Source organism: Rutidosis leptorrhynchoides, chromosome 7, assembly GCF_046630445.1.
Source record: "Rutidosis leptorrhynchoides isolate AG116_Rl617_1_P2 chromosome 7, CSIRO_AGI_Rlap_v1, whole genome shotgun sequence".
Lineage (NCBI taxonomy): Eukaryota > Viridiplantae > Streptophyta > Magnoliopsida > Asterales > Asteraceae > Rutidosis > Rutidosis leptorrhynchoides.
In genome coordinates, this window is record NC_092339.1 from 326,470,965 (window position 1) to 326,615,143 (window position 144,179).

Genomic DNA, 144,179 nt, shown 5'->3' on the forward strand with positions numbered 1-144,179 from the left:
GCGATTGTCAATATTTATGGCATACTTGCGAGTATGCGAGGGATATTCTATATGCATTATGTTAATGTCGGTTACCAGGTGTTCACCATATGAATGATTTTTATCTCTATGTATGGGATGTATATTTATGAGAAATGGAAATGAAAATCTTGTGGTCTATTAAAATTATGGAAATGATCGTTTATGACAAACTAATGAACTCACTAACCTTTTGGTTGACACTTTAAAGCATGTTTATTCTCAGGTATTAAAGAAATCTTCCGCTGTGCATTTGCTCATTTTAAAGATATTACTTGGAGTCATTCATGGCATATTTCAAAAAACGTTGCATTTAAGTCATTGAGTTCAATAAGGATTATTATTAAATAAATGACAGATTAAGTCATTTATAGTTTGGATATTATGAAATGGTTTGCATGCCTGTCAACTTACGAGGAAATGAAAGTTTGTCTTTTCAAAACGAATGCAATGTTTGTAAAATGTATCATATAGAGGTCAAATACCTCGCAATGTAGTCATATGTTATTGCATTCGTCCTTATGGATTAGGACGGGTCGCTTCAACTTGCATCTTCAAATTAAAAATAATAATGAACATATCTTCTTCCTTCTGTTACTGTTACGAGTGTCTATCTTCTTCATCATGAGCTTCATACATTCATATTCTTCTTTGATGAAACTAACAACCAGTCGAAACTTACAAATTGAAGTAGAAGTTGTCGCCTTCGAATGTAAAGATCTAATTTTTGATAGTTGAGAGCTAATTTTTAGTTCGATATACAAATCGATTCCACGTGGTAACCAAGTGTTTACACAAGTATGTGTATCTTTCCATTCAATGGGCTAATTTCATGTGATTTAGTGGGTGTCTCATATGCATAAGGTAACAAAAGCTTCAATTGAAAAAAATGATATTGTTGTTGTTTTTGTTTCTGGGTTTATAAAGGAGATGTTGCTTTTCTCTTCTGAACCTAAATTGTCTTGAAGTGTGTGGAAGATATTGATTCATTACCCTTCACCATATAAATATATACTTGCATAAACAGATACTCCATATCTCTCTTTGATTTAACTATATATAATAAATATAATAAATTAATTAGGCATTTATTTGGTGGGTGGAAACAAAAGCCCCAATTGTGAAAAATAGGGATTTAATAAAAGGAGAACTGCCCTAATTGCTCGACCAAGACTATTTTTGCTCGCCCGCCCAATTTTTGTTCGCCCGCTAAAAATTTTTGCTCGAATTTTAAGTTCTCAGGGTTCTCACACAAAAAAAGTTCTCATTTGACCCCTATACTATATATATATATATATATATATATATATATATATATATATATATATATATATATATATATATATATATATATATATATATATATATATATATATATATATATGGGAGAGATCCACTGAGAACTCTTGTACTGTGAGAACTCTGAGAACTGGCGGACGAACAAAAACATAGAAATTCGAACAAAAATTATGGTGGGCGAACAAAAAAAATTGGGTCGAACAAAAATTAAGATGCTTTTAATCACATGTTCTACTTTTTGTGTTTGGTTCTACAAAATTGTAGAACGAAAATTCGTTCGAATTGGGGCAATTTTGTTCGCCCGCCTGATTTTTTGTCGGTTCTACACTCTTTTGGTTTGGTTCTACAAAATTGTAGAACGAAAATTGGTTCGAATTACTCCTTTTTTGTTCGAATTACTCCTGTTATGTTGAAAATTAACTTTTTTTTTTTTTTTTTTAGCCCGATTTAGAGTTTAGAGTTTAGGGTTTAGGGTTTAGGGTTGAGGGTTTACGGGGTTTAGGGTTTAGGGTTTTCGGGTTTACTCCGTAAACCCTCAACCCTAAACCCTAAACTCTAAACCGTTCGTGTAAAAAAAACTCATTCTAAACCCTAAATCTAAACCCTAAACCCTAAAATCTAAACCGTAAATCTAAACCCTAAATATAAACCTTAACTTAATTTGATGAAAATTGATGTAGAACAAGTGTAGAACAGCATGTTCTACATGCTGTTCTACATCATGTTCTACATTTATAAAATGTAGAACAAGCAAACAATGCATCTAAAAACCAAAAATAAAAATTGCTCGACTATGCCTATTTTTTGTTCGGCCGCGTTATTTTTTTTTCTCGAATACCTAGTTCTCAGAAGTCTCATTCTAAAAATGGTTCTCATTTGATCCCTCTACATATGAATAAAAATTTGTGTTTTTTTAACATGTATTGTGTAGACTAACTGCTTCAAATTGTGTATGCATTTTGTTCGTGTATTTTGTTAGTTAATTGTACAGATCATAAGGCACGTCCATTGGTGATTATAGTGACCAAGTGGCATTGCAAATTGGTGGTCAAGTGACATTAGAAATTAGTGACCAAGTGACCATATTAACATTGCAATTGGTGACTGTTGTGACTTTTGTTACTGCATCATCAACTAACAATATTGCCATTGATGACTGTTGTAGCAATTGGTGACTGTTGTGACTTTTGTTAATGCATCATCAAATAACAATATTGCAATTGGTGACTATTGTAATTGGTGACTGTTTCACCAATTGCAATTGGTGACTGTTGTGACTTTTGTTAGTGCATCATCAAATAATAACATTACAATTGGTGACTGTTGTAATTGGTGACTGTTGTGACTTTTGTTAGTGCAATTTGTCAAGATGTGACTGTATTTATAGCCTGGATTATGGAAATGGAGCTTCAATCTTCATGGATTTAAAGTTAGCAGCTTGAAATTAGCCTTTATTTTGATGGAATCATGATTGGAACCCTTTTAGGGCTCCAAAACAGCCTAAGAATTATAGGCATCACATTGCAAATTGCACACTGTAATTTAACCAAATGAGTCAACTACCAATTGTACATTGCAAATTGCTCATTAGAAATATAAACATAACCAACTTCAAATAGCCAAAACATTCAGTTTATCATACTTGTTGCATCAACAGTTGACCATCATCAAATTAACCTAATAACAGTTGGCCACAGTTGACCATCATCAAATTAACCTAATAACAGTTGACCATAGTTGACCATCATCAAATTAACCTAATAACAGTTGACCACAAGGGTATTTAAAAGATTCAACTCATATTTGTCATCCGAATCCCAAATATTGAAAAATTTAAAAAAAGATTGCATATTAAAATTTGTTTATAAAAAGTATAGAAATAATGAGAGAATATTGAAAGAAATGCGTGAAAAAAATGGAATGTGAAATGTGAAATGTGATATTTATAAAAAAAATTATATTTTTTTTCTTTTTTTATTCTTAACGGCTATAGAGCCGTTTGAACTTGCCAACCTTGCCACGTGTTTGAGTCCCATTCGGTCATTTTTACCTCACGCCAAAAAACTCCCCCGTGAAGCAGCCATCGAGCCAGACATTTTTGCAGACCAACACGTCGCGTTGTGTCGAGATGTTGGCGTGATGGTGCTGATTTCGGGGCCATCACTTTGCGTTATATATGGTCTAAATGTTAAAAAAGAACTCTAATTATAACTTAGATATAGTCTAGTAAGACAAACTAAGTATTACTACGTAATATATGATTTTAACGAGGGTCGGTCTAGCAGCGCGTTGTTGTGGCTTAAAGTAGTGCATACACTTTTTTTAGAAAGGCTGTTGATTCATTCCATATAAGAATAAAAGAAACAGCAAAGCTCGCAAGAAGCGGGCTATGCACCAATACAATGAGCTACTACCAAATTACAACCAAAACAAAAATCTAGACTACCATCTAACACCACTTTGTTGTTATCCCTGATTGGGCAGCCACTCCTTTTACACCATGAGATTGTCCCTCCAAGTAGCTAGACCAGGAAGTGTCTTGTGACTCTACTAAGAAAACCATAAGTGTGAGATCACTCTATCACTATTAAATATGTCTTCTCCAATAATTGACTAATCATTAATTATAAACCTACACATGTGATGTTGTCAACTAACTTTGTTGTAAACTTGCATTAGAACCCACAATAATTTGTCTACAGTCCCCTTCATATCATCATATACAATACACAATAATACTATAGCAGAAAATCTAGAATGTATATTCAACTTGGAGTAAAAAATCAGCTACCCAATTCTTAAGAAGGGAAAAGGAAACCAAAATGGGTCTAAGAATACTAACATACCATATCACAACAATGATAAGAGCAATTTTGACCCATTTACATATAAATGACCCAAAGTATCACCATCTAAACTAACTAATAAACTCAGTAATCTCACCTACAATGGATAAGAAACCTTACCTTTTATCATAATTTGTGCTTTTTGACTGAAAATATGTTTTTAGAAAATCAAAATCATTGTTAGATATCAGAAGAATTACCATATATAACACAAAATTGGTACGCCAATTCCTTCGTCTTTAAGCTATGACTTTAGTTGAAACCTGCATATATAACAAACAATCGTCATCTCCTACTTAAAAATTAAGATACGACATAAGAATGGCTCATCTTTTCTAATTGATTTTTGACATAACATGACTACTATAAGAACCATTGTGTATGTGTTACATTTAGCTTAACTAAGTATGATATATCTAAATATTGTTGCTACAAAACAAAAGTGCAAAGTGACTTAACTAACATATAAAGGTGTAGTAATATAGTGTTTACCTACAACTAAACTGGATGAGGAAATCATAAACAATTAGAAGTATTAGTAATTAATACATCTCCTATTTCTACTAATCTGTGATATGACCATTTTTATTTTAATTCCATATGTGACATTAACATTATTTCCAGATTACAGTGTTGGTGATTTTAGCATGATCCAACGTCATTTTAGTTTATTGGATTGCTAAGTTGAAAGTGATCAAACCATTGAAACGCTACACGGATTTGGGGAGTGTGGAGTACACGTTCGTAAAGGGTAATATGGTTTGAGGTAATGTAAATGAGCTTAGAAATAATGTTTAGAACATTAGAAATGTGAAACGCGACTTGAAAGGCTAAACGCGCTTGGAAATAAGCTTTAAAAAGTTTTTGATGTGCAGTAGCTTTAAGCCGCCGCGGCGCGGCACTTGGGCCCGCGGCGCGGCTTAAAGGGTGAAATGTTGGCCGAGAGTAATTTTGGGTGTTTATTTCTTTGTTAAGCCGCGGCGCGGGTCTTTGGGCCGCGATGTGGCTTAACACATGGTCGCTGAAAAGGTGTCATTTCTTCCCAAAAGGCACATTTGAACCCCAAACGTTTTGGGGTTGTTCCAGGCATATCTATACGGTTTTTTGATGTATTTGGACCATTTTAGACACAAATACATGAATTCTAACTTCCAAGTCATATATGGGTATGAATCAAAGGTTGTGACTCTTCTTGAAACCTTTTGACCCATTATAAATACATTCTTCATGTATTGAGAAAAGGTTCCTGATTTTTTAACCTTTTTGCACACTTTCAACTCACAACAATTAGAAGATACTTTCTGCAATTGTTGAGTTGATTTCTTTTAGCCAAGATGTCAATTCATCTTTGTCTTATCCCAATTGAAATTTCGTGCAACCTGTGGCTAAGTGGGTCGAAATATTCGATTAGGAAAGTGAATACACGATTCAAAGATTAATTCGGAGTCATTACCGTTTCAGGCACGAAAGCATTATTAACACCCCCGATTATATAACATTCTAAATGAATATTTGTGATTACTATGTCCGGAGATCCGGTGAAAGTAATGACTTCCAATTTGGTGTGAAGTTTGAAGGATTTGATTTGGTATATGGCAGATATTTATGCATTTCATGGGATTAATATTGGATTTGCATAAGGGTTATTGATCATCAAGTTGATGGTTTGAAGATTCAAAGTGGTGGATCATCACATTGGTTTAATCATCATGACAAGTACACGTTTTCTATTCACATCTTTATTGATGCATGATAGAAATAAGTATAAATTATGATACATGGTAACGTTTAACAGTAGATGGAAATTCATGACCAATATTGGTTTCGAAGGATTTTTCATTGGTAATTGCAATGAAATTGCATACGGAAATGATCATGCATTCATATGCATGATGGATTCATTGAATTGATTTGTTGTAAAAATCATTTAATATATCACTGTCCAACAAAATCATGTGACCACATGTTGGGTTAGAATTGCCACCAAATGATTTCTGTTATACTCGTATTTGTCACGAATATTGGCGGTTAATTGAACACACCTTCAGAAATTTTGTGTGGCATATTTATTTCCTAGTTTAAAATCATGAGATTGTTGGTTTGTCAAAACTTTTTGCAATCATTTTGCAAATGGATAATTTTGGTGACATTTGGGTTTGAAAACAGATTATAAAACCCTCTCTTGAAATTATGGTCATGTATAAATTACATGTTGACATTTCAAGGGAAATGGTAAATGTCGGTACTGATGCGTTGGACAAACTAAACGTCTCATGAATTTATTGTTACCCCTTGAGTGACCGTTGAAAATATAAGTAATCATTGGCACAATTAATAAGTCAAACGTTGTGTTGTATTAGTGATGCATGATCATGAGTTCTAATTATATGTTTTGATGAACAATATATAATTATAGTTATGAAGAATGATGAATTATGAATTATGATCATAATAAATGCATGATATATGTAACTGGTTAAATTTTGTAGTTAGTTGGTTACTATGTGTTTGAATCAAAACGGTTACAATAGCGAACTTGGTTGTTAATTGTCTATCAATACCGATGTGGTATTGAACCTCAAATTGTGCTTTTGAGATTGCTAACAATTGTTAGATTATTTACGGGTGGTAAAAATTCGTGGAAAAGTCACAAGACAGCATTGTATGATTGTAAAGTAACTGTTTTTGTTACTAAATAAAATGTCCTTGAAATATTTATTCATTGGTGAGGTATGTCCACAAACCATTTGATGGTCTATCAAAATTGTACAAGTTAGTGAAACAAATGTGTTTTAATATGAAATGAGGATTAGATGTTGCTTAATTGTTTTCGAGTACCGGTATGCCATGGAAATTGGTGGTATTGTGTATGTGATTACATCAAGTGACTAATATAGCATGATAGAAAGATTAAACATGGTCTAGTGGAATTCATTGTGATGGGACTTAAGTATTTCAATACTTGTAAAAGCCAACGACTATGGTTTAGTTCATAATGTGAATCCTTAAATGCATATTAAATGTATTGAGTTTACTATTGATCAAGAGGATAAATCTACAAGTTGTTGGAGTTAACACTTGGTATAGATGAGGTATCTTGGATCAAAATGTTGATGTTGAGATTATTGAAATTATAAACTTATTGTCATTGACTCTTGGTTTTAAGAAGTAGATTGACTAAGGGATGTTTATAATTATGATCTTACCATCTAATTTAATGGTGACAATTATGTACATAAGGATAATGGGGATACATTATCAAGGTGTACAAATTAAAAGTTTACATTGGTGACTTGTGGAAAGTTGGACATGTACAATGACTAATCAATCAATTAATTTGAGTACGTACGGGTTTCTTATGGAATAACAAGAACTTGGTAAATCCTTGGTTAAAAGGATTGTAAAAAGGAAAATTGATTGAAGTTGTAATGAATGAGATTAAAGTTCATGGTGATCCTTTACATGGGATTTGATATGACTAAGGCATGTATATTAACAAGTGAAAGTCTAGAAACTTATGCCTTAGAAAAAACATGTTTCGTGAGGTTTATCACGAATGAAGTGATGTATGTAGATTTTGTTGGGTTACAATAAAAGTTTGACCAAATCACTTGTTTAAAAGCATTTGCCGGAAGCCGGAAAAAGATGGCTAATGTTGTGGGATTGAAGTCCATTTAGATCTTCCATAGTGGGATACCCAATTCCCTTCTAGTACAACGCTAGGAGCTGAATTCAATGAGGAAAGCCTACGATCTGAAGATTGGAACACATTTAATATATGATCCCAAAGTATGTGTTCAGACTCGTGAGATAAAGAAGGTTAAAGTTTGATACTTCTTAATAATTTTCTTGAGAAATTGCATCACGGGAGCAAGATTAAAGGTAAACTACCTATGTGAACATGAGGTTGACCCCCCTCAAGAAAGCTTGGACTTAGCTTTTGAAATGTTCATGAGAGGATTGGGACACATGGCTTTTAACATGTTGGGTTAATTGTAGAAAGTATGAAACTGATATGTATATTATCGACGGGTTTTCAAATGAATTGATGTGTTCAAATTATTAGAGCACCCTGATTTTTGAATTCTTGCACGTGTAATATACTATGTGTAAATTCAATCCATGTGACATTTACACTTATGCATTAGTTTCCTGTTTGTAGTAATCAAGGATCATACTAGAATTGGGGGGGGGGGGGGAAATTGTTGGTGATTTTAGCATGGTCCAACGTCATTTTGGTTGAATGGATTGCTAGGTTGAAAGTGATCAAACCATTGAAACGCTACATGGATTTGGGGAGTGTGGAGTACACGTTCGTAAAGGGTAATATAGTTTGAGGAAATGTAAATGAGCTTGTAAATAATGTTTGGAACATTAGAAATGTGAAACGCGACTTGAAAGGCTAAACAAGCTTGGAAATAAGCTTAAAAACTTTTTGGTGTGCAGTAGCTTTGGGCCTGCGGCGCGGCTCTTGGGCCTGCGGCGCGGCTTAAAGGGTGAAATGCCGGCCGAGAGTTTTGCTTATTTTGGGTGTTTATTTCTTTGTTAAGCCGCGGCACGGGTCTTTAGACCGCGACGTGGCTTAACACATAGTCGCTGAAAAGGTGTCATTTCTTTCCAAAAGGCATATTTGAACCCCAAACGTTTTGGGGTTGTTCCAGGGCATTCCTATATGGTTTTTTCATATATTTGGACCATTTTAGACACAAATACATGAATTCTAACTTCCAAGCTGAAAGGATTTTTTATTCCACCGCATATTGGGTGTTATCATTGAATAATATATATATATATATATATATATATATATATATATATATATATATATATATATATATATATATATATATATATATATATATGTATATATATATGTATGTATATATTTATATATATATATGTATATATGTATATATGTATATATATATATATATGTATATATATATAAGGTACATGTACAAGAGTTTTAGTAGATGTCAAATACAAAAATAGAATATACAAATCCCTAAGTTAACTAGGTCGGTTATCACCAATACCCCCCCCCCCCCCCTTCAGCAAAGTGGTGGGGAACCAACACGTAGCTTGGATCAAAAAGACTCTAATAGCGGACGAGGAAGGCTCTTAGTGAAAATGTCTACAAGTTACAATGTCGTAGGCACAAACTTGGTGTAAAGACTTCCAGAAGAAACAAGCTCTCGGATGAAGCGATAGTCTATATCTATATGCTTCGAGCGTTTGTTGGAGACCGGATTTTGACTTAAAAAGATTGCACTCTTGTTGTCACATAATATAATCGGTTGATCCGGTGGAAGAACACGAAGTTCACGAAGCAGGTGAGTGATCCAGATAATTTCCACAGCTGTGTTAGCAAGTGCCCTGTATTCCGACTCACGACTAGAACGACAGACAGTAGGTTGTTTCTTCGCACTCCAAGAGACAAGATTACCTCCTAAAAAATAGAATATCCATATGTAGAGCGATGAGTTTCAATACAACGAACCCAATCCGCATCAGAGTATCCAAGTAAAGATGGTTTGGATGCATGAGAAAATGTCAGTCCATAGTTAATGGTCCCTTTAACATAACGAAGAATTCTTTTGACTGCCTGAAAGTGTTCGTTTTAGGTGCATGAAGAAATTGACTTACCTGATTCACAGCATAGACAGATCAGGTCAAGTTCTCGTCAGATATTGCAAAGCACCCACAAGAGAACGGTAATGTGTTGGATCAGGGTATAAAGAACCATGTGAAACAAAAGTCTCGGCGGTAGCTAAAGGGGTTCCAACAGGCTTGACGTCTAGAAGCTTGGCACGAGCAAGAACATCATGTGCATATTTGGTCTGACTAAGAAACAAACCAGAATCGGTATATGTAACTTCGAGTCCCAAAAAATAGCTAAGACTACCAAGATCCGTTATAGCAAACTCATTATGGAGACGTGATATAAATGTGCGAATATATTTGGAATTATTTCCCGTGAGAATTAAATCATCAACATAGACCAGCAAGTACAGTAGACATGAGCCATGTTTATAAACAAATAGAGAAGGATCTGCACGACTACATGTAAACCCAAGCTTGAGAAGAAATGCACTTAACCTTTGAAACCATGCACGAGGAGCTTGCTTTAACCCATATAACGCCTTTTGCAACTTACATACATGTGTAGGCTGACAAGAGTCCACAAATCCGGGAGGTTGCTCCATAAATACCGTCTCAGTGAGATGATCATTAAGGAAGGCATTTTTAACATCTAACTGATGGAGAGGCCATTTATGTAAAGTGGCAAGAGACAATACAATACGTACAGTCGCAGACTTTACTACTGGACTAAAAGTAGCTGAAAAATCTAGTCCAGGAATCTGAGTAAATCCTTGAGCAACCAACGAGCTTTAAATTGATCTACTAAGACATCAGAATGATATTTGATGCGAAATACCCATTTAGACCCAACAACATTCGAGTTAGGTGGGCGGGGAACAAGATCCCACGTGTTATTATGATGAAGAGCCTGCATTTCTTCACGAATAGCTGAGTACCAAGCTGGGTCTTTTGATGCTGATTTAAAACCTCTTGGTTCTGCATGCGAGAGTAAAGCCTGATGAAGATTTGAATGTGCTAATTCGGACATATCAACAATATAACGCGGCTTAAATATACCTGCTTTAGAGCGTGTTGTCATAGGATGAGATGCAACAGTGTTACCTGATGTAGACGAGGCAACTGGTGGAACAATAGGAGAAGATGGTTGTGGAGGTGTTGTATCAGATACAATGGAATCAATATCAGGATAAAGTGTATAAGACTGCATAGGGGAAGTAGGAGTAGCAGTAGATGGAACTTCAACATTCTTGACAATTGATTGTGATGGAGCTTGAAAGTCTTCATAATTCGAAAATGCTAAAGAAGCAAGATCAGTAGGCGGAATTGTACCAGAAAAAAGGGAATACAGTCTCATCAAATTGAGCATGGCGGGTAATGTATATACGACCAGTAACATGATCAAGGCACCGGTAACCTTTGTATTGAGTGCTATACCCCAAAAAAATACATGCAATGCTACGTGGAGCTAGTTTGTGAGTTGCATAATCATGAAGATAAGGAAAGACCCGACATCCAAAAGTCCGAAAGTTATTGTAAACAGGAGCACTAAAAATAGTAACTCGTACGGACTCTTTGAATTCAACCCGAGAGATGGCATACGATTAATAATATAAGCAGTAGTAGCAAACGCATCTGGCCATAATGAGGCAGGTGCGTTGGCATGAAATAACATGGCGAGTCCAGTCTCGGTAATATGTCAATGTTTTCATTCCGCACGTCCATTTTGCTCATGAGTATATGGACAAGACATGCAGTGATGAGTACCATTATCAACAAGTAATGTGCGAATCCGGTTATTTAAGAACTCGGTACCTCCATCACTTTGAAAAGTTTTGATCTTGCAAGCAAATTGAGTCTGAACAAGCTTTAAAAAAGCAACAAAGATGTCATAAAATTCAGCTTTGTTTTTAAGAGGATAAAACCAAGTAAAACGTGAATAATCATCCACAAAAATAGCATAATAACGATAGCCATGCGCGGAGGTAACAGGTGCTGGTCCCCATAGATCACAATGTATTGAATCTTAAACATGAGACGATCTTTTTTCATTAATAGTAAAAGCTAAACGCTTACTTTTAGATAGTTGACAAGAAGAGTATAAACGAGGTGTCGGTAATAAAGATGTAACCGACAATTGTCCTAGCTTGTTCAATAATGAAATAACAGAAAAATTAACGTGCCCTAATCTACTATGCCAAAGCTCGTAGGATCCTTGTAATGAACACGTATGTAGATGAGAAACAAATGCCTTTTGCCCTCGCTCAAGAATGTATACCTCATTATGTCTTCTTCCTGTAGCTAGTACTGCTTTTTTTTGGTTTAAAAATTAGGGTTTAGTAATTAGGGTTTAGAAATTATGGTTCAAAAATTAGGATTTAACTATTAGGGTTTAGAAATTATGGTTTAGAAACTAGGGTTTAGGGTATAGAAATTAGGGTTTAGATTGAATTTTTAACACGAACAGTTTAGGGTTTTGGGTTTTGGGTTTTGGGTTTAGGTGTAACAACCCAAACCAAACCACAATCGAACCCGCGGAAAATATGTGACGACCCGGAAATTTCCGACTAAATTTAAACTTTATCTTTATATTATTCTGACACGATAAGCAATGTTTGTTAAGTTAAATCTCAAGGATTTTAAACTATGTTTATACATTCATTTAAACCTCGACCAAATTACAATGATTCACGAACCATTAAATGAACATATATGAATATGTATGTATATGTGTATATATTATAAATTGAAAATGTCAACAAAGTATTTAAACGTATAATGTTTTACATGAACGTATTTGTTTCAATATGATTATCGACGAAATTAAAAAAATATATATTAAATGATTGAATTATCAGAAACATTGAATTATGATTACAAGTCTCTGTTGAGAGGTCCACTATGATTGAGAAAATCTATTCCTTTTAACGATATTTGGAATAATTTGTAAAGCTATTTATAAATAAAAACAAAAAGTGTCATTTACGAAAGTTAGACAAAAGTTAGTGGAGAATTGGTTTCCATAATATTCTATTAATCTATTTTCAAACGTACAAAAACGTTTTCAGTTTAAAAAGAACTTTATTATTAAAATATATATAACTTTTATAAATATCTAGAATCACTTTTGACAATTCATTACTTAACCAGTATAATAAATATAACGATATTTATATTTTATTTCATTAAATATATATAACGATTTAAATTAATATTATATATATTTATACGCGTATTATACATACATAGTTTTTATACTTTTACTATACTTTAACTTTACCTTTACTTTACTTTTACTTTACTTTAACTTTAATAATTCACTTTAATAATTCATACTTTAATAATTCACTTTAATAATTCTTACTTTAATAATTCACTTTAATAATTCATACTTTAATAATTCACTTTAATAATTCATACTTTAATAATTCACTTTAATAATTCATACTTTAATAATTCACTTTAATAATTCAAAAATCTATTATAAATAGAATTCAATAGGTTTCATTATTTCATAGAAACTTGAAAATATATTTCTCTAAACTCTCTCAATCGATTTACATATATATATATATTTGCTCTGTATTATTTCAAGATATTATTAGTATACATAAAATATTACGACGGAGTGCTGTCCGAGTGATTTCAAAATAGTTTTTTGAATGAGTTGAAGCTAAGAAAATTATGGGTTATAGCTATGGAGGTGATGGGTATGGTTCATGGGTATGCTCGTGAGGTCAATCTAGTGTTTATCATCTCCGTTGCGTCTATGTACTTTCCTGCAATATTGAATCTCAATATTGATACGTTCGTGAATCCGAGGCCAACCTTGCACTTGTTAAATGACGTTATATGTATTTTTACTACGAAATACAGTATGGTGAGTTTCATTTGCTCCCTTTTATATATATTTTGGGACTGAGAATACACGCGCTGTTTTTATAAATGTTTTACAAAATAGGCACAAGTACTAAAACTAATTCTACGTGGGTTTAAACCAGAAATATACCCTTAGCTTGGTAACATTAAACTACTTGTCTATGTACGGTAGGCGCGAATCCTAAAGATAGATCTATTGGGCCTGACAAACCCCATCCTGACTATGAGATGCTTTAGTACTTCGAGGTTATTTTAAACACACCTGATCTGGTGTACTTCAGAGGGTAAAACATGAACGTTACGGCTTGTTACCGGGTGCCTACAACTCATAGAATACTTTTATACACTTGCGAGTGTACATATAATTATAAACGAAAATCTTGTGGTCTATTAATATATTGAAATGATTGTTATGATAAACCTATGAACTCACCAACCTTTTGGTTGACACTTTAAAGCATGTTTATTCTCAGGTATTAAAGAAATCTTCCGCTGTGCATTAGCTCATTTTAAGGATATTACTTGAAGTCATTCATGGCATATTTTGAAAGACGTTGCATTCAAGTCATTGAGTTCATCAAGATTATTATTAAGTCAATTATAGTTGGATGTATTATGAAATGGTGTGCATACCGTCAATTTTCGTTGTAAAGAAAGTTTGTCTTTTAAAAACGAATGCAATGTTTGTAAATGTATCATATAGAGGTCAAATACCTCGCGATGTAATCAACTATTGTGAATCATTTATAATGTATATGAACGGGTCCTTTCAGTTGGTATCAGAGCGGTGGTCTTAGTGAACCAGGTCTGCATTAGTGTGTCTAACTGATAGTCGTTAGGATGTATTAATGAGCTTGGACTTCGACCGTGTCTGCATGTCAAAAGTTTTGCTTATCATTTTTGTCAGAAATTGAATGCTTATCATTCTTAGTCTAAACACGTCTTACTGCATTGATTGCATGAATAGTGTATAGACAAAATTCATATCTTAGCGTATCTGCTAATCCATATCTTAGTGTATCTGTTACTGTAAACTTTGCCTGACATATCCCGTAAATTCCTCCGTAATCTATGAAATCTTTTGCGCTATATATATAGATATTCTATGTAATTTGAATACCACCCGATAGCCAAAAAATCATTTCATATCGAAAAATCCTTTATTCAATCGAACGAAATAGAATTCGTCATTAGTTCAAGTCCCTCGAATTCCGATATGGAATCCCACTCAAGCTCCGAAAGCAGTGTGACCGGAATGGATCAACCAATTAGCCATCATCTATTCTGGATGAATTGGAGATGGGTTCGTAGCCTCCTCAATCATTGGAGACAAGAAGAAGGTGATCCCTTCCATCCACCACATTGCTCTCTTGGCGATGAACCTGAAGCACTTACCGGCGAACCGGTCCGAAACACCATTTTCTCTCTCATTTCCAGAGTATCTCGTCACGATTATATACTACATCAAAATCTAAATTTTATTTATCCGCTTGTCCGAACCGACAATCACCCCGGTGTAATAGAAGAAGTCAACGAGCTTCGCTCTCGAGTAGTGGCTTTAGAGAATATGGTGCAAGGGTTACAAACACCAACAGCAGCACCATCAGCATAACCAGTACCACCATCAGCAACACCAACAATACCATCACCACCACCAACAGTAACATCCGCATCCCACACTTCAACATCACAACTTATATCCCATGAGTACCAATGACATACACTCTATAGATACCAAGGAATACCAACAACAACAAATGATGAAGTATTGATTCATAACTTCATTGGAGAAACATTTTGCTACGATTATGTAGTCTCTAAAGTCTTAGAGATTATCTATTCTAGCCCTAACCATAAATTAGATGAGTGAACCCAAATGATAGAAGGAAGAGTATAAACCCTGACAAGAATGATGTGTGGTTTACAAGCTAGACTTGATTTACCAACAGCATCAACAGTACCATAAACATCACCAGTACAGTCAGTGCCATCAGCGTTGTCAGAATCAGCAACACCTATAACATCACAAACTCCGTCAGTTCAAGAATCACCGTGGACATCATTATAAATCAATAACATGTATGTCATATCAATGAGTTATGAAGTATTAACTCATTTTCACTGAAGGATTTATATGTATATCTTATATATATAAATTTTTAGACCATAATAAATCTTTCCGTACTAAGCTATTATGTGTGAATCTTAACTACTCGGTAAATTCATGTTACTAATATGCGATAATGTACGTCCTTCGTCCACAACTTAACCATCATTAACTACAACCTCTGCCTCAATTCAATAAATCCCAATTCATAATAAATCAAATGAATTATTCAAATATAAGTTTGATTTTTCACTTTCATCGTCGATGTACTCGAAACTTTTCAAATAACATTATTCGTACCTTGCGAAATTCACAAAAATTCCACAAACACCAACAAATAACGAAGTATTAATTCATAATTTCAATTTTATTGAATAAATACTCCGTAAAAGTTATGTAATTTCTAAAGTCTTTAGGGATTACTCAATTCTAGTTTCAACCGTAAATTAAATGAGTTTAATTTAATATTAACTCATTAAATCTATGTTACATCTGAAGAAAATATACATATATATATTTTCATAAAGACTGTAATAAAATTCTTTTGTACAAAATATTAATTGTGAATTTTTATAACGGGTAGGTAATACCCGAGAGATATATAAATTCACAATTAATATGTTACATTCTTCGAATCTGATTAAGCAAATTATCAACTATACTTCCTACTTTCACAATAATATACATTCATTCATAAAAATCAAAACAACCATACTTATTCAAATTCAATTACATATTCTGATTTTGAAATTGCAAAATTTAATTCGAGATATAAATAGTATCATCACTCTGAGATTCTTACATCTTTCAAAGCTATACTTTGGCTTCAAAACTGTGTTAGAACATCATATGTACATTAACGATTACAAACTGTGTTCAAACTCTCCGAAGTTTTCGAAGACACTTCAAACAATGAACAATCGAGATGATGATCCAACCACATATTACCCACAGTTATGTACGTAAAAGCTCTCGAAGCCAAAGTCATAGTTCTACGCGTATCCATGTCAGACCCTTTGGCATTTATTAGCAAAAATGACTTTTCAATTCCTTTTCAAAGTAGCCAGTTTTATCACAGCTCCAGCAAGTCAACTTCGACTTTTCAGTCGGACTAGTCTTATTATAACCTCGATAGATACGTTGCCCTTTCGTCATCGTTACTGGAGAACCTTTCATATCTCTCCACCTTAGCAATAAACTTACCAACAAATTCAATTATCTTTGACTTTTCGAAAAATCATTATATTTATTGAAATCACATCATTTACTCATTCGCATCTTGTAACGAGAATTGTCATACGAATCATCGGAAATCAGCAACCAGTATTTTGAAATCTCACAGTATGTCTACGCCAACAGTTATATGTGTACGTAAAACGTCTATCTCCTGGACTTACATACTTTGAATGTGAAGTTCTGAAAAATATTTTGAACTTCAAACTAGTTCTTAAAATGCTGACGAAGCATCAAAAACTGTAAACGATCTTAACAGTAAAAAGTTTGATGACAAAGAATAATAAGGTGGTAAAGCTGAGAAAAAGAGAAGGCTTGGAACTGGAAAACGGATTGAACAGACTATGAAGGAGGCTGTGGACAAATCACAAAGACTAAATCTGCCTTCAAAGAATCCAAATGATTCAGTGCCTGCTAAAGTCATTAACGAATACCTTACTCTTTATTCTAAACCTTTACAGACAAATCTTCATCATCATCCATCAATATTAGAAATTCTAAGATATTATCATAACTTTCATTATAAATATCTGCGATATTTCTGAAGATATTTTCACAACTAATCTTATCTGAAGTCATTTATCTCTTTGCGCTATCAGTGTTACATCATATAAGAAACTATTAGTTTCTATATTCTATAAACTTTCAAGTTTAAAATAGAAATATTTTTGAAGTAGTGTTGGGAACTGAAGCATGAATTAGTATAATATAATGACACTTGATCAACGTGATTATATTACGGTAAGTCATGTTGAGTTCTAAATGGAACGTGATGATTCACAGATCATAACGTCATCATGTGTCATGTTACACGACTCTTGTATTCTCTTCAACCTCTAAAATATCAAGAAAATATTTCTTGATGATTCTGTCTTTTCCAGAATATTCTGGTAATTTGACAAATCAAGATCGTGCCATTACAAATTTCCTTCTTAGAACATTAACTATGTTCATTCTGAAATTCATATCTGCGAATACTGGACCATTACAAACGTTGCTTAATCGCAAGAAGAAGAAACGAAAGGACAAAACTCCGAAATAGAAATTGGATTATAAATCGCAGCAAATAGAAGGGAGCATTAAATGTGGATGTCAATGATTATAGAAGACAGAAGCAGGGGCTTTGAAATATAAGGGCATATATAAAACCCAACAACCACCCAAAAATTATAAACCGTATATATCGATGCATATAGCAATATAAAGACACGAAAGAACTAAAAACACTATAAAACCAAGAGTATAGTAGAACTAAATAGATTCTTCCGGAGGCAGATGAAAAAGAAGAACGACAGATATGAAAGTGAGGAGTATATTGAGAATCAGTACTGGATGAAGCATATTGATAAATATTTTAAAATATGAGTTGAGGGAGAAAGAATAGAAGGTGTGAGTTGTAAGGAAACGAAGGAGGTGGATTTATAGTGAAATACCCGACAGAGAAATCAAGATGGATTATCGCATTAATTCGAAGAGAATCATAATCTCCTTAATCACCGAAGCATCAAATCCAATATAGATTACAAAGGTTTTCTTTAAATTCGGAGATCAATTGTGATGACGTCAAAAGATATGACGAATCACTATAATCTTATTTCCTTCATTTACGATAACTTCCCTCATACGCTTCGAGTAATCGAATTATTTTATCCATACTTCTTAGACATGATAAAACTTTATAATCATCATAATAACATTCTCATTGTTAGTCATGACGACCTCTATCAAATTTCGAGGACGAAATTTCTTTAACGGGTAGGTACTGTGACGACCCGGAAATTTTCGACTAAATTTAAACTTTATCTTTATATTATTCTGACACGATAAGCAATGTTTGTTAAGTTAAATCTCAAGGATTTTAAACTATGTTTATACATTCATTTAAACCTCGACCAAATTCCAATGATTCACGAACCATTAAATGAACATATATGAATATGTATGTATATGTGTATATATTATAAATTGAAAATGTCAACAAAGTATTTAAACGTATAATGTTTTACATGAACGTATTTGTTTCAATATGATTATCGACGAAATTAAAAAAATATATATTAAATGATTGAATTATCAGAAACATTGAATTATGATTACAAGTCTCTGTTGAGAGGTCCACTATGATTGAGAAAATCTATTCCTTTTAACGATATTCGGAATAATTTGTAAAGCTATTTATAAATAAAAACAAAAAGTGTCATTTACGAAAGTTAGACAAAAGTTAGTGGAGAATTGGTTTCCATAATATTCTATTAATCTATTTTCAAACGTACAAAAACGTTTTCAGTTTAAAAAGAACTTTATTATTAAAACATATATAACTTTTATAAATATCTAGAATCACTTTTGACAATTCATTACTTAACCAGTATAATAAATATAACGATATTTATATTTTATTTCATTAAATATATATAACGATTTAAATTAATATTATATATATTTATACGCGTATCATACATAGTTTTTATACTTTTACTATACTTTAACTTTACCTTTACTTTACTTTTACTTTACTTTAACTTTAATAATTCACTTTAATAATTCATACTTTAATAATTCACTTTAATAATTCATACTTTAATAATTCACTTTAATAATTCATACTTTAATAATTCACTTTAATAATTCATACTTTAATAATTCACTTTAATAATTCATACTTTAATAATTCACTTTAATAATTCATACTTTAATAATTCACTTTAATAATTCAAAAATCTATTATAAATAGAATTCAATAGGTTTCATTATTTCATAGAAATTTGAAAATATATTTCTCTAAACTCTCTCAATCGATTTACATATATATATATTTGCTCTGTATTATTTCAAGATATTATTAGTATACATAAAATATTACGACGGAGTGCTGTCCGAGTGATTTCAAAATAGTTTTTTGAATGAGTCGAAGCTAAGGAAATTATGGGTTATAGCTATGGAGGTGATGGGTATGGTTCATGGGTATGCTCGTGAGGTCAATCTAGTGTTTATCATCTCCATTGCGTCTATGTACTTTCCTGCAATATTGAATCTCAATATTGATACGTTCGTGAATCCGAGGCCAACCTTGCACTTGTTAAATGACGTTATATGTATTTTTACTACGAAATACAGTATGGTGAGTTTCATTTGCTCCCTTTTATATATATTTTTGGGACTGAGAATACATGCGCTGTTTTTATAAATGTTTTACAAAATAGGCACAAGTACTAAAACTAATTCTACGTGGGTTTAAACCAGAAATATACCCTTAGCTTGGTAACATTAAACTACTTGTCTATGTACGGTAGGCGCGAATCCTAAAGATAGATCTATTGGGCCTGACAAACCCCATCCTGACTATGGGATGCTTTAGTACTTCGAGGTTATTTTAAACACACCTGATCTGGTGTACTTCAGAGGGTAAAACATGAACGTTAAGGCTTGTTACCGGGTGCCTACAACTTATAGAATACTTTTATACACTTGCGAGTGTACATATAATTATAAACGAAAATCTTGTGGTCTATTAATATATTGAAATGATTGTTATGATAAACCTATGAACTCACCAACCTTTTGGTTGACACTTTAAAGCATGTTTATTCTCAGGTATTAAAGAAATCTTCCGCTGTGCATTAGCTCATTTTAAGGATATTACTTGGAGTCATTCATGGCATATTTTGAAAGACGTTGCATTCAAGTCATTGAGTTCATCAAGATTATTATTAAGTCAATTATAGTTGGATGTATTATGAAATGGTGTGCATACCGTCAGTTTTCGTTGTAAAGAAAGTTTGTCTTTTAAAAACGAATGCAATGTTTGTAAATGTATCATATAGAGGTCAAATACCTCGCGATGTAATCAACTATTGTGAATCGTTTATAATGTATATGAACGGGTCCTTTCAAAATATAAAAAAAAAAAAAATTGTTTGTTCAGCAACTGGCGCGGAGCGCCAGAACCTCGCGCGGCGCGCCAAACTGGTCTGTCCAAAAAGTCTTTAAACGCGAAAAAGATTGGCCACTTCCCAACATAATTAGACAAAACGCTTTTAACAACATATTCAAATATGTAAAACTAACACTATTCAAACATAAAATAAGTTTTACAAAGCGGGGCCCACATCGGCCGTTTTACGAGTTTAATACATAACGTGAGTTTCGACCACCAAAAAGTTTAAGTACCAAATGACACGATGAGTATCGTGTTTGGGATTAAACTACCCAAGTCATGGTCAAACTCCAAAAGCTAACACATCCAAAAAGCGTCCCCTAACAATAAGCGGGATCTTTAATCCAACTGTATGCCCTTACCCTTATCCACGCCGGAACGTAAAAAAAATGATAAACAACGAGAGGGTAAGCTAACGCTTAGTGAGTAGAATAAATATATACATGCATATAAGACTTACCTACTCGCATCCACGATATCATATAACGCATACAAACGCATAACGTCTCAATAAACAAGCTAGTATCGTCAATTCTTACAACTAGCAACATCAATAGCATAATATTCATAATAATAATTAAATGCTAACGTCAACAACTATAAACCATGGTTAACCAAGTTCTTCGCAAAGGAATGACTTCGCGAAACAAGTCATCGATGTTCATAACAACCGTTAGCTCCCAAACACGGCTATGGTATACTAACCCCCGAGATGTTCCAAAAACGGTTATGGCATCACCCCCAAGTGTTCCAAAAATGGCTATGGCATCACTTGATCAATGTGTGAGTAAAACACGGCTATTACTCATAATCATGTACACAAACACGGCAATGTGCACAAAATAATACGGAATACATCGTGGGAGTAAAACACGGCTATTACTCGCTACTATACGCACAAACACGTCTATGTGCATAAATATTAAAAGTGGACAAAAATGGCTATGTCTCACAACTATGGTCACAAAACGGCTATGTGACACCATTAATACGGCACGTGAAATCATCTACATACATATATAGATTTTTCACTCACCTCAAAGTCTTGGCGAGAGATAACCGAGCTTTCAACTTCAATGTAACGCACCTATTACATTATGCACATATCAATTATTCATTCAAGGTGGTCAACCACTAACTTCATTCTAGTGCCATTTTGACCTAAGGTGCAATTTCGACCCATTTGCACCCTTAACCCTAAAATTGGGTTAACTTACACCAAAACCTTAAAATTAGCCAAGATAGGTTTAAAAACACATTTCAATACAAAGTTTATGCATCTTTCACAACCATTAACCAACTTAGGTCCATTATAACCCATTTGACCATTTTAAAGTCAACATACCCATTTTGGGTCATCCACTAACCCACACAACACCCACTTACATAGATATAGGTGTGCTAGTAACTAACTAACAAATTTAAGCTCTCAAACATCAATTAATACTTTGAAAAACCCTAGTTAATCATCTTTAGGTCTACATGACCCAAATTCACCCAAAACACCCAATTTACTAACGAAGTGGGTTTTAAGTTCATCCTTTACCCCAAACCCTAACCCTTAATCAAATTAACAAGGAAATTAAGATTAAAGCATACCACTACACTCAAAATGTAGCTAGGAAGTAGGTGAACAACTTTATTGCTTGCACTTAGACCCGAAATCGGCTTCTTCTTCCTTGATTTGAGTTCTCTCACTCTAGAAAACCCTTTCTCTCACTAAATTAATTTGGAAGAGGTGAAGTAGGTGAAAATGGTGTTATGAGGCTCACCAAACTGAATCTAGAGCCTTAAAGTCGGACCTTTAGTGAATTTACCAATTTGTCCTCAAAATATCTAATTAAAAGAGAAAGGAATCTGTCACAGACCAATGGCGCGGCGCGCCAAAGGCCTGCGCGGCGCGCCACTCCCCCAGATCAGATTCTTTCTCCTTTTAAATATGTGCAACAAAATCCCAACTTCAAGCATCTTATTTACGCTTATGTACACAACAAATATTTGGGTCTTACAACTCTCCCCCACTTGAATCGGAGCGCTTCCTCGCGATCCAAGCCGCATGAAAAGAAGGAAGATAAACTAACATAAATTCTTCGGGCTCTCACGTAAACTCGGAACCTTTACTCTGACGCCATTGAACTTTAAAAGTCCTCACTTCTTTATTTCTCAACCTTTTGACCTTCTCATCGAGTATGGCAATCGGCTCCTCAATATATTCTAACTTGTTGTTTAGCTCAATTTCGTCTAACGGTACCCAAGATGAATCATCCGCAAGACACTTACAGAGATGGGAGACATGGAAAGTATTATGAATCCCCGCAAGCTCTTCGGGTAATTCCAAACGATACGCGACTTCACCAACACGAGCTAAAACCTTAAATGGCCCAATAAACCGAGGAGCTAAGTTTCCCCATTTTCGAAATCGAATAATACCTTTCCATGGCGAAACCTTAAGCATCACCATGTCACCTTCTTGAAATTCGATCGTTCGTCTACGTTTATCAGCATACGACTTTTGTCTATCTTGAGCCTTCTTCAAGTGATCCCGAATAATTTCAATCTTGTTATTCGTCTCCAAAACCAAATCGGTACTCCCAATTTCTCTTTGACCAATTTCACCCCAACAAATCAGAGTTCGGCACCTCCGCCCATAAAGCATCTCGTAAGGTGGCATCCTGATACTAGTATGATAACTATTATTGTACGAGAATTCCACCAAATGTAAGTGCTCGTCCCAACTCCCACCAAAATCAATAATACACGCCCGTAACATATCCTCCAAAGTTTGATTCGTACGTTCGGTTTGACCGTCCATTTGAGGATGATACGCCGTGCTCAATTTCAATTGTGTACCCATATCTTCATGAAACTTTTCCCAAAACCGAGATGTAAAACGGGTATCTCGATCCGAAATAATAGATATAGGAACACCGTGTCGAGAGATGACTTCCTTGATGAACAACTTAGCCAAGGTCTCCGACGATATCGCTTCCCGAATAGGAAGAAACAAAGCACTTTTCGTCAATCAATCAACTATAACCCAAATCGAATCAAATTGGGTTCTCGCCGCTTTAGGTAACTTTGCGATGAAATCCATGGTAATGTGCTCCCATTTCTATTTCTGGATTTCTAACGGTTGTAACTTACCATACGGCTTTTGGTGCTCGGCCTTAACTTGCAAACACGTGACGCATTGCTCGACATACTTCACAACATCGCGTTTCATGCCCGGCCACCAATAGTCTTTTCTTAAATCTAGATACATTTTTGTCGCGCCCGGATGAATGGAATACTTTGACTTATGTGCTTCATCAAGTAGCACTTGTCGATAATCACCCATCTTAGGCACCCACACGCTTCCTTGAAAAGACAACAAACCACGCGAGCCCATAGTAATGAACTCCGATTGCCCCATGATTCGTTCCGCATGCTTGTTGTGAACGTAAGCCTCTATTTGAATCACACCAAGTTTTTCAAGAAATTCGTTAGTAATAATCATATGTAACAATCCCAATCGTAACGCCGGGTGATGACTCTTTCGACTTAACGCATCCGCGACCACATTCGCCTTGCCAGGATGATAAAGTATTTAACAATCATAATCTTTCACCACATCCATCCACCTACGTTGACGATAATTCAAATCTCGTTGATTAAAGAGATGTTTCAAGCTCTTATGATCCGAATAAATCGTACTCTTGACACCATACAAGTAATGGCGCCAAATTTTTAACGCATGTACCACTACCGCCAACTCAAGATCATGAGTCGGGTATCTCGTTTCGTGTTCCTTTAATTATCGAGAGGCGTAAGCAATGACTTTACCTCTTTGCATTAGAACACACCCGAGCCCATTTAACGAAGCATCACAATAAACCGTTATGTCTTCCACTCCTTCCGGCAACACTAACACCGGAGCTTGACACAACTTCTCTTTTAGCAATTGGAAAGCAATTTCTTGTTCGTTCTCCCAATTAAACCTCGCATTCTTCCTCGTCAATTTCGTCAATGAAGAAGCGATCTTAGAAAAGTCTTGGATAAACCGACGATAATAACCGGCCAATCCGAGAAAACTTCGGACTTTCGTAGACGTAGTCGGTTGTCTCCAACTCTTCACCGTCTCTATCTTCCCCGGATCTACTTGAATACCGTCTTTGTTCACAATGTGGCCAAGGAATTGAACCTCCCTTAGCCAAAATTCTCATTTGGAGAACTTCTCATACAACTTCTCCTTTCATAACGTCTTCAATACATCACGCAAATGACGTTCATGTTCGTTCATACTTTTCGAGTAGACTAGTATGTCGTCAATGAACAAAATCACAGACATGTCCAACATAGGTTGGCACACTCGGTTCATAAGATCCATGAATGCCGCTGGTGCATTCGTAAGACCAAAAGGCATAAGTACAAACTCAAAATGCCCATAACGCGTTCGAAAAGCCGTTTTCTCAATATCTTCCTCACGAACCCGCATTTGGTGATAGCCGGACCGTAGGTCGATTTTAGAGAAATACGTTGCACCTTGGAGTTGGTCAAACAAATCGTCAATCCTAGGCAAAGGATAACGATTCTTGATCGTCACTTTGTTCAACTCCCGATAATCGATGCACATCCGCATACTACCATCCTTCTTCTTCACGAATAAAACCGAAGCGCCCCATGGCGAAGCACTCGGTCGAATAAAACCCTTTTCAAGTAGCTCTTGGGTTTGATTTAACAACTCTTGCATTTCCGTTAGTGCTAAACGATAAGGAGTTTTAGCAATGGGGATAGCCCCTGGAACCAACTCAATGCGAAATTCAACTTGTCTTTCCGCCGGAACACCCGGTAACTCGTCCGAAAAAACGTCTTCGCATTCACTAACCACCGAAATTTCACGAAAGGGTGGTGGCTCATCATGAGTATCAACAACATGGGCAAGAAAAGCCATGCCGCCACTATCAAGGAGACGACGTGCCCGTGCAAAAGTGCATATCGGCACAAGTCTTCTACGCTTATCATCGTGAATAATTAACTCTCCCCCACTTGGGGCCTTCACACGAATAAATTTTTCATGGCACGTAATATCAGCTCTATTACGATCGAGCCAATCCATACCAACAACGATATCGAAATCGCCCAAAGTCATCGGGATAAGATCAATCTTAAAGTTTTCAGCACCAAAAACAACATCACAATTCTTACACACTCAACCACTAGCACTGTCTTGCCGTCCGCTATTTCGACTTCTACCGGACGACTTAACTTAGCTAACGGTCTATTAAGTTTAGGCACAAATTTTGGAGACACAAACGACAAATTTGCACCGCTATCAAAAAGAATCCTTGCCGGAGTAGAGTTAACCATAATAGTACCTGAGACAACTTCGTTGGATTGTTTTGCTTCATCAGTGGTCATCAAGTAGTTGCGACCCCTAGCCGTGCCCGCCGCATTTTCTAACTTCTTGACATGATCATTATTCAAATCGGGACATTCCGGCCTCTTGTGCCCCTCCGTTCCACAATTAAAACACGTGACTGACTTGGTCAAACAATAACGGACGTAATGACCCGACTTCCCACAACTATAACAAGTAGGCGTAAAAGTATTTGAACCACCCTTCTTCACACTTCCGACGCTTTCGGACCCCTTCTTGTTCTTGTTTTTCTTGTTTGAGAAGTTAGAATGACTAGAACCTTCAAACTTTCTTTTGGAAAAAGCGAAATCACTCTTTCTTGGAACTTCCGGCTCAAAACCCCTAGCCAATTCGTATAAATCTTCAAAAGACTTAGCCATACCCCGGCTAATCTTACCCTTCAACTCATCACTTAAAGTACGGTAGAAATCTAGCATCAATTTATGATCATCACCTACATACTCCAGACAAAAACGAGTCTTTTCCAAGAAGGTAGACTTGAGAGTAACCAAGTCCATTGAACCTTGTCACAAATTATGCAACTCGTCCCGGATTTTATCAAGATCGGAAGAAGTTCGGTATTCTTGGAAAAATTCCTTCTTAAACTCCTCCCATGTCAAGCACATGCATTGCTCTTCACCATATAATTTGATTTTATCGTCCCACCACAAATTGCCCTCTTCGCGCAACATGCTAGACCCATACCTCGTCTTCTTCTCGGGAGGACACTCCGCGGTACGGAACGCTCCTTCGATATCGGAAATCCAACAAGTGCTTTTCAATGGATCCCTCACCCCATTAAACATTGGAGATTGAGTATCCTTGAAATTTTTGTAGTGGAAGTCCCGCCTTCCACCCCCACCATTACCTTCACCCCCTTCGGCTCGAGGATAAATGTTTCTAGCCTCTAAAGCCTCCTCTATTGCGGCTTTCATTCGATCATTGATCATTTCGGTCACTTGTCCATCAACCGACTCTTGGAAGACCTTTTGGACATCGTCAAGAAAATCCTTCTTTAGCCTTTTAAAGATGGCCTCAACCTTGGCCGTGAGTTCAACGTCCTCACTCGTACTTTCGTCATTGGTGTCGTGTCCATTTCTCATCTTCATTCTATAAAATGAATTAAATTAAGCAACAAAACGAAATGACTTAACACATATGTATATACATATACGCCACACTACCCCATCTTGCTCAACAATCGTCGTACGTTGCTTGTTTGACACGATTTGGACCCATAACAGTGGTAGCTAATCATTGTTACGCGAGCACATCGCATTAACTCACTAGTACCACGTCTATCTCGCTTGACGATTTCAAATACCACACAAAACAATAGCGCATGATTAATTCACATAAACCTATGCACTAACTAAAACCCGATCCGACCCGAAGTCCTACAAGTCCCGCATAATGCGCACACAAAAAGTCTAAGTCTAGGCGCCTATATCAAGTCACCTAAATCCCTTAGACCATGCTCTGATACCACTTGTGTAACGACCCTGGAAATTCCAACTTTTAATTAATAATTGTTATTATTAATACTTGTGTTAAACGAATGTATTTTACTACATTTACTTGTCACCATACTTGACTCTTGAATGCCCGAAACGTCTTTGTGACACACGTACATTATACGAATAATATTTTCAGATATTATTTACATTCATGATTAAGTTTTATTAATCATTTTAATTAACTAAGATTATTAGTTAATTACTTGGGCTTTATTGAATTTAGTTGTTAAATGCTTGAACTTGGGCTTTAATTAATGTTAGTGGACTTAAGAGCCCACCCTACTTCTTTAGCGGACTAGTTAGCCCATTATTTCCATGAAAGTATCATCATTAAGGTTTAACTAGTTAGTTATTACATAAGGAATCTAGTTACAACTCTTTCCCATGAAAATACCCCCTTGTAACCAACTTTTAAGGACAATTACATGAGATTACCTTGTGGACTTTTTCCCTTCCTTTGCCCTTGTATGACCGTCGGCCTATATGGCCTTTAGAGGGAGTTTTGTTTCTTTTTTTGACTACTTCATTCACTAGTATACTCTTTCATTTACACACACATTCAACCACACTTCAAACTCTCTCAACTTTTCTCTCTTATTCTCTCTAAAACTAGTAAGTAACAAACAATACTTCTCTTCTTTTTCTTGTCACAAAACCGTGACCATTAATCATCATCATCATCAATATTTCTTGTTTTGTTACTTGATCTTTTACTTGTTGGTTATTGTTAAGAATCAAACTTCTTAGTTTGTTCTTCATTTATCTTGTTCATAACAAGAACATACAAGAACTAAACTTTCTAGTTTATGTTCTACATTTAATGTTTGAAAGTTTGAAAGTTCATGTGTTGTAAAAACCATACTTGAAATCATGTTTGTAAACTAAAGTTTACTTTCTTAAAGATCAAGCTTTGGCTTGAATCTTTAAAGTATGAAACCCATGAACTTATTAACTTGTTTATTTAAGTTTATTACTTCATATTATACACTTTAATTTCATGTTTATTGGTTTAAATGGTCAAGTATTACAAGTTGGTCTTGATCTCATACTTCTTGAAACTAAAAGTTAACTTTAAGATTTCAAGAACATGGAAGTGTAACTCTTTAGTTATAACTTCATACAGTTGTGTTAGATTTAACTTAATAACTTCAGATCTAGACTTTTGGGTCTTGGATCTTCAAGATCTAACTAAGAACTATGTTCTACATCTTAAGATCTTGATTAGTTAGTTACTTTCAAGTTTATAATTCAATATTACTTTTATAGTTCATGTATGTGTCGGATCTAAGACTTTGATGTAACTTTGGTTCATCAAAACACTTGCAACACTTAAATGAGTTGTGCTACATGTCTTGGACTTACACAAGTGTTATGATGGTGAAACCTTGGTTAAGATGATGCAAACACATCAACGAGTTGTACACTTGAAGCTATATGCATCAAGGATGAGAACCATGATAAGCATCGAGTATCAAGAACCACCAGAACCTACTGTTTTACTGTTTCTGTGTCTGACCCGTACGACCTGGGCTATTGTAAAGATGATTTTCAGATATCTCTGTTCGAGTAGATAACTTTTCATTTAGGACTCGTCTTAATCTGAGTTACTGTTTAGGATTTATGGCCCTCCGATCGTCACTATGTCTTTTAACGTTGTGCTGAAAATTATGACCTACTCTCACTTAGACTGTTGCCCCGGTCAAATGATGACGAGTTTGCTTCTGGTATTTTTACCACAACTAAAGGACTCATATACGGAGCCATGGCCACTGGTCTCACCTTATTTCAGTAGGTATAGAGGCCGTGGTGACTGATCGAACTCAGCCTTTGTTTTAAACTCTTTTCACGAACAAAACTTACTTTATACCTTTTGTTTGATGATGAATGATGATGACCTTTAAGACCTAATTTACATACATTTAAACCTTTTGGGACGATTTAATGACTTAGTACTATTTGACTTAGGTTGAGGACTTTCCGGACCTACACACTTGCTTATTTCCCGAGTCATACTTTACCGCTACTTTATCATTGTGAGTTATAGCATTCCCTTTTTACTTTAACTTATTTTGGGAACTGAGAATACATGCGAATTTTATGTTTTACATACTAGGCACGAGTACTTAAACTTTATATATGTGTGGGTTATATAACGGCAGAAACATTCCCTTTAGCTCGGTAACGTTTAGTCATTGGTTTTTGAACCGGTGAACGCGAATCCTAGATATGGATCCATAGGGTTTGACATCCCCACTCGGGCTAGTAGCGCTAGCATTTAACGGGTGTTTAATACTTCGTAAACATACGCACTTTCCAAGTGTACTTTCAGGGGGTGATATATTATTAAACGTTAAGTTAGTTACCGAGTGCCCACGGTTGAACATATACTTTATCATACTGATTTGGATTACTATTTTGAAACGCTCTTTGTAGCACTGAAATCTCATGGCCTACCTTACATACTGTTATACTTAAACTATAGCTCACCAACCTTTGTGTTGACGTTTTTAAGCATGTTTTTCTCAGGTGCTTAAGGTTTGCTTGCTTCCGCTGTACTAGTCATGCTTTGTAGACACCCGCTGCGTTTATTAGAGTTGTCACCGCATGAAACGTTATTTCGCATTCAAACATGATACTTTTGAACAATGATTTGTAATGACCTAAGGGTCACGTACTACTACTATTTGCTTTCGTTCATTGAAGCATACTTTTGATTGTAAAAACATTTGACATTGGTTATAACGTCACCTTTTATCATGAATGCAACTTGTTTTGAAAACGCATATAGTGTTTGACCTTGTAATGATCCTGTTGTTGATGATTCGTATACGATGGTTTTATACCGGGCATCACATTTGGTATCAGAGCATTGGTTGTAGGGAATTAGGATGCATTAGGGAGTCTAAGACCGACCCGAGTAGGATTCACTAATAGGACTAATCTACAACTTGCTAGTTTACTTGTTTCTGCGGAATCTGCTGCATGCTACTGTGTTATACTACTGCATGCCACTGCTTACTTCTACTGCTGTATGAACTTACTGCATGCTACCGTTTCCTTTTACTGCTACTTAAACTCGCCGTATGCTTTTGTTTACTCTCGCTACTGCATGCTGCTATCTGCTTTTAGCATGTTACTTCGGTATGATACTGTTACTATCACCATGCTACGTGACTGTGGTAAATGATCTAAGTTGCTGTAGTTGTTATGCCTGATTTCACTCTTGCTACATGCCTACTATTCACTATACCGACGTGGAGAACTTATCTTTCCCAGTTCGGATGTTTTCCTGAACTACTTACCCGCTCGTCTAACCCTAAGAACTAGTAGTGTAATCCGCCTGTTACTACTGCTCCACCATTCCAGAGATTGAAACGTTACTTCACGCAATCTAGAAGATTGTTCAGATGACACATATCCGGTACGCTTGCATGACCGTCACTTATCTCTTTCATTCTTCACCACTACTCGACGATCTGATGACACTTTTGGACTTAAGTCCCTAACACTCCTAGACATTGGATAAGTCGGGAGGACATCTCCGTTCATAAGGTCATAGTATCTTCTACTGATGCTCAAACACATCGTATTACTACTTTCTACACTTACAACCCGACGCGAGACCCGGATTGAATATCTAGAAGGAACCTAACAATGTTACCTGGATCCGAACCTTTGAAGAAACTTCGGGACATTTAGGCATTAATGCATGATCTACGGAACCTACACACCCACATCTAGAAACTGTGAGATTATTTGTGTAAATTCTATTTTAAGATGGCATAGATATAGCACCGTTAGATGAAATTGTGTATAATTGGAAGTGATCACGTTACATTTAACATATGGAATGATATTGGAATGAATGTACGATTTAGTACAATATAATGACGCCAGGCCAGCGTGATTATATTGAAGTTAATCATGCAGAAGTTCCAATGTTACTACATGAGGAATATGGGGTGATCCAGGGAAAATTTTGGCAGGGATCACTTGAGCATACGCATTATAGTCTGTTAAAGGTAGGGAAGGGATAACCACGTAGCCCAGATACTGTACAAGAAGGACCTTGATTGCAGAATTGATAACCCAAAAATTTGTTATAGATATCGACACCCTGGGCATTTAAGGAAAAAGTTCCCATATAGAAAAACTTTAAACTTACCTGCGGTAAAGAAATCATTATGGAGACTCGCATGGAATCCTGATTTTAGCTAGGGTAAATTTCGTCACAACGTTTTACTGTTTCGGAGTTGTTTAATACTAAAATGATAGAAACCTTATATCTAAGAACCTTAGCGTTATGAATAATGAGCCATTAACAACCATGAGAGTTAAGTATTCTATAGGACAAGCAAATGGTAAGCTGAGAAAGATAGAGGAATAATTTAAGGTAGTACTTTAAGGTTAACAGGTGGGTCATTTGGAGATGACCTCATATTAACCAAACCTGGAAGTTTTAATGTAGTAGTTGAAAAGTATTAGTTACCTACGCATATGTTATTTGAGAAGATTGATAAAAAAAAAATTTCACAGCAGCATAATAAGATTGGTTGGAATGAACCTTAAGATTAATCTAACACCCATCAATTAGGGAAATTGGATGCAATAGTTGGGATGAACTTTAAGATTAACCTAATACTCATCAAGATAGGAAGCTTTGATGAAATAGTTGGAACGAACTGACTTTCAAGGATGAAAGCGAAGGATATTGATAGTGAGAAAATTTTTAGTATACCGCGCGAGAATGGCAAGCCAAAAGCCACCTGGGTTACTTCAACAACCCGAAATTCCACAATGGAAATGGGAAGAAATTCATCACTAAGCTACTAAAAATGGTAAGGCGGTTAGGACATCATCTGGATTATTATTGACCATCTCGCCAAAACTGCTCACTTCCTGGCCATGAAAGAAACCGATACAATGGACAAACTTGCACAACGATACATAAAAGAAATTGTATCCCATCACTTCAGCGATTCAAATTCTATATTAAGGACTATCTAGGAATCTTATTTGATACTCAATCTTACGCGACTCTAAATCCTAACTTATTACAAGGAATTTCTTATTCGATGATAACCACAACATCATCCTTCTTACCTCGACATTAGTCAATCCAGTTCAAAATTTTCCTAAAATCAATGAGTGGTTAATTCTCATCCTCATACTCTCCCATTCGTATCTCACTTATAACCAACAACTTCACACTTAAGCATTTGTGGTCAAAAGACTTATTCCCTACTAATAGTCGCCAATCACATATAAATTCAATGGTTTTTATTACCTCAAATATCACTTGAAATTTTCAAAAGTCTTTTACTCGATTCTCGTCAATCTTTTTCAACTTGTAACCTTCGAAATATGAAAATTTTTGTTTGCCAAAATTTTACACACATTATTTTTACTGTGCTATCCTCTCAAAGCTTTATAAAAATAAATTTATTTTGTTTGCCATTCATGCAAATTTTTGAAATCGCACCCGTTATATAAAATAAAGTAAATGATTACTTATTTTTGACAAATACATATGAAACTTTACTTTCACTTTTACAAATCAAATCTTTCATTCAACGGATATTATACTTTGAACGGTACGTGTTGTACTTAACCCTAATTTACCAAGAAATTCGTTTCTTCTCTTACATTGTCACCATAAACAATTTCTATAAAACTTTCGTTGCTTATCATCTAAAAATTTTCGTGTTATTCGTATCCAATTCATCATAAAGGCTTTATAACCGTCGAAATTGAGAGATTCATGTGCATGTGATAAAGGCACTGACTACCACGTCATGCAAGGCCTTCGGGCATCCACTGACACTTAAACCATTCAAAACTATTGCATTACCCCATGGATTTATTTCACCACACCTGTTGGAACAATACTCTTTCTTACATAACTCTAAGTCCTGACTCATTCCAAGGGATTCTCATTTAGTGGTATTAATACCATCATTATTCCGACTTTAATACTAGTCATAACCTGTTTGGCACTTTGCAAATTCAAGAAGCAATTAACTTCTCATCCTCATGCTCTACCCTTCGTACCTCACTTTTAGCAACGGTTTCGCACGTAAATATTTTTGGCCCAAAGACTTGTGTCCTGATAATTACCGAAACTACATTTATGTTATTAGTTTTCATTACCTAGTAACTGGTCAACCTATGATTCAAAGCTTTTCCACTCAATCTTTTTCAACTCGCAACCTTTGAAATACGAAAAACTATGATTATCAAAACTTTTACACGTTGTTTATTTGTGCGGTCACAAGATTTACAGACAATGAAAGTACTAAAAAATTTTCTGCCACTTATACGATTTATAAAATCGTATATGTATAAATTTATACTTACTTGTTTGGATACTAAGTTATATCATCAAATTATTTAAAAACCGCTCCTTTACCGAGTTATTCAACTTAAGTCAAATAGTTTTGTGCAAAATGGTACACGTTGTACCTACTTCTAAAGTTACTAGAAACTTCATTCCGTTTACGTTGTCACGACAAACAGTTAAAGGTTTTGTTTTTCAAAACTCCCTTAGTTGATTTTATTAAAGATTTTCATATTAGACCACACCATATATGGATCACACTTTTTCTCGCCCTCTGTTAGAGATGAAACTTACTATTAAGATCTTTGTTAAAAACTCTTGAGCCACTTTGGATGACGGTTTTATAAAATTTGTTAGAAAATCTTTGCACCGATAAAATGTTCTTTTTAAAGCTAGACATGACAAAAACGCGGGCCGATAAATCAGTTTTCCAGAGTACACTCAGTGGTCACCCCATTATAGGAAAAGCACTAGGTGAGCTTCTACTCTCAAAATTACACGGCTAAACGCAACACCCTCGTAAACCTCATCGCTATGAATCAGTATGTTGAGACACAAGAATCATTTTTGAAGATTCTTTTTACTCGGAGTAAATCATTCGTTAGGACCAAGGGTTCACGTATCTTCTCATTCGCACATCCCCTTAAGTACACGGATAAATTCAGAACGAACCACTCGAAGGGCTCACTCTCGTTCAAAGACCACACCTTTCGTGCGACTTTCTTTCGGAAATGTAATATAAGTTACCTTGAGAACCTATGAATCTTGTTATCCCTTGGGAGGGGACTGCTTAAAACATTTACGACACTGATGTGAATATCTATATAATTCTTCCTTCATTGGTTGCAACTGTATGTTGCTCTAGTTAACGTTAACCCTAACTTCAACATGTAACTGAAAGGACGAAGCTACATTACGGAACTATGTTTTAATTTCATCCAAGGATAGGTTCACCTGCAGTATGGTAAGCTAGGTGATGTCCCTCATTGTTCGTTCAGACCGTTCTGAAGACACTATGAATAATTACGGTTTGCAAGTCCTATTGGTCACTTTTAGCTAAAATTTCAATTCACTTATTCAAATGAAACGTTCTTAAATATCGGGTTCCTTATGCCTATGGCTTCCTTTCGAAATCAAGGGGTTTTGTAAAATTCGTGGCTAACACTATCCAGACATCTAAGTGCATGGTTGTGATCACCATGTTTTCCATTCTACCTGTCAGCTTCGTGTTGCGACATACGCGCTCAATGTTTCAGAGGAGCTTAGAATCATTCATGATGCATTTCACGCCTCCAGCTTACCGAAGATGCCTGTAGGGCTAAACACACCATCTTTCCTTCTGTGGATATACATTCAGATGACATACTCAGGCTAATCGGAAACGGAATCGATTTGTTGATCTCTTAGGACAAGAGACTTAATTAATGGCATGTACCCATTCTTACTTTCATACGCCGAAATACCTTTCGAGGTAAATAACTTACTTCTGAGCCCACGAGTCTCACAGAACTTTGATACGCCTTTCTTATTCGAATACGGTACCATTGTTGGTCACTCCTTAAAATTTCGGGACGATATTTTCTTTAACAGGTGGGTAATGTAACGACCCTGGAAATTCCAACTTTTAATTAATAATTGTTATTATTAATACTTGTTTTAAACGAATGTATTTTACTAAATTTACTTGTCACCATACTTGACTCTTGAATGCCCGAAACGTCTTTGTGACACACGTACATTATACGAATAATATTTTCAGATATTATTTACATTCATGATTAAGTTTTATTAATCATTTTAATTAACTAAGGTTATTAGTTAATTACTTGGGCTTTATTGGATTTAGTTGTTAAATGCTTGAACTTGGGCTTTAATTAATGTTAGTGGACTTAAGAGCCCACCCTACTTCTTTAGTGGACTAGTTAGCCCATTACTTCCATGAAAGTATCATCATTAAGGTTTAACTAGTTAGTTATTACATAAGGAATCTAGTTACAACTCTTTCCCATGAAAATACCCCCTTGTAACCAACTTTTAAGGACAATTACATGAGATTACCTTGTGGACTTTTTCCCTTCCTTTGCCCTTGTATGACCGTCGGCCTATATGGCCTTTAGAGGGAGTTTTGTTTCTTTTTTTGACTACTTCATTCACTAGTATACTCTTTCATTTACACACACATTCAACCACACTTCAAACTCTCTCAACTTTTCTCTCTTATTCTCTCTAAAACTAGTAAGTAACAAACAATACTTCTCTTCTTTTTCTTGTCACAAAACCGTGACCATTAATCATCATCATCATCAATATTTCTTGTTTTGTTACTTGATCTTTTACTTGTTGGTTATTGTTAAGAATCAAACTTCTTAGTTTGTTCTTCATTTATCTTGTTCATAACAAGAACATACAAGAACTAAACTTTCTAGTTTATGTTCTACATTTAATGTTTGAAAGTTTGAAAGTTCATGTGTTGTAAAAACCATACTTGAAATCATGTTTGTAAACTAAAGTTTACTTTCTTAAAGATCAAGCTTTGGCTTGAATCTTTAAAGTATGAAACCCATGAACTTATTAACTTGTTTATTTAAGTTTATTACTTCATATTATACACTTTAATTTCATGTTTATTGGTTTAAATGGTCAAGTATTACAAGTTGGTCTTGATCTCATACTTCTTGAAACTAAAAGTTAACTTTAAGATTTCAAGAACATGGAAGTGTAACTCTTTAGTTATAACTTCATACAGTTGTGTTAGATTTAACTTAATAACTTCAGATCTAGACTTTTGGGTCTTGGATCTTCAAGATCTAACTAAGAACTATGTTCTACATCTTAAGATCTTGATTAGTTAGTTACTTTCAAGTTTATAATTCAATATTACTTTTATAGTTCATGTATGTGTCGGATCTAAGACTTTGATGTAACTTTGGTTCATCAAAACACTTGCAACACTTAAATGAGTTGTGCTACATGTCTTGGACTTACACAAGTATTATGATGGTGAAACCTTGGTTAAGATGATGCAAACACATCAATGAGTTGTACACTTGAAGCTATATGCATCAAGGATGAGAACCGTGATAAGCATCGAGTACCAAGAACCACCGGAACCTACTATTTTACTGTTTATGTGTCTGAACCGTATGACCTGGGCTACTGTAAAGATGATTTTCAGATAGCTCTGTTCGAGTAGATAACTTTTCATTTAGGACTCGTCTTAATCCGAGTTACTGTTTAGGATTTATGGCCCTCCGATCGTCACTATGTCTTTTAACGTTGTGCTGAAAATTCTGACCTACTCGCACTTAGACCGTCGCCACGGTCAAAGGAAGACTAGTTTGCTTCTAGGATTTTTACCACAACTAAATGACTCATATACGGAGCCATGGCCACTGTTATCACCTTATTTCAGTAGGTATAGAGGCTGTGGTGACTGATCGAACTCAGCCTTTGTTTTAAACTCTTTTCACGAACAAAACTTACTTTACACCTTTTGTTTGATGATGAATGATGATGACCTTTAAGACCTAATTTACATACATTTAAACCTTTTAGGACGATTTACTGACTTAGTACTATTTGACTTAGGTTGAGGACTTTTCGGACCTACACACTTGCTTATTTCCCGAGTCATACTTTACCGCTACTTTATCATTGTGAGTTATAGCATTCCCTTTTTACTTTAACTTATTTTGGGAACTGAGAATACATGCGAATTTTATGTTTTACATACTAGGCATGAGTACTTAAACTTTATATATGTGTGGGTTATATAACGGCAGAAACATTCCCTTTAGCTCGGTAACGTTTAGTCATTGGTTTTTGAACCGGTGAACGCGAATCTTAGATATGGATCCATAGGGTTTGACATCCCCACTCGGGCTAGTAGCGCTAGCATTTAACGGGTGTTTAATACTTCGTAAACATACGCACTTTCCAAGTATACTTTCAGGGGGTGATATATTATTAAACGTTAAGTTAGTTACCGAGTGACCACGGTTGAAGATATACTTTATCATACTGATTTGGATTACTATTTTGAAACGCTCTTTGTAGCACTGAAATCTCATGGCCTACCTTACATACTGTTATACTTAAACTATAGCTCACCAACCTTTGTTTTGACATTTTTAAGCATGTTTTTCTCAGGTGCTTAAGGTTTGCTTGCTTCCGCTGTACTAGTCATGCTTTGTAGACACCCGCTGCGTTTATTAGAGTTGTCACCGCATGAAACGTTATTTCGCATTCAAACGTGATACTTTTGAACAATGATTTGTAACGACCTAAGGGTCACGTACTACTACTATTTGCTTCCGTTCATTGAAGCATACTTTTGATTGTGAAACATTTGACGTTGGTTATAACGTCACCTTTTATCATGAATGCAACTTGTTTTGAAAACGCATATAGTGTTTGACCTTGTAATGATCCTGTTGTTGATGATTTGTACACGATGGTTTTGTACGGGGCATCACAACTTGTAACAACCCAAACTAAACCACAATCGAACCCGCGGAAAATATCAAAAAAAAAAATTTGTTTGTTCAGCAACTGGCGCGGCGCGCCAAACTGGTCTGTCCAAAAAGTCTTTAAACATGAAAAAGATTGGCCACTTCCCAACATAATTAGACAAAATGCTTTTAACAACATATTCAAATATGTAAAACTAACACTATTCGAACATAAAATAAGTTTTACAAAGCGGGGCCCACATCGGCCGTTTTACGAGTTTAATACATAACGTGAGTTTCGACCACCAAAAAGTTTAAGTACCAAACGACACGATGAGCATGGTGTTTGGGATTAAACTACCCAAGTCATGGTCAAACTCCAAAAGCTAACACATCCAAAAAGCGTCTCCTAATAATAAGCGGGATCTTTAATCCAACCGTATGCCCTTACCCTTATCCACGCTGGAACCTAAAAAAATGGTAAACAACGAGAGGGTAAGCTAACGCTTAGTGAGTAGAATAAATATATACATGCATATAAGACTTACCTACTCGCATCCACGATATCATATAACGCATACAAACGCATAACGTCTCAATAAACAAGCTAGTATCGTCAATTCGTACAACTAGCAACATCAATAGCATAATATTCATAATAATAATTAAATGCTAACGTCAACAACTATAAACCATGGTTAACCAAGTTCTTCGCAAGGGAATGACTTCGTGAAACAAGTCATCGATGTTCATAACAACCGTTAGCTCCCAAACACGGCTATGGTATACTAACCCCCGAGGTGTTCCAAAAACGGCTATGGCATCACCCCCAAGTGTTCCAAAAATGGCTATGGCATCACTTGATCAATGTGTGAGTAAAACACAGCTATTACTCACAATCATGTACACAAACACGGTAATGTGCACAAAATAATACGGAATACATCGTGGGAGTAAAACACGGCTATTGCTCGCCACTATACGCACAAACACGTCTATGTGCATAAATATTAAAAGTGGACAAAAACTGCTATGCCTCACAACTATGGTCACAAAACAGCTATGTGACACCATTAATACGGCACGTAAAATCATATACATACATATATAGATTTTCCACTCACCTCAAAGTCTTGGCGAGAGATAACCGAGCTTTCAACTTCAATGTAACGCACCTATTACATTATGCACATATCAATCATTCATTCAAGGTGGTCAACCACTAACTTCATTCTAGTGCCATTTTGACCTAAGGTGCAATTTCGACCCATTTGCACCCTTAACCCTAAAATTGGGTTAACTTACACCAAAACCTTAAAATTAGCCAAGATAGGTTTAAAAACACATTTCAATACAAAGTTTATGCATCTTTCACAACCATTAACCAACTTAGGTCCATTATAACCCATTTGACCATTTTAAAGTCAACATGTCCATTTTGGGTCATCCACTAACCCACACAACACCCACTTACATAGATATAGGTGTGCTAGTAACTAACTAACAAATTTAAGCTCTCAAACATCAATTAATACTTTGAAAAACCCTAGTTAATCATCTTTAGGTCTACATGACCCAAATTCACCCAAAACACCCAATTTACTAACAAAGTGGGTTTTAAGTTCATCCATTACCCCAAACCCTAACCCTTAATCAAATTAACAAGGAAATTAAGATTAAAGCATACCACTACACTCAAAATGTAGCTAGGAAGTAGGTGAACAACTTTAATGCTTGCACTTAGACCCGAAATCGGCTTCTTCTTCCTTGATTTGAGTTCTCTCACTCTAGAAAACCCTTTCTCTCACTAAATTAATTTGGAAGAGGTGAAGTAAGTGAAAATGGTGTTATGAGGCTCACCAAACTGAATCTAGAGCCTTAAAGTCGGACCTTTAGTGAATTTACCAATTTGCCCTCAAAATATCTAATTAAAAGAGAAAGGAATCTGTCACAGACCAATGGCACGGCGCGCCAAAGGCCTGCGCGGCGCGCCACTCCCCCAGATCAGATTCTTTCTCCTTTTAAATATGTACAACAAACCCCCAACTTCAAGCATCTTATTTACGCTTATGTGCACAACAAATATTTGGGTCTTACATTAGCGACTAAATCCAAAACCCAAAATCCAAAACCCTAAACCCAAAATCCAAAACCCTAAAACCTAAACCCTAAACCCTAAACTCTAAATCGGGCTAACTTTTGAATAAAATCTTCATATAAGATGAAAGAAAAGAACGTTTAAAACATATTGTTGGGAATGACATTACTCATGATGAATGTTATCAATTATTTCTTCGACCGTTTTTCCGCCTAAATAATAACATTCATCACAAAGTGTATTTTTTAAATGTTCAAATTTTCACATAAAATTTATGTCTGAAACAAAATTAAAAAAAAACGAAAAAAATTATTTCTCTCCAAAAAAGTGTTTCCCTCTTGATTATGACCATGTGTGTGTGTATATACATAAACATAAAGATGTTAATTAAAATTCAGAGAATTAAATTTCATATATTATTCTTTACATAATAATTTACTTCTTTCGATTACCCATTCAATATCAAAATATCAGTTTTATTTGATGAAAGAACTTGTTAAATTTCAAAATTGTATCATCATCTGTTTATTTTATTTTTTACCTTTTTTGTTTGATTCATAATCTCCATCATCCGTTAAACACTTTACATAAATGGATTGAAGAATATGAAGCATCAGTACCTGAAGTAACCGATTTAAGATGTAGTGACCAGAAACACATGAACGGATGTCGTCAGCTAGTCTTAATCCATTGTTTTATGTAAACTAGCCTTTTAATTAAAAGTAATGTTATGTGATGATAAGTTTGATAAGAATGATAGCAAGTAAAGTGGAATTAAATGAGTTAAAGATGAGAAAATATTGTAAATTGTTAAGAATATAGTATTAGTTAAGTGATGTAAGGGAGATGACATGGTGATATAAATAGTATTACCTCACTTAGAACACAATAGCCTTTGTCACAATTACACACAAAGTGTGTGATCACTTCTCCTTCTCCCTAACACATGTAATCTTCCTCTCTAATACTTTTGGCACTGAGTTGTATGAATGTATCAGATTCATATACATCATCTTCTTCATTTAACATCATCACTTCTCCCTCTCCCTAACACATATATGTAATCTTCCTCTCTAATACTTTTGGCACTGAGTTGTATGAATGTATCAGATTCATATACATCATCTTCTTCATTTAACATCATCACCATTCTATACATAAACATACACACTGTAGTCGATCTTAAATCCAAATGAACATGAATTCATAGCTAAATTCAGATTTACATGTTGTATCAGAGAGAAAGAATCTAGTCTTCATCGATCAAGAACTGAATCCGTGTATGATGACCCGAAAAATTTCGACTTATTTAAACCAATTCTCTATATGATTTAATATTTTCGACATGATAAGCAATGAATTTTGACAAGTTTTAAAAATTTTGAAAATGATTTTTTATATAACGGTTGACCACCCTGTTTGTCCAACGATTCACGAACATCATAACATGTATTATATACATATTTTAATAAATATAAGAGTTTTCGATATATACGGAATCATGCGAATAATATTTATATACGAAATGATTAAAAATTTACTATTAAACGATGCTATTTCAAATTAAAAATTTTACGTATTAAGTTATTTTATTTTTATGATATAATTTTTGTATTTTTTTTTAAGAAACGAAGTTAAATTAATAATGTACAATTTGTAAAGCACAACGTACAACGTGTAGCTTAAATAGTTGAATTTAAATTAATTCATTTACTATTCACAAGAAAACGACATGATAGAAATTATTAATTATAAGTTACAAAGAATACCCCTGAAGTATTTAATAAATACGACTTTTTAAAATTTTAAATTCGATTTACGTATTATATTAATATGTCGACACGCTAGTGAACAAACAAGTATGGGCTGGAAAAGCATCCCATGCGATCGCATGGGATTAACCCTCTACAGCCATGCGATCGCATGGCCAGAGAAATCAGGTGACATGCTATAAAAGCTCAACTTCTGGTTCCAGTGTAATCATCTATCTATCTCTCGATACACACATATATGTTATATATTATTATTATTATTATTATTATTATTATTATTATTATTATTATTATTATTATTATTATTATTATTATTATTATTATTATTATTATTATAATTATTATTATTATTATTATTATTAAGATTAATATTATTATTAATCTTATTATTATTAGTAGTATTAATATTATACATAAAATACTACGACGAGGTCTTGAGCGTGTCACTTTCAAAATAGGTTTTCAAGTGGGATAGAGCTAAGGAAATTATGGGTAATGTTCGGGGGTATATTTATGAATCAAACCTAGTATTTATCATCTCCGTTACATCTACGTACTTTCCTACAATATTGAATCTCAATATTGATACGTAAGCACTCGTATTTTATCTTTTATATATTAATTGTGTATCCATGTCTAGTGCTCGAGTATATATATTTATACATACGTGTATGCTAAATTTCGTCGTTAAATAGTTTATAATGAATCACGAATTAAATACATATATTACTGGTAAAAGGTATATGATATACATGTTTTTAGAAAGCTGGCGAAAAATCAATAACTTTTCATTTAGGAATCGCGTAATTTCGATGAACGGATTAAAAGATATGATCAACTGAATTACAGTTGACGTTAATTGGAATTGCTTATGAATCTGCAATTAATATTTAAACAACTTTTTTGTAAGATTGATAAATTAGATTTTTGAATATTACCAACCGAGTAAATGAATCATAATATAAGGCACGTCTCGTTTTGTTGAACTATTGTCAAAATTGACTTTTTGAAACGACTTTGGATAACTTTTGTATGTCGATCTTGAGCATTAGGATTGTGATACACTATGACCTGACCTAGCTTGATAGACATTTATTGACCAACATATGTTCTCTAGGTTGAGATCTACGGTTATTTGGTAATCCTAGTTTCGGTCCCATTTTGGTGAACGACTTTATATGCTGCTAAGGTGAGTTTCATTTGCTCCCTTTTTAAATGCTTTTGCAATATATATTTTTTGGGCTGAGAATACATTCACTTTATTTTAAACAATGGACACAAGTACATACTAAATTCTATACTGAGTTTGAACCGAAAATCCCTTAGCTTTGGTAACTAGTAACTGGGGGTTATAAGAACTGGTGGGTGCGAGTAGTAGTATATGGATCCATAGGGCTTGACATCCTCGTCTGTTCCAGGTATAGAAACCCTAGCCTGAACTATAAAACAGACGTATACTATTTGAGTTTAGTACACGTTGGATTGCGTGTATTGTACATGTTGGTTGCATGTATGTTAAAACAGGGGTACTTATTATAACGTTAAAGTTTAGTTACCAGGGTGCTCAATTTCGTAGAATATTTTGATAAACGTTTCTGGATGAAACAACTGAAATCTTGTGATCCACTTTTATATACAGTTTATGCGAAACACTAAAACTATGAACTCACCAACCTTTGTGTTGACACTTGTTAGCATGTTTATTCTCAGGTTCCCTAGAAATCTTCCGCTGTTTGCTTATATCTTAGACAAGCTATGTGCATGGAGTCTTACATGGCATATTTTTCAAGGAAACGTTGCATTCACCAAATCATCACCATGTATCTTATTTTGACTGTATTGTCAACGGAAGTACTATTGTAAAATATTATTTACTGTGATTGTCTATATGTAGAAATCATCAGATGTCGAAAACCTTTGATTTAAATATTCATTTATGGTGTGCCTTTTCAAAAGAAAGCAATGTTTACAAAACGTATCATATAGAGGTCAAATACCTCGCAATGAAATCGATGAATAACGTGTTCATCCATATGGATTTGAAGCGATCGTCACAGTTGGTATCAGAGTGTTGGTCCTAGTGAACCAGGTCTTGCATGAGTGTGTCTAACTGATAGTTGTTAGGATACATTAGTAAGTCTGGACTTCGACTGTGTCTGCATGTCAAAAGTTTTGCTTATCATTTCTTGTCAGAAATTACCTGTCTATCATCTTAAGTCTAAACGCATCTTATTGCATTGATTGCATAGATAGTGTATAGACAAAATTCATATCTTAGCGTATCTGTTACTGTAAACTTTTCCTGACATCTTCCGAAAATTCCTCCGTGATTTATGGAATTTTGGTATTATATATACATATGTAAATTATGTATTGAAGAGTACCAATCTAAATTCTATAATCTATTTCATATCAAAAATCATCTCTCTAATTATACAAGATGGATCCCGTATCTAGTTTAAATTCCTTAAACTGCGACAGCTATTTCGATATGTATATTCACCTGAATTCCGAAGACAGTGTAACCGGAATGGATCAACCAATCAGCCATCACCTATTCTGGATGAATTGGGGATGGGTTCGTAGCCTACTTAATTATTGGAAACAAGAAGAAGGCGATCCCTTCCATCCACCACATTGCCCTCTTGGCGAAGAACCTGAAGCACTTACCGGCGAACCTGTTCGAGACACCATTTTCTCTCTCATTTCCAGAGTATCTCATCACGATAATATACTATCTCAAATTCTGAATCTTATTCATCCGCTCGTCCTAACCGCCAATCATCCCGGTGTAGTAGAAGAAGTCAACGAGCTTCGCGCTCGGGTAGTGGCTTTGGAGAATATGGTGCAAAGGTTACAAGCACCAGCAGCATCACCGGCATCAACAGTACCACCGACAACAACACCAACAGTACCATTACCACCACCAACAACATCTGCACAGCAAGCCTCAACATCACAACATGTACCTCGAACATCAATGTCATACGCACCATAGATACCAAGGAGTACCAACAACAATAATCGATGAAGTATTGATTCATAATTTCATTGGAGAAATATTCTGCGGCGATTATGTAATCTCTAAAGTCTTAGAGATAATCTATTCCAGCCGTAACCGTAAATAAGATGAGTGGACCGAAATGATAAAAGGAAGAGTAGAAACCCTGACCGGAATGGTGCACGATTTACAAGCTAGACTTGTTTTACCAGCAGCATCAACAGTATCGTCAGTATCACCAATACCGGCAAAACCTGTAGCACTACAAGTTCCGCCAATTTCATAATCACCAACATCATCACAAATCAACAACGCGTATATTGTATCAACGAGTTATGAAGTATTAACTCATTTTCCCTGAAGAAATTATATGTATATTATATATATATATATATATATATATATATATATATATATATATATATATATATATATATATATATATATATGTGTGTGTGTGTGTGTGTGTGTGTGTGTGTGTGTGTTTGTGTGTGAAATTTGAAAACAAAATAAATCTTTTCGTACTAAGCTATTATATGTGAATCATAACTGGTAGGTACTACTCGGTTAGTTCATGTTACTAATATGCTATACATCCTTCGTTAATGACTTAACAATCGTTAACTACAATCTCTGTTTCAACTCAATGAATTCCATTTCCTAATAAATCAAGTGTATTATTCAAATACATGATTGATTTTACACTTTCATTTTCGATGTATCTGAAACATTACAGAAAACATCATCTGTGCCTTGTAAGGTTCACAAAAAATTCCACGAGCAACAACATCCTTCACCAAGGAATATCAATAAGAATAAATAATGAAGTATTGATTTCATTGGTGAAATATTCCGCGCAGATTATATGATCTCTAATATTTTAGAGATTTTTCATTTCTAATTCAAGCCAAAAATCAAATGAGCTTAATATGATATTAACTCATTAAATCTGTATTACATCTGAAGAAAATATACATACATATATTTTCATAAAGATTGTAATGAAAATTCTTTTGTACAAAATATTACTTGTGAAATCTTTAACGGGTAGGTAATACTCGGGAAGTATATAAGTTCACAATTAATATGTTACACTGTACATTCTTCAACTTTGATTCAAAAATTATTAACTATACTCACAGCGATATACAATCGTTTTCATACAAATTCAATTATATATCCTAACAGAACGGAATCCAAGTCAAGATTTAACAAGTGACATCATTCTTAGATCTCTACATCTTTCAAAGCTATACTTTGACTTCAAAATTGTGAAAGATCCTTTAGCATTGTTATTACCAAAAATAATCTAGCAATCCTTTTCGAAGAATCGAGTTTTATCACACTTCCAACCAGTCAACTTCGACTTTTCAGATTAGCCTTATTGTAACTTTGACATATACGTTCTTATTACCAGGGAACCTTTCATGTTCCACCACATTAGCAGTAAATTTACCAACAACTTTATTAATCCTTGACCTTTCGAAAAATCCTTATACTCATTGAAACCCTATCATGTACTCATCCACATCTTGTAACAATAATTGTCATACTAACCACCGGGAATTAGCAATCAGTATTTTGAATCTCGCAGCATTTTCTACGATAACAGTTATATATACATATAATGTCTATCTTCTAGACTTACATACTTCGAATGTGAAGTTTCTGAAAAATATCCCAAACTATGAACTAGTTCTCTGAAATTGGAACAATGCTGATGAAGCAGCAAAAACTGTAAACGACCTTAACAGTCAAAAGTTTGATGATAAAGAATAGTATGGTGGTAAAGCTGAGAAAAAAAAGAGAAGGTTTCGAACTGAAAAACGTATTGAGCAAAGTATGAAGGAGGTTGTGGATAAATCACAAAGACTGAACCTGCCTTCAAAGAATCCAAATGATTCAGTGTCTGCTGAAATCATTAGTAAGAACCTTACTTCTTATTCTAAACCTTCACAGACAGATTTTCCGCATCATCCTCTGATATTAGAAATTCTAAGATATCATCATATCTTCCATTATAAATATCCTCCATATTTCTGAAGATATTTTTTTATAACCATTCTTATCTGAAATCATTCATCTCTTCGCGCTATCTGTGTTACATCATAAAAGAAACTATTTTGGTTTCTAAAATCTGAAAAATTCGAAAAATATATGTTTCGAAGTAATGTTGGGAATTGAAGCATGATTTAGTATAATATAATGACACTTGATCAACGTGATTATATTACAGTAAGTCATGCTGAGTTTCTAATGGAACGTGATAAAGGTTCACAGATCACACCTGAAATGTCCCGTTCATATTGATTATAAACGTTCCATATTAATTGATTTCGTCGCGAGGTTTTGACCTCTATATGAGACGTTTTTCAAAGACTGCATTTATTTTTAAAACAACCATAACCTTTATTTTATCAATAAAGGTTTCAAAAGCATTACGTAGATTATCAAATAATGATAATCTAAAATATATTGTTTACACACGACCATTACATAATGGTTTACAATAAGAATATATTACATCAAAAATAAGTTTCTTGAATGCAGTTTTTACATAATATCATACAAGCATGGACTCCAAATCTTGTCCTTATTTTAGTATGCAACAGCGGAAGCTCTTAATAATTACCTGAGAATAAACATGCTTAAAACGTCAACAAAAATGTTGGTGAGTTATAGGTTTAACCTATATATTATCAAATCATAATAATAGACCACAAGATTTCATATTTCAATATACATCCCATACATAGAGATAAAATTCATTCATATGGTGAACACCTGGTAACCGACATTAACAAGATGCATATATAAGAATATCCCCATCATTCCGGGACACCCTTCGGATATGACATAAATTTCGAAGTACTAAAACATCCGGTACTTTGGATGGGGTTTGTTAGGCCCAATAGATCTATCTTTAGGCTTCGCGTCAATTAGGGTGTCTGTTCCCTAATTCTTAGATTACCAGACTTAATAAAAAGGGGAATATTCGATTTCGATAATTCAACCATAGAATGTAGTTTCACGTACTTGTGTCTATTTTGTAAATCATTTATAAAACCTGCATGTATTCTCATCCCAAAAATATTAGATTTTAAAAGTGGGACTATAACTCACTTTCACATATTTTTACTTCGTCGGGAAGTAAGACTTGGCCACTGATCGATTCACGAACCTATAACAAATATGTACATATATATCAAAGTATATTCAAAATATATTTACAACACTTTTAATACATTTTGATGTTTTAAGTTTATTAAGTCAGCTGTCCTCGTTAGTAACCTACAACTAGTTGTCTAACGTTAGATGTACAGAAAAAAAATTGATATATATTATCTTGAATCAATCCATGACCCAGTGTATACACGTCTCAGGCTAGATCACAACTCAAAGTATATATATTTTTGGAATCAACCTCAACCCTGTATAGCTAACTCCCACATTACTGCATATAGAGTGTCTATGGTTGTTCCAAATAATATATACACATGGGTCGATATGATATGTCAAAACATTTGCATACGTGTCTATGGTATCCCAAGATTACATAATATATTAGAATACATGTATAATACAATATAAGTTAGCTAGGATATGATTAATATAGATTTGTTACCAATTTTCACGTTGCTACAACAAGAAAAATTATCCAATCTTATTTTACCCGTAACTTCTTCATTTTAAATCCGTTTTGAGTGAATCAAATTGCTATGGTTTCATATTGAACTCTATTTTATGAATCTAAATAGAAAAAGTATAGGTTTATAGTCGAAAATATAAGTTACAAGTCATTTTTGTAAAGGTAGTCATTTCAGTCGAAAGAACGACGTCTAGATGACCATTTTAGAAAACATACTTCCACTTTGAGTTTAACCATGATTTTTGGATATAGTTTCATGTTCATAAGAAAAATCATTTTCCCAGAAGAACAACTTTTAAATCAAAGTTTATCATAGTTTTTAATTAACTAACCCAAAACAGCCCGCGGTGTTACTACGACGGCGTAAATCTGGTTTTACGGTGTTTTTCGTGTTTCCAGGTTTTAAATCATTAAGTTAGCATATCATATAGATATAGAACATGTGTTTAGTTGATTTTAAAAGTCAAGTTAGAAGGATTAACTTTTGTTTGCGAACAAGTTTAGAATTAACTAAACTATGTTCTAGTGATTACAAGTTTAAACCTTCGAATAAGATAGCTTTATATGTATGAATCGAATGATGTTATAAACATCATTACTACCTCAAGTTTTCTGGATAAAGCTACTGGAAATGAGAAAAATGGATCTAGCTTCAAAGGATCCTTGGATGGCTTGAAAGTTCTTGAAGCAGAATCATGACACGAAAACAGTTCAAGTAAGATTTTCACTCGAAATAAGATTGTTATAGTTATAGAAATTGAATCAAAGTTTGAATATGAGTATTACCTTGTATTAGAAAGATATCTTACTGTAAATAAGAAAGATTTCTTGAGATTGGATGATCACTCTACAAGATTGGAAGTAAGCTAGCAAACTTGAAAGTATTCTTGATTTTATGAAACTAGAACTTGTAGAATTTATGAAGAACACTTAGAACTTGAAGATAGAACTTGAGAGAGATCAATTAGATGAAGAAAATTGAAGAATGAAAGTGTTTGTAGGTGTTTTTGGTCGTTGGTGTATGGATTAGATATAAAGGATATGTAATTTTGTTTTCATGTAAATAAGTCATGAATGATTACTCATATTTTTGTAATTTTATGAGATATTTCATGCTAGTTGCCAAATGATGGTTCCCACATGTGTTAGGTGACTCACATGGGCTGCTAAGAGCTGATCATTGGAGTGTATATACCAATATTACATACATCTAAAAGCTGTGTATTGTACGAGTACGAATACGGGTGCATACGAGTAGAATTGTTGATGAAACTGAACGAGGATGTAATTGTAAGCATTTTTGGTAAGTAGAAGTATTTTGATAAGTGTATTGAAGTCTTTCAAAAGTGTATGAATTTATATTAAAACACTACATGTATATACATTTTAACTGAGTCGTTAAGTCATCGTTAGTCGTTACATGTAAGTGTTGTTTTGAAACCTTTAGGTTAACGATCTTGTTAAATGTTGTTAGCCCAATGTTTATAATATCAAATGAGATTTTAAATTATTATATTATCATGATAATATGATGTATGAATATCTCTTAATATGATATATATACATTAAATGTCGTTACAACGATAATCATTACATATATGTCTCGTTTCAAAATCATTAAGTTAGTAGTCTTGCTTTTACATATGTAGTTCATTGTTAATATACTTAATGATATGTTTACTTATCATAATATCATGTTAACTATATATATATATATCCATATATATGTCATCATATAGTTTTTACAAGTTTTAACGTTCGTGATTCACCGGTCAGCTTGGGTGGTCAATTGTCTATATGGAACCTATTTCAATTAATCAAGTCTTAACAAGTTTGATTGCTTAACATGTTGGAAACACTTAATCATGTAAATAACAATTTCATTTAATATATATAAACATGGAAAAGTTCGGGTCACTACAACACCCTCATCATGAACCATGTTGCATAACTCTTTCATTCTATTTAATCTCTAAATATATCAAGAAAATACTTTTCTTGATGATTCAGTCTTTTCCAGATATTCTGGTAATTTGACAAATCAAGATCATTCCATTACAATTTATTTCTTAGAACATTAACTATGTTCATTCCGAAATGTATAACTACGAATTCTGGACCATTATTCGCTTGACTTAAAGTCCGGAAGAGAGAACGAAAGCACGAAGCTTCGAAATATAATGGAGAATATAAAGCCCGATAAAAACACATAAATTACAAACCATGAATATCAATAAGTATTGCAATGTAAAGACACGGGAGAACTAAAAACACTATAAAGCCAAGAGTATAGTAAAAGTGAATAGATTCCTCCGGCGGTAGATGAAAAAGAAGAACGATAGATATGAAAGTTAGGAGTATATCAAGAATCAGAACTGGATGAAGCATTTACACAATCTATTAAGAAGTATTAAATAAGGAAGAAGATTATAGGAGTGGTGAAAATAAATGAAACGGAAGAGGTCAATTTATAGTGAAATATCATACATAGCAATCGAGGCAGATTACGCATTTAATCAAAGAAAATCTTAATTTCTGCAAATTCTGAAGAATCAAATCTTATTTAGATTACGAAGATTTTCTATTCCGGAAATCAATCGTTACTACGTCAAGAGATAAGACGCATCTCTATTCTTCATTTCACTCTTTTACGATAACTTCCCTCATACGCTTCGAGTAATTGGATTGTTTTATCCATATTATTCAACGGTGATAGAAATTCTATTTATCAACTCATATTCGTCATAAAAATATTTTTATTGTTAACCATGAAGACCTCACTCAAATTTCGGGACGAAATTTCTTTAACGGGGAGGTACTGTGATGACCCAGAAAATTTCGACTTATTTAAACCAATTCTCTATATGATTTAATATTTTCGACATGATAAGCAATGAATTTTGACAAGTTTTAAAACTTTTGAAAATGATTTTTGATATAACGGTTGACCACCCTGCTGTCCAACGATTCACGAACGTCATAACATGTATTATATACATATTTTAATAAATATAAGAGTTTTCGATATATACGGAATCATGCGAATAATATTTATATACGAAATGATTAAAAATTTACTATTAAACGATGCTATTTCAAATTAAAAATTTTACGTATTAAGTCATTTTATTTTTATGATATAATTTTTGTATTTTTTTTTTAAGAAACGAAGTTAAATTAATAATGTACAATTTTCAAAGCACAACGTACAACGTGTAGCTTAAATAGTTGAATTTAAATTAATTCATTTACTATTCACATAAAAACGACATGATAGAAATTATTAATTATAAGTTACATAGAATACCCCTGAAGTATTTAATAAATACGACTTTTTAAAATTTTAAATTCGATTTACGTATTATATTAATATGTCGACACGCTAGTGAACAAACAAGTATGGGCGGGAAAAGCATCCCATGCGATCGCATGGGATTAACCCTCTACAGCCATGCGATCGCATGGCCAGAGAAATCAGGTGACATGCTATAAAAGCTCAACTTCTGGTTCCAGTGTAATCATCTATCTATCTCTCGATACACACATATATATTATTATTATTATTATTATTATTATTATTATTATTATTATTAAGATTAAGATTATTATTAATCTTATTATTATTAGTAGTATTAATATTATACATAAAATACTACGACGAGGACTTGAGCGTGTCACTTTCAAAATGGGTTTTCAAGTGGGATAGAGCTAAGGAAATTATGGGTAATGTTTATGGGAATATTTATGAATCAAACCTAGTATTTATCATCTCTGTTATGTCTACGTACTTTCCTACAATATTGAATCTCAATATTGATACGTAAGCACTCATATTTTATCTTTTATATATTAATTGTGTATCCATGTCTAGTGCTCGAGTATATATATTTATACATACGTGTATGCTAAATTTCGTCGTTAAACAGTTTATAATGAATTACGAATTAAATATATATATTACTGGTAAAAGGTATATGATATACATGTTTTTGGAAAGCTGGCGAAAAATCAATAACTTTTCATTTAGGAATCGCGTAATTTCAATGAACGGATTAAAAGATATGATCAACTGAATTACAATTGACGTTAATTGGAATTGCTTATGAATCTGCATTTAATATTTAAACAACTAGTTTGTAAGATTGATAAATTGGATTTTTGAATATTACCAACAGAGTAAATGAATCATAATATAAGGCACGTCTCGTTTTGTTGAACTATTGTCAAAATTAACTTTTTGAAACGACTTTGGATAACTTTTGTATGTCGATCTCGAGCATTAGGATTGTGATACACTATGACCTGACCTAGCTTGATAGACATTTATTGACCAACATATGTTCTCTAGGTTGAGATCTACGGTTATTTGGTAATCCGAGTTTCGGTCACATTTTGGTGAACGACTTTATATGCTGCTAAGGTGAGTTTCATTTGCTCCATTTTTAAATGCTTTTGCAATATATATTTTTGGGCTGAGAATACATGCACTTTATTTTAAACAATGGACACAAGTACATACTAAATTCTATACTGAGTTTGAACTGAAAATCCCTTAGCTTTGGTAACTAGTAACTGCCGGTTATAAGAACTGGTGGGCGCGAGTAGTAGTATATGGATCCATAGGGCTTGACATCCCCGTCTGTTCCAGGTATAGAAACCCTAGCCTGAACTATAAAACAGACGTATACTATTTGAGTTTAGTACACGTTGGATTGCGTGTATTGTACATGTTGGTTGCATGTATGTTAAAACAGGGGTACTTATTATAACGTTAAAGTTTAGTTACCAGGGTGCTCAATTTCGTAGAATATTTTGATAAACGTTTCTGGATGAAACAACTGAAATCTTGTGATCCACTTTTATATACAGTTTATGCGAAACACTAAAACTATGAACTCGCCAACCTTTGTGTTGACACTTGTTAGCATGTTTATTCTCAGGTTTCCTAGAAGTCTTCAGCTGTTTGCTTATATGTTAGACAAGCTATGTGCACGGAGTCTTACATGGCATATTTTTCAAGGAAACGTTGCATTCACCAAATCATCAACATGTATCTTATTTTGACTGCATTGTCAACGGAAGTACTATTGTAAACTATTATTTACGGTGATTGTCTATATGTAGAAATCATCAGATGTCGAAAACCTTTGATTTAAATATTCATTTATGGTGTGCCTTTTCAAAAGAATGCAATGTTTACAAAACGTATCATATAGAGGTCAAATACCTCGCAATGAAATCGATGAATGACGTTTTCGTCCATATGGATTTGGAGTGATCGTCACACCGTGCTCAAAAACCTAATCAGTCTCATTTTTCTTTTCACTTTTTTTTTCAGCTCTTAGTGCAAAATCAAAATCAAAGTTCTAGTACTTAAATTCGTTAAATTCTAGTGTCGAAGGTGTGTTCCAAACTTGAATCAAACAATTTCATAAATAAATAAAAAAGATGAAAGTCAATGATTTTCTACTCGGAAATATTTTTGTGAAAAATTCAATCTAGTAGTTATTTTGAAAAAATAATAACGGAGATGTGTTAGAAATCATTTACCTCAACTTTGCAAAATTTTAGCTCGCATGTCTGAGTTTTTGTACATCTCCATCGTAGCACCGCCGTGAACCATTGTTCAGTTATTTTTTGGTCACCCGAGTTCTAACAACCTTCAAGAACAGTATATGTAAACCCTGAGTTTGTATTTGTACGGATTTGTTCATAACCGTACGTATATGTATATGTATATATCTCCATCCGTATCAAACCACACGAATAAATCACAACCATATCCGTCCCTCAGATCCGTATCTAATCGCTGTATCCGTACTGTATCTGTATCACATAACTAAGTTTGCATCCGTTGAACGCAACCGTACGTATCCATACCCACATCCGTCCCTCGGATATGTATTCGTATGGATGTATTTCACCAATTTTTTTCAATTACACTGTTATGCTATGCTGCTAAAGGGTTAACGGACTTTTTTAACGGAATTTAGACTCAGGAATGTCGATTGCAAATTTTTGAAAAACAAAGGATTTTAAAGACAAAAAAAAACATGAGAGACGCTATTAGTAATATGAGAAATAATACAGGTATCAACAGAGAAAAAAGTCCAAATATTCTTTATCTTGCATCTAGAATGGACCCAATTTTAAGAAAGTGTGTCACCTCATATCACACCAATCTTGACTCTTGATTTAGAGACATTGAGAAAGAAGATGGTTATGGTCTTCAAGTTAGACACCTTTGAATGTTAATTGTAATGAAGATTGTGAAAATATGTGATAGGTTAATGGGTTGGAACGATGAAGATGAAGAAGGTAGGTTAAGAATGGAAGGATCGGGAGATGTGTTGAAGATTAATAACCTAAAATATCTTATGGCATAAAAGACTAAAATACCCTTTTGGATTATAATAATGTGGTGAATAATAAATTTATATGCTCTAATGATAGTTATTTTTTCGGTCACCCGAGTTCTAACAACCTTCAAGAATAGTATATGTAAACCCCGAGTTCGTATTTGTACGGATTTGTTCATAACCGTACGTATCCGTATACATATATATCTCCATCCGTATCAAACCACACGGATACATCACAACCATATCCGACCCTCAAATCCGTATCTAATCACTGTATACGTACTGTATCCGTATCACATAACTGAGTTCGTATCCGTACTGATTTGAACGCAGCCATACGTATCCATACCCGCATCCGTCCCTCGGATATGTATTCGTACGGATGTATTTCACCAATTTTCTTCAATTGCACTGTTATGCTGCTAAAGGGTTAACGGACTTTTTTAACGGAATTTAGACTGAGGGATGCCGATTGTAAATTTTTGAAAAACAAATGATTTTAAAGACAAAATAAAACATGAGAGACGTTGTTAGCAATGTGAGAAATAATACATGGATCACAGAGAAAAAAGTTCAAATATTCTTTATCTAGCATTTAGAATGGACCCAATTTTAAGAAAGTGTGTCAGCTCATATCACACCAATCTTGACTCTTGATTTAGAGACATTGAGAAAAAAGATGGTTATGGTCTTCAAGTTGAAAACTGCATAACAGACACCTTTGAATGTTAACTGTAATGAAGATTGTGAAAATATGTGACAGGTTAATGGGTTGGAACGATGAAGATGAAAAAGGTAGGTTAAGAATGGAAGGATTGAGAAATGTGTTGAAGATTAATAAACTAAAATATCTTATGGCATAAAAGACTAAAATACCCTTTTGGGTTATAATAATGTGGTGAATAGTAAATTTATATGTTGTAGTGATATATATATATATATATATATATATATATATATATATATATATATATATATATATATATATATATATATATATGTGTTTGGATTATAATTCCATTGTCATGATTGGATTTTAATTTTCAAAATTCTGTCCTCATTACCAAAGTACCAACCATAAGAAAAATGTGTGCTTCAAAATGAAATGTGAGAAGTGAGAACCAAACAATTATATAACCGTAGCAATCATATACAAATTTTTTAACATCTTTTAAACCAATTCTATTTCTAATTCTATGGCCAAACCAAACGTTATTTTTACAATATATAACTTTTTACAAAAGGGTTAGAGCTATAATAGGCTATATACTTTCACTTTTATCCTAGTGTAGATTATATAGCCAAAAATACAAGTGTACGCTATATACTTTTGAAAATTGTACTAATATGAACGGACAAAACTTATTAACCGGATAAAAAACTCAACAATGACGTGGCATCTTTGTGGAGAATGACGTTGGTGATACATCAGAACAAAACAGTTTTTTATATAGCCTACTGAAAATATATTACCTATTTGTAGTCATATAAAATGCAAAAAAAATGTTAAATAATTAAGTTTACCCGTTCAGCGGGTAACCGGTAACCAATAGCCTACACTAAAACATTTTTTGAAAGTACACTGGTATTTTTTGAGGTATATAGCGTACATTGGAACAATAGTGAAGGTATATAACCTATTTAAAACTTTAACCCTTTACAAAATGGAGCCCTAAAGACATCAAAGATGAGCTGAGCTGAATTTGAGTTATATAGTAGGTCATAACCAAGCAATTTTTAAATTCATAATTTATAAACTAGTTAATTACAATTTAAAATCTTAATTTTAATAATATTCAGTTCTATATAATTAATGCATTAGTATTATTCTTCAAATGGACCTCTTTGAAATTTTTGGCCCTGTTAGCTTTGTGTATACTTTGCACATGTACCAAAAACCCGCCTATTAGTCTGAGAAAAGGATTCCACTTCTATATGAAAAAAAATAAAAAAAAATACATATGTATAAAAGTGTAATTACCAAACTGGTCATAAAGAATTGTTACTTTAAATTAAGGCTTATAGGCAACTCATATAAAGTAAAAGAAAACATTAACCTACAGAGCTTAGTATGTGGCACAGATTAAAACTAGAAACGAATTCATTCTGCACAATTCAGTTATGAACATTCCACATATGATAATAATGCCTTCGTTGGTACACAAAACGCAGTTAAAGAGAAAAGGTTCGTACATGCTAATTTGGTCATTTACCCATGTGTGTTAAAATCCTACTGATCAAAGCTTCTTTTTTCCCCGCAACAGTAAGATTGTTGGCTGTTAGGTAACACTTGAGTTCTGTTACAGTCAAATCCTTCAGCTGCAATCCACAAAGACATAAAAATATTGATAAGTTAGTAGAAAGTGATCATGAACTGCACACAAAATGTGAAAAGCATCAGATATGTAAATTGTAAATTAATAATCAAAATGTAATCTGTGGCAGGATTAGGCACGGTTGCAATAATCGTTACTCGGATAATATTCGGTCAGGATTTTTAGAGAGTACTCAACTCGGAGTACTCGAAAGTTAACCAAGTTTGACTTTGACCGAGTTTTGACTGATTTTGACCGATTTTCCTGAAAATCCAATGTTTTGGCAGAGTTTGACCGAATTTGACCAAGTTTGGCTGAGTTGACTGAGTTTGACCTAATTTTACCGAGTATAACCAAGTACTCGCCGAGTAATTCCGAGTAATTCCGAGTTCTGCAACACTGGGAGTAGGTACATTGTTGTATATCTAGATAAAAATTACATCTCCGAAATTGACAATAGTTGAAGAAATCAAATTTTAACGCGCATAATAATTTTAATGTATTTAGCACACCTTTCCATCGTCTGCAAGTTTGGCCCAATCATAATACGCACACTTTTCTTCAGCAGCTGATTTCCTTTTCTTGGTGGCATTATTTGCCTTCCCTCGTGTTGCGTTTTCAGCTTCTTCATCGTAGTTCTCTCCGAAAACGGAAACCTTGAATTCTTCCAATGCTTTAGCAATCCCTGGCCTGTCATTATAGAACTCATCATATAAGCGTATTTGCATGATACGTGTATCGAAGAAAAATATATATATAAAAAAATAGATTGAGTACCTTGACATGCCTTCTTCATCTGGAAGTGTTTCATCCACAATTTCAGGCATCTCATCTTCATCAAGAGCCAGAGCCTGCAACGCTGCATAGTGGCTCTGCAGTGCTGCAAAATAAAAATAATAAATAAATAAATAAAATAAAAAAGTAGTGTGTATTAATAACTCGAATGAAAAGAATAACAGTTTATAGTAGACTGCATTACAAAATAAAAACACGATCTGAACTTTCAATGCCAAGAACAAAATTTATTCTTCTAACTTATCTATCTATCTATACGTTATATAAAGCACGTGCCATTATGCTGACGTGTCAACTCCTTTATTCTTGACACGTGTCATTCTATTGTTCATCTCATCTATTTAATTGATTTTCTCAAATAAGGAAACTATTCATATTCTAAATAAAATACAATTACTTTAATTATTAAATTATATAAATAAAATAATATAAATATAAAAATGGAAGAAACGGGAGCAATAGAACTTCACATGTGGCGTAAACAAAAATATATAAAAAAAAAGATAGTTTAAATTAAATAGATTAATAAAATAATATAAATATAAAAGTTAATATTGTTTAATCATATTTTAAGTACAATACAATTACTTAAATATTAAATCTGACAATATTATTATCGACTATTAGCATGTATACACATAAAAAGTAGTAAACAAGATCCGCACCCTAATACATAAGATTATATTTGAGCATAAATTATACTCCATAACATAAATGTGTGTGTGAAATGTACAGAAAATAAATGAATAAACTTTAAATAAAATTAGGTATATAACTTAATTAAAATAAACAATAAAATATCTATACTAAATCCAAAATATGATATTTAAATATATTTGCAGTATATCAACTTTTTGACATTTGCGATACGTATTTTAACGGACGGGCTCATAAACGTATTACTCTATGTTCAAAAAACTTCGCAACATTGAATGAGAACAACGGATTGTTGTATTGTAATTTTATTCAATACTAATGTTTATGATACTAATACTAATGTTTTTAATACCTCATACTCATGTTATCATACATTATATAAAGTGTGTGCAATACTAACGTTATCGTATACAATGCTTTTAATAGTAATACTTTCGATACAAATGTTATCAGTGATAAATGGTTTTTTTATTACAATTGTATTATACATTTGGTTGGTAAGGATCAATACTAAAGTAATCGTATACTAATTAAACAAGTGCCGTGCAACGCACGGGCTCATAAAACTAGTTTCAAATAAAAGAAAAGAAGAAAGGAATACCAGGATTTGAAAATTGGCAGATTGAAAAGTCTTTTAAGTCTACACGTTTTACCAAAGCAGCAGCTTTTTGGATTTGATCATCGGTGGCCGCAGAAAGCACGCCACTAGGTTCGGCATGAAGCTGCACATATATGGTTTTAGTAAGAAATAAGTAGTTTGACTTTTTTCTTGTAATTTAAATAATAATTAATCATTAATCATTGATGTACTCAACTTCACTAATGATATGTGCAAGTAATGTTGTAACTTCAAATATTGATTTCCGGAATATAACAAACCTTACGTCACTCGTATACCTCAGAAAGAGCAAAGCAATAATATAATGGTCTAAATGGGACAAATATTATGGTCGTTTTACTGTTTAAAAGGATGAAAGCTAAAAACACTACAAATACAAGCATAATTATAACCCGATGAAGGCTAATTCTTACTTCTTCAATAGGTCGTATATCATCAGAATAAGGAAGATATATCATGTGCATTCCTGGTGGTTCAATCTGACCACCCCCTTCAATGATTTCTTCCTGCATTTTCAAACCATGAGAATAAAAGTAGAACGCTGGGTTAAGAACGAGTTGAAAAAATAATTAAACTGAATTCATGATTTGTATATTCAACAAACGCTTCACAAAAACAAAGTAGTACTGAATAAAAAACAGAAGCATAAGAGTATAAATACAGGAATCATTAGGTAGGAACTTACTTGTGCAATCAGACCAACCAATTGAGGGCGAGATGAACTCCCATAAAATGCAACTGCGAAACTGAAATTGAGGAAATATAAGAGATTTTAGAAAAAAAATATACATACACATGCTAGTCCAATCGGACAGACAAAAGGTACATAGCTACACTAGAACATTACACATTTATTCAACTGTATAATAGTTGTTAAAAATAGTAATGTAAACCTATTTTATTTAGAATTTAACAATAATAACTAATAACTAATAATTTCGGATATGAAAGACCATTAGTTCAATTACTAACCGTTTGAGACGTATCATAGATCTGTGAAGAGCAATGAAAACACAAGTGCTTCCCATAACTTCCTGCAAAAGAATATTGCATTGAAGTTGAAAAAAATTATAATCCAAGTGTATTTGTTTGCTTTTCGGCAAAAAAAAAAAATCCAGGTGTATATATTGTTCTTTCACAAAACCACTCTATTTGCACATGACAATAACTTAAATTGTGCCAATGATTCCAAATACATTCTGCTGCACAATAGTTTGTAGTATAGTTTATAGTTTATGTTAGCATTTAGGCAACGAACAAATGTCTACATTATTAAGGATTTAAGGTTAACTTTAATAGAAATATATGGGGAGTCTATATCACATTGAAGTTATCTTTTTTAGGTAAGGATAATACCTCATCACTAGGAAAAACAAATGCAGGTGGCTTTAAGTTGTGATAATCCTTCAAGCAACTTAACGGCTTGAAACCTAAAAGCCGTAAGTTTCCTGTTGAAACTCTTTTGATCTCCGAGAGCTCCTCTATTGAGAACTTTATATCCTCACTGAAAAAAAATATATGGCATTGTCACATGAAGTTATTATATAATTTATATCCAAATAAAAACAGTAATGACAACTTGCTAAAATCTGCCTTCTCTAACACACAGAATCGGTGAACTAAAACGTATAGAATACAGATCAGTAAGAAGTTGCAACTAACTTCTTGTAATTTTGAAAACGCTTTGGAGGCTCTTGCACAAGTGCCCCGGTATCAGCACAAATTAACGACCTTTCAGCCTGCAAAATACATTATTAACCGTTACAACTTATGGATTCATACAAGAGCAAGTAACAAATAAAAATTAACAATTTTTAGATTCATACAAGAGCAAGTAACAAATAAAAATTAACAATTTACCTTTAAAGGAAGATTTGTGACAGAATCGAGCCATGTAACTTTCCCTGAAACAACAGTAAGATGAATCAGCCCAAATTCCTATCTTTATATGTTTTGCATAGACGTCATACAAAAAACAACTTGCTGACCTGGAACAGTTGGACGAATGAGAGCATATGTATTTAGTTCAATTGATAAACCGCCTGCAATCATGAATGTAATCCTGCGAACTCTGCGCTTCTTAAACATGCGTTTTCTTAACTGTTTGTTAAGGTCTTCAAATCTGAAATTGGATAAAAGCAGCCATAAAAAAAAATCAACAATTTCTACATCACTTTCATTTCTCACTAGCAAATGCTGGATTTGGAATTACCTAATTCATATTTGGTTGCATATCAAAATGCATTGAGTAATGTAAACATGACGTTTAATATGTTGTACGCATTAACATAGCCTTAAAAAGAATTATGTTGATATATAGAGATTGAAAAACATCTTGTGAAAATATAGGGCAACTCAATGAAAAAGTTGTATTTCACTTCGTAAGTAGTTTAGATATTTAACAAGAAATCAAACAAATTGCTCGCCATTTCAAAACTTCTTTTATCAAAAATACATTTGTAATATTCGTGAAGTTGAAAAGAGTTACAGAATGTGTGTATTAGTAAAGATCATTTTGCTATCATTATTTCCTCACTTAAAATATCATCGACATTCACTTATTTAACGGAAGATGGATAAATGTTAATATTTATCTCTACGCTCAAGAAGTTACTTTATAATTTCCTACCTCACAAAATAAGTGTTGCAAAAGAAATTATTATACCATTAAGATTTGAAAGTAGTTTGTTTCACTTCTAGTTAGTACACAATCTAATAAAATTATCAATTGCTGATTAAAATTAGAAATATGAAAATACTAAATGTAGTAAATAACATATATACTGCATACCTTTCTCCAGCCAACGGTATGAACTGAGCAAGCTCATCACCTTCAACTCCAATTAAATCCTGGTATATGAAAGACAAAGCAATGATGTGTAAATAACTAAAACGTTTATATAAAAAAAAAAATAAAAAAAAAAATTTAAAATCAAAATTTAAGATTCTAATAGACGTATTCTGAGCAGTAACATACAGCATAAAAAAGTGAGACATTAAATTCTTCATTTGGCCTACTTAAAGGTAGAAGTTCAATTGAGATCCCAAGGTCTTGCGCATCCTGCAACAGTTATGGAGTATTATATAAGTAATTCACCTAAATAAAAACATAAAAAATAAGAGCCCAAAATAATGCTCTTTAACAGTCAGATAGTTTGTGTCACAATTTCAGAACTTATAATATATCAAATTTGTAACTACACTACTATTTATTTATAATCATCTATCACCTTAGCACGCTGCAATGTTGTTCTAGTCATGTCTAGCTTTGTCACTCCCTTAATACTTCCAAAAGGATCGTCTTCATTTGTAAGTAATAATATGCGCTTATCAGCTGTTTTTGCAGATCTGAAAATTTTATCAAGTTGTTATAACCTAGTAGCCTAGTGCAATTTACAGAAAAAGAAAGAAAGAAAAAAAACTAAAAAACGTACCCCTTACGAAGTAAGGCCTGAGCAACCCAAAGTGCATTGTACAATGAATTATCCCTAGATCCAGGAACAATACCATACTCGCTCCCAATAACTTTGCTGAACGATTCTGCATTCATGTACCAAGCACAACAAAAAATAATAGCCTGTTAATGTTCTCTTTCAGTAACATGTAAAGAAACTGTTATATCTTATACATGACAAAACCACGAGCAAACCTTCGATATGATCAAATTCTTTAATAAACCGAGCTGTAAGACTGTCTAAATGCTCTCTTTCAGGAACATTAAATACATAAACACCACTAAGATCTTGAAGATTTTTCTTTTCTCTCTGCATATAAATCAGTTCTTGTGATACCAACTAAATAAAGTTGGCGTACAATGGCAAATAACTTTTCAGTTTATGTGAGTTATTAGTCACTTACAGTATTAAAGAAGCATATTGCAATTTCATCATATGGCCTGTTAATAATCTGAACCTTTATAGCCTGTGCAATGCAATTGACAGCAACGTGAAAATGAGATGTATTCTCTTGATCTTCCTGCAGAACATTGCCGTCAACAAAAGCAGAAATTATGTTATGCATATAAATAGCAACAATATTTAAAATTACTTAGATATAATAACCTAGAAATATACACATATATCATTCTAAAATTGTTGCACCGTACAAACCTACAATTACGAGAATTAAGGGGCACGCATTTATCGGCCTAATTTTGATTATAAAAGTCATTAAACTTCAAGTTGAGGTACGTAAACGTTTATGTGAAGATGAATAAGCTTTTAGTATATAACATACGACTTGTATTACATTCAACAACTTTCATTTGGGAAGGTCATATACAAACTTCTGAATCCTATATTACATGTTTATCTATTATCACCATAACAAATTGTTGGACATATTCAAATAAACAAATAGTCATAAGCTGGCACTACGTAAGAGTACTTCTAAAATTAAACATTCCAATTCATGGAAGAAAAAAAAAACAAGTGAAAAAAAAAAAAACTAGTCTAGTACATTTGCCACAAAAACACGAAAAAAAACTAATATGCGTAGCACTATGTATCTAACCGAAAACAATCCATATTCAACTAGCCTAATTTAAAGTCATGTGGTGTAGATGCATTCTACATATGTTTCACATCGATTTCCTCCTAGTCAGCAACTAGTCAACTACAGCACTAAGAACCCAACACCCCCATTCATAGTTTATAGTTGAGTCAAAAGTTGCAAAAGACTGAACATTTTCGGTGAAACTAAACGACATTATTCGAACTACAACCGCAGCATTGAACATCATCACCTTTCTGAACACAAAATAAATTAAAAGACATGGTAATTATCAATCAATAATATTTACATAAAAAAATGTAACAAAGATAAGTTCGAACCCCGGGACAAGTGACACTGAACATTTTCGGCGAAGCATCCACAAGAAACACCACTAGTTCTTTGCTTGATTGCTTGTCCTGGTAGCCAAAAAATCATCAATTAATACTCAAAACGTAAATATTTATATTTAATATTGACAAATGAATTCAAAAATCAAAACTCATCATTTTAGTGAATACAACCCTAGATACAAGTACAAGTGAAATAATAACATGACTACATGAGTAGAATAAAAACCTGATAGGAATCATTTTCAGGATCGTCTTCATCGTCACGAAAAACATCATCAGGATCCAAATCCATTTGATTTAACCTAACACAAATAGTCAATTACTGGAGAGACCTGATAGCAAAATACAAAGTCAAACTTAATAAATTCAATTAAGCATGTACGTTTGTGAGTAAAGTGACAGATGGAAGTGAAAAAATGAGTGAGAAGTTACCGGCGGTGGAGAAGATAAATCCGGCAGCCGTTGGAGGGAAGGGTTTTGGCCGGGTGATTGAAGGAATTTGAGGGGTTAATGTGGAAATAAAATTTGGGGGGAAATGTGTTCTCCTTCTCGAAGAAGCTTGAACTCTAGAAAACAAAAAGTAATTCTCCCACTCATCTACATTTTTCTCTCATAAATTTATAATTATATTCTTAGATTAATTTTGAAAATTGAGCTTATATTATTTTATTATTCTAAATCTAAATCTAAATATAAATATATAAATATAATAAATAACTGTATAATAGGTAACTGAATGTACATGGATCAAAAAGTGATGTGTTAAGATCACCTCTCATTTTCTAAACACCTCCATTGTTTGATAATTCATTTTACATGTATTAATTGTTCACGGATAAAAAGTATATAGTTTAAAAAAATAGTATAAAATTTGTATTTCCTGTTACTTTCCAAATTTGCCCTTATTTTTTTCTTTCTTTTCTAAACCTATCAACATACACACATCAAGGAATAATAGTAGACAATTAATTTAGAATATCGGAAAATTGATTATTGGACAATAAATTAAAGACGGAGGGAGTAATAATTTGAGCCCCAGGTGTCGATCAAATCACCAGTGTTTGTGCTCGACGACGACGCTGGGACAAGATCAAAAACGACACCGGGCCGGCGTCAGTGAGCGGAAATCTGACGGTGGCTTCTTTGATTTTTTAATTTTTTGATTATTTATCGGTTATTTATTTCACTTTCCTCATTTATTACTTTTTACTTAATATTTTTAAACATATATATATATATATATATATATATATATATATATATATATATATATATATATATATATATATATATATATATATATGTTTATGTATGTATATACAACATTTAACCATTTCTCGTCACTCACATATTTAACTCTCTATTTTTATAAAAAAAAATTCACCTCAAAAGTATAATGTTTACTAACATTGTTACTTTTAATGTCTATGACGATGGGTATTTTACCCACTCTAAGAAGGAATACGTCGGTGGTACGAAACATCCGTTGGATGTAGTTGTATCTAGCGTTAATGTACTTCATTGTTAGATTATTTAAGACGTAACGTTAACTGCGAGGAAGGTTGGTATGCGTTTTCGGATGCAGATTCAGAGAAATTTTGAATGGCTTAACAACGATGATCAATGGGCCAAAATACTCGGAAATGCAATTATATACTCGGAAGATATCGAGTTGTATACTAAGCATATTTGGGACTACATTCCTACTGAGAGTAAAGGTAGTGCGGATGGATATTATACTTATTGAGTTTTAGTATAATTAATAGTATTTTTAGTTTAATGTAAGCCGAGTTTAATTTTATGTATTTAAATCAATTATTTGTAATTGTTGTTCTCCTTTCCTAGCTCCATGCTAGGGTAGAGTTTTTTTAATAAAAATTTTGTTGCTGTTCCAAAAAAAAATCAATTATTTGTAATTGTAGTATTTTTTTATTATTTTAATCAATGTAATGGGTTTATTTACTTGTTTGTATTTTTTATTAAAAATAAATTAAAATATTTAGGATTATAAATGAATAAAGAAGTAAAATAAAAATAAAAAGGACACTCGGAATTTACACTGAACAACACCTCATGTTTCTCTCTCCTCATTCATTTCCAGTGTCTCCAAAGGACATTGAAAATAAACACCGAACGACACTCTGTGCTCTTAGTACCTATTTAACCTCAATGTAGCACAATTTATGTTTACATTAAACATAGAATATAATACACAATATTTTACTAACGGCCGTATAAAACAATGTATAATAGCTGTATAAAACAATGTATAATTAAGTACTTATTATCATGAATTGATAATTAATTGTTACAAATTTGACACACAAATTTGACATTTTAGTTCAATGAAAGTCAAATAGTTGCGACGTCAAATACAGAAAAACAATTTATTTGCAAAAAAAGAATGTACCAATTTGACTCCATGTCAAAGTGTGGGTTAAAAACAGTCTAAAGGGCAAAAAGGGTATCAAATTAAAAACCCATTATCCACCCAACTGACTATACATCACCGTTAAGTTAAAAACAGTCTAAAGGGAAGGCTATTCGAGTTTATGACAATTTGTCAGCAGTATAAAATGAAATAATGGCACAAATCATGAGTCTGAAGTTGTGGCTGTGATTTTTTTTCCACAGTGTTAATTTAAACTATTTCGACTATTATCGTTTTTTTTTTTTTTTTAATCATAATTGAGTTCACTAGAATTTCTTATTTATGTATGCTATAGATCTAACTAGAAAAGTTCGACCGCGGTGCGGTTGTATTTGAATATACGTTGTTTGGTATATAATATATCTAATGGCTCGAGCATTGCGGTAAAACATTTTAACGTTTTTTATGAAATCAATATTGAGAGAAAATGTAGGTAAAAAATTTGGAGGAAAAAGGGGTAGAAAGAGTCGGATATATAATATATATATATATATATATATATATATATATATATATATATATATATATATATATATATATATATATATATACCCCGTATATAATTGATAAATAATGCTTTATTAAAAGAAGCTCCGTTTTGAATGTAGTTAGTTGCGTTTTGTTCGTAAACTTATTTCGAGTTAAACGGTGACGACGCAGAAATTTAACTCGCGGCGGAAAATATATGTATATGTGTATATATATATATATATACACACACACACACATATAATTGCTAAAGAATGTTTTTTTAAAAGAAGCTCCATTTTGTATATAGCTAGTTGTGTTTTGTTCATAAAATTATTTCGAGTTAAACGGTGACGACGGAGAAATTTAACTCGCGGCGGAAAAAAAAATATAGGCCGTTAAAAACTCGGTTGGGTTTTGTTTAATGTTTATTATATTAAATATGAAAGTTACAATTAGGCCTTTAGATGTTGTGGATATGTACACTTTTTACCCTTTGATGTTGGCAAGTTTGATCCCTCATTTTTGAAGCGCTTTACCGTTTTCTTCCTTGTGTGAAACGCCAAAAGCCTCCCACACTAAAAAGTTCCAAAAACGAAAAAAAAAAACATGTGGGTATTAGTAGATATGGTAATGTGGTATATTAGTTGCTAGATAATAGATCTTTTGTGGAGCTGAATGACTATTATTTTGAAGTTTGAACTGAAGATTGATACTAGATGGATACTACATTTTATAATGAATACGGGATATTATTTTGAAGATTTAACTGAAGATTTTTTTGAAATTGATAATGCATTTAATAATAGATATTGTACAGGTGAATGTGAACTTCATGTTTGGATTCGGGTTGTGTGGGTCTAAACACTATTTTGTAAGTAGTATATTCATCTATATAAATATAAATTTTTTATTCATGCTTGAACTGCACTTACTCTCATAAATGTGTATATATGTACGGAGTTTTTACTTGAAATCATGATCCAATGTATTGTTTTTAGCTTCATGTACGTTGATTACTTTTACTGAATTCTTACGCCTTGCTTTTTTTTTTTGTTTTAAAAAACATAAAAAAAATAAATAAATCTAGAAAGGAGTAGAGATCAATTAGACAGAATTTTGGCGCTTCTCGTTAACTTTCATACAGACTCGGGTCTATCGGTTAATGTAGCGAAATCTTCATTATTTGGCATCGGGGTTTTGGAGATAGAGGTTGAAGACTTTACTATTTCTGCAGGATGTGGTAAAGGTAGCTTTCCTTTTACTTATTTAGGACTTCCGTTGGGGGATTCTATGAAACGAGTTGCAAATTGGAAGAGTTTGGAAGAACGCTTTAAAAAGAAGCTTTCAGGGTGGAAAGCTAGTTTACTCTCTATCGGTCGTCTCACTCTCATTAAATCGGTGTTGGGATCGTTAGGCATTTATTTATTTTTTCTATTTTTAAGTGCCCGGAAACGGTTATTAATACCCTCGAGGGGTTTCGAGCGGGATTTTTTTGGGGATCCTCTTCGAATAATAAAAAGATGCATTGGGTAGTTCCACTCGTTTTTGGAAAGATGATTGGAAAGTGGATGGGACATTGTGTTCTAAATTTGATAGGGTATTTCACTTGAAGAATAATCCCGACTGTTTAATTTCTGACCGATTCGTACAAGGTGAATGGGCCTGGGACTGGTCAAGGTTGACTGTTGGGCCTCGTAATATGGCCTTGATCAAGTCTCTTGTTGACCACGTGGGTTTAAGTCCTACTTCAGAAGGTGCAGACAAATGGCCAAATGGGTGTGGGATATTTCAAATGATGAGGATTTTAAGGTATGTGTTACAAGGCAGTTTCATTTCAAATTTCAAATAAGTATATCAGCCGAGGCTGATGAATAGTACCGGGTATTTTAGTCTTTTCCACATGTGGACATTGGGCATTTAGGTCATTTCACAGCGTCGATATTTATACCGCTCATTACCATCGCCTCAGACAACACCTTCTCACTTCTACCATCTTCTACTTCTTTCTCAATACCAGAGTATATTTTACACCCACCTTCAAGATCCAACACCTCCTTCTTAGACCACAGTAATCTTCTATACCTAATTTGTGACGACCCGAAAATTTCCGACCAAATTTAAACTTGATCTTTATATGGTTTCAACTAGGGGTGTTCAAAATATCCGAATCCGAATCCGAATTATCCGAAATCCGAATCCGAAAATATCCGAAAAATCGGATATCCAAAAATTCGGATATCCGAAAATCGGATATCCGATTTTTCGGATTCGGATATCGGATGGAGTTTTCAAAATTTTCGGATATTCGGATATCCGAATATCCGAAATTTCGAAAAGAATCCAAAAAAATCCGAAAATTATTTGAAAATTATCCGAAATATTCGAAAACTATCCGAAATATCCGAAAAAATATCCGAAATATCTGAAAAATATCCAAATTATCCGAAAATATTGGAAGTTCTTAAAAAATATCGGATATTCGGATAATCCGATATCCGAATTCGAAATTTCGGATATCCGAAAATCGGATATCCGAAAATCGGATATCCGAAATTTCGGATTCGGATTTCGGATGGGGTTTTTCACTATCTGAATTTTCGGATATCCAAAAATTCGGATATCCGAATTTCGAATATCCGAAAATGAACACCCCTAGTTTCAACACTATAAGCAAAGTCTGTAATGTTGAGTCTCAAATATTTTGAAATGTTTCAAATATTCAATTGACCTTCGACTGTTTTGACGATTCACGAACAATTACTTGTAAATAGATACGTATATATTTAAATATATATATAAATAATAGTTTGAAATATATTATAATTAACTATGTAAAATAAAACAATACATAATAAATATTATTTAAAACATATCTATATATATAAATAAGGTATATTGAATAGAAATATAGTTCCGAATTTATTTAGTAAACGATAGAAGCACTCGTTTATCATTCGATGGTTATTTAAATAAGTTAAGTTCAAACGTATGTAATTTTAAAATAAATGGCGATACGAAAATGAGTTCTATAAATTTTAGAGTTATTAAAAATGTATTTAGGAACTAATTGTTAAGTTTTAACACTTTTTATATTTTACCTAGAATTGAGAGGGACAATTGATGTAATTTTTATTTAACAAATTAAGGATCAAATTTTATACCATAATGACTAAAATAAATAAAAATAATTAAAGTAAAAATTTAGAATTTTTCCGAGAACTTTTATCCGCCACTGATTTATCAACGGAGTACGAAATTCGGTCCATGAAAAATTGTCGGTAGAATTATTATCTAATGCACACGTTTTAATCCTAAATGATATTATAATAATTTATTACTGTGCTTACTTTGAAATATTGATTAGTTGATTCTTGTTTTAAATCACTATCAACTTTATATATATATATATATATATATATATATATATATATATATATATATATATATATATATATATATATATATATATATATATATATATTCATACTGTGCATAACGAAAGAATCCATCTTGCTTTTCTCTTTTGTTAGTCGAGCACACACCACCTATTTAATTTCATTATCACCCGTGACGTAACTTAGTGCTATGACTATGATGGTTACTGTTGGTTTTTGTTTTAATTCATAAGGCATCTATCTGCATATTAATATATATGCAAACCATACATGAACTTTCATCAACCCCTTTTATCAACTGTGCACTATCTATCTTCTGTTTTCTCTTTTCGATTCAACCAAACCATGATCATTTTTTTGTTGTTGCTTCTCTTTCTTGCTGGAACCACTCAACTACTTCTATTTTCTATTATGTTAAACCGTCACCACCAAACCCACATCACCTGTACAATACGATGAACCCATAACCCATTTAATCACCTTCATCCCTTCCATTTAATCACAACATGTAAGTCTAAGACCACGGAAATGGTACCCACTTTGTTCGGGTGTTTACACAATCTGAATTCGTTATGTTTTCTGTCTCGCTGCACACCATTAGACCACCACCCTCTCCAAACCTCCGGCCACCTTCACAATCACTCTTTTCTCTCTCTCTCTCTCTCTCTATATATATATATATATATATATATATATATATATATATATATATATATATATATATATATATATATATATATATATATATATATATATATATATATATATATATATATATATATATATATTTCTCGTGAACCTTAAAAGCCATTATCAAACCCGAACACCCTTGTTGTTTACGCGGCTATACGACGCCTACAATACTATCATGAACCACCTCGCTTCTTCCTCGTAACCATCTTCACCCTCACATCAACCACCACCTTCACCTTCACTATAACCATAAACCCACTTACAAATTGCTGCAATCACCAACATAGATAAACCATCACCTTCCGATTTGTTTTCAAACTGTTTCAGTTGCGTGTTGTTTTTTTTTTTGTTAATCGTCTACTGAAACGTGGCAATGTACACGCGTTTTGTTTAGTAAACTACACGATTCGCGTAATTTAATGTAATAAGGAAGATAATTACGTGTTTCGTGTAAAGGGGTCACGATCAGTATAATTTTGTTTTTGCTTTCATATTACTGTTTTCTATTACTCGTGACTCCTTGCTTCTTTCTGATTAAACAACGATTAAGATGATAAGGTGAACGTGATAAATGATGGTGATTGGATGACGTAATGATAAAGTGATGATATGATTATGATAATACTCATGATCATACTTAATTATTCACACAAAGTAATCTTTTTTATTGCTGTGAACTGTTTTTTTTATATGATTATATGATAATGGAAGATGAGGTATTGATGACAAGAGGATGAGGATACAACATTGATGAACCAGTGAAGTCGAAGTTTACATGTTTACTTGTTGGGCCGAGTTATATTTTTCTGTTGGGTCATTTCATGTTGCTTGAATTCTTAATGTAACTTTGGGCTGCAACTTTGGGCTCAACCTTTTTCAATGCGTTGATGTTGTTTAACATTCAAGATTATCCAAACCTCACTGGTACACTAACGAATAAGATAATATATACATTAACGATTATACGTATAAATGATAATGGTGGATATCGAATGATGGTGATTAGAATAGGATGATGATGAGAAGGTGATGCGAAAGTGATGACATTCGATGAGGAAGAAGGAAAACGAAAATGATGATGCCCGATGGTTTTGATGATGGTTAAATTAGGAAAAATGAAAACAGAAGAACACTGAATAAAAACGATTTGGTCTGTGATTAAAACAGAAATGTTATAGCGAAGTAATGGTTAGTAGGATTTTAGGGAAATGAGAGGTCGTGGGTTCGAGCCCAGCCTGAGACATTTTCTTTAGGAAAAGATTTTTAAGGTAGTTCATTTCTTATTATTATTATTATTATTATTATTATTATTATTATTATTATTATTATTATTATTATTATTATTATTATTATTATTATTATTCTTATTATTCTTATTATTGAAATGAAATTTTATATAAAAACATTATTAATTTTAATATTATTATTATTAATTTACATTATTATTAAAAACTATCATTATTATTATCATTACTATTTTAGTTATCATTATTATTTTTATTATCATTTTTATTATTATTTTTATAACAAATAAATATTATACTTATAATACATATAACATATAAACTAAGATATAATATATATAAATTTGTTCGATTACAAATATACGTGTTAATATACATTAATGATATAGGTTCGTGAATTCGAGGTCAACCATACACTTGTTAAATGACGTCATATGTATTTTTACTACAAAATACAGTATGGTGAGTTCATTTGCTACCTTTTACTCTTTATATTTTTGGGCTGAGAATACATGCACTGTTTTAAAGACTGTTTTACAATATTTATATGTGTGAGTTCATTTGATTCCCTTTTACTCTTTACATTTTTGGGACTGAGAATACATGCGCTACTTTTACAACTGATTTATTAAATGCCTTTGAAATACATTTTGAATTGCGAATACATGAAATGCTTTTATAAATGTTTGACAAGATAGACACAAGCAAAATATTCCTCAAATGAATTATGTGGACGTGATAATTGCCACCATTGAATTATGTGGACGTGATAATTGCCACAATTGATATGAATATTTTTCCCCTGATTATTATTGCTTGGTAACCTAAGAATTAGGGAACATCACTAATTTTGAGAATTAGTGCACGCCTAATTGACGTGAATCCTAAAGGTAGCTACCGAGTTTAACACCCCCAACCAGAATGTTCACTAGACAGAAGGGCTAGTGGGCGTGGTGTTTAGTACTTTGAAGTTTATATGATTATTATACAAACGAGATGTTCTGTTTTGGGGATATTATTATGCGCATTATATGTTAAGATCGGTTACCAAGCCAAGCTATGAAAGCAATGAAAAGTGAATGTTATGTATCGAGAGAATGATTTTATACACAGGTTATGTGTATGTTATTTTTTGTGCACGAGATATGTGTACAGTTACTAAGATTTATGAAATATGTTTTCGTACACGAGATAGGTGTACTGTATTTAAAAGATATCGCATGTACATTACAGGTGGGTATAGGATTCGGGCCCATTTGTACCATGCAGCATTTAAATCTTGTGGTCTATCAAAATAATAAATTTTATTGTTTTATGATAAACTTATGAACTCACCAACCTTTTGGTTGACACTTTAAAGCATGTTTATTCTCAGGTATGAAAGAAATCTTCCGCTGTGCATTTGCTCATTTTAGAGATATTACTTGGAGTCATTCATGACATATTTCAAAAGACGTTGCATTCGAGTCGTCGAGTTCATCAAGATTATTACTAAGTCAATTATAGATGGATATATTACGAAAGAGTATGCATGCCGTCAACTTTCAATGTAAATGAAAGTTTGTCTTTTAAAAACGAATGTAATGTTTGTAAAATGTATCATATAGAGGTCAAGTACCTCACGATGTAATCAACTGTTGTGAATCGTTTATAATCGATATGGACTTCGTTCGGATGGATTAGGACGGGTCTCTACAGTTGGTATCAGAGCGATGGTCTTAGCGAACCAGGTCTGCATTAGTGTGTCTAACTGATAAGTCGTTAGGATGCATTAGTGAGTCTGGACTTCGACCGTGTCTGCATGTCAAAAGTTTTGCTTATCATTTCTAGTCGGAAATCATCTGCTTATCATTCTTAGGAAATCATTTGCTTATCATTCTTAGTCTAGACACGTATTACTGCCTCTATTGCATAGACAGTGTATAGATAAATTCATATCTTAGCGTATCTGATATTGTTACCTTTGTCTGACAGCTTCCGTAGATTCCTCCGTAACTTATGGGATTTTAGTATTATATATGCATATGTAAATTAGGTATTGCAGGGTAATAATCTACATCCTATAATCTATTTCTTATCGAAAATCTTTCATCTGATTGTACGAGATGAATCCCTCAACCAGTTCGAGTCCCTCAGATTTCGATAGCTATTCCGATAGCTATTCCGACAGCTATTCCGACATGAATGTTCAGCTAAACTTCGGAAGCAGCGTCACCAGAACGAATCAACCAATCGGCCATCCCCAATTCATCTGATGGGTTCGCAGCCTACTTAATCATTGGAGACAAGAAGAAGGTGATCCCTTCTATCCACCACATTCCTTTCTTGACAAAGAACCTGAAACACTTACCGGCGAACCGATTCGAAACACCATTTTCACTCTCATTTCCAGAGTATCTCGCCACGATTATATTCTATCTAAAATTTTAAACCCTATTCATTCACTCGTTCCGACCAACAATCATCCTGGAGTAATGGAAGAAGTCAACAAGCTTCGCGCTAGAGTAATAAATTTGAAAAATATGGTGCAAAACGTACCAGCTTCAGCAACATCACTTGCACCAACAGTACCACCACCAACAACAACATCCGCATCACACGTCTCGACATCATAATCTTTACCTCGAACATCAACATCATACGCACCATAGATACCAAGGAGTACCAACAACAATTAACGATGAAGTATTGATCCATAACTTCATTAATATTCTGCGAAGAATATGTGGTTCCTAATAGTTTTAGAGATTACTTATTCTATCTCAAACCACAAATCATATGAGTTTAATATCAAATTAACTCATGAAATCCATGATTACATCTGAAGAAAATATACATGCAAGTATATTTTCATAAGGATTGTAATTAAAAATTCTTTTGTACAAACTGTTAATGGTGAAAATATTTTAACGGGTAGGTAATACCCTAGGAATATTCAGATTGCACATTAATCAGTTACACGGTACATTCTGCGAATCTGATTCAATAATCATTTACTATCCTACTTACATCCACAGATATACGAATTCGTTCACCACAGAATAACCATTTTCATTCAATTTCATAATTGGATTTTGACTTATCAGAATCCAACAAGTGGCATAATGAAGAAAATATTGGACAATTAAAATGAATTAAAATATTGATTATAACAAATGAAACTAAACAATTCTTCAAGTCTGCTACTTGATTTCATCTTAAACCTCATTTGCATCTTGATGATTACAAACTGCGTTCAAACCTTTCATGATTCATGATAATGCTAAAAACGAACATATATTTCATAGCATTATTCCTCAAGAAAGACAAGCTTTTAGTTGCAATTGTTCTATTTAAAAGTAATATTCGTTTAAATAATAAAAGGTGAAGACAAAAGACAGATTCGACGAATTGAAGACGCAAACGACCAAAAAGCTCAAAAGTACAAAAGACAATCAAAGAGGTTCCAATTATTGATAAGAAACGTCTCGAAATTACAAGAGTACAAGATTCAAAACGCAAAGTACAAAATATAAAATTGTACGCAAGGACGTTCGAAAATCCGGAACCGGGACTAGAGTCAACTCTCAACGCTCGACGCAACGGACTAAAAATTACAAGTTAACTATGTATATAAATATAATATAATATTTAATTAATTATATTAATTATATATATATTATATTTATAAATAAAAACCGTCGGCGGAGAAAGACTCCAAACTGATATGAGCTGTAATTTCAAACTCCGCGACTCGCGGAGTTTGAAGGCAAAAATGCCGCGAGTCGCGGAGCCCCTAAAGTCGAAAATCCCTATAAAAGCAACCGAATTCTGATCGCAAATCATCATCTTTTTCTTCTTCTCCTCATACGTAAAATATATATATATATTTATAATTTATATTTTAATTTTAATTTTAATTTTAATTATAATTCTAATAATAAGGGTATGTTAGCGAATGTTGTAAGGGTGTAAGTCGAAATTCTGTCCGTGTAACGCTACGCTATTTTTAATCATTGTAAGTTATGTTCAACCTTTTTACATTAATGTCTCGTAGCTAAGTTATTATTATGCTTATTTAATCCGAAGTAATCATGATGTTGGGCTAATTACTAAAATTGGGTAATTGGGCTTTGTACCATAATTGGGGTTTGGACAAAAGAACGACACTTGTGGAAATTAGACTATGGGCTATTAATGGGTTTTCATATTAACTAAACAATACCTTGTTAATTTAATATACAAACTTATAATTTGACGTATTTATATATAACCACATACGCTTGACTGGGTACGGTGGGCGGGATATCTATAAATACCAATAATTATTCATTTTACCGGATTCGGAACTGGATTAATAGTTAATAAACTTGTTGAAACAGGGGTGAATTACATTCAAGGGTAATTGGTGTAATTGTTAACAAAGTAGTAAAACCTTGGTTTACACGCAGTCGATAACCTGGTGTATTCATTAAACAAAGTATTAAAACCTTGTTACAATTCGAATCCCCAATTAGTTGGAATATTTGACTTCGGGAATAAGAATAATTTGATGAAGGCTTTCGCTCTTTATATTTATGACTGATGGACTATTATGGACAAATCCGTATGGACATATTAAATAATCCAGGACAAAGGACAATTAACCCATGGGCATAAAACTAAAATCAACACGTCAAACATCATGATTACGGAAGTTTAAATAAGCATAATTCTTTTATTTCATATTTAATTTCCTTTATTTTATATTTAATTGCACTTCTAATTATCGCATTTTTATTTATTGTTATTTTATTTTATCGCACTTTTATTATTCGTAATTTCATTATAGTTATTTACGTTACGCTTTAATTTAAGTCTTGTATTTATTTATATTTTACATTTGGTTTTAACTGCGACTAAAGTTTTAAAATCGACAAACCGGTCATTAAACGGTAAAAACCCCCCTTTATAATAATAATATTACTTATATATATGTAGTGTATTTTTATAAAAGTAAACTAATATAGCGTTGAGCTTTGTTTAAAAAAGATTCCCTGTGGAACGAACCGGACTTACTAAAAACTACACTACTGTACGATTAGGTACACTGCCTATAAGTGTTGTAGCAAGGTTTAAGTATATCCATTCTATAAATAAATAAATATATTGTGTAAAATTGTATCGTATTTAATAGTATTTCCTGCTAAAATTTAATAACTATTTTATATACCCCTCGCGAAACATCAAGTATTTTTGGCGCCGCTGCCGGGGAACTCTCTTAAAAGCCGGAAGCGCAACGCTAATATAAAAAAAAAAAAAATTAGTTAACTTTTATTAAAATTCGTTTTTGTAAAAATACGTTTTAATTATTCGAAAATATAAAAAGAAAAACAAAAATTTATGTATTTTTAGGAGTTTGATAAATATAAGTTTTATTTTATAAAAATATGAGTTTTATTTAATTTATTTTATAAATATATTTTATAAATATAAAAAACCGAAAAATATATATATATATATATATATATAAATCTATTTTTTTTATTGTTATAAAGTATTTTATTTTTATCTTAGTTATTAAAGATAAGTTTTATTTAGATTACATAAATATTTTAATAAGATAATATAAACATAAAATATAAAAACAGAAAACAGAAAAAAAATAAAAAAAAATAAAGAAAAACGCGTCGAATTTGAAACCTGTCAGTTGAAATTTGAAACCCCGCGAGTCGCGGGGTTTGATGTTTTGAATACCGCAAGTCGCGGAGATTTTCTGACAGGCGACAAAACCCTAAATTAGCATTAATTACGGGTGATTAATTATTATTATTATTATTAACCCTAGTTTTTATAATTAGTTTTATTTTTTGTTTTACTTTTTATTTATTTTATATTTTGTTTAATTAGTTTAATTAATTTGTAAAATTAGTAGTTTTAATAAATAATTAATATAAAAATAATATTTTTATAAAAATTGTACTTTTTACAACTTTTTGTATATTTTTATATTTTGTCCCTTTTTAATCGTTGTAGCGTAATATTTGTATTTTTCGCTCATATTTAGTTTTACACTTAGTTTTTTATGCCATAGTTAATTTTACTCCTAGATTTTTAGTCTTTGCCGTAGAATTCCTTAAGTGCTTTTTCTTAGATTAAGATTTAGGTGCTTTAGAATTTTGCGACGCCTTTTTAAGTTTTAGTTTCTTTTTAAGTTATTTCCATTTGGGATTTAGTTTTTCCTGTAAGCTTTAATATTTTTAGACACCTTTTACTATGTATCAATTATCATTCCAATTAGTAATCTCAATTTGCGATTATAATTTTAAGTTAGTTGTAGTAATAAGGTTAGGTTAGTCAAGTATTTTTAAGTTTTTATCAGTTTCTTTTATCTTTCCGTCACCTTTTATTTTTCAACCATTTTTATTTTTCGACCTTTTCCGACGAACTCTTTTTCTTTCTTATTTCTCGCTATTCTAGTTTTAGAACATAGATTTTTATTCTACTTCTATTCTAAATTTCTTAAAATTACGAAAATTTATTTTAAGTGGTTAAATTAATAGACATCAAAATTTTCTGGTTCGTAGTAATAGTTGGATTTGTACGTGGACCGGGTTATTGGAGCCAAACAGTCCTCAATTATATTGAGACCAAACGAATCCTGCCCCTCTGCTGCATCTTTTGGCTATTCGAAACGTGGGCAAAATCAGAAAAGTCTATTGATTGGATAACTTATTATAATTTTTCTTTCCTTTTAAAAACTAATAGGATATTCAGTGAATGCACCGAGCAAGACGTTCACCACCTTTTGTACGTTCACCACCTGTAACTAGATCAAGACATTTAGCAAATATTACTGCCGTTGATTTTTCTTTAGAATCGTCATCCAGTCGACCAAGTACTTCAGTTCAAATTTCCGATAATCCATTTTTTGTACCCGACCTCACAATTAAGAATCCGGAGAATATTCAGGAACGGTTCGTAGATCCTGAACCATTAAACTTTCCTCCGGAACCACCAATAATTCAAACGGAGATTGTTGAGGAACGAACCATTAAATAAGAATCCTCTAGTGATTCTGATTCAACAAATTCAATTATGGAGAATCTGGAACCTTTAAGTATGGAAGACCGAATGAGAGCTAAACGCACTGGCCAAGGTCACGCAATTACTCATCCAGACATTAATGCGCCAGATTATGAAATCAAAGGACAAATTCTACACATGGTGACTAATCAATGCCAATTTAGTGGTGCGCCGAAGGAAGATCCAAATGAACATCTACGTACCTTTAATAGGATCTGCACACTATTTAAAGTCCGAGAAGTGGAGGATGAACAGATATATCTCATGTTATTTCCCTGGACTTTAAAGGGAGAAGCCAAAGATTGGTTGGAATCGTTACCTGAAGGGGCGATTGATACATGGGATGTTTTAGTTGACAAATTTCTTAAACAATTCTTTCCTGCATCTAAAGCCGTAAGACTTCAAGCAGAAATTGTTACGTTCACACAGAAACCAAATGAAACTCTATATGAGGCATGGACAAGATATGGAAAGTTATTAAGAGGATGTTCGCAACATGGTTTAGACACCTGTCAAATAGTACAAATATTCTACCAAGGATGCGACATCACTACAAGAAAAGACATAGATATAGCAGCTGGTGGTTCTATTATGAAGAAAACCGAAACTGATGCTTACAAAATTATTGATAACACTGCTTCCCACTCACATGAGTGGCACCAAGAAAAAGATATCGTTAGATCATCTAAAGCAGCTAGAGCCGATTCTAGCCATGACTTAGATTCCATTTCCGCAAAGATAGATGCTGTGGAACGACGAATGGAAAAGATGACTAAAGATATTCACTCAATACGAATTAGTTGTGAGCAGTGTGGAGGACCACATTTGACAAAAGATTGTCTCAGTATTGAATTAACAATGGAACAAAGAGAGAATATTTCATACATAAACCAAAGGCCTGGAAATAATTATCAGAATAATTATCAACCGCCAAGACCGATTTACAATCAAAACCAAAATTATAACCGAAATATTCCATACAACAACCAACAAGGTCCTAGCAATCAACAAGTATCCAATAATACTTACAATCAGCAACGACCTAATTTTCAAAACAAACCACCACAACAAACCGATGATAAAAATCCGAATTTAGAAGATATGATGACGAAGCTAGTTGAAACTCAAACGCAGTTTTTCACATCTCAGAACCAAACAAATGAACAAAATGCTTAAGCATTTAGAAATCAACAAGCTTCTATTCAAAATCTGGAACAAGAAGTAAGTAACCTAGCAAGATTAATAGGTGAAAGAAAACCGGGAAGTCTACCTAGTGATACAAATGCTAACCCCCGGAATGAAACAGCTAAAGCCATTACCACAAGAAGTGGTACAACACTTAAACCACCGGAAATACCTGTAACTTCTGATGAAACTATTCCTACTCCACAAGAACCACAACCTGATCAAGATAAGGAAAAAGAACCGGTAGTTGAAAAGGTTAATGAAGATAACACAGTTAAGGATAAACCTTATGTTAAACCATATCAACCACCACTTCCTTATCCGAGTAAAATGAAGAAAGAGAAACTTGAAGCCGAGCAATCCAAATTCTTGGATATGTTTAAATAGATAAATGTAAATCTTCCTTTCATTGATGTGATTTCAGGAATGCCTAGATATGCTAAATTCTTGAAAGATCTAATCTCAAATAGAAAGAAAATGGAAGAACTCTCGGCTGTTACTATGAATGCTAATTGTTCAGCAGTGCTGTTGAATAAGATACCAGAAAAACTATCTGATCCAGGAAGTATCACAATTCCATGTTTTCTGGGTAGTCTTAGTTCAATAGAAGCATTGGCAGACTTAGGTGCTAGTATAAATCTAATGCCGTATTCACTATACGCTAAACTAGACCTTGGAGAATTGAAACCAACCAGAATAAGCATACAACTAGCCGATAGATCAATAAAATATCCTAGAGGGATAATGGAGAACATGCTAGTTAAAGTTGGTACTTTAGTATTTCCAGTAGATTTTGTTGTTTTGGACATGGAAGAAGATTCTCAAGTTCCTCTCATATTAGGAAGACCATTCTTAAACACGGCTAAAGCAATGATAGACGTGTTCGGTAAGAAATTGACCCTAAGTATAGAGGATGAGAGTGTTACCTTTTCAGTTGATAGAGCAATGCAACAACCACAATCTGCAGATGATACATGTTATTATATTCAAACTATAGATGCGCATGCAGAATTATTAGAAGAATTTCCAGAATTACAAGGAACAGGAGAATGTTCTTTAGGAGAAGGCAATGAACCAATTGATGAAGCTGAAATGTTAGCTACACTTATAGATAATGGATATGAACCAACAACAGAAGAAATTCAAATGCTAAAAGAAGAAGACATATATCGATATAAATCATCGATAGAAGAACCTCCGAAATTAGAGTTAAAGCCACTTCCAAACCATTTGGAATACGCTTATTTACATGGTGAATCTGAATTACCTGTAATAATATCGTCTTCTCTTACTGAAAATGAGAAATCACAACTCATTTCTGTGTTGAAAGCTCATAAACCAACCATTGCATGGAAGATTCATGATATTAAAGGAATAAGTCCTTCGTATTGCACACATAAAATCCTTATGGAAGAAGGTCATAAAACGTATGTGCAACGCCAACGAAGACTAAATCCTAATATGCAAGATGTAGTTAAGAAAGAGATTATTAAACTGCTAGATGCAGGCCTAATTTATCCAATCTCTGATAGTCCATAGGTAAGCCCAGTTCAATGCGTGCCTAAAAAGGGTGGCATGACTGTCATTACAAATGAGAAAAATGAGCTTATTCCTACTAGGACTGTAACAGGATGGCGTGTGTGTATTGATTATAGAAAATTAAATGACGCCACCAGAAAAGATCACTTTCCCTTACCTTTCATAGATCAAATGTTGGAAAGATTAGCCGGAAATAGTTACTATTGTTTTCTAGATGGATTTTCCGGATATTTTCAAATTCCAATAGCACCCGAGGACCAAGAGAAAACCACATTCACGTGCCCTTATGGTACTTTTGCTTACAAACGCATGCCATTTGGACTTTGTAACACCCCTGCAACCTTTCAAAGGTGTATGATGGCGATTTTTCACGACATGATAGAAGAATGCATGGAAGTATTCATGGATGACTTTTCAGTCTTCGGTGATACATTTAAATCATGTCTAGTTAATCTGGAACGAATGCTTATTAGATGCGAACAATCAAATCTAGTACTTAATTGGGAGAAATGCCATTTCATGGTTAAAGAAGGCATCGTTCTTGGTCATAAAATTTCAAAAGAAGGAATTGAAGTGGATAGAGCTAAAGTAGATGTAATTGCTAAACTTCCACATCCCACCAATGTTAGAGGAATTAGGAGTTTTCTAGGGCATGCCGATTTTTACCGACGTTTCATAAAAGATTTTTCTAAAATTGCCACTCCTATGAATAAACTCCTAGAAAAGGATGCTCCATTCATCTTTTCAGATGAGTGTATCAAATCTTTTAATATTCTTAAAGAGAAACTCACTAATGCACCGATCATGATAACACCAAATTGGAATCTACCATTTGAACTAATGTGCGATGCAAGTGATTTTGCAATGGGAGCCGTTTTAGGACAAAGGATTGAAAAATGATTTCAACCTATATATTATGCTAGTAAGACGTTACAAGGAGCACAAACGAACTATACAACTACTGAAAAAGAACTCCTTGCTATTGTCTTTGCTTTTGACAAATTTCGATCATATCTCGTTCTAGCAAAAACGGTGGTCTATACCGACCATTCTGCTCTTAGATACCTATTTTCAAAACAAGATGCTAAACCAAGATTAATCCGTTGGATCTTACTCTTACAAGAGTTTGATATTAAAATCCGAGATAAAAGAGGAGCAGAAAATCTCGCCGCTGATCATCTTTCTCGTCTTGAAAATCCCGAATTAGAAGTTCTAAATGAATCAGCCATACAAGACAACTTTCCTGATGAATATCTATTGAAGATAGATTATAAAGAAATCCCATGGTTTGCAGACTATGCAAATTATTTAGTATGTGGATTCCTTGAAAAAGGATTATCGTACCAAAGACGAAAGAAATTCTTCAGTGATATAAAACACTATTTCTGGGAAGATCCACATCTGTTTAAAAGTTGTCCCGATGGAATAATACGCCGATGTGTATTTGGAGATGAAGCTAGTAAAATTTTAAACCATTGTCACACAGGACCAACAGGAGGGCATTATGGGCCTCAACTAACAGCAAGAAAAGTTTATGAAGCTGGATTCTATTGGCCTACAATTTACAAAGACGCACACCTTCTTTGCAAATCCTGTGATGCATGTCAAAGGGCCGGAAAAATAAGTCAACGTGATGAAATGCCACAAAATGTCATCCAAGTATGTGAAGTATTTGACATTTGGGGTATTGACTTTATGGGTCCATTTCCAAAATCTCATAATAATCTATATATACTCGTAGCCATTGATTATGTATCTAAATGGGCGGAAGCACAAGCTCTCCTAACTAACGATGCACGAGTTGTAGTCAACTTTTTAAAACGTCTTTTTGCAAGGTTTGGAACACCGAAAGCTTTAATAAGTGATCGGGGTACTCATTTCTGTAATAATCAACTTGAGAAAGTTCTTAAAAGATATGGAGTAACTCATAAAATCTCCACCGCATATCATCCACAAACAAGTGGACAAGTTGAAAATACCAACCGAGCTTTAAAACGTATTCTAGAGAAAACCGTAGGATCAAATCCGAAGGAATGGTCCATTAAATTGGAGGATGCACTCTGGGCTTTTAGAACAGCCTACAAAACTCCAATTGGAACTACACCTTTTAGACTTGTTTATGGAAAAGCATGTCATCTTCCAGTAGAAATTGAACACAAAGCATTTTGGGCTTTGAAAACATGTAATCTTGATTTACATGAAGCTGGACGTCTACGATTAAGTCAACTAAACGAATTAGAAGAACTAAGACATGAAGCATACGAAAATTCGTTAATCTATAAAGAAAGAACGAAGAAATGGCATGATAAAAGAATCAGAAGTTCAAAAGAATTTAAAGAAGGAGACAGAGTCCTTCTTTTCAATTCACGATTCAAGCTATTTCCTGGAAAATTGAAATCAAGATGGTCTGGACCATTCATAGTCAAAAGAGTTTTCCCATACGGAACGATAGAATTGATAAATTCAAATGGGATTGAATTTAAAGTTAATGGTCACAGAGTTAAACATTACATACATGGTCCGATGGAAGTCGACAACGAAGTTAATCACAATTTTGACACCACAGCTAACTAAGTGTGGGGAGAATCAAGTCTTTAAAGGATAATATGTATTTCTGTTAGAGTTAGATTGTCTGTTTTCATATAGTTCTCGAAAATGGAACCCGAATGGTCTTTCCCTAGCAGGCCCTAAAGAACTAGTCTTCTCCCCCCATTCTAAATTTTTATTTTTTAGGTTTTTACAAAATGAAGACTGCCTGTGAACTAAACCATGGTCTAATGCTACACGCTTTGATCACTAAACGTAATAATGACATACTACCGAGTGAACTAGTATCAGTAATCAGAGAAAGAATGGACGGAGTTAGAAAAGAATCCAGATGCGAAGATAATAAGTTACAATTTGGTAAAGGAAAATCAAAATCCGCAGCGAAAAGAAGAGCACGACACCTAGAAAGATGTCACAAATGCGGAAAATGGTCACATGGAGGTAAATGTTCAAATAATCAAACCTATTCAAATACCGAATTTGTTACTTTATGCAGAGACGGACCGTTCATATGTTTAGAAGAAAAGACACTGAATGCTCGAGGTTACGCCTATGTAGCCATGGAAAACCAATTAAACCAACTATCTTATGAATGGGATAGATCATATAACTAAGAAATCTATTTCACAGGTATGTCTGTACAGTTTTTATTTTTATTTTTATTTTTAACCTTTTGATAATAAACGCTAATTTGTTCGCTAAAAAGTATTAAATTAGGTATTGAATAAAATTAGGTTTGGCGACCGAAATTATTGATATCATTCAAAAATTTATTACATCACTGCGAAATTTAACGTTTATTCTTAAGGTATAAATATCTTTAAACAATCAACCCAAAATATTTCAAAAATTCGTCATGAGTTAAATTAGGTCTTGGAACCGAAATTACTTTACCGAAAAGAGGGGCGCATATTTTTGATAATATTTGATTGATTAAAGTGGGATAAAAAGACAAAAAGATTTTTAATTTTATTTTTACCATGTTTTTAAAATTAATATTTAAATCTTAAATTAATATTGTAAAATTTGTAAAACAATATTTTTAAAATTGTAAATATTTGAAAAATTAATATAAGTTTGATGTGAATTTATAATATGAATTTTTAAAATTAAGTTTGGTGTGAATTTTTAATTTTATGCATTTCAAATTTTAAGTTTGGTGTGAATTTTTCATATAAATTTTGAATTTTATATTTAAGTTGTGTGAATTTAAAAACAAAAATTTACTTTATCTCATTAAGTTAAAAATATGATTTTTAAAATTCGTCGTAAGTTGAAGACTAGGTCTTTGAACCGAAATTGCTTTACCCAAGGGAGGGACGAGAACTTTTATTATCATTATTTTTAATCTTATTGATTTAAAGTATGCCAAAAACATTAAAAAACCAAAAATCTTAGCTTTTAAAACAATCGCTACAAAAAGACAAATTTTAAAATTTTGTCGAGGGACGGACTAGGACATCGATCCGAAACGACCTCATCCTAAATAACAAAGGAAACAAAATTTTAAAATTAAGTACTTAATTGTTTTATAAGTTATTGATTATTAAAAAAATATATATATATATATATCAAACTCCGCGACTCGCGGAGTTTGAAGGGTTATTCACCGCGAGTCGCGGGAGGACCGGAAATCAGAAAAAAAATAAAGAGCTGCAAACTGATCAGTCCACACCCCCAACAGCAAAATAACTGCGAACATACTCCACAAAAACCCGAAAAATACACCCCAAATTCACAATTTTTAACCGTTAATCACCAAATTTTTTACTAAAATCATGTTGAGAAGGATGCTATCTAGGAATTACTCAAGAAAAACGGTAAATTTCTACACCTAAACACCATTTAATCCGAAATTAGTGTTCTTGAGCAATTTTTTTCCAATTTGATTTTGATGCTTTTTAGTGTAATTAGGCTTAAATTGTTTATGTATTATGCTTGTATAACCTAGATTGATGCTGTTTAACATGATTAGAAGCCTTAAACTTCAAATTTTGAATAATCTAGGGTTTGTGTTCTTGAGCAAATTTGAGGCTTTTTGATATAAACAGGTTATGGCCGATTTTTGTCATGAATTGTTGCTAAATTAAGTAGTGTAACATGTTTAGGTAGTTAAATGATCCAAACTTTGAGCCTAAACATGATTTTGAGAATTAAAGTGGACTTTTTCAAGTCTAAAATTCATGAACTTGATTTTTGAAAGATAATGCCATTTGAAACTTGTTTAATTGCTAGTAATGATTATTTTGACATGTTATTTGAGTTGAATGATTATGAACTTGGCGAACATTTTCGTATATGCTTATTTGAAAAAGTGTAGATTTGATAAAAATGTGAAAATAAGCTTAAGTTTAATATAAATTGATAATGTCATTGTAATTATTTTGATTGATGATTTTGCTGACACTAATGCATATTTGGATGCACAAAAATTGTGTTTGATGTGTTTTGCAGACTGAAAGGGGTGAATCTTCATCCCAAGCCCGTAATGCTCCTGCTGAGAATGCGGAACAACAGGAGGTGGATAACTACTACAAGCAGGATATACCTCATCCAGTCATGACCTTTTCTGATATGCACTTGGAAGAGTTGCACCCGAACGTGAGATTTGACAGACTTTGGATAGATTATCCAAAATATCAAAGGGGTTTGCATACTCTTCATTCTAAGGTTGTTGAGGTACCGAGGGTCATAGAATGGGGACCCTTAGAAGCTGTAGAATTGGCCGGGCCAATTAGGGAATTACTTGTACAGAGGTATGGTAATTCTTCTTTTAATGACTGGGTACGTTTATTCACCATGCGTAGACCTGTATATAAAGTATGGTGTGAAGAATTGTTATGTAGTATAGAGTTGAATGATCAGGTAGCTAGTTTAACCGATCGTTCTTTTATTAGATTTTTGTTAGGCGGTTCGATGCGCCACATGTCTTTACTAGACATGGCTCAGGCTTTACGTATATATACGCCTGAGGAGTTAGCATCTGCCGATTGTAGAGGGTTGATACTAAACGGTAGAAAGATAGATGAAAATTTTGATACACACGGTGTGTGGAGTCAAATGACAAGCCATCACCGTTTCAAAGGGGGAAATTACTCTTATTTGGATATAGATAGAGCCGAATTAAGAGTAATTCATAGGTTTTTAGCTAATTCGATTACACAAAGGGGTAAGAACAAGGAAAAAGTAAATGAACAGGATTTGTTTTACCATATGTGTATTCGAGACCCACAAAGCGCTGTAAGTATACCGTATTGTGTGGGTTATTATTTATCAGCTATGGTTCGGGGAATGCGACCGCATAGCATAATAGGAGGTGGTATTTTTATTACTTTGATTGGTGAATATCTCGGTGTGGATATAAGTCGGGGGGGATTATTAATAGAAGAACCAGAACCCCGCGATACTATAGGTTTAAATGTATACCATGGTGCGAAAGTTTTGAAGAGGTGAAATAACGCCGCAGTACAATACCATGGTAGACATCCACAGGTGGAGAGAAACCAACAGCAAGATAATGTAGGAGGGGGGAATGAGATGCAAGAAATGCAAAGGTTTATAGCTTCTCAGGAATACGAAAATGCTAGACAGAGAGCATTTGAAGATTGGCAAGTTCATCAGAACCAAATCATAGCTCATTGCCAACATATAGGTAGAAACTATATTCCTACACCGAAACCCATCTTCCCTCCCTGGTCTATAGAGATGCAGCCACCATATCCTACGTATAACCCTGCCGAAGCATTCTATAGCACCTATGGTTATGCCTGGAACCCCTATTGGTACCAGTATCATCCCTAGTATACTTATTTTTTTTTAATTTGTAATGATTGATACGTTTAATACTTTTGTTAATATTGTGATCATTTTTATAATTGTCTAACTTTTATTCTTAGATTTTAATAATTTTTGAATGTGGGGTAATATACCAAACTTCAAAAATATGTATATATGTTTGTAGTTTATCTTATGTACACAACAGGGTAAAACAACGCATTTTCAAAGACTGACATTAAGTTCAGCAAAAGCAACTAATTTTGACGACAAGATGCAAAATATATGTGAAATAACAACAAGACGGAATGAACAAATGATGTGCACCATTTATCATTCAGCAAACAAACGCCAATATATTTGGAAACTTTGGTAAAAATTTAATCATTTTCACACTAATCACCCTAAATAATTTAAATTATTACTGATTTCTTGCAAATGAGGGCATTGCAAGATCTTAAGTGTGGGAAGGGGTTAAATTCTTTCGGATTTTAAAATTTTTTACTTTATACACTTGGTTACCATTAAAAATACTAGTAAAGCAGTAGTTGTATTAGAATCTAGTGCTCTCTGATAATAAAGAACAGCCCTGGTCTTATATACTGACTACCCAATTCTAGTAAAAATTTTCAAAATTTTCAATTAAATGAACTCAAAATCATGTTTATACATATTTATGAACGATAAAACTAGGTTTTAACACCGAAATTATTGTTACCTCGGAAAGGACATAAATTGAGAAACAAACTAAAATGTTAAAATTCATTTAAAATGGAATAGAGGACGATAAAAAGGAAAATAAAAGCCAAGTGTGGGAAAATTTACCAAGTTATCTTAAACATATGTCACATATATCTGTAACAAATAACTGAAAATACTTTTGCTTTGGACTAAACTAAACTGTTTTACCCGATGAAAGAAAAGAAAAGATGGAACTACACGATGAATCAATTCCATCATTAAAAGGAAGTAAAGTCTTCCGAAAAAGACACGCGCTTCTTGATTTAGGTCATGAAGTTGTCGTCCAGACCAGCTGTAGGTTGACGAAAAATCTAGAAAAGTCATCACTAAAATCAGCAGGAAATCCACGGACCTCAGCATTAAACAAGGTCGCCAAGTGGTCAGATTTATCCTAACCATGAGAAGAATTTATCTTGTACAATGGGGGGGCACCATGCAAATTAGCTGGATAAGACTAATGAATCAGATCCCCAGAAAGGATAATCTCCTTAAAGATTAAAAATCAGCTTTTAAGACTGATATTACTCAATCCTAGAGATTGACCTTAAAGATTGAGAATTACACACTCATGGAATTCAATGATATCTAAACTCGAGCTTGAACGAGAAAATATTTTGATCAAAATTACAAACCGATTTGTTTTCTGAAAACCCTATTTTCAATGCGTTCATTACCATTGAACATAAAATCCTAGGAATTCACCTGGAATTCATTAGGTCACCTGAACTAAATCGGGTGTCAACCGTAAGAACGGTGGTTGCATAGCATGGTCAAAAACAGGACCTTGTGCCATACCGAAAAATCATAAGGGTGAGCTTTACTATTGCTCCTACCAAGGATAGTAATTGCGTCCGACACGTTATAGACCATAATTAAAAGCATGTCAGGGGACATTGCCTTAACAGTTGCTTGTTCAACGCTTTCCTTTACAATCGGACGGTAGGTAATATACGGGACAAGTAAACTGGACGTGTTGCTTTCCAAATACAAGGTTAGCAAGTGGGTGACACAAAACCATAAGTTTTGAGCTAAAATTTTCAAATCTGAAACCCACCAAACCCACAAAAATATTTTGCAAACACCGGTAAAGGGTTATTCCGGAAAACTTATCTAGGGTAAAAACTAGATTTAATTTTCAAAAGATCAATTGTTTTTATAAAGATCCAATTTCCTTAATGGATCTAAATTTTTATAGTCATGTGGGACTGTAAACCATATCGTTACTACCATTGTTTATACCGCCGTATAAAAATCACTGATGTACAAAGTGTGAAGAATAAAGAAGTGATTCTAGTATTTCAAGACGATATTGCTTGAGGACAAGCAACGCTCAAGTATGGGAATATTTGATAATGCTAAAAAAGAACATATATTTCATAGCATTATTCCTCAAGAAAGACAAGCTTTTAGTTGCAATTGTTCTATTTAAAAGTAATATTCGTTTAAATAATAAAAGGTGAAGACAAAAGACAGATTCGATGAATTGAAGACGCAAACGACCAAAAAGCTCAAAAGTACAAAAGACAATCAAAGAGGTTCCAATTATTGATAAGAAACGTCTCGAAATTACAAGAGTACAAGATTCAAAACGCAAAGTACAAAATATAAAATTATACGCAAGGACGTTCGAAAATCCGGAACCGGGACTAGAGTCAACTCTCAACGCTCGACGCAACGGACTAAAAATTACAAGTTAACTATGTATATAAATATAATATAATATAATATATAATTAATTATATTAATTATATATATATTATATTTATAAATAAAAACCGTCGGCAGAGAAAGACTCCAAACTGATATGAGCTGTAATTTCAATCTCCGCGACTCGCGGAGTTTGAAGGCAAAAATGCCGCGAGTCGCGAAGCCCCTAAAGTCGAAAATCCCTATAAAAGCAACCGAATTCTGATCGCAAATCATCATCTTTTTCTTCTTCTCCTCATACGTAAAATATATATATATATTTATAATTTATATTTTAATTTTAATTTTAATTATAATTCTAATAATAAGGGTATGTTAGCGAATGTTGTAAGGATGTAAGTCGAAATTCTGTCCGTGTAACGCTACGCTATTTTTAATCATTGTAAGTTATGTTCAACCTTTTTACATTAATGTCTCATAGCTAAGTTATTATTATGCTTATTTAATCCGAAGTAATTATGATGTTGGGCTAATTACTAAAATTGGGTAATTGGGCTTTGTACCATAATTGGGGTTTGGACAAAAGAACGACACTTGTGGAAATTAGACTATGGGCTATTAATGGGTTTTCATATTAACTAAACAATACCTTGTTAATTTAATATACAAACTTATAATTTGACGTATTTATATATAACCACATACGCTTGACTGGGTACGGTGGGCGGGATATCTATAAATACCAATAATTATTCATTTTACCGGATACGGAACTGGATTAATAGTTAATAAACTTGTTGAAACATGGGTGAATTACATTCAAGGGTAATTGGTGTAATTGTTAACAAAGTAGTAAAACCTTGGTTTACACGCAGTCGATAACCTGGTGTATTCATTAAACAAAGTATTAAAACCTTGTTACAATTCGAATCCCCAATTAGTTGGAATATTTGACTTCGAGAATAAGAATAATTTGACGAAGGCTTTCGCTCTTTATATTTATGACTGATGGACTATTATGGACAAATCCGTATGGACATATTAAATAATCCAGGACAAAGGACAATTAACCCATGGGCATAAAACTAAAATCAACACGTCAAACATCATGATTACGGAAGTTTAAATAAGCATAATTCTTTTATTTCATATTTAATTTCCTTTATTTTATATTTAATTGCACTTCTAATTATCGCATTTTTATTTATTGTTATTTTATTTTATCGCACTTTTATTATTCGTAATTTCATTATAGTTATTTACGTTACGCTTTAATTTAAGTCTTGTATTTATTTATATTTTACATTTGGTTTTAACTGCGACTAAAGTTTTAAAATCGACAAACCGGTCATTAAACGGTAAAAACCCCCCTTTATAATAATAATATTACTTATATATATGTAGTGTATTTTTATAAAAGTAAACTAATATAGCGTTGAGCTTTGTTTAAAAAAGATTCCCTGTGGAACGAACCGGACTTACTAAAAACTACACTACTGTACGATTAGGTACACTGCCTATAAGTGTTGTAGCAAGGTTTAAGTATATCCATTCTATAAATAAATAAATATCTTGTGTAAAATTGTATCGTATTTAATAGTATTTCCTGCTAAAATTTAATAACTATTTTATATACCCCTCGCGAAACATCAATTCTTGAAAACATCTCAATCGAGAGGATGAACCAACCGCACTTCATCTACAAAAGAAAAGATTTATGCATATAGTTATGCACCTGAAAAACTCTCGGAAACTGAGTAAACGTTTAACAAGTACCTGTGCTAATTCCTTTAGTGTTATTATTACCCAAAATAACTTTGCAATTCTTTTTCAAATTAGCCAATTTTATCACAGCTCCACCAAGACAACTTCGACTTTTCATTCAAAACAACCTTATTATAACCTTGATATATATGTCTGTTCTTTTACTGTTACCGGGAAACCTTTTATATCCCACCATACTACCATCAGCGTTTAATCATCTAAAAACACAATTCTCCTGAAACCCCTAGGTTTGATAACCAATGATCTAGATCCGTTAAAATTGAAAATGCTGACGAAGCAGCATGTAGTAAATGGTCTTAAAGACCAAAAGCTTGATAATAAAGAATGGAGTGTCAGAAACACTCAATAGAAAAAAAAATTGATACTGGAAAGCGGATTATGTGAAACTATGAAAGAGGCCTTGGACAAATCACCAGGACTAAGCCTGTACTTAACAAATTCAGATGATTCTGTATCTGATGAAATCTTCAGCGAATATCTTGCTTCTTATTTATTCTAAATCCTTGCGAAAGGATTTTCTTCATCAATCTTCGATCTTAGAAATTCCAAAATATCTTCATAAATATCTTCGATATTTCTAAAGATATATTCATAAATATTCTTGTCTGAAATTATCTATCTCTTCGTGCTATCTATGTTACATCATAAAAGAAACTGTTTTAGTTTCTATCCTTCCATAAAAATTTGAGTTTAAATTATGAATGATTTCTGGAGAAGTGTAGGGAATTGAAGCATGACTTAGTATAATATAATGACGCTTGGCCAACGTGATTATATTACAGTAAGTCATGCTAAAATTTTAATGGAACGTGATGATTCACAGACTATATCGTCATCATGTATCATGTTACATAACTCTTTCGTTCTATTTAACCTCCGGACATATCAAGAACATAATTACTTGATAGTTCTATCTTTCCCGAATATTCTAATAATTTGACAAATCAAATCGTGCTAATACATTCCTTTATGCTTAAAATATTATAGTCATTCAAAACTCTATAACTATGAATTATGTACCATTATTCGCTTGACTTGAAGTAGGATGAGAGTGGTGACAATAAGGAAACAAAGAAGGTGAATTTATAGTAAAATATACGACATAGAAATCGAGGCAGATTACCGCATTTAATTAAAGAGGATCCTAAATTTCCTTAATTACCGAAGAATCAAATCTTATATAGATTTCGAAGATTTTCATTCCTTGAATTCCGAAAATCCACCATGACTACATCAAAAGTTAAATCTCTATCTCAATCTTTTGTGACAACTTCACCCGTACGCTTCACATAATCGAATCGTTTTATCCATATTAATCAATAATGATAAAACTCTATTTATCAACTCATAATCGTCATGAAAACATTTTTATTGTTCGCCATGACAACCTCGATCAAATTTTGGGACAAAATTTCTTTAACGGGTAGGTACTGTGACGAACCGGAAATTTCCGACCAAATTTAAACTTGATCTTTATATGGTTTCAACACTATAAGCAAAGTCTGTAATGTTGAGTCTCAAATATTTTGAACTGTTTCAGATATTCAATTGACCTTCGACTGTTTTGACTATTCACGAACAATTACTTGTAAATAGATACGTATATATTTAAATATATATATATATAAATAATAGTTTGAAATATATTATAATTAACTATGTAAAATAAAACAATACAAAATAAATATTATTTAAAACATATCTATATATATAAAAAAGTTATATTGAATAGAAATATAGTTTCGAATTTATTTAGTAAACGATAGAAGCACTCGTTTATCATTCGATGGTTATTTAAATAAGTTAAGTTCAAACGTATGTAATTTTAAAATAAACGGCGATACGAAAATAAGTTCTATAAATTTTAGGCTTATTAAAAATGTATTTAGGAACTAATTGTTAAGTTTTAACACTTTTTATATTTTACCTAGAATTGAGAGGGACAATTGATGTAATTTTTATTTAACAAATTAAGGATCAAATTTTATACCATAATGACTAAAATAAATAAATATAATTAAAGTAAAAATTTGAAATTTTTCTGAGAACTTTTATCCGCCACTGATTTATTCAACGGAGTACGAAATTCGGTCCATGAAAAATTATCGGTAGAATTATTATCTAAGGCACACGTTTTAATCCTAAATGATATTATAATAATTTATTACTGTGCTTACTTTGAAATATTGATTAGTTGATTCTTGTTTTAAATCACTATCAACTTTATATATATATATATATATATATATATATATATATATATATATATATATATATATATATATATATATATATATATTCATACTGTGCACAATGAAAGAATCCATCTTGCTTTTCTCTTTTGTTAGTCGAGCACACACCACCTATTTAATTTCATTATCACCCGTGACGTAAATTAGTCCTATGACTATGATGGTTACTGTTGGTTTTTGTTATAATTCATAAGGCATCTATCTGCATATTAATATATATGCAAACCATACATGAACTTTCATCAACCCCTTTTATCAACTGTGCACTATCTATCTTCTGTTTTCTCTTTTCGATTCAACCAAACCATGATCATTTTTTTGTTGTTGCTTCTCTTTCTTGCTGGAACCACTCAACTACTTCTATTTTCTATTATGTTAAACCGTCACCACCAAACTCACATCACCTGTACAATACGATGAACCCATAACCCATTTAATCACCTTCATCCCTTCCATTTAATCACAACATGTAAGTCTAAGACCACGGAAATGGTACCCACTTTGTTCGGGTGTTTACACAATCTGAATTCATTATGTTTTCTGTCTCGCTGCACACCATTAGACCACCACCCTCTCCAAACCTCCGGCCACCTTCACAATCAATCTTTTCTCTCTCTCTCTCTCTCTCTCTATATATATATATATATATATTTTTCTCGTGAACCTTAAAAGCCATTATCAAACCCGAACACCCTTGTTGTTTACATTGCTATACGACACCTACAATACTATCATGAACCACCTCGCTTCTTCCTCGTAACCATCTTCACCCTCACATCGACCACCACCTTCACCTTCACTATAACCATAAACCCACTTACAAATTGCTGCAATCACCAACATAGATAAACCATCACCTTCCGATTTGTTTTCAAATTGTTTCAGCTGCGTGTTGTTTTTTTTTTGTTAATCGTCTACTGAAACGTGGCAATGTACACGCGTTTTGTTTAGTAAACTACACGATTCGCGTAATTTAATGTAATAAGGAAGATAATTACGTGTTTCGTGTAAAGAGGTCACGATCCGTATAATTTTGTTTTTGCTTTCATATTACTGTTTTCTATTACTCGTGACTCCTTGCTTCTTTCTGATTAAACAATGATTAAGATGATAAGGTGAACGTGATAAATGATGGTGATTGGATGACGTAATGATAAAGTGATGATATGATTATGATAATACTCATGATCATACTTAATTATTCACACAAAGTAATCTTTTTATTGCTGTGAACTGTTTTTTTTATATGATTATATGATAATGGAAGATGAAGTATTGATGACAAGAGGATGAGGATACAACATTGATGAACCAGTGAAGTCGAAGTTTACATGTTTACTTGTTGGGCCGAGTTATATTTTTCTGTTGGGTCATTTCATGTTGCTTGAATTCTTAATGTAACTTTGGGCTCAACCTTTTTCAATGCGTTGATGTTGTTTAACATTCAAGATTATCCAAACCTCACTGGTACACTAACGAATAAGATAATATATACATTAACGATGATACGTATAAATGATAATGGTGGATATCGAATGATGGTGATTAGAATAGGATGATGATGAGAAGGTGATGCGAAAGTGATGACATTCGATGAGGAAGAAGGAAAACGAAAATGATGATGCCCGATGGTTTTGATGATGGTTAAATTAGGAAAAATGAAAATAGAAGAACACTGAATAAAAACGATTTGGTCCGTGATTAAAACAGAATTGTTATAGTGAAGTAATGGTTAGTAGGGTTTTAGGGAAATGAGAGGTCGTGGGTTCGAGCCCAGTCTGAGATATTTTCTTTAGGAAAAGCTTTTTAAGGTAGTTCATTTCTTATTATTATTATTATTATTATTATTATTATTATTATTATTATTATTATTATTATTATTATTATTATTATTATTATTATTATTATTATTATTATTATTATTATTATTATTATTATTATTATTCTTATTATTGAAATGAAATTTTATATAAAAACATTATTAATTTTAATATTATTATTATTAATTTACATTATTATTAAAAACTATCATTATTATTATCATTACTATTTTAGTTATCATTATTATTTTTATTATCATTTTTATTATTATTTTTATAACAAATAAATATTATACTTATAATACATATAACATATAAACTAAGATATAATATATATAAATTTGTTCGATTACAAATATACGTGTTAATATACATTAATGATATAGGTTCGTGAATTCGAGGTCAACCCTACACTTGTTAAATGACGTCATATGTATTTTTACTACAAAATACAGTATGGTGAGTTCATTTGCTCCCTTTTACTCTTTATATTTTTGGGCTGAGAATACATGCACTGTTTTAAAGACTGTTTTACAATATTTATATGCGTGAGTTCATTTGATTCCCTTTTACTCTTTACATTTTTAGGACTGAGAATACACGCGCTACTTTTACAACTGATTTATTAAATGCCTTTGAAATACATTTTGAATTGCGAATACATGAAATGCTTTTATAAATGTTTGACGAGATAGACACAAGTAAAACATTCCTCGAATGAATTATGTGGACGTGATAATTGCCACCATTGAATTACGTGGACGTGATAATTGCCACAATTGATATGAATATTTTTCCCCTGATTATTATTGCTTGGTAACCTAAGAATTAGGGAACATCACTAATTTTGAGAATTAGTGCACGCCTAATTGACGCGAATCCTAAAGGTAGCTACCGGGTTTAACACCCCAACCCAGAATGTTCACTAGACGGAAGGGCTAGTGTAACAACCCAACTCGTATTAAAAACCGGCCCATAAAATTTTTCCTTTTAATACGCTTTAAATAACACTTTAGGTCCCAATTGTGTTTTCATAAACATCTTTAATACAATAGAAGGTTAATAAACCTTAAAACATTTAATACATTGATTAATTGTCCAAACGGACATACACGACCCGACTAGTTTAGTTTCCAACCAAAACCAAGCATGGTGATTTGGGACTACGCTACCCAAATCCTAATCGAATACAAAAGCAAAATCTTCTAAGTAACCTAGCCAAGATCTCTAATCCCCAAGCTTACCCGAGCCGCCAAGCATGCGAACCTATAAAAATATCAACAACGAGAGGGTAAGATAACGCTTAGTGAATGATAATATACTACATACATATATATGTATAAAATGGACACGCCATACAAATATCAAATACTGCATACAGAAGCATCCATGTATAAGGCAACTACCCTAAGCATACCGTACGATCTCTAAGCAACAAGCTAAAGATATCAACAAAGTATAAGTTCACCAACGACGATGTGAACAACGCCAATAAGCTACACCCGGAGGGTTAGCTACAACACAAGATTACATTAATATATATAACAATATAAAAACGAAATAAGGTTAAACCCTTAACCCATTACCGAATACCAAACACCACAATGAAGATTGGCCGAACTACACGAGACTTAGTAATCCGAAACCACACGAGATTACTATCTTCACAACATCGATGTTGGCCGAACTACACGAGCCTTAGTAATCCGAAACCACACGAGATTATTACCTCAATAAGATGATCGAACTACACGAGTCATCGTGAATCCGAACTACACGCGATTCACTTCTCAACATCAAAACCAACGGTCACGGGATTATAAAATCCACCACATCGGGGTCATCCACTTCACAACAATATCAACCCTTCGCCATTGGGGTTATAACATCCAAATCACAACCACGTGTGATAACGTACACACAAGCGTGTACCTCGCCAAAGGTGGTCAACCAAAACGCACAAACGTGCCAATTGGACCTATACACAAGTCCATCAATCCACCTATATGTGAAGTGAGCTCTATGACCGAGAACCACTTCACCCGACCCGCACCCATCCTACACATACATATGCATATAGGATATTAACACTCACCTTGAAGTCTTGAAGAATGATTCCTAGTAATTCGCAACTCGTCAATGGAAAGTACCTATTCCATTATCACAAATTCAACAACACACTTAGATTGGATTTACAAACCAACCCAATTTGACACTTAGTGCAAATTCGACCCAAATGCACTTCCAAGTACAAACCGCGCCCAAACTAACTAATCATCACTAACACGAGTGACAATGGTCCTAATATGCCAATTAAACCCAAACACAAATGTTAAACACGTGTCTCACCCATTTTGACACCAAAACCCTAATTTTGACCCATTAAGTCAAAATCTCACCATTTACAAGTCTTGGCACCAAAACACATTTAACTCGGGTTTATACTTCAACTTAATCCTTTTTAAGTTCATAAACCTCATTAATTCACAATCGGGTCATAATCATCACCAAAACCCTAATTTTGACTCTAGTCAAAATTAGTCAACCAAAAGAACCCTAATTTCTTCCAACACCTCAATAATCACTAAATACTAGTGATTACACCCATTTGCAAGTCTTACAAGCATAAACTTGCACACCAAACCCAAAACCCGCCAATAACAACAATAAATCCGAATATTGGTGTTAATCTCCAATTAACAACTAAATGAGTTCTATCTATGAATCATACAATCAAAAGCCCTAAACTTGAATGAAGAACACAAAAACGAATTTCGGAGTTAGAGCTTACCACTAGTATCACCGTGTAGCTAAAAACGAGGAGAACACACTTGTCAACTACGCCAAAGATCAACTCCCGATCCTTCCTTTCCAAAAATCCTTTTGAAATCAAATGGGTGTTTGAGTTTGAGAGGAAAAATGAAAAGAAAAAGGGAAATTAAAATGAGAAATGAAATGAATGGATGAGGTTAAATCCTCAAATCTGGCTCAAATACGAAAAGACCAAATTGCCCTTGAACTTCATTTAAATTTACAAGAATCTGGTGCCAGTTCGTGCAGTATGCCGCGCCGCGGCCTAATTCGTCGCGCCGCGAAGATTGCCTCGAACTGGTGACTTTGTTAATAAGCTTTCTGATCCAGATTTCAGTTCATCGCCGCGCCGCGGCATCATTTGTCGTGTCGCGACACCATGCCTTTCCTGATTCATTTTTCTCGCGTACCACTTCAACACACGAATAAGTCTCGAACCTTTCATCCATTAGTCGAATGTACACTTTACACCTATAAATCATGTACGGGGAAAAAACGGGGTGTTACAACTCTCCTCCACTTAGACTCGATCACGTCCTCGTGATCCTCGTCACTTAACCAAACGGACCACACTTCACGGTCCTCAAACATAAGTCCCAACCGACTTTCCTAAGCAATTCTTCCCACTGAATTGCCTTTAACAACTAAATCGTCACCCGCGATTTATCAAATCCACAATCCGAGCATTAAAACCATGCTCATTCCCTAACATCGGGAAAAACTCAACCAATCTCGTACCGAGATATCAACCCCTTAGCGTACCCTTACCGAGTACAACGCTAAAAGCAACCAAGTCTCAACCTAAGGTCAACAATCCGAAAAGATGAAGACCGAACCAAACGAATCCTGATGGATAACACCAATCACTAAACATCCCTTGTAGTGCGCAATACGACCAACACGCAACTACCGTAACATCATAATCCAACGGCTAAAACCGATGGCGTCCAAAACGACTATGGAAACGCCAAATCTAAAGGTGTACAAAATCGATTATCGTCACACCCGTAACAACACGTGAGCGAAACACAGCTATCGCATCACTAATCATACAACACGGCCCTCACGACCCCACCATCGGTGTATAAAACAACCGATAGATCAACAACACGAAGGCTGGTCGAAAACACACGCGCCTTAGTGAATCCAAACTACACGCGACTCACTACCTTCACCACAACAACAATCGAGAATGGCCGAACTACACGCGCCATAGTGAATCCGAACTACACGAGAGTCACTATCCCAGAGGAATGACCGAACTACACGAGTCATTTGTGAATCCGAACTACACGAGACTCACTCCTCCATACAATGACCGAAACCACACGAGTCATTTGTGAATCCGAACTACACGCGACTCACTTCCACAATAAGATGACCGAAACCACACGCGTCATCGTGAATCCGAAACCACACGCGATTCACTACCATGATGAAGTCAGCGGACCCGAAGATCATGCTTCACCAATCTCAACACCGGATGAAGTCAGCGGACTCCGAAAGTCATGCTTCACCGATATAACACCTCACTCATGATGAAGTCAGCGGACCCCGAAGGTCATGCTCCACCAATCGCATACTCCCATGATGAAGTCAGCGGACCCTAAAGGTCATGCTTCATCAATCACCAATACCATGATGAAGTCAGCGGACCCTGAAGGTCATGCTTCATCAATCAACGCCCTTTTGGCCTCGAACGACGAGTAGCGTAACATCGCGCTCTGCTACGCCATAGTGAATCCTAACGGATACCACTAACCATTCACACACTTGAGCAAGAACCACCTATATCAAACATAGGCACAAAATAATAATTCTCTAGAAGAGAATCCGACACACACCTCCCTTAACCGAAGGATTTCATCTTGCTCGCCAAACACGTCCATTATCTCTCAACGAGATTTACCACATTACCACCTCGGTGATAATTTAAATCCAAACCATAAGTACAATTTAACCGAAGTTGTACTCTACCACACGTCGACCAAAACTAGGTCCCAACACAAGTTTTGGATCTACCATAAGCGTTATCCGAAATCTCACACTAAAACTTCCTCGTGCGGGAGTGTAACTCCCCCACTTGGAACTACATCCCATATCCACAACTCGTACAATCGTACAATGCTACCAAAGGTAGACTTTACAAACGATTGGGTTCGCACGACCCATCACCACATCTTGCTCCAACCTTGAGCGCACGAAGGATTTCAAACCATCCTTAAACACTTCGAACAAAAAGTGTACCGCAACATACACAACTATAATCTCGCAATCATCTAATTGCTTTAGTTTGTCAAATTTCCCTAGTCACTCATGTACCTAAGGGTTTCACCTCGGTACCCTGAGTACGATGTAACCGCAACATAATCGGAGTCGAACACCACGCTAGTAGGTATAAAAGAGGCACCTAATGTCGCGTCATGTAGGATCCATTACCAACATACATTGAGTTCCAAAATACTCGATCTCAAGGGTTCCAACCACCCGATGAACCTCACGGTTCATCAACTTTAACACGAGAGCGAACACGCTCTAACATCCGAACACCAAAGCCCATTCCCAAGGCTTGGTAGAACATTTCTCAACACTAAGGAATGCTTGGCTGCACCAAGTCTTACGCCCTTCGCCCGAAAAGCAAACATCACCATAGAGTACTTCCATTAGGAACGTCACCCATAACAACAATATGCACAACACAAGGCATTTAATCAACTCAAATTCAAACGGCACTTAATAAATAATCAAAGGACATATTCATTAAAACGAAACGTACCTTAACATCTCCTTGCCGCACCCGTCCCCGCCAACTTGGGACATTCCGACTTATGATGTCCTTTTTCTTGGCAGATGAAACACACCGTGCCTTCACCCTTTGGTACCGAACATTCCCACGACTTGTGACGACTCACGCCACAATTGTAACACCCAGGCGCACTAGAGTCCGACATACTCGTCCGCGTACCACCCGTGCTCACAATCGGACCCTTAGTCCTCGTACTTGGAGCACCATACGAAATAACCCTTCTCTCACTTGAAGGTTCACCAATCTTTGATCGCGTATACGACTCGAAACATCTAGCCACGGCGAATAATTCCTCAAACGATTTCGCGTGACCCCGACTAATCTTATTCTTCAAGTCATCATTCAAGGTTCGATTGAAATCTTGCATCAACAAATTATCATTCCCCAAATACTCCGGGCAAAAACGAGCCTTCGCCATAAAGGTCATCTTGAGAGTATTCAAATCCATAGAACCCTGTTGCAAATTTCGCAACTCATTACGCATTTCCGACAAATCGGCTGAAGTTCGGAACTCCTCGAAGAATTTCTTCTTAAACCCGTCCCACGATAACGTCATAAACGGTTCACCACCGACAAGATCAATCTTACCATCCAACCAATCCTTTGCCCTACCTCACAACAAACTAGTAGCGAGTCTTGTCCTCTTCTTAGGAGGGCATTCAATAGTACGAAAACACCCTTCGACATCCGAGATCCAAGTTGTGCTTATCAAAGGATCCGATTTTCCATCGTATATCGGGGGTTTAGTCCTCATGAAGCTCTTAAGACAATGCTCCATTTCACCACTACTCCGAGATTCGGAATACTTCCTATCTATTTCTTCTCGAAACGCACTCATTTGCTCCGCAACGGCGGCCGCAACTCTAGCGTTAAACTCCAAATCGTTCGTCTCGATCTTGTTTCGCGTCGTCATTCTAAAGAATGCAAAACGATTAGTCCACGAACGTATAAAACAACACGCACAACACCGCCCCATCTTGCTAAACACTCGTCGTACATCACTTGTTAGACACGATTTGCACCCGTAATAAGGTTTGCAAGTCCTTATTACGCACACACGCCGTATCGACTCGTTAGTACCACGACCGCCTCGCTTGGTGATATAAACAACACCAACAAAATTTCTACGCGATATAAGCACACGCAAGAATTACATCACAACACAAGCCAAAATCCTAGTTAGTTCACCTACACGCTAAGGCACTAACCAAGTTCCCATTCCGACCCGTACACCTACAAGTCTCGCAACAAATAAGCACACACAAAAGTCTAAGTCTAGGCACCTATCTCAAGTCACCTAAATCCCTTAGACCATGCTCTGATACCACTTGTAACAACCCAACCCGTATTAAAACCGGCCCATAAATTTTTTTCCTTTTAATACGCTTTAAATAACACTTTAGGTCCCAATTGTGTTTTCATAAACATCTTTAATACAATAGAAGGTTTAATAAACCTTAAAACATTTAATACATTGATTAATTGTCCAAACGGACATACACGACCCGCCTAGTTTAGTTTCCAACCAAAACCGAGCATGGTGATTTGGGACTACGTTACCCAAATCCTAATCGAATATAAAAGCAAAATCTTCTAAGCAACCTATCCAAGATCTCTAATCCCCAAGCTTACCCGAGCTGCCAAGCATGCGAACCTATAAAAATATCAACAACGAGAGGGTAAGCTAACGCTTAGTGAATGATAATATACTACATACATATATATGTATAAAATGGACACGCCACACAAATATCAAATACCGCATACAGAAGCATCCATGTATAAGGCAACTACCCTAAGCATACCGTACGATCTCTAAGCAACAAGCTAAAGATATCAACAAAGTATAAGTTCACCAACGACGATGTGAACAACGCCAATAAGCTACACCCGGAGGGTTAGCTACAACACAAGATTACATTAATATATATAACAATATAAAAACGAAATAAGGTTAAACCCTTAACCCATTACCGAATACCAAACACCACAATGAAGATTGGCCGAACTACACGAGCCTTAGTAATCCGAAACCACACGAGATTACTATCTTCACAACATCGATATTGGCCGAACTACACGAGCCTTAGTAATCCGAAACCACACGAGATTACTACCTCAATAAGATGACCGAACTACACGAGTCATCGTGAATCCGAACTACACGTGATTCACTTCTCAACATCAAAACCCACGGTCACGGGATTATAAAATCCACCACATCGGGGTCATCCACTTAACAACAATATCAACCCTTCGCCATTGGGGTTATAACATCCAAATCACAACCACGTGTGATAACGTACACACAAGCGTGTACCTCGCCAAAGGTGGTCAACCAAAATGCACAAACGTGCCAATTGGACCTATACACAAGTCCATCAATCAACCTATATGTGAAGTGAGCTCTATGACCGAGAACCACTTCACCCGACCCGTACCCATCCTACACATACATATGCATATAGGATATTAACACTCACCTTGAAGTCTTGAAGAATGCTTCCAAGTAATCCGCAACTCGTCAATGGAAAGTACCTATTCCATTATCACAAATTCAACAACACACTTAGATTGGATTTACAATGCAACCCAATTTGACACTTAGTGCAAATTCGACCCAAATGCACTTCCAAGTACAAACCGCGCCCAAACTAACCAATAATCACTAACACGAGTGACAATGGTCCTAATATGCCAATTAAACCCAAACACAAATGTTAAACACGTGTCTCACCCATTTTGACACCAAAACCCTAATTTTGACCCATTAAGTCAAAATCTCACCATTTACAAGTCTTGGCACCAAAACACATTTAACTCGAGTTTATACTTCAACTTAATCCATTTTAAGTTCATAAACCTCATTAATTCACAATCGGGTCATAATCATCACCAAAACCCTAATTTTGACTCTAGTCAAAATTAGTCAACCAAAAGAACCCTAATTTCTTCCAACACCTCAATAATCACTAAATACTAGTGATTACACCCATTTGCAAGTCTTACAAGCATAAACTTGCACACCAAACCCAAAACCCGCCAATAACAACAATAAACCCGAATGTTGGTGTTAATCTCCAATTAACAACTAAATGGGTTCTATCTATGAATCATACAATCAAAAGCCCTAAACTTGAATGAAGAACACAAAAACGAATTTCGGAGTTAGAGCTTACCACTAGTATCACCGTGTAGCTAAGAACGAGGAGAACACACTTGTCAACTACGCCAAAGATCAACTCCCGATCCTTCCTTTCCAAAAATCCTTTTGAAATCAAATGGGTGTTTGAGTTTGAGAGGAAAAATGAAAAGAAAAAGGGAAATTAAAATGAGAAATGAAATGAATGGATGAGGTTAAATCCTCAAATCTGGCTCAAATGCGAAAAGACCAAATTGCCCTTGAACTTCATTTAAATTTACAAGAATCTGGTGCCAGTTCGTGCAGTATGCCGCGCCGCGGGCTAATTCGTCGCGCCGCGATGATTGCCTCGAACTGGTGACTTTGTTAACAAGCTTTCTGATCCAGATTTCAGTTCATCGCCGCGCCGCGACATCATTTGTCGCGCCGCGACACCATGCCTTTCCTGATTCATTTTTCTCGCGTACCACTTCAACACACGAATAAGTCTCGAACCTTTCATCCATTAGTCGAATGTACACTTTACACCTATAAATCATGTACGGGGGAAAAACGGGGTGTTACAGCTAGTGGTCGTGGTGTTTAGTACTTCGAAGTTTATATGATTATTATACAGACGAGATGTTCTGTTTTGGGGATATTATTATGCGCATTATATGTTAAGGTCGGTTACCAAGCCAAGCTATGAAAGCAATGAAAAGTGAATGTTATGTATCGAGAGAATGATTTTATACACAGGTTATGTGTATGTTATTTTTTGTGCACGAGATATGTGTACGGTTACTAAGATTTATGAAATATGTTTTCGTACACGAGAAAGGTGTCTGTATTTAAAAGATATCGCATGTACATTACAGGTGGGTATAGGATTCGGGCCCATTTGTACCATGCAGCATTTAAATCTTGTGGTCTATCAAAATAATAAATTTTATTGTTTTATGATAAACTTATGAACTCATCAACAAGAGTCGTTTAGATATCTAGGCTCGGTCCTCTACAAATCAGGGAGGATAGACGAGGACGTGACTCATCGTATTAAGGTAGGTTGGTTGAAGTGGAGAGCAGCGAAAGGGGTCTTGTGCGACAAGAAGATACCACTCAAATTGAAAGGGAAATTCCTCAAGGTGGCAATCAGACCTGCCATGTTGTACGGATCAGAATGTTGGACAATGACGAAGGCCCAAGAGAGAAGGATGGATGTGGCAGAAATGAGGATGCTTAGGTGGACGTGTGGTAAAACCATGCTAGATATGATCCCAAATGGTGTGTTTAGGGAAAAACTTGGAGTCAGTAGCATCATCGACAAGCTAAGAGAAGAACGACTTCGTTGGTTTGGGCATGTGATGAGACGACCACGTATTGCCCCGATTAGGAGAGTTGAGGCACTCACGGTCGATGGTATAAGGAGAAGGGGTAGACCTACTCGTAGGTGGATGGATAGATTAAGACTCGACATGAGGGAGCTTTCGTTGACCGAGGACATGACTTCTGACAGGGATGCGTGGAGGGCTAGAATAAGAATAGTTGAGTAGGGCTACTTTTATTATTATTATTGTTATTGTTATTGTTATTGTTATTGTTATTACTGTTATTACTGTTATTACTGCTATTACTGCTATTACTGTTATTATTCTTACTATTACAATTATTAGTATTATTATTGTTATTATTATTATTATTTTTTGTATCACTATTATTAATTATTAGCGTATTAGTATTTGTATTACAAATATTTATTACTATTAATATTTATATGAACTATTATTATTACTATTATTTGTATTACTATTACTATCGTTTTTATTAGTTTTATGTACTGTTACTAATATTATTAAATGAGTATGTTTTTGGTATCTTTTGATTTTGGATGTATGCATGCTTGCTTGGTTGTTTGTACGTATGCACGTAGGTTCTTGTATGTTTGTATGTATGTATGCATGCATGCTTGCATGCATGCATGCATGCATGCATGTAGGTTTTGTAATGAAGGTGTGATGCAGTTACACACGTTTTTGTATGTGAGTTTGTTTTTTATGTATGTATATTTGTAGGTAGGTATGTATGTATGCTTGTTTTTTACTTGTCTGCAGGTGTGGTATATTCACTCATGTATGTATGTTTTGCTAATAGGTTTATGTAGGACTTGGTGTTTATGCTATGTATGTATGGTTGTATGTGTGGCTTTATGCATGTATGTATGTACGTAGGTATGTTTCATGCTTGTACGTAGGTATGTCTCATGTATATACGTAGGTATGTCTGGTGTGTATGTAGGTTTAGGTATGTGTGTATGTATGTACGTATGTATGCATGTATGTATGATCAGGTGATTCGCATCGCTCGGTGCATCTTGGGACCATTATGGCTGAGGATGACTTCCCTTGCTCTAGAGCTTGGTTGGTTCCTTTTAGTTGGGTGGTTTCGGGGGTGTCTACCGTAAAGGTGCATGAGTGGTTTTTGGTTTGCTAAGGGTGGTTGGCTCTTTGCTTGCGCAACAACTTCCATCTGACATGCCCTCGAGTTGCTGTCCACAAGGTCTTTTGGCTCTATTTATTGAGGCAACGACAAGCGTCGTTTTAGTGGCGTCTTGACTGCCGCTCAGAGCCTAAATTGATTCTTAGGCATGCTTTAAACCCCATGAAAATCTGATTCTACCATTTTCATGGCGTCCCCCCCCCTTTTTTTTTTTTATCTATATATTTATCTATTTATTTTATTTTATTTTTTTTTATTTATCTTTGTATTTTTTAATTTCTATTTTTTAGTTTTAAATTTAAAAAAAAGTCTTTTTTTAGCCGGAGGTCCTCACGGAAGCAATCTCTCTACCCTGGAGTAGAGAGGGGGATGAATTTCCTTTCCTGTGGGTGGAGAATTCTCTCGACTCGTGGTAAAAGAAACGACTTCTCTTCTAGTTTAGGGTAGAGGAAGGATTGTCTACATCTTACCTCCCCCATACCTCGCAGGCGCGGGATTGGGTATTGTTGTTGTTGTTATGAACTCACCAACCTTTTGCTTGACACTTTAAAGCATGTTTATTCTCAGGTATGAAAGCAATCTTCCGCTGTGCATTTGCTCATTTTAGAGATATTACTTGGAGTCATTCATGACATATTTCAAAAGACGTTGCATTCGAGTCGTCGAGTTCATCAAGATTATTACTAAGTCAATTATAGACGGATATATTACGAAAGAGTATGCATGCCGTCAAGTTTCGATGTAAATGAAAGTTTGTCTTTTAAAAACGAATGCAATGTTTGTAAAATGTATCAGGTCAAGTACCTCGCGATGAATCAACTGTTGTTGTGAATCGTTTATAATCACTTAGTTCGGATACTACATAATTCATCTACATCTACGCGTTAACGAAATCTCCACTTTCTTCTCCGACTATGTTACTGTTTGTCGCTTTGATATATGTTTTCTTAGATCTACGGCTTTTACGCCTACTCATTATATATTCGATTTATGTATAACCCGTGTTTATATGTTATAGCAGGTAATCGGAATAGAACTCTGCAGTTGTTTACCGGAAACCGGAAATGAACAAATACGCAGGATTCCGCCGATAAACAAATCTCATGAACGACATCAACAGTTAATTATGTTTGAGTAAAATATCGAAACGATTTTACCGTTGTCAGGTACGTTCATAATTTACTGTATTGATTTAATGTATGGATTTATTATTTATTATTGTAAATTTATCGCTTTTGATGTACACCGTTTCATGAGTCAGTTGATTACAGGGTTTTATGATTTCTAAAGGTTAGTTTGATGAATGAGTGTTTCTTACTTGATGTTTGCATGATACAATACTACACGGCTATGGTTCAGTTACTAACAATTCACCATAAAGATAAATTCTAAGTTATATACAATATGCAATACTTATATATATGTTTACTAAATATATTGTTAATTTATTTCCCCAATAATTCATATCTTATATGTTTTGTATTGTACTTGCTGTTTGTACTATATTTGCTGTTTGTATGTGCTTGGTGTTAGTTGTGTTTTCGTTATACATATACTATCAATATCTATTTGTGACCAAAGAAGAATGACAATTGTTTTAAGATGTTTGTACATGCTCAAAGTGGCAATATTGGTACAGGTGCTGTTATTATTCCTTTTTTATTGATATATGCATCACACTTGCTTAATTTCTAATTCTTAGTCATTGCTACATGTTGTTTTTGCACTTATTGATCATTTTGTAACGTCAAATCATATACTACTATACTAGACGACTAGGTTATCGCAACTGCTGTGAGAATGGTTGCGTAGTTTTGCCAACTGAAAAAAGACCTTCCAACATTGATAAAACACCTGCCGAGGGATAAGGATTATATGGACAATATCTTTCAAATCTACTTCAATCAACAATTCAAGAACGACATACCAGAATAGAATTCATACTTGAGTGCCATTTTTAAGCCACTGCCATGGCTTCAGATTCACGAACACACAAACTGCTGAGTCAACTTCCAGTTCCCATCCAGAAAAATCAGGTACCAACAATTAGAACTTACAAACGTATCATTTACTCAGGTGTTCTTTTTGGTCATTTGTCATTAATTAAATGGATAGTGTGGGCCTTTTAAGGAAAACTTTAATTTTACGGCCTTCTTCTTCATTCATTTACTGTACTAATTGTGGTATTTTGTGGGTTTTCCCAAATATTGTTGTTTGCTACTGTGCTTATAATTTATTTCCTTCGGGTTTGAAGGCAAACTGGTACATGTATACACCTTTTTTTTTTTTTTTTTTTTTTATCATCATAAGGATTCTACTGATCTGCTATATGAGAAGTAAATATTTATTATTATTTATCAACGTGGAATTCGAAATATGGAACTTCTCTAGGTGACTAATTTATCTAATGCACTAAATTGTAGTAAGTTTCACTATTAAGGTTCAATTTTGTTGAGGTTAACAGTCAACCCAACATGTACAAAATAACTAAGCATGGTGAGTGATACAAAATCCTTACATGCATTTGTATTTACAATTGTTTATATTTTGGTTATAGTAGTGTTTGTATATGGTAGTGTCAATGTACTATTTCATTGGCCTTGGCGTATTTGTCTGGTGATTAATAAAGTGTTTTTGCCTTTAAAAAAAATTGGAAATGCCAAGTGCCAAGTCTTTCATGAGCCAAACGGACAGATATGTATTTATGTGACTATTTTAATGATATCAGAGGCCATAATTGAACCTAATGCAATGGTTATAATGTGATAAAAGTTGTAATGGATATCTAAATGGTATAAAAGGGTAAAAAGTTATGGGTCAAAATTGAACCATAACCTTAATGTTACGTATGGGATAATTTGAGTTCAGATATTGACCCTTACATTGATGATTGGTATTGTTTACTAAACACCTTCACTCAACATATAATATTATATAACACTAAAAATATATTATATTTTATAGTTCACCATAATAAGATTCTTATATATTTTTTGAGCAGCTTCTTTCCGTTAGCTTTTTGTTGTGACTCACAAACTATTTTGAATATAATCTGAGTAACAATTATAGTGTTTATGTATTAATCAGATAATATATTATATTCAGTGTTCTGTATTACATTATTGTTACCTTAATGAGTTTATATTCTGTTGTAGAGCATTTTCAGTTTAGCAATTGTATATTGCTTAAGAACAGCAAAAGCAAACAAACATTGAGAGCTGCAATGGAAGAACATCATAGTAAGAACACGAAAATTTTGGCAAGTTTCCCTTTTTATGCCTCAATTTGCCAAAGTAAGTACACTAAAATTTTGGTATCTCTGTTTTTCTTATGGTTATCGTTTGCGGTATTATGGTATGTTGCTGTTTGGGTATTTGTTTGATTATTCAGGTTGCTGCGATTAACATGAAGTCAATTGCCGTCTTTTGACATGGCCTCTCAGTTTGGTTGGTATATGATTGTAGCTGATTTGTGTGTTTTGATTCAAGAAGCAGTACTAAAGCGCTCAATGATAGCATATTATGAATTCATAAACTGAAAAAACTAATTGTTAATTAACTATCTTTAGTACATTGGAAAGGTGGTCTGTATATGCTATTTACGTGGACAGCTATATTGCCAGGTATGGTTATATATACACAAATGCAAATACACAGGCCATCTTTTGTAATACCGGCCATAACATGACGCCAAGTATATATATGTAATGTCTACTATAACCGCCAACAATCTATCGAATGCAAAGTGCCGTATAAATCGCAGCAACGAGCGCTGCGGACCTTTTTCTAGTTGATAATATTATCCTCCCTAATTCAAACAGTTCAACGAGATGGGTCAATATACTACCACGCAAGATCAATACGGAGTATTTTTTATGGAGAGTCGCGTTGAATAGACTTCCAACTTGTTTAAATTTTTCTGTTTGGGGTATGGAAACTGAAGATATCGGGTGCCCATTGTGTAATTACTATTTTATTCGGATGTGATATTGCTAGTGAACTATGGCGGAATGTAGGATCTGGCTCGACATCGATAATTGTCGAGTGTTCTCTTCTTAGTCGGATTGGGTCGATTGGTTCGAATCGTGGCAGGCTACTTCCGGTTCGAAAGATAGGATATATGCGATTGTGGCGTCCATCTTGTGGTATTTATGGCGATTTCGTAACGATTTTTTGTTCGGGTCTAGATCGATGAAGAAGGCGTTCTTGTTTGATTCCGTTCGTAGATTTTCTTTTAATTGGTTGTCTCATAGAGGAAAATGTAACATTCGGTGGAACGATAAGCCATTGTAATTGTTTTGTTTTCTCCCCCTCTAGCGCGTTGCTAGTGAGGGTTTTTCAATAAAAAATATGTTTTTGCTGGTAAAAAAAAATAAATAAATAAAAATTGATCAACGTATACTGTAAAACAAATAACATTAATGCACTATGTGTTATTTTGTAAGATTTAGATGTCTATTTTGTCCATTGGTATGATGTAAGTGATTCTTTTTAAAAATTTACGGGTTCCATATGTCATGAAATTTTGATAGGTTGAAGTTATAAAATTTCGTACCTTCTTACAAAATTTTAATAACATCAAAATGTTATTAAATACTTACTACCTCTCCTTATGCAATTTAGATAGATAAATGTCTTAAAATACTCGTAGTTACTACTTACTACCACATGTTATGAAATTTGATCAATAAGCTATTTTTATAGGCATAATCGGGCGTACCCAAGCATGTGAAACTTTCATCCACACTGATTTATTTCATCAAGTGAGTCATAAATACTTTATTAAAATTGGCTAAGAAGAAGTTACAGTATACGCACATTATTATTTTAAAACATGCATACTCATGATTTTTAGAAATTTTGCTAACCGAACAGATTTTCTTTTTCTTTTTAAGAGGTAGTAAATAAAAGTAAAACTTCTTTAATATATGTAAGCTTATATTTAGCAATGAAAAATTCATTAACATATTTGTTATTAATTCAGTGGTAGCTTCGTGCATTGAGAATCAAATGTATGGACTGATAGGCTATATGGGTGGTACAGTAGCACTACGGGCGAGTTGGGTATAATAAGGCTACGGGCTAGGCCCGTTTATTGAATTGTTGAAAAAGTAATACTACATAATTACGTATTAGTCAATCAAAAAATATTCAGCTTCAAAGTATATTGAACAAATTTGAAAGATCTTCCGACAATTTCAATGTAATTTTTACAGCTACATACATCATTTTATTAATTTTTCAAATTGTTGTAGGATTTTCAGCTTGATACATATCAGCAAGCCTTGCTAAGTTCGGTTTTGCTAATTTCGTTAACTGCCTGCTTTCAATTTACATAATCGTTGTTATAAATTCTTGGTCTTTAAAAATGAACCGACAGTTTTCTTACGGAGTATAATTCTTCTTTCAATCGTTATTTAACATATTTTTAACAAACTCGTAATTTTGCGGGTCATAACACTATATATACATTAAAAAAAAATTCAATCATTAACTCAATGATAAGTGCCACCTCATCTTTCGTTACAAGTAATAAACGATCACGGGCTTGAACTCAAATATATGGTAGTTAGTATACTCAGATCCCACGAGTTACATCAATGTAATATTGTATTTCATATTTTTATTAGTTTTTCTTTAGAAAAACAAACAAACAGGATTTATTTCCTTATCTATATTTTCATATTTGATCATTGCAAGTAGTGGTACATCATATAATTTGCACGCTTTCATATTTTTATTAGTTTTTCTTTAGAAAAACAAACAAACAGGATTTATTTCCTTATCTATATATTCATATTTGATCATTGCAAGTAGTGGTACATCATATAATTTGCACGCATAAGGAAGGATAAAATAATCATCAGAGACCGGAAAACGTACTTAAAAGCTACAAAAAACTAAGTTAAAGTCATTGTTTGCATAATGGCGTCTAACGTCTTCCGAAAGAATCATCAATAAAGGATGAATCGGGCAACCTAGCGTTTGGCGTAAGCCCTAAAGGATGCTTTTAATGTATAAACCCTAAACATTAAAACATAATGCACGTGAGGAGCACGCGTGCCACGTCAACATACACGCATTAATTAAGTCCGCTACACATTTCTCGGATAAATCAACCAATTGTAGCACGACACATGTCTTTGAATATTGGAGCTCTCCACGCCAATAAATAGAGCACATGGGCCATCACTTTTTTACACTTGGACATGTGTCAAAGAACACATTTTCTCTCACAAAGTACTTTCTCTCTCTAAGACTCGAGAGAATAGCAGGAGAACGCTAAATGGATCAACTCACAATGTGGCTCCAGAGATTGACTTAAGCCACCCCACGATTTTTATATCGTGATCCGTGTCTGCACGGACGCTGTATGGTGGGAAAACGGTCAATTGACAACTCACACTTCAAAGAGTCTTAACCTTGTACTTATACTTGTAACCGATAGCTGGAAAGAGGTATAAAAATATGACGACATCCCTGGGACAATATACGAATAATCTTAGATGTGATGAGTTTACATAATCTGCGTAGTCGCATGATTCTTGCGTATTAATATATTTGTTGTCCTCATGGTTGAATTAATTCATAGCATGTCCAACCAAGGTTGCAAAACTCGCTATTCGGGGAGTTATCGGTAGGGACTCTGAAAGGAGTAGAAATCGGAAATTCGGAGATTAATCGGGATGTACTTTTATGCATTTGAATATTAAATATTAAAATTATATGTGTGATTATAAAAGAAAACCATAAACATAAACATAAATTTTAACGTAATTGTCTAATATCATTATTTTTTTCAAAAACTTTAAAATTCTAGTTTAAGTTCATGTTCAATGTTGGTCAATTTTGACTTTGACCAACTTTGGTCAACAAATCCAATATTGACGCATTAATCGGCGTTGAGCGAATTAAACGAATTTTAGACAATCGTAATGGACTCTTCTTACAAAGAAGTAATTGGATATTAATCAAGAGTCATCGGAGTTTTTTTTACAATAGTGTATATAATAACTCCTAAATTATACAGTATTTTAATAACATTTTGAGGAGTTATCTTGGTATTGTAAAGTTATTTTAATACTAAAACACGTTAAAATGGGTAAAAATAGGAAGATAGGTATTTTTAATATTTTGTTGAAGTTATGTATCAAACAGGAACAAAGACAGTCAAAAATGCAGAAAACTTAATAAAGCCGTCGGCCTGAAGTACCTGAAGCCGCCGACTTCCATGTAGAATTCCAGAATGCTCCAGATTTGATCTTAGAAATTGAAGAACTTGGCGACCAAGCAAAATACAGACAAATCGCCGGCTTCACACTAAAGCCGCCGGCTTACTTCACACGGTTTAAACTTCGTATTGTTCAAGTTCAAGCTAAATTTGGAAGATATTCTCGTCTTGATTCGAAAGAAATCAAGCCGCCAGTTTTACACTGAAACCACCGGCTTAAGTTATACGGAAAGATACGACGTATGCTTCAAGTTCAAGTTTTACGTAGGCCCCAATCCAAGTCAAGGGAAGCCGCCGGCTTCCCATCCAAGCCGCTGGGTTGGGTTGGCGGTTTCAGAAACTATAAATAAAGGCCTTTAGGGCCAGTTTTAGGCAGTCCAGAACGTTTTACTCTGCATTCAGGGTCAAAACACGATTTAGTTAGGGTTTTGCTTATTTCAAACATTCAAGTTATTGAATCAAGCATTTGTTTTTCAATTCTTTTTATGTTGGTACGATTCCTTCCGTTAATTCTCGTCTTTTTATTTGTTTTTACTTTAGTTATGGCCTAATAGCCTTACATATGCTTGAACTATGTAACACCTTGTGAACATTTCTCAATTATTCGTACTGTATGAAAGAAAATAGAAAATCGGATCTGGTTTATGAAGCCACCGGCTTCATACACCAGAGTCGCCGGCTTCATCATATTTTTATGATATTCGGTTGCGATTTATACTCAGATAAAATAAAATAGCATTCGGCGAAAATATTCATCATACTTAGGATGGTCACTAAGTCCCAACCAAGAGTTGCTCGTTCCTTGTACATGTGCTGGACATTAATGTATACTTATACATTAATATGGAAAATGCCACTTTGCAAGTAAAACTTACATAGCCTTAGTTTAATACTATGTTATCACTATATATTTTCTAGATTAATTAGTGATCTCTTGCTAGTCATTACATGAATATTACTTGACTACTTGCTATTAATACATGTGTATTATTGACTATGTGCTAAGTGCTAAATGATAAGTAGTTACTTAATATGTATATGTATTAACCTTGTCTTGCTATGTGTTACACGTTGGGATTTCTCCAACTAGTATTTGGACTACTTCAATATATGTTTGTGCTACTTGGTTAATGCTTAAAATGTCATAATCTAGTAATCTTAAATGACAACGAATAATTAACACACATATGTTTGCTTAAGTCTAAAGTTAAGTTTATGAATAAGTTTAAACTTGATTTAGCTTGATGTCTTGTAACATGCTTAATTGTTATTACTTGCTTAAATTGTCAAGACATCATTAATACACTTAAATAATTACAAATAAGTTCAAATTTGAATACTAGCATTCTTTGTGATTATAGTGGGTTTGTGTCATCAATGACATGTTGACCAACTAATAGAGATTTTGCAAATATGTTAATTACAAATAAAGGATTATGACAAAACTGAGATTGCCTCAAATGATTATCATGACTTGTATCCAAGAATGTTGGGCTTTCCACTTTAAGCATGATAATTCACTATCAAGGCAATACATCCAAGGTAAATGAACATTTAATGCATATAGTACTTGTAGAGGATGTTGGGTATCTTTTGCAGGTGTTAAATGAAGTAAAGAGTCCAAAGATTAATGTCCAAAACTGATTCAAACGGCTATACAACGGATATGTATTTTGGACAGGACCGCGTGCGGTCAACCCACGGTCGACCGTGGTCTAAGCCGGAGGGATGGCTGATTTGTTTATCTCTTGTAACAACCCAACATCGAATACCGAAACACGACACACATTTTTTTTTTTAAAAACGGGCAAGTAAACTGGCCAGGCCAGATGCGCGGTGCGCGCAGACATGCGTGGCGCGCAGTTGTACAAGGAACCAGGTCAGAAATAAAACATGCCAGGTTCCCAAATTCTTATTCATTTGCGCGGTGCGCACATCATTGCGCGGCGCGCATTAGTACACAAAAGGGCTATTGGCCATTTTTCACATAGAAGGCCCAAACGTCAAAACCCAAAATGCACCTATCATCAACTCGATTACGACTAAAGGTAGTTTACATAATTTCAAGATTAGAGTATACAAAAGGGTACGACGACCCGTACAACACCAAAGTATTTTCAACCCGTAAGTTTAAGTACCAAATAAAAGACGAGCATGGTGTTTGGGATTAAACTACCCAAAACCTAGGTCGAATCACAAAAGCCTCCTCTAACAAAATCCTAAGAGGTGAAATCTCTAATCCAAGCATATACCCTTGCCCCTGTCCACGCCGGAGCCTAAAAAAGGTAAACAACGAGAGGGTAAGCAAAACGCTTAGTGAATGCAATAGTTATACGCATACATAAATAATATACCTACTTGCAATCACTTACACACATACCGCATACCTGCTAGCAACACAATTAGGTTATCATCGCAATACAAAGCTATTAACCTCCAGTACCACAAGCTAGCATAACAATAGCATATATATATATATATATATATATATATATATATATATATATATATATATATATATATATATATATATATATATATATATATAATTCGAACAATATAATATGCTTACGTTACAACACAATAATCATGGTTAACCAATCGTACAAGGAATGGTACTCGAATTTTCCATCGGTGTTCATAACAACCATTAGAGTACTTAACACATCGTACCCTAATCCCACGGGTGGCATCTTAACACGTCGATGCTTCACCCCGAGTGGCTCTTGGAGTGGCATCTTAACACATCGATACTTCACTCCGAGTGGTGTCTTAACAAGTCGACACTTCACTCGTCATCATACTTGGGGTGGCATCTTAACACATCGATACTTCACCCCGAGTGGTGTCTTAACACATCGACACTTCACTCGTCACTTAAACGTGGTGTCTTAACACATCGATACTTCACATCTCACGCTACACAAATAACTATATTATATATCTACGCATATAATTATTCCACTCACTTTAAAGCCTTTCGTGAATGATAACCGAGCTTGCAACCTTCAATGTAACGTACCTATTACATTATGCATATAATCAATCACACAATCAAGTTGGTTAACCAATTCACTCACCATCCTAGTGTCATTTTGACCCATGGTGCAATTTCAACCCATTTGCACCCTTAACCCTAATATTAGGTCAATTCTGCCAAAACCCTAACACGAGCGAAATATGGTCTTAATACTCTTTTCAACAAAAGGTTAATGCATTTCTCACACTCATTAAACAACTTAGGTCATCAAAGACCCATTTGACCTATTTCAAGGTTAACACACCCATTTGGGTCATCAACATACCCACATAATACTCACTTACTAAATATCAAAGTGTGCTAGTGATTAACTAACTATATAAGACTCATAACACTAATTATCACTTTAAAACCCTAGGTTAGTTCTTCTTGAGTCCCCATGACTCAATCTTAACCAAAAGCCCCCAAAATCACCAACAATGGGTTTTATGTTCATCACTAACCCAAAGCCCTATCCCTTAAACAAATTAAAATAAGGAAATCAAGATTAGGACTTACCACCACACTCTAAACGTAGCTAGGGGCTAGATGAACAACTTTAAAACTCGAGCTTAGGCAAGATTCCTTCTTCTTCTTCCTTAAGGTGATCTTTCTCTCACTAAAACCTTACTCTCTCTCTAAATTGAATGTGGAAGCGATAAGGTAGATGAAAATGAAGTTATGGCACCCACCAAACTGATCTTGGGGCCTTAAACTCGTCCAACATGTGAAACTACCAAAATGCCCCTTTAAAATATCTAAAAGAAACGAGTGAGCTGTAGCTCGATACGCGCGCCGCGCGTTAAGATGCGCGCCGCGCACTTCCTGTTTCGCAGATTCTAGATTCTTTTATTTATATACAAAAGGTACAATTTGGATTCGGGTCTTACAACTCTCCCCCACTTGATTCGGATTGCGTCCTCGCAATCCAAGCCGCATGACAAGCTGGAAGATACACCAAAATGAACTCTTCGGATTCCCATGTGAAATCAGAACCCTTTCGATGATGCCATTGGACTTTGAAAGTCCTCACCTCCTTGTTACACAAAATTTTAACCTTCTCATCAAGGATTGCAATCGGCTCCTCAACATATTCTAACTTATTGTTCAAGGTGATCTCGTCCAACAGTACCCACGTCGAGTCATCCGCAAGACACTTACGGAGATGGGAAACATGAAATGTGTTATGAATCCCCGCAAGCTCTTCGGGTAACTCCAATCTATAAGCAACTTCACCAATACGAGACAAAATTTTGAAAGGACCAATAAACCGAGGAGCTAACTTTCCTCACTTTCGAAACCAAATAACACCTTTCAATGGCGAAACCTTAAGCATCACCATGTCACCTTCTTGAAACTCAATCGGTCGTCTTCCTTTATCGGCATAAGATTTTTGTCTATCTTGCGCCGCCTTAAGTCGAGCCCAAATCATCTCTGTGACGACCCGGAAATTTTTGATCAAATTTAAACTTAATCTTTATATGATTTCGATACGATAAGCAAAGTCTGTAATGTTGAGTCTCAAAATTTTTGAACTGTTTATATGGATTCAGTTAACCTTTGACTATGCTCTATGATTCACGAACATTGATGTGTATATAGATATGGTATAATAAATGGTAATATATCATATGTAATTACAAGCTAAAATTATAATTACTATATTAATATTATTATCATTAATTTCATTAATATTATTATTAATATTAATATTAACATTTGCATCATTAATATTATTATATCAAGTATATATATTCATATGAAATTTGATAAGTAGAAGTTGTTAAATTATTATAACTAATAATATTATTTGTACCATTAATAATATTAATATTTTTATTATCATTATTAAAATCAGTGCTAGATAAGTTATTACTATCAATAGATAATATATAAATATGGAAATTGATATATATATATATATATATATATATATATATATATATATATATATATATATATATATATATATATATATATATTATTAGTATTATTGTTATTAATAATATTATTGTTATACACTTTATATTAATTAACATCATTATCATTAGTAGTAATATTATTATTATTACTATTATATTTATATTACTATTAGTTATAATATTAAAAGTATTATTATTATATTTACATTTATTAATAAGGTTAATTAAAATCTATAAATGCAAATATATAAATATAAGAGATATACAATTATGATATTTGATATACATAAATTGTTATATTATTATTATTAGTATAATATAAATAGTGTTATTATTTGCATTATGATTAATATTATTATCATCATTTTTTTGTTAATATCATTATTAATATCTATTATTTTTATAAATATTATTAATATTATTATTATTAGTATTATTATTATTATTATTTATTATTATTTATTATTATTTATTATTATTATTATATTTAAATTTATTAATTATATAATTGACCGAATCTGTTTTAAATCATTCAAACTGTATTTGATTGGTAACTTTCTGTTTCTAATTGTTGACCTTAAAATCAATACAATCCAAATTCTGTTAAATCAAATCCACCTGCTATATTCTTGTCTGTTCGTAATATTTTTTTAATATAAATACAATATGACCAATTCAATATAAAATTGGCAATTACTCTGTGTTACTAGGAAATTCAGTCAGTACGTTATTACTTTTATCAAATACATTCACCATCAAATCTTTTTATTTATCAAATTACTCAGGAAAAGCAAGAACATAGCTAGTTCCCCTGTACGCGAACCTTTTTTTACCCACAACTCAAAATCGAATCAATTATCTAAATCCTTGAATGTGGTCTTGTTAGGAATCCTCTGTTGAATCTCTCTGCAAAAATTGAGCTCTCAATTCATCTTAACAAATCTCAATTTTGGAGTCAAAATTTTATTTTCAAAAGTCAACATATTTGTTCATAGTGAAATTCGAAGTGGTTTTGATGTTTTCAGTAAAATTAATGAATTAGAAAGTTTATAGATATGATTTAACAACATTTCATGTTGGGATCATTTGCTAAAACGCTTTAAAAAATCGAAATCAATAATTTTGTTTTTACTTCCACAGCGTCGGACAGCAAGGCTATGTTAATTTTTTTTTTTATGTATTTTTTTTCTTCCTAATATTACAAACCTTTGATATTGATAAGTTATTATTATTTTGTGGTTTCCAAATCGTTGTTTTGAGGAATTAGGCATTCATGGTCGACTAGGTGTTATGAAGAAGATGAAAAAGGAAATAATGTAAAGATGGGATAAATAAAACTGAGTGGTAGTTTAGACAGAAAAACAGAGATGGCGTGTTGGTTGGGAGGGTGTGTTGGTTAACGGGTGGTCACGAGTTCGAGTCCCTAACGGAGCATTTTTTTTAACAGCCTTGTTATGGAAGGTAGTACATTATTTTTTTTATAATTACCATTTCCTTTATTATTATTATAGTTATTATTATTATTGATATTGTTAGTGTATAATTATTATTATTACTAATATCATACTTATATTTATAAATATTAGAAACATTATGATCACTAGTATTTTTATAAGTATTATTATTATTATTATTATTATTATTATTATTATTATTATAAATTTCATCATTTAAGTATTATTATTATTATGATTATTATTATCATTATTTTTACTATTATTAGAATTAGAATTATTAAGATTGTTATTACTGGTATAAGTATTATGTTGGAAACTTCATTTATAATTATTATTATGACTATAGTTACAATAAGGTGTTTAGTATTATTAATCCTATTACTAATATTTTTATTATCATTCAGAGTATAAATTTTACCATTTTACTACTAGTAAAAGTAATATTATCATTATTATTATTATTGTCATTATTATTAAAATTAATATATAAATATTATAAGATTAATAAAGGAAATTATCTGATTACAATTATATGTGTTAATATATATATGAACGATATAGGTTCGTGAATCCGAGGCCAACCCTGCATTGTTCAGTTTCGTCATATGTATTTTTACTACAAAATACAGTATAGTGAGTTTCATTTGCTCCCTTTTTAAATGCTTTTGCAATATATATTTTTGGGACTGAGAATACATGCGCTGTTTTTATAAATGTTTTACAAAATACACACAAGTAATCGAAACTACATTCTATGGTTGGATTATCGAATCGAATATGCCCCTTTTTAGCTTGGTAGCCTAAGAATTAGGGAACATCACTAATTTTGAGAATTAGTGCACCCCTAATTGACGCGAATCCTAAAGGTAGATCTACGGGAACTAACAACCCCCATTCTGGAATTTGAAATGCTTTAGTACTTCGAGTTTATCATGTCCGATGGGTGTCCCGGAATGATGGGGATATTCTATATGCATCTTGTTAATGTCGGTTACCAGGTGTTCACCATATGAATGATTTTTATCTCTATGCAGTTTGCGAAATGCCTGATATGAGATGTTACTTATGAAAAAAATGAAATCTTGTGGTCTATTAAAATGATGGAAATGAATGTTTACGATAAACTAATGAACTCACCAACCTTTTGGTTGACACTTTAAAGCATGTTTATTCTCAGGTATGAAAGAAATCTTCCGCTGTGCATTTGCTCATTTTAGAGATATTACTTGAAGTCATTCATGACATATTTCAAAAGACGTTGCATTCGAGTCGTTGAGTTCATCAAGATTATTATTAAGTCAATTATAGTTGGATATATTATGAAATGGTATGCATGCCGTCAACTTTCGATGAAATGAAAGTTTGTGTTTTAAAAACGAATGCAATGTTTGTAAAATGTATCATATAGAGGTCAAGTACCTCGCGATGTAACCAAATGTAATGTATTCGTCCAGATGGATTAGGATGGGTCGTTATAGGTGGTATCAGAGCGGTGGTCTTAGCGAACCAGGTCTTGCATTAGTGTGTCTAACTGATAGTTGTTTAGATGCATTAGTGAGTCTGGACTTCGACCGTGTCTGCATGTCAAAAGTTTTGCTTATCATTTAGTGTCGAAAATTATTTGCTTATCATCCTTAAAGTCTAGACACATCTTACTGCCTCTATTGCATAGACAGTGTATAGATAAATTCATACCTTAGCGTATCTGTTATTGTTATCTTTGCCTGATAGCTTCCGTAGATTCCTCCGTAACTTATGAGATTTTAGTATTATATATGCATATATAAATTATGTATTGCAGGGTACTAATCTACATCCAATAATCTATTTCTTATCGAAAATCCTTCATCTGATAGTACGAGATGAATCCCTCAACCAATTCGAGTCCCTCGGATTCCGATAGTTATTCCGATAGCTATTCCGATATGGATATTCACCTGAGCTCTGAAAGCAGTGTAAACGAAATGGATCAACCAATTAGTCATCTCCAGTTTTGGATGAATTGGGGATGGGTTCGTAGTCTACTTGATCATTGGAGACGCGAAGAAGGCGATCCCTTCCACCAACTAAATTCACCTCTTGGTGAAGAACCTGAAGCACTTGCCAGCGAACCTATCCGAAACACCATTTTCAGCCTCATTTCCAGATTGGCTCAACATGATCATATTCTATCCACAATTCTAAACCTTATTCATCCGATCGTTCCGACCGCCAATCATCCCGGAATAATAGAAGAAGTCAACGAACTTCGCGCTCGAGTAATTAATTTGGAAAATATGGTGCAAAACGTACCAGTTTCAGCAACATCAACGGCATCAACAGTGCCACCAGTAACAACACAAACCACAACAACACACGCCTCAGCATCGCAATCTGTACCTCGAGCATAATCATCGTTCTACATGACGTTCTACATCATTTATCTTCGTACGACATGACGATTATGTAATCTCTAATGTTCTAGAATTTTTATATTCTTGTTCTAACGGTAAATCAAATAAGTTTAATATCATATTGACTCATTAAATCCATGATTACATCTGAAGAGAATATATATGTAAGTATATTTTCATAAAGATTGTAATTAAAAATTCTTTTGTAAAAACGATTAATGGTGAAAATATTTTAACGGGTAGGTAATACCCGAGAAATATTTAGATTTCACATTAATAAGTTACACTGTACATTCTTCGAATCTGATTCAACAGTCATTTACTATCCTACTTACACCCACAGATATACGTATCCGTTCACTGCAGAATAACCATTTTCATTCAATTTCATATTTGGATTTTGACCTATCAAAATCTAACAAGTGGCATAATGAAGAAAACATTGGACAAAATAAAATTTGTTAGAAACAAACAATTTAACTATGAGAAGAATTTTGATAAGAATCCACGCTAACTGTTCCTAGCTAACTGTTAATCCCTTATTACATTTATTTATCGCAATTTAATTATCGCAATTTTAATTCTCGCAATTTTATTTATTGTGATTTAATTTCTGTTATTTATTTTACGCACTTTAAATATCGGGACACGTATACAAGGTTTTGACATATCATATCGACGCATCTATATATATTATTTGGAATAACCATAGACACTCTATATGCAGTAATGCCTGAGTTAGCTTTACAAGGTTGAGGTTGATTCTACAATAATATATATACTTTGAGTTATGATCGAGTCTGAGACATGTACACGGGTCACGAGATGTATTAATTAATTCGAATATTATAAACTATATATGAATTATTGAGTTAGTAACTGTGGACTGCTAACTGTGGACTACCAAGATTGGACAATTAAAATGAATTAAAATATTGATTATAACATATGAAACTAAACAATTCTTCAAGTTTGCCACTTGATTTCCTCTTAAACCTCATTTGTATCTCGACGATTACAATCTACGTTCAAACCTTTCATGATCCTTGAAAACACCTCAATCGAGAGGATGAACCAACCGCACTTCATCTATGGAAGAAAAGATTGATGCATATAGTTATGCACCTGAAAACATTCGGAACCTGAGTAAATATTTAACACGTATTTGTGCTAGCTCCTTTGGCGTTGTTATTACCAAAAATAACTTTGTAATTCCTTTTCAAATTAGCCAATTTTGTCACAGCTCCAGCAAGTCAACCTCGACTTTTCATTCAGATTAGCCTGTATTAAAACCTTGATATATAAGTTTGCCTTTCGTCATCGTTACCTGAGACAAAACATGCTTAAAGTGTCAACCAAAAAGTTTGAGTGAAATTCACAGGTTTATAAATAATATCCAAAGTTTTAGACCACAAGATTTAGTTTAAAGTTGATCAATATAGATATATCAATTTAAAAGTGTTGCTGCAGTTTGTAATATCGCTACTAAACAAGTTTATCCTATGACACCTTGTACTGTCAGTGTCGTGGAATCATTATTATGTAACCAAAGACCAGCGGTCAAATAGTTAGAGACATTACTCTCAATAGGCCTACTTACAATAATTAAGTTTGCATTTAAACGTAACAATTGACGATATTACGGTAGGGATTTATCATGAATCAAAGCATGGCAGCATAGTTAATAATTTAGTACTTGTGTCTAAGCGTAAAACAGTTATAAAGCAAGCATGTGTCTCACCCCAAAAGTTATAAAAACAGTTATGAAACAGTAAAAAGTGGGGCTATGAAGTTCACCTTAGTAGCAAGTAAGTTATTCCACGCAAAGAAGAATGAACGGAGTAAGTGATCGGAGATCTTAACCTAGAGATATAATCTTTGATTAGTTAATGTCTAACAGACATAAAGTTTGTTTATTAATATAACAACTATATTGACAGTGACGGTTTTCGAAAAAAGTTCCTATTTCTCAAAAGTTTCTATTTTTGGAAACCTACTATTTATGAAAAGCTTCCACTTATAGTAAGCTTCTAGTTTAAGAATGTTCGAGTTATAATCCTCAACAAAGACGTTGCACAATCTCGCTCAAACTTCATTGCTAACATGCAAGTCACTCGAATGATCTATTGTTACCGAGCGGCCCAGGATCTCTTGACCAGAATCTAAGTCTTGGCATTCGAGATCCACAAGTGTCCCATAATGGTAACAAGGATCACCCTAGGCCACAAGTAGCGGTGAGGTTTGTATAAAGTGCACATTATCTTTTAATTATAACCTTCACGTTATAGGTGTATACACACAACGAATTATTAATGTACTTAATAATTATATATGTGATAATATAACCTAAGTATTATTTAATATTTAGTTATACGTTAGTATGTCATATATATATATATATATATATATATATATATATATATATATATATATATATATATATATATATATATATATATATATATATTAAATATAATTACCTTTAAATAAATACATAAATTACTTCAAAGATAATAGTGTTTTATTAATCAAACATTATCCAAAAATGTCTAAATACTTAATTAAATATCTAAAAATTATATACATAATTTTTATAGTCTTAGTTAATCATATAAATCAGTAAAAAAAATTAAGAAAACATTTTTATTATATTTTGTATTTATTTTTGTTTTTACCCTTAATTTATTCATAAAACAAGTTTAATTCTACATAATTACTAAATAAACCCAAACAATTATTTTTATAATTTTTATAAGTTTCTATCAGTCTAATAACATGTAGAAAAAATATTTAAAAAAATATTTTTATTATTTTATATTTATTCTTAATTTACCTTCAAATTACATAATAATAGAGTTTAATTATATAATAATTATCAATTCAACCCAAGTAATTATTTTTATAATTATTTTAGATCTATATAAGTTTTATAAACTCGTAAAAAATTATATATATTTTATTTTTGGTTAAAAATATTTATTACAAATTTTACATTGTTTTTACGTTTAAATAATACATAATTCGTATTTAATTATAAATAATATTCCATAAATTATCAAAATTATTTTTATACATCATAATACTTATAATAATAATTATAACATATAAACATAATTTATATATATTAATTTCGAATTTATAAAGAATATACAAAAAAATAAAAGCAATTCAATAAAAAATATAGAAAATACCTCAAGTAGTTTCCCAAGTTTCTGAGAGAGTTTTTCCATAGATTTGATACAAGTTTTTATGAAATGGAAGTGGGTATTTATAGGAAAAAAATGGTTGGTGAAAATAAAAAATATAAATAAAATAAAGGTGCCAATTTTGACAAAAAAAGAAAACATGTTAAAAATGTTTTTAATATGTTTTGTCTTTGAAAATATTTAGTCAAAATTCATGGGCTCATTATTTAATTTATAAAAAAATCTTATTTTTTTTATAAGCTAAAAATATAAATAATGATTAAAATAACTTATCATTTAATTAATAATTATGTTACATATAGTTTTATATATAATACACATTAATATTAATATTAACTAAAGTTATTTTATATAATTAGTATAAACTTTAGTTAACAAAACGTGTCCACAAAAAATAAATATTTAATCAACGTCGAATTTAATCATATATTAAGTATGGATAACAACGCTAGGGGCAGATTAGTCAATTCAAGTATGGAAATGTGAGGGTTGTTATAGTAAGTGCTCATCCCAACTACCACCGAAATCAATAACACACGCCCTTAACATATCCTCTAACGTTTGATTCGTACGCTCGGTTTGACCGTCCGTTTGAGGATGATACGCCGTGCTCATTTTCAATTGAGTACCCATATCTTCATGAAACTTATTCCAAAACCAAGACGTGAAACGAGTATCTCGATCCGAAACAATAGATATAGGAACCCCATGCCTCGATATCACCTCCTTGATAAACAACTTAGACAAAGTCTCCGACGATATCGTTTCCCGAATGGGAAGAAACAAAGCACTCTTCGTCAGTCGATCAACTATCACCCAAATCTATCAAATTGGGCTCTCACCGTCTTTGATAACTTGGTAATGAAGTCCATGGTAATGTGTTCTCATTTCCATTTTGGAACTTCCAACGGTTGTAACTTACCATACGGCCTTTGGTGTTCGGCTTTAACTTGCAAACACGTGACGCATTGTTCAACATACTTAACAACATCACTTTCATACCGGGCCACCAATACTCCTTCTTCAAATCAAGGTACATCTTTGTTGCACCCGGATGAACGGAATACTTTGACTTATGTGCTTCATCAAGTAGCGCCTTTCGGTAATCGCCCATCTTAGGTACCCACACTCTACCTTGAAAGGACAACAAACTATGCGGACCTAAAGTAATGGACTCCGTTTACCCCATGATTCGTTTCTCATGCTTGTTGTTAACAAAAACTTCAATTTGAATCTCACCGATCCTCACAAGAAAATTGTTAGTAATAATCATGTGTAACGATCCTACTCGTATTGCCGGATGTTGACTCTTTCGACCTAACACATCCGTGACTACGTTCATCTTCCCCGGATGATAAAGTATCTCACAATCATAATCCTTTACCACGTCCATCCACCTACGTTGACGATAATTCAAATCTCGTTGGTTAAAGAGGTGGTTCAAACTCTTATGATCCGAATAAATCATACACTTGATGCCATACAAGTAGTGGCGCCAAATTTTCAACGCATGAACCACCGCCGCCAACTCAAGATCATGAGTCGGGTATCTTGTTTCGTGTTCCTTCAATTGTCGAGAGGCATAAGCGATGACTTTACCTCTTTGCATTAGAACACACCCGAGCCCATTTAAAGAAGCATCACAATAAACTATCATGCCCTCTACCCCTTCCAGCAATACTAACGCCGGAGCTTGACACAACTTCTCTTTTAACAATTGGAAAGCGATCTCTTGTTCGTTTTCCCAATTAAATCTAGCGTTCATTCTCGTCAATTTCGTCAATGGAGAAGCAATCTTAGAAAAGTCTTGGATAAACCGACGATAATAACCGGCCAATCCGAGAAAACTCCGAATTTTCGTAGGCGTAGTCGGTTTTCCCCAATTCTTCACCGTCTCTATCTTCCCCGGATCTACTTGAATACCTTCCTTATTTACGATATGGCCAAGGAATTGCACTTCCCTTAGCCAAAATTCACATTTGGAGAATTTTGCATACAACTTCTCCTTCCGCAACGTCTTCAATACTTCACGCAAATGGTGTTCATATTCCTTCATACTCTTAGAATAAACAAGTATGTCGACAATGAACATAATTACGGACTTGTCCAACATAGGTTGGCACACTCGGTTCATAAGATCCATGAATGCCGCCGGTGCATTCGTAAGACCAAAAGGCATAACCACAAATTCAAAATGCCCGTAACAAGTTCGAAAAGCTGTTTTCTCTATATCTTCCTCACGGACCCGCACTTGGTGATAGCTGGACCGTAAGTCAATCTTAGAAAAATACGTTGCACCTTGGCATTGGTCAAACAATTTGTCAATCTGAGGCAATAGATAACGATTCTTGATCGTCACTTTGTTCAACTCCCGATAATCGATGCACATCCGCATACTACCATCTTTCTTCTTCACAAATAGAACAGGCGCACCCCATGGCGAGGCACTCGGTCGAATAAAACCCTTTTCAAGCAACTCTTGGGTTTGATTTAACAATTCTTGCATTTCCATCGGCGCCAATTGGTAAGGAGTTTTAGCAATGGGAGTAGCTCCCGGAACCAACTCAATACGAAATTCAACTTGTCTTTCCGCCTGAACACCCGGTAACTCATCCGAAAAAACGTCTTCAAACTCATTAACCACCAGAATTTCACGAATGGATGGTGGCTCATCACGAGTGTCAATTACATGGGCGAGAAAAACCGTACCACCACTCTTAAGGAAACGTCGCGCCCGTGCATAAATGCATAATGGTACAAGTCTTCTTCGTTTATCACCATGAATAATCAACTCTCTCCCACTTGGGGTCTTTATACGAATGAACTTTTCAAAGCATGCAATATCGGCTCTATATCGATCGAGCCAATCTATACCCACAACAATATCAAACTCACCCAAAGTCATCGGAATGAGATCAATCTTAAATGTTTCGGGACCAAACACAACATTACAATCCTTACACACATCAACCCCTAGCACCGTCTTGCCATCCGCTATTTTGACTTCTACCGGATGACTTAACTTAGTTAGCAGTTTGTTAAGCTTGGACACAAATCGAGGTGACACAAAAGATAAATTAGCACCGCTATCAAATAGTATCCTTGCCAGATTAGAGTTAACCATGAAAGTACCTAAGACAACTACATTGGATTGCTTGGCCTCATCATTGGTCATCAAATAGTTTCGCCCCCGAGCCGTACCCGCCGCTTTCTCCAATTTCTTAACATGATCACTTCGCAAATCGGGACACTCCGTCCTTCGGTGCCCTTCTTTAGCACAATTAAAACAAGTGAGTTTGGTCGTAGATGATGGTTTCGGACAATCACGAGCCATATGACCCTTTTGTCCACAATTGTAGAACGCATAAGTAAAATCTCCGGAAGCACCTTTCTTCACACTACCAACACTCTCGGAGCCCTTCTTGTTCTTCTTGTTTGAAAAGTTTGAATGACTCGAACCTTCAAACTTTCTTTTGCCAAAAGTAAAGCCACTCTTTCTCAAAATGAGCGACTCAAAACCTTTGGCCATATCAAACAACTCATCAAAGCTTTTCACCGCATTTACACTAATCTTATCTTGATAGTTGTCGTTCAAGGTTCGATAAAAGTCTTCCTTCAACATATGATCATTACCGACATACTCCGGGCAAAATTGCGTCTTTGCCAAGAAAGTGGACTTAAGAGTGTTCAAGTCCAATGACCCTTGCCTCAAAGTACACGACTCGTCTTTAAGCCTTGAAAGATCAGCCGACGTTCGGTATTCCTTGAAAAACTCCACCTTGAATTCATCCCACGTTAATTCCATACATTGTTCTTCACCATAAAGTTGGATTTTCGCATCCCACCACAACTTGGCATCACCTCTCAACATGCTACAACCATACCTCGTCTTCTTATCGAGAGGGCATTCACAAGTACGAAAATCCCCCTCCATATCAGAGATCCAACGGGCACTCTTAAGTGGGTCCCGTTCACCCTCAAAAGTAGGAGGTTGAGCATCTTTGAAGTTCTTGTAGAAAAAGTCCCGCCTTCCGACATTCTCCTCTTGAAGGACAACCTTAATTTGTTCCTTTACTACATTGACTAATTGCTCGTCAATCGTACCTAGAAACATCTTCTTGACATCTTCTAGGAAAGCCGCATGATGACTTTTCAAAATGGCCTCAACTTTGGCCGTGAACTCGGGGCCCTCGCTCGTGCCCCCATTATCGGTGTCATGTCCGTTTCTCATCTTCATTCTATAAAACGGAAGAGGATAAACAACGAAACGAAAAAAAACATGACACATATATATATACACATATACACCTTACCGCCCCATCTTGCTCAACAATCATCGTACATCGCTTGTTCAACACGATTAGCACCCGTAACAACGGTAGCTAGTCATTGTTACGCGAGCATCTCGCATTAACTTGCTAGTACAACGTCTATCTCTCTTGATGGAATTCAAATACAACATAAAACAAATAGCGCAAGGTTAGTTCACATAAACCTATGCACTAACCAAATTCGATCCGACCCGAAGTCCTACAAGTCCCGCATAAAGCGTACACACAATAAAGTCTAAGTCTAGGCACCTATCTCAAGTCGCCTAAATCCCTTAGACCATGCTCTGATACCACTTGTAACAACCCAACATCGAATACCGAAACACGACACACACATTTTTTTTTAAAACGGGCAAGTAAACTGGCCAGGCCAGATGTGCGGTGCGCGCAGACATGCACGGCGCGCAGTTGTACATGGAACCATGTCAGAAATAAAATATGACAGGTTCCCAAATTCTTATTCATTTGCGTGGTGCGCACATCATTGCGCGGCGCGCATTAGTACACCAAAGGGATGTTCGCCATTTTTCACATAGAAGGCCCAAACGTCAAAACCCAAAATGCACCTATCATCAACTCGATTACGACCAAAGGTAGTTTACATAATTTCAAGATTAGCGTATACAAAAGGGTAGTACGACCCGTACAACACCAAAGTAGTTTCGACCCGTAAGTTTAAGTACCAAAAAAAAGACGAGCATGGTGTTTGGGATTAAACTACCCAAAACCTAGGTCGAATCACAAAAGCCTCCTCTAACAAAATCCCAAGAGGTGAAATCTCTAATCCAAGCATATACCCTTGCTCCTGTCCAAGCCGGAGCCTAAAAAAAAGGTAAACAACGACAGGGTAAAATGCTTAGTGAATGCAATAGTTATACGCATACATATATAACATACCTACTTGCAAACACTTACACACATACCGCATATATGCTAGCAACACAATTAGCTTATCATCGCAATACAAAGCTATTAACCTCCAATACCACAAGCTAGTGATAATGCTAAAAACGAACATATATTTTATAGCATTATCCCTCAAGAAAGACAAGCTTTTAGTTGCAATTGTTCTATTTACAAGTGATATTCGTTTAAATATTAAAAGGTGAAGACAAAAGACAGATTTGACGATTTGAAGACGCAAACGACCAAAAAGCTAAAAAGTACAAAGTACAAATCACGAGGTTCAAATTATTGATGAGAAACGTCTAAAAATTACAAGAGTACGAGCCGCGAAATGCAAAGTACAAGATATTAAATAGTACGAAAGGACGTTCGAAAATCCGGAACCGGGACCAGAGTCAACTCTCAACGCGCGACGCAACGGACTAAAAATTACAAGTCAACTATGCACATAAATATAATATAATATAATATAATATATAATTAATTCTTAAAATTATATATATATTATATTATATATTAAAACCGTCGGCAAACTAGCAAACAAATAATTCTAAGCTGGATTCCCAGGCCATGCGATCGCATGGCCAGAAGGCACAAATGCCATGCGATCGCATGGAGCAAAAAGTTTGGCCACATGCTATAAAAGGCGCAGTTTCAGTCGAATATGATACATCTTTTTCTACTCTCTATCTCTCACGATATATATATATATATATATATATATATATATATATATATATATATATATATATATATATATATATATATATATATATATATATATATATATATATATATATTATAATTTTAATTTTAATTTTAATTTAAGATTAATAATAATAAGGGTATATTAGCGAATATTGTAAGTGTGTAAGTCGAAATTCTGTCCGTGTAACGCTACGCTATTATTAATCATTGTAAGTTATGTTCAACTTTTTTAAATTAATGTCTCGTAGCTAAGTTATTATTATGCTTATTTAATGCCGAAGTAATCGTGATGTTGGGCTAAAATATTAAAGACGGGGTAATTGGGCTTTGTACCATAATTGGGGTTTGGACAAAAGAACGACACTTGTGGAAATTAGACTTTGGGCTATTAATGGGCTTTATATTTGTTTAATTGAATGATAGTTCGTTAATTTAATATAAAGATTTACAATTGGACATAATTATAAATAACCATATATACTCGATCGAACACGATGGGCGGGATATTTATAAGTACTAATAATCGTTCATTTAACCGGACACGGGAATGGATTAATAGTCAATAAACTCATTAAAACAGGGGTGAATTATGTACAAGGACACTTGGCGTAATTATAGTTTAAGTCCCCAATTAGTTGGAATATTTGACTTCGGATATCGGGATAATTTGACGAGGACACTCGCACTTTATATTTATGACTGATGGACTGTTATGGACAAAAATCGGATGGACATATCGAATAATCCAAGACAAAGGACAATTAACCCATGGTAATAAACTAAAATCAACACGTCAAACATCATGATTATGGAAGTTTAAATAAGCATAATTACTTTATTTCATATTTTATCGCATTTTTATTTACTGTCATTTTATTTATCGTCATTTTAATTATCGTACTTTTTAATTATCGCAATTTTATTTACTGTCATTTTAATTATCACACTTTAATTTATAGCACTTTTATTATCGTTATTTACTTTACGCTTTAAATTAAGTTATATTTATTTTTAATATTTTACATTAGGTTTTAACTGCGACTAAAGTTTTAAAATCGACAAACCGGTCATTAAACGGTAAAAATCCCCTTTTATAATAATAATAATACTACTTATATATATATATTTATATTTTTACAAATATAGTTTTAAAAAAATATAGCGTTAAACTTGGCTAGTTCCCTGTGGACGAACCGGACTTACTAAAAACTACACTACTGTACGATTATGTACACTGCCTATAAGTGTTGTAGCAAGATTTAGGTATATCCACTCTATAAATAAATAAATAACTTGTGTAAAATTGTATCGTATTTAATAGTATTTTGCAATAAAAATATAACTATTTAGTATACACCTCTACGCACATCAAGTATTTTTGGCGCCGCTACCGGGGAAAAACAACACCGAAAGCGAAACGCTATAAAAAAAGATTTTTATTAAGTTTTAATTTCTTTTCATAAAAATACGTTTTAAATATTAAAAATACAAAAATATAAAAAGAAAAACAAAAAATATATATTTTTTTAGAGTTTGTTTAAAATATAAAGTTTTTCTATTACTATTTTAGTTTTTAAAAATTAAGTTTTTATTTATTTTATATAAATAAATTAAAAACAGAAAGAAAAAAAAGTAAAAATAATCAGGCCGTGAACTGTAGCCGCCCAACATTTGGCCTGGATCCACAACCCATGCGATTGCATGGCCCAGAAGAGTTAAAATCATGCGACCGCATGGTTCCGTGTGACACGTCTGGATTGATTCTGGTACAACATTAATTACGGGGTATTATTAATAATTATTATTAAACAACCCTAATTAGGGTTTAATTTTTTTTATTAGTTTTTAATATTAGTTTTAGTTTTATTATTTTATTTGTAATATTAAGTGTTTTTATTATTATTAATTATATAAAATAATACTTTTATAAAATAAATAATATAAAAATAATATTTTTATAAAAATTAGTAATTTTGTCATTTTTTGTCTCTTTTTATAAATTGTATATTTTTATCATTTAGTACGTAATTTGTATTTTTTTTATCGCTCGTAACTAGTTTTAAGATTTAGTATTTGCCATAGTTATTTTTATTTCTAGATTTTTAGGCTTTGCCGTAAAATCCCTTAAGTACTTTTTCTTTAGGCTAAGATTTATGTGCTTTAGAATTTTGCGATGCCATTTTAAGATTTTAGTACTTTTTAAGTTATTGCCGTTTTGAATTTAGAATTCCTTTTAAGCTTTAATACCTTTAGACGTAAGTTTTTATATTTAGCTTTTAGACTTTTAAGTTTCGACGCTTTACTTTTTTTTTCGACGCTTATTTTTTTTTACCTTTTATTTTTCGACGTTTTTCGACGCGCTCTTTTTCTTTCTTATTTCTCGACGCTCTAGTTTTTAGGACATAAAATTTTCTATTTCTTCTCTAAAATTTCTTTAAACTTCAACGAAAAATTATTTTAAGCGATTAAATTGATAGACATCCAAAATTTTCTGGTTCGTAGTAATAGTTGGATTTGTTAGTGGCGAGTTGTTGGCTTCCGATTTAAAGGGTCCTGGCTACCTGCTGCATCTATTGGCTATTCGAAACGTGGGCAAAATCAGAAAAGTCTATTAATTTGATAACTTATATAATTTTTATCTTTTATAACTAATAGGATATTCAGTGAACGCACCGAGCAAAACATTCACCACCTTTCATACGTTCACCACCTGTAACTCGATCAAGACATCTAGCCAATATTGTCGCCGTTGATTTTTCTTTAGAATCGTCATCCAGTCGACCAAATACTCCAATTCAAATTTCCGATAATCCATTTTTTAAACCCGACCTCACAATTGAGAATCCGGAGGATATTCAGGGACAATTTAGAGATCCTGAACCACTAATCATTCCTCCTGAACCATAAATCAATCATCCAGAGATTGTCGAGGAAGAAACCAATAAGTCAGAATCCTTTAGTGATTCAGATTCAACAAATTCAATAATGGAAAATCTGGGACCTCTAAGTATGGAAGACCGAATGAGAGCTAAACGCACTGGCCAAGGTCACGCAATTACTCAACCAGACATTAATGCGCCAGATTATGAAATCAAAGGACAAATCCTACACATGGTAACTAATCAATGCCAATTTAGTGGTGCACCGAAGGAAGATCCAAACGAACATCTTCGAACCTTTAATAGGATTTGTACTCTATTTAAAATCCGAGAAGTGGAGGATGAACATATATATCTCATGTTATTTCCCTGGACTTTAAAGGGCGAAGCCAAAGATTGGTTAGAATCGTTACCTGAAGGGGCAATTGATACATGGGATGTTTTAGTTGAAAAATTTCTTAAACAATTCTTTCCGGCATCTAAAGCCGTAAGACTTCAAGGAGAAATTGTTACGTTCACGCAAAAGCCAAATGAAACACTATATGAGGCGTGGACAAGATTTGGAAAGTTGTTAAGAGGATGTCCGCAACATGGTTTAGACACTTATCAAATAGTACAAATATTCTACCAAGGATGTGACATCACTACACGAAAAGACATCGATATAGCAGCTGGTGGTTCCATTATGAAGAAAACCGCAACTGAAGCTTACAAAATTATTGATAACACTGCTTCCCACTCATATGAGTGGCACCAAGAAAAAGACATAGTTAGATCATCTAAAGCGGGTAGAGCCGATTCTAGCCATGACTTTGATTCCATTTTCGCAAAGATAGATGCTGTCGAGAGACGAATGGAAAAGATGACTAAAGATATTCACTCAATGCGCATTAGTTGTGAGCAGTGTGGAGGACCACATTTGACAAAAGATTGTCTCAGTATTGAACAAACAATGGAACAAAGAGAGAATGTTTCATACATGAACCAAATGCCTGGAAATAATTATCAGAATAATTATCAACCGCCAAGACCAATCTACAATCAAAATCAGAATTATAACCGAAATGTTCCATACAACAACCAACAAGGTCCTAGCAATCAACAAGTATCTAACAATACTTTCAATCAGCAAAGACCTATTTTTCAAAATAAACCACCACAAACCGATGATAAAAAGCCAAATTTAGAAGATATGATGTCGAAGCTAGTTGAATCTCAAACGCAGTTTTTCACATCTCAGAAACAAACCAATGAACAAAATGCTCAAGCATTTAGAAATCAACAAGCTTCAATCCAAAATCTGGAACACGAAGTAAGCAACCTAGCAAGGTTGATAGGTGAAAGAAAACCAGGAAGTCTACCTAGCGATACAAATGCTAACCCCCGGAATGAAACGGCTAAAGCCATTACCACAAGAAGTGGTATTACACTTAAACCACCTGAAATACCTGTAATTTCTGATGACGCTATTCCCACTCCACAGGCACCACAAACTGATCAAGAAAAGGAAACAGAACCAGTAGTTGAAAAGGTTAATGAAGATAACACAGTTAAGGCTAAACCTTATGTTAAACCATACCAACCACCACTTCCTTACCCGAGTAAAATGAGAAAAGAAAGACTTGAAGCCGAGCAATCCAAATTCTTGAATATGTTTTAACAAATAAATGTAAATCTTCCTTTCATTGATGTGATTTCAGGAATGCCAAGATATGCTAAATTTCTGAAAGATCTAATCAAAAATAGAAAGAAAATGGAAGAACTCTCAGCTATTACAATGAATGCTAATTGTTCTGCAGTACTGTTGAATAAGATACCAGAAAAATTATCAGATCCAGAAAGTTTCACAATTCCATGTTTTCTGGGTAGTCTTAGCTCAATAGAAGCATTGACAGATTTAGGTGCTAGTATAAATCTAATGCCGTATTCACTATACGCTAAACTAGACATTGGAGAATTGAAACCAACACGAATAAGCATACAACTAGCCGATCGATCAGTAAAATATCCTAGAGGGATAATGGAAAATATGCTAGTTAAAGTTGATACTTTAGTATTTCCAGTAGATTTTGTTATTCTGGACATGGAAGAAGATTCTCGAGTTCCTCTCATATTAGGAAGACCATTCTTAAACACGGCTAAAGCAATAATAGACGTGTTTGGTAAGAAACTAACCCTAAGTATAGAGGACGAGAGTGTTACCTTTTCTGTGGATAGAGCCATGCAACAACCGCAATCTGTAGATGATACATGTTATTATATTCAAACTATAGATTCACATGTAGAATTGTTAGAAGAATTTCCAGAATTACAAGAAACAGGAGAATGTTCTTTAGGAGAAGGAACTGAACCAATTGATGAAGCTGAAATGTTAGCCGCACTTATGGCTAATGAATATGAACCAACAACAGAAGAAATTCAAATACTAAAAGAGGAAGACAGATATCGATACAAATCATCGATAGAAGAACCACCGAAATTAGAGTTAAAGCCACTTCCAAACCATTTGGAATACGCTTATTTACATGGTGAATCTGAATTACCTGTAATAATATCGTCTTCTCTTACTGAAAATGAAAAATCTCAACTTATTTCTGTGTTAAAAGCTCATAAACCAGCTATTGCATGGAAGATTCATGATATTAAAGGCATAAGTCCTTCGTATTGCACACATAAAATCCTTATGGAAGAAGGTCATAAAACGTATGTGCAACGCCAACGAAGACTAAATCCTAATATGCAAGATGTTGTTAAGAAAGAAATTATTAAACTGCTTGATGCAGGATTAATTTACCCAATCTCTGATAGTCCATGGGTAAGCCCAGTTCAATGTGTACCAAAGACGGGTGGCATGACTGTCATTACAAATGAGAAAAATGAGCTTATTCCTACTAGGACTGTAACAGGATGGCGTGTTTGTATTGATTATAGAAAATTAAATGACGCCACCAGAAAAGATCACTTTCTCTTACCTTTCATTGATAAAATGTTGGAAAGATTAGCCAGAAATAGTTACTATTGTTTTCTTGACAGTTTTTCCGGATACTTTCAAATTCCAATAGCACCCGAGGACCAAGAGAAAACCACATTCACGTGCCCTTATGGTACTTTTTCTTACAAACGCATGCCATTTGGACTTTGCAACACCCCTGCAACCTTTCAAAGGTGCATGATGGCAATTTTTCACGACATGATAGAAGAATGCATGGAAGTTTTCATGGATGACTTTTCAGTCTTCGGTGATACTTTTGAAACATGTCTAGTTAATCTTGAATGAATGCTTATTAGATGCGAACAATCAAATCTAGTACTTAATTGGGAGAAATGCCATTTCATGGTTAGAGAAGGCATCGTTCTTGGTCATAAAATTTCAAAGGAAGGAATTGAAGTGGATAGAGCTAAAGTAGATGTAATTGATAAACTTCTACATCCCACCAATGTTAGAGGAGTTAGGAGTTTTCTAGGGCATGCTGGTTTTTACCAACGTTTCATAAAAGATTTTTCTAAAATTGCCACTCCTATGAATAAACTCCTAGAAAAGGATGCTCCATTCATCTTTTCAGATGAATGCATCAAATCTTTTAATATTCTTAAAGAAAAACTCACTAATGCGCCAATCATGATAACTTCAAATTGGAATCTACCATTTGAACTCATGTGCGATGCAAGTGATTTTGCAATGGGAGCCGTTTTAGGATAAAGGATTGAAAAATGATTTCAACCTATTTATTACGCTAGTAAGACGTTACAAGGAGCACAAACAAATTACACAACTACTAAAAAAGAACTTCTTGCCATTGTATTTGCTTTTGACAAATTTGGTTCATATCTCGTTCTAGCTAAAACGGTGGTCTATACTGACCATTCTGCTCTTAGATACCTATTTTCAAAATAAAATGCCAAATCACGATTAATCCGTTGGATCTTACTCTTACAAGAGTTCGATATTGAAATCCGAGACAAAAAGGGAGCAAAAAATCTCGCCGCTGATCATCTTTCTCGTCTTGAGTATCCCGAATTAGAAGTTCTAAATGAATCGGCCATACAAGATAACTTTCCTGATGAATATCTATTGAAGATAGATTATAATGAAATTCCATGGTTTGCAGACTATGCAAACTACTTAGTATGTGGATTCCATGAAAAAGGGTTGTCATACCAAAAACAAAAGAAATTCTTTAGTGATATAAAACACTATTTCTGGGAAGATCCACATTTGTTTAAAAGTTGTCCTGATGGAATAATACGCCGATGTGTATTCGGAGATAAAGCCAATCAAATCTTAAACCATTGTCACATAGGACCAACAGGAGGGCATTATGGGTCTCAACTCACAGCAAGAAAAGTCTATGACGCTGGATTCTATTGGCCTACAATTTTTAAAGACGCACACCTTCTTTGCAAATCCTGTGATGCATGTCAAAGGGCCGGAAAAACAAGTCAACGTGATGAAATGCCACAAAATGTCATTCAAGTATGTGAAGTATTTGACGTTTGGGGTATTGACTTTATGGGTCCATTTCCAAAATCTCATAATAATCTCTACATTCTCGTTGCCATTGATTATGTATCTAAATGGGCAGAAGCACAAGCTCTCCCGACTAACGATGCACGAGTTGTAGTCAACTTTTTAAAACGTCTTTTTGCAAGGTTCGGAACACCGAAAGCTTTAATAAGTGATCGGGGTACTCATTTATGTAATAATCAACTTGAGAAAGTTCTCAAAAGATATGGAGTAACTCATAAAATCTCAACCGCGTATCATCCACAGACAAGTGGACAAGTTGAAAATACCAACCGAGCATTAAAACGTATTCTAGAGAAAACTGTAGGATCAAATCCGAAAGAATGGTCCATGAAATTGGAGGATGCACTCTGAGCTTTTAGAACAGCTTACAAAACTCCAATTGGAACCACACATTTTAGACTCATTTACGGAAAAGCATGTCATCTTCCAGTAGAAATTGAGCACAAAGCATTTTGGGCTTTGAAGACATGTAATCTTGATTTACATGAAGCCAGACATTTACGGTTAAGTTAACTAAACGAATTAGAAGAACTGAGACATGAAGCATACGAAAATTCGTTAATCTATAAGGAAAGAACGAAGAAATGGCATGATAAAAGAATCAGAAGTTCAAAAGAATTTAAAGAAGGAGACATAGTTCTTCTTTTCAATTCACGATTCAAGCTATTTCCTGGAAAATTAAAATCAAGATGGTCTGGACCATTCATAGTCAACAGAGTTTTCCCGTACGGAACAGTAGAATTAATAAATTCAAATGGGATTGAATTTAAGGTTAATGGTCACAGAGTTAAACATTACATAGATAGTCCAATGGAAGTTGAAGATGAAGTTAATCACAATTTTGACACCACAGCTAACTAAGTGTGGGAAAATTCGAAATTTTTTTTAGGGTAATATATATTTCTGTTAGAGTTAGATATTCTGTTTTTGTGAAGTTCTCGAAAATGGATTTCGAATGGTCTTTCCCTAGCAGACCCTAAAGAACTATTCTTCTCCCTCCATTCTGATTTTTTTTTTAGGTTTTACGAAATGAAGAATTCCTTTGATCTGAACCACGGTCTAATGCTACACGCTTTGATTACTAAATGTAATAATGACACACTCCTGAGTGACCTGGTGTCAGTAATAAGAAGCAGATGTGATGAAGTAAGGAAAGAACTCAGGAAAGATCATCATAAGATGCATTTTGGAAAAGGAAAATCAAAATCCGCAACAAAAAGGAGAGCACTACACCTTGAAAGATGTCATAAATGCGGAAAATGGTCACACGAAGGTAAATGTTCAAATAATCAAACATATTCAAATACCGAATTTGTTACTCTGTGCAGAGAAGGACCGTTCATATGTTTAGAAGAAAAGATATTGAAGAATCGAGGTTACGCTTATGTAGCTATGGAAAACCAAATCACACAACTCTCCTATGAGTCAGCTAAAGCAGGTCTCTGAGAATTCTATCTCACAGGTAAGTATGTACTATTTTTTTTTATTTATTGCTTTTAACCTGTTGATAATAAACGCTGAATCGTTCGCTATAAAGTATTAAATTGGTATTCAATAAAATTAGGTATGCGTAACCGAAATTATTGATATCTTATACAAAAATTTATTACATCACTGCGAAATTTACCGTTTATTCTTAAGGTATAAATATCTTTAATCAATCAACCCAAAATATTTTAAAAATTCGTCAGGAGTAAAACTAGGTTATGGAACCGAAATTACTTTACCGAAAAGAGGGGCGTATATTTTTGATAATATTTGATTGATTAAAGTGGGATAAAAGACCAAAAAGATTTTTAATTTTAATTTTTACCTTGTTTCTAAAATTAATATATAAATATTAAATTAATATTGTAAATCTTTTTAAACCAATATATTTGAGTTTTTTTTAAATATTTTAAAAATTAATATTTTTAATATAAGTTTGTATGTATAAAAATATTAATAATATGAATTTTTAATTTTATGCATTTTAAATATAAGTTTGGTGTGAATTTAAAAACAAAATTTACTTTATTTCATTAAGTTAAAAATATGATTTCTAAAATTCGTCGTGAGTTGAAGACTAGGTCGTTGAACCGAAATTGCTTTACCCGAGGGCGGGACGAGAAATTTTATTATCATTATTTTTAGTCTTATTGAATTAGAGTATGCCAAAAAAATTAAAAAAACCCAAAAATCTTTACTTTTAATGTAACGACCCGGCTTTTTCGACTTGCTTTTGTGCCTTGTATTTTTGCGAAACTGCGTATTTGTGCGTACTGTGTTACTTTATACTCTGTAAACTTGATTTATGTGGTTTACTTCCATTTATATGTTAAAACGTGCCTTAGAGTACGTATGATACATAACTTGATCATTGGAAGCCTTTATAACCGTTAGTGTTATTTGACGTTTCGAATAAACCGCGAACTTGCGCGCACGTTTAACTTTTGTCATAATCGGAATATTATGACTGCGAAATATAAATTATTATTTTATAATAATAATTACCTGGGTTTTTGGATGCTTAATTACTCGTAGTAATTTAATTATGCACAATAGTTAGTCTTGTTGGACTTTCTACCTTATTGGGCTCAAGCCCACCCTACTCTAGCTAGTGACCCAATTAATTAGCCCTTGTCCATGTCATCAATCCTTGTCAAATTCCTTGCTTATAAATACTAGCCCTTGTCCATGTCATCAATCCTTGTCAAATTCCTTGCTTATAAATACTAGCCCTTGTCCATGTCAATAATCCTTGTCAAATTCCTTGCTTATAAATACTAGCCCTTGTCCATGTCATCAATCCTTGTCAAATTCCTTGCTTATAAATACTAGCCTTTGTCCATGTCATCAATCCTTATCAAATTCCTTGCTTATAAATACTAGCCATTACCTCTCATTCAAATCACTTGCTCATTTGGTTTTCACACACACTTGTTCTTTCTTTCTTTCCTTTCTAGTATTGCTTGTAAGTCTTCTTTTTCTTCTTCTTTTCCTTTCATTTTCGTGGCCATCATCATATTATGGAGATCAAAGTTCCTTTTAGCTTTGATCTTGCTTATATCTTGTTGATTCAAGCAT

The 144,179-nt window shown here is 33.7% G+C and overlaps 1 protein-coding gene and 1 long non-coding RNA gene across 5 annotated transcripts; one reads left to right on the forward strand and one right to left on the reverse strand.

The window, feature by feature from the left end:
• Positions 1-57,585: 57,585 nt before the first annotated feature.
• On the reverse strand, positions 57,586-65,311 carry LOC139857346 (ATP-dependent DNA helicase 2 subunit KU70). Of its 2 annotated transcripts, none has more exons than XM_071846093.1 (20): positions 65,165-65,311; positions 64,959-65,034; positions 64,721-64,798; positions 63,747-63,863; positions 63,538-63,652; positions 63,323-63,428; positions 63,119-63,236; positions 62,866-62,949; positions 62,680-62,738; positions 61,877-62,010; positions 61,749-61,792; positions 61,551-61,627; positions 61,245-61,392; positions 60,861-60,922; positions 60,574-60,634; positions 60,302-60,394; positions 59,871-59,991; positions 58,595-58,697; positions 58,330-58,507; positions 57,586-57,821 (listed from the first exon to the last, which is right to left on the reverse strand). In XM_071846093.1, the coding sequence occupies exons 2-20, from the start codon at positions 65,022-65,024 to the stop codon at positions 57,708-57,710; spliced, it is 1,878 nt and encodes a 625-aa protein (XP_071702194.1). In that variant the 5' UTR covers positions 65,025-65,034; positions 65,165-65,311; the 3' UTR covers positions 57,586-57,707. The 2 variants fall into 2 exon arrangements, with proteins under 2 accessions (XP_071702194.1, XP_071702193.1); XM_071846092.1 differs by having other exon boundaries at positions 64,959-65,064.
• Positions 65,312-69,605: 4,294 nt separating this feature from the next.
• Positions 69,606-112,903, forward strand: LOC139858362 (uncharacterized). 3 transcript variants are annotated; one of them, XR_011762911.1, is made up of 5 exons: positions 69,606-69,702; positions 109,553-109,700; positions 110,306-110,570; positions 111,690-111,827; positions 111,925-112,903. It is a non-coding gene; the product is annotated as an uncharacterized lncRNA (long non-coding RNA). The 3 variants fall into 3 exon arrangements; XR_011762909.1 differs by having other exon boundaries at positions 111,690-112,901; XR_011762910.1 differs by having other exon boundaries at positions 69,630-69,702; positions 109,556-109,700; positions 111,690-112,901.
• Positions 112,904-144,179: the final 31,276 nt, after the last annotated feature.

Coding starts and splice junctions, on each gene's coding strand:
- LOC139857346 (XM_071846093.1), bottom strand. CDS start 65,024: ATGGATTTGGATCCTGATGATGTTTTTCGTGACGATGAAGACGATCCT. Junction 62,011..62,679: donor ATACCGTTGGCTGGAGAAAG/GTATGCAGTATA, acceptor ATCCAATTTCAG/ATTTGAAGACCTTAACAAAC. Junction 58,698..59,870: donor CTGCCAATTTTCAAATCCTG/GTATTCCTTTCT, acceptor TTTATTTTGCAG/CACTGCAGAGCCACTATGCA.